This window comes from Neolamprologus multifasciatus, chromosome 16 (genome assembly GCF_963576455.1).
Source record: "Neolamprologus multifasciatus chromosome 16, fNeoMul1.2, whole genome shotgun sequence".
Lineage (NCBI taxonomy): Eukaryota > Metazoa > Chordata > Actinopteri > Cichliformes > Cichlidae > Neolamprologus > Neolamprologus multifasciatus.
This window is the reverse complement of record NC_140454.1, coordinates 18700422-18841877: the sequence shown is the minus strand read 5'-3', so window position 1 is coordinate 18841877 and position 141456 is coordinate 18700422. Positions and strand designations below refer to the sequence as shown.

At 39.1% G+C, this 141456-nt stretch overlaps 8 protein-coding genes across 12 annotated transcripts in view; 6 read left to right on the top strand and 2 right to left on the bottom strand.

Annotated features, from left to right (window-relative positions):
* lnpa (limb and neural patterns a) overlaps positions 1-10417 on the bottom strand; it is an 11871-nt gene extending 1454 nt beyond the window's left edge. Inside the window, exons 1-11 of one of the 2 annotated variants that reach the window (XM_085136245.1) lie at positions 10279-10417; positions 9447-9552; positions 8985-9026; positions 6690-6877; positions 6547-6605; positions 6409-6449; positions 2607-2690; positions 2433-2490; positions 2109-2330; positions 897-1002; positions 215-285 (exon numbers count right to left, since the gene is read on the bottom strand). In XM_085136245.1, the coding sequence (XP_084992371.1) occupies positions 215-285; positions 897-1002; positions 2109-2330; positions 2433-2490; positions 2607-2690; positions 6409-6449; positions 6547-6605; positions 6690-6877; positions 8985-9026; positions 9447-9473 (898 nt within the window). In that variant the 5' untranslated portion in view covers positions 9474-9552; positions 10279-10417. The remainder of the gene's footprint in view (positions 1-214; positions 286-896; positions 1003-2108; positions 2331-2432; positions 2491-2606; positions 2691-6408; positions 6450-6546; positions 6606-6689; positions 6878-8984; positions 9027-9446; positions 9553-10278) is intronic. The other variant, XM_085136246.1, reaches the window with a different exon arrangement.
* Positions 10418-22546: 12129 nt separating this feature from the next.
* evx2 (even-skipped homeobox 2) lies at positions 22547-27246 on the bottom strand. Its single transcript, XM_085134570.1, has 3 exons — positions 26046-27246; positions 25463-25704; positions 22547-24917 (listed from the first exon to the last, which is right to left on the bottom strand). Exons 1-3 carry the CDS (start codon positions 26437-26439, stop codon positions 24303-24305), a joined length of 1251 nt encoding a protein of 416 aa, XP_084990696.1. The 5' UTR covers positions 26440-27246; the 3' UTR covers positions 22547-24302.
* A 9384-nt stretch (positions 27247-36630) lies between these two features.
* hoxd12a (homeobox D12a) lies at positions 36631-39798 on the top strand. Its single transcript, XM_085135294.1, has 2 exons — positions 36631-37344; positions 37811-39798. Exons 1-2 carry the CDS (start codon positions 36795-36797, stop codon positions 38047-38049), a joined length of 789 nt encoding a protein of 262 aa, XP_084991420.1. The 5' UTR covers positions 36631-36794; the 3' UTR covers positions 38050-39798.
* A 2157-nt stretch (positions 39799-41955) lies between these two features.
* On the top strand, positions 41956-46038 carry hoxd11a (homeobox D11a). Its single transcript, XM_085134814.1, has 2 exons — positions 41956-43439; positions 44064-46038. The coding sequence occupies exons 1-2, from the start codon at positions 42839-42841 to the stop codon at positions 44297-44299; spliced, it is 837 nt and encodes a 278-aa protein (XP_084990940.1). The 5' UTR covers positions 41956-42838; the 3' UTR covers positions 44300-46038.
* Positions 46039-47945: 1907 nt separating this feature from the next.
* hoxd10a (homeobox D10a) lies at positions 47946-50576 on the top strand. Its single transcript, XM_085135134.1, has 2 exons — positions 47946-49059; positions 49823-50576. Exons 1-2 carry the CDS (start codon positions 48312-48314, stop codon positions 50095-50097), a joined length of 1023 nt encoding a protein of 340 aa, XP_084991260.1. The 5' UTR covers positions 47946-48311; the 3' UTR covers positions 50098-50576.
* A 1516-nt stretch (positions 50577-52092) lies between these two features.
* hoxd9a (homeobox D9a) lies at positions 52093-53871 on the top strand. Its single transcript, XM_085134617.1, has 2 exons — positions 52093-52806; positions 53300-53871. The coding sequence occupies exons 1-2, from the start codon at positions 52239-52241 to the stop codon at positions 53542-53544; spliced, it is 813 nt and encodes a 270-aa protein (XP_084990743.1). The 5' UTR covers positions 52093-52238; the 3' UTR covers positions 53545-53871.
* A 4606-nt stretch (positions 53872-58477) lies between these two features.
* Positions 58478-78671, top strand: hoxd3a (homeobox D3a). Of its 4 annotated transcripts, none has more exons than XM_085136210.1 (4): positions 58478-59013; positions 74166-74225; positions 75703-76252; positions 76428-78671. In XM_085136210.1, the coding sequence occupies exons 3-4, from the start codon at positions 75805-75807 to the stop codon at positions 77177-77179; spliced, it is 1200 nt and encodes a 399-aa protein (XP_084992336.1). In that variant the 5' UTR covers positions 58478-59013; positions 74166-74225; positions 75703-75804; the 3' UTR covers positions 77180-78671. The 4 variants fall into 4 exon arrangements, with proteins under 4 accessions (XP_084992336.1, XP_084992335.1, XP_084992333.1 ...); XM_085136209.1 differs by lacking the exon at positions 58478-59013 and adding an exon at positions 60395-62011; XM_085136207.1 differs by lacking the exon at positions 58478-59013 and adding an exon at positions 69658-70308.
* On the top strand, positions 62006-69602 carry hoxd4a (homeobox D4a). Its single transcript, XM_085136211.1, has 2 exons — positions 62006-66108; positions 66515-69602. The coding sequence occupies exons 1-2, from the start codon at positions 65700-65702 to the stop codon at positions 66811-66813; spliced, it is 708 nt and encodes a 235-aa protein (XP_084992337.1). The 5' UTR covers positions 62006-65699; the 3' UTR covers positions 66814-69602.
* Positions 78672-141456: the final 62785 nt, after the last annotated feature.

Genomic DNA, 141456 nt, shown 5'->3' with positions numbered 1-141456 from the left:
GGAAAAAAATGCCTCAGATGCATAAACATTTCAGATTGACGTGTAGTACTACTTTGCATATTCAATCTTGCTTTCTTTTTGCTTACAGGAGTTGGTAGTGGCAGAGGCATTTAAGAGCCATATGATATACTATGCTGCCAAATGCTAGAGGGCAAATGAAGGCACAGTGTTTGATGGAGACTGACAAAGTGTGCTGTGATTCTCAAAGTCTCACCAATATATTCAAATTCTTCTTTTAATGCCATGCCGTTATGGGACAGACACTGCTGACATATGAGAGCGTATCTATGAGGAAGGGAAAAAACAACAACAAACAAACAATCTAGTAAGACATTACATAGCATGTGAACAGGCACTGGATAACTCAGTATTACCACTCCTAACACAAAGTAGATTTAAAATTTCCAGATAAAGTAATGTGCAACATAAAAAAAAAAAACAATGACTACAAACTGTAAAAAGGTTGTTTTAAAACAGAGACTATATGATTTTAGCTGATAAAGCTACAACTATTGCAGGCTACTACAAAAGAGTACTATATTTCAGTCAGTGTTGAGTAGCTGCAATGATGCACAAGTTTAAATTAATGTTTAAGGGAAGCATGATCATCATATATTAAAAAGGAGGATCGGTGCGAGAAGAATAAGAGTTGTTTTCAGTTTGCCTTTTTAAGAGCTCTTTCAAAGTTTAATAAACGTAACTTTAAATGGTTTGGAAAAAGCAGATTCTGCCTAAAAAATTCATTTACACATTATTTCAACACAGCTATATTCCGATCATCTAATATTTATCAAATTAATGCACTTCAGATGTTTACAACTTTTTCATGACATGATACACAGGTTGCATTAACTTTACTGCATTACTGAAGAGACTAATTTTCCTATTTTATTTACCTGTTCTGAGGGCCATCTCCAACAAGATACTCTATGACTCTGTCCATAGCACCTCTCTCCTTTGGGATCACAGGTCTGGCCAGCGGAGGGCCTGGGGGGTGCATCCCTGTTAAAGGATAGCATCTTTGCCTGTTAGATGCACTCTGCAGCTTGGAATACATACTTCAGTAAACAGGTGCTGCTTACAGTAATAAATCTGTGAAATAGTTTGGTGCACAAACCATGATTAATTTTACAAAAAGCTGCCTCTTTTTCTTAATGACTTAACACCGGATCGCACTTGCAAAGCACGTCCCGAATCCCTGCTGCGTTGGTGAGTAGTAATTAATATAATCCAACATCAAGAGCAATCATAGGAAGATGACTGGTCATTTCTGTGAGACTTGGCAGAGTCTCAGTATCCTGCTGGTTATTAATTTACCAACATATGGAAACTCTGTGGTGACTCTTTGTATCAAATTGCTTTTCACTTTCAATTTTCAGCAGAAGCAGGTGATAACATCAACTCATGTAAACCATTTGTGAGGTGTTCCCAATGCCAAAGGCAATTTCACTAAGCATTAAAAGACATTTAGTGAGATTCTACCACCATTGCCCAGAGAACAAATGCAGGTCTGGCTAATTAATCATAGTTAATGTAATACTGCATCGTGCATACCTCACAGTTGGCATTCCACATGGCAATTACAGCATACAGCTTCCACTACTCAAGGAGCACATTTTCCTTTACTGTTTGCAGTTATTTGCATTTTTTTTCCTATTGAGTGGTCAGTCCAGAAATTACTGATATTGAATATTCAATACCCCTATACCCCACAGATGTCTTCCATATAAAACAACTGCTTTATGAGAAATGTTTCATCTATTTTTCTGGTTGTTCCTTTTCAATCTTTAAAAGCAGCCAATGATGATAGATCATATCCTCTTGAGGTAAATATTATACAAATATTATGGTCATAGTAACAAAAGTTATCAATTGCAATCTCGGGCCCAAGTAAGACACTTAGTGGACAAAAGTTAGACCATATAGTTAGATATTGTTATTATACATTTCCACAATTATTCACTACCTTACTGTACAACATACTACAGCCTTTCTGACAACACACACCACAGAGCTTTGAACAACTGGGGACAAAGAGCCCGGAAAGAGTAAATCACACCTTAATCGACCACATTATGATCTGGTCCCCCTGTGTGCAGGTAACTCACCGACTCCTGGAACAGGTGTTCCAGGGGTCACAGGCTTCCTCATCAAGCTCTGCTGAGCAGCTATAGCTGACAGGCTCCTCTCTGGGGGTCCACCTGGAGCAGAGTGGGAAGATCTTCCAGGATAGGTGGGCCTGGAGGCAAGAGGAGGGCGGTAAGCAGCTTCGCTTGCAGGATTCACCACCACTGGGGGGGTCTTTGAGATGACATTCCGATGGCGGAGTTCTAACACAGAAAACATTGCAGGATGCTTTAATAGCATAATAGGAAATGCCAGAGTCAAAGTAGGGCAAATAGTATTGTCTCCCGAGAACGTTCAAAACTCACTGCTACCTTGTCCTGGTTTTGGAGTTATCTGAGGAGCAACTGGAGTCGATTCAAGCTCCTTCATAAAGAACAGAGGAGTGTACAAGAACATGCTTTAATATAAAAATATATATATAAACCGAACGCAATCAGACAATTTGTACAGCAGAGAAAAAAAACAAAAAAAGAACTCACAATATTTTTCTTGGAATCAGGATCAAATCTCTCCAGAATCATTTTTGCATTTTTATATGTTTCAGTTTCCATAACTTCTTCAAGCTGTAAAAAAAATGCAAAAACATTAAGGAATAAATTTAAATTATCTTTTAATTTATTGCCTGAAAGTATTTATCACTGTTAACATATTAGAGTAATCATTTGCTGATCATGTGTGTCATAAACTGGCATTTATAAATACACAAATATCTTAGAATCACCTTCAATAACATCGCATGTCAAAGTGACTGAGAAAAGAACCCTTAAAGCAACTTCACTACATTGTACATCTTCATTTAGAGTAAGTACAGAACATTTCTTAATGTTTACATATAATATGAGGAATAATTACATTCACTACTTCGATAATGGAGAGTGTGAAAATCCATCAGCCCTAATTATTGAAAGTTATTAGACTTGACAGAGGATGACAAGCAATTTCTCAGATTTATTTCTTTCCTGTAGTAAATGCAATTAATTAAAGTGACATTAGAAGAGTAGTTTACTGGATCAAGGTTTTGTACCAATCAAATGTTGTCTTCACAGAGCTTAGAGTATCTTACAGCAAATTGCTGAGAAGATAACCAAAACTAATTTTATAAGGCATTAAATGTCAATCCTGACTTTACGAGTGGACCGTTAAGAATCAAAATTACAATTTTTTTTAAGTGGACTTCAGGCTACAAGTAAAAAAATGCCAAACTATATTTAACTCATTTATTGTTTATGTCATATCAAGGATGTAGCAGCACAGGACAAGACCAACTGAGCTGTTCTATTCAATTTCAACTCATATATTCATAGCAGACTTAAGTTTCTTAACACTGACAAATACACCCATCAACCACTTTGCAAACTTGTTCAGCTGCTCTTTAACACAAGTATCTAATCAGCTAATCACATGGCAACACCCCAGTTTATTTAGCCATGTAGATATGAAAACCCGCTACATTTCAAACTGACCATTAGAATGAGGAAGAAAAGGGACTTTGAATGCAACATGGTTGTTAGTGCCAGAGGGGCTGGTCTGAGTATGTCAGAAACTGCTGATGTATTGAAATTTTCCCATGCAATCACCTCTAGGATTTACACCGCAGCAAATGATAAAAAAATAAAATAAAAAAAAATGAGTAAAGGGCCAAGTTCAAATCATCTCCACAGTCACCAGATTTCAATTCAATGGAGTATCTTTGGGAATTGGCTGGAACAAGAGATCACGGTTCTGCAGCCAACAAATCTGCAGTGTGTGATGTTATCATATAAAAACAGGGCTCGCAAAATCGCTAGCCCGACGTCCCGGGGCTAGCGATTTTTCCAGTCGGGCTACCAAAATCTAACTCAGCCCTGCCCGTCGGGCTATCATAGGAAAATATGTGTCAGCGCTTTTGCATTCTTTCGCCAATGTAGCTGAGTAATTATGTCATTGGCATCGATGAGCCACTGTCAATATGTGACATATTGAAATCGCGTTTGAATTTGCACTTGCTTTTTGCTTTCATTTTCATTTTGCGATCGCGCGAACGGTGTATAGAGAGCGGCAGCACTGATTGGTGAGTGACGATTAATTGCGTACCAATTCCTTTGACATCGTCTTATCACTCATTAGCTTACTATTCAAACGCGACAAGTGAAATCTCTCGCAGCAAGCTTAAACATGTCAGAGGTTGAGTGCGCAAAGAATCGCTGATCATTATGTAAGTACGTGTGTAAAAGCAGCAGGATTTACGCTGGTATTTTAGTTCTGCAGAGCCAAATAAGACAGGTCAGGGTGAAGAAGGGGCAGCCAAAGAAAAGCCGATCACAAAACGGAAAAGATATGACAAATCGAGCCTGTTCTCACTCCCGAGGCGTAACATGGCGACGTTTTGTCACGTCCCGCGGCGTTCCTTAGGAACGCGAAAGGAGACTTTCGGCGGCCAGTGCAATGACGCTCCCGCGGTAATCAACGTTCCAGCCCTGTATTCCAGCCCTAAATCTAACCTTATCCCTAGCCCTAACCATAACCTTTTTCCTCACCTTAAACAGGACTTAAATGATGTTAAATAGCATGTTTCTAAGCTATTTGAAGGAAAAGAGCGAACATGTGTAGATTGAGTCCATACGGTTCTCACATTTCCTCATTTTTCCGAGGTCGTCATTTAGGAATGTGGTGGGTAGCCGAAAACGTAATATGTTGACGATTTGTCACCTAGCCTAAAATGTTACGCTTTGGGAGTGAGAACGTGTTGGACAAATCAGACTATGAGGCAAAAAGAAAGCGCAGCTTTTTTGGTTTCATGGACAAAAGAATTTATGTGGCTGGAATATGACGAGCTAAATATCATGATGTTCTGCCAGGTGTGTTGTGAGTTTCATTTGATTTCTGAGTCGACAAGCGCCTTTGTTACTGGGACCAGTCATTTTAAGAAAGACCCCATCAGAACCCATGAGAAATGCAAGAAATGCATTATTGCCCAGTCTGCAGTATCTTTCCCAGAACAAACACCAATTGCAAAAAAACATACTACAAATAAACCAAGCACAACAAGAACTCCTGAAAAAGCTGTTTAGAACAGCGTGCTATATTGCAAAGAGTTAACTACCATTGGCAGAATTTAGCAGTCTTTGCAAACTTCAAAAAGCAAATGGCCTAGATCTTGGTTCCACTTACTTCTTACCCGTGACTTCAGTGGAAATTTCAGATTCAGAATCTGACACAGACTGATTCATGTTCTACACAGTTCTTACAAGTTCATAGAAATTTCTGTTCAATTAGAACCAAGTATTTGAGTTGATGGTTTTAATTTTTATACAGTTGTTGTGATTTGTATTTTAACAATTTTTTTGATTCATTTTTGTTTCCGTTACAATATTATACTTTAATGTATAATATTGTAAAAGAAACAAAACGTAAAAAAAAATTATTTTTTTTATTCAGGCTACTTAAATTTATTTTGGGCTACCAAACACTGAAGAATGCCTGCCCGAAGGGCTACCAGAGATTTTGAAATTTTGCGAGCCTTGAAAAATGAATATAAATCTCTGAGCACCTTGTTGAATCTGTGCCATGAAGAAATGGGGTAGTTGGAAAAGCAAAAGAGGGTCCAAACCAGTTTACACTAAATGTAAAGAATGTAAAAGCCATTTCACTTATAGTTAAAACTCTAAACCACTGCAAAGATTATAATTACCAATATAAATCACCATCCCCTAAACAGAAAAAAATAGAACACTAACAACAAATAATTGATCACACATTTTTGTGGCTTTCAATGAAAAAGCCTTTGAAATCTTATATTACACACTTAGGTAGAGTCACAATTTACGTAACTGATTGCTGACACTTTTGTTAGATTTTTGGAATGTCGCCCGTTTAAAAGATGTTATTAACTTTGGCTGAATACATACAATCTTAGAGGCTTTATAACTACTTGAAACAATCAAACACAAAAAGCAAATATAAAAAGAAATCATCTTCAAAGACGAGCACAGGGAGCCTTGTAATAGATGGTGTAGCACAGGTTCTCTATTGTGCCAAGCCCATCTTCAAAAGCTCCCGAAGAAAAAAGGTCATATTCAACCTCCCAAAACTTTTTATGAATCATCGACATTATGACAGAATTCACGTTCAATTTGAGTCAAATAAGATTTAGCACAACAGCATCAGTAAACATAAATCATATCAGGCAAACTTATAATTTTCACTTCATAATTTTCTTCCCAGGCATCCAACAGTGTCTCAATTCTGCACAGCACTGCACGTAAAAGTATTTCTGTATTATAAATAAAAAACATCACTTACTATTTTCCTCTTTTCTGCTTTAAGATCCTCTAACTTTTCATCTGAGAGAAAAAAAAACGTTAGGAAATCCAACATCTGTTTAAACATAAATTTATAAAAAGAAAAAAAATTTGCACAACAGAGGGAAAAAAACCTTACTATTTTTTTCAGTTCTTCGGGAAAAAATCTTTATCAGCAATTTTCGAAGTAACCACACTCTAAACAGAAGAGAAAAAACAGCCATCTCAATAAATCACAATTACAGTTTAGTGAAAATATGATAGATTATCTCTTATACTTACAATAACGGAACTATTAGAAAGGGAAGAGACAATATGAGCCGTCCCATTAACTGTTCGGGCAGATACCAGAAATACACAACTACACAAGTGATCAAGTAGAGAAGTGACGAGTAGAGAAGCAGTCGTCCAACCCATATCTTCAGCTGCCTTTGATTCTTCTCACTATATTCTTCAAGAACCTGTATGTCCTGTGGAGAAAAATGGAAGGATCATGAACGGATCAATAATAAAAATTAAAAAAACAAAACAAACAAAACTGGAGTTTGAACTTACATTTTATATTCAAACTTCTATTAACATATTTATAAAAATAACCATTAATGTTTTGAACATATTTTAACCTCAGTCTCATGTAATGCAGGTCATTCAAACGCAGTTTATATATTTATCAGGAAAATTATTAATATTTTGTTAACACCATTTCACCTATTTTGGATCATTACTAAAACTGGTTTTCTACATGCCATCAAGTTTAAGTTTCAAGCTTTATTTGTCACATACAGATAACATTGGCAATGAATTTCTTAGGCTCAGAGCCCCCTCAATGTTGTACGCAAACCGCTGTTTTTACAACTTTTTACAGAGATGGATGTGAAGAAAAAAAAAACTGTTGCTATTTGTGTGGTAATGTTATGACAATACAAGGACACTGTAAAGTCCACTTGTGTCCCAAGAAGGAAGTCATTGTAAATCAGTATCAAGTTATTCTGAGTTGTTGTGGGGGTTTTTTTGAAGTGGGGTTTCATTTACACAAAACATACATTTTGGTTTATCGTCAGCCAGAAATAACAGCATAAACCTCACTCTTCAGTTAGCTCATGTAACAGGCTCACTGACTAGAATCCCCTCAAAGGCCCACTATGAGCCAGCTATGGCCTTGATTATATATTAACTAGTTCACAACCCAATTTAACATGCACTGAACATTTGGAACCAAGCCCCATCGCCACCATACCAAATACATCTTTTGGAAAACTTGTGCCAAGTTTCGTAGACTTTTAGAATCAATGCAAATGCACACTGACTCTGTCTCTCTGTGGTCTGTTTTTTTTGTTTCCCTCACACCCCAACCAGTACACAGATTGCCTCCCTGAGTCTGGTTTATCCTGTTAAAAGGTAGTCTTTTTCTTTTTGTTCTCTCCACTGCAGCTAAGTGCTTGCTCACAAGTGATCACTGCATTTCTGCCTTTATAGTGATAAAATAAAAGGCCTCAAATGCCCTTTTGGTTTGGTCTAATATAAATAAAATTGTGCTGAAAATTTCACAACAACCTTTACGACTTGGGAATGATCCTGCATTATCTTAATTTAATTTAATAAAAGGTAATATAAATCCAGTAAGATGCTGTGGAAAAACAGCTAGATGCAATCTTGCAGTGGGGAACCGTTAGGGTTATAAATACTGGAACAGTTTTATTTTTCTTAGATGCAAACTTTAAGTGCAGAATTTCATCCAACATTCAGCATTTACATCACTCCCTTTACGATATTTCTCTCACTACATTTTAGCAAATAACCTAAACTCACCAGACTAAAGAGATGTGTAATCTAACATAGGGATTAACTGGAAATGAATCATTTCGTCAGAATATGGGTTTTCTCTCAACTCAACCATTATTACTTCACACATAAACAGGTACTTTATGCTTTTTTAAACTGAAATGTGACACCACTGCTTCAGGCTGCTGACTACATATTCTAAAAATAGCTACTGGACAAAAATGGGACCACTCTTGGCCACTATGGTTGCACTGTAACATGTGTGTGTGTCACTCTAAGCACGAGCTGGTCTCACATTTAACCTTACAGTGGTCTGTTTGTGTTTGCGAGTGTGCTGTGTGCTATAAGTCACACACACACACACACGCTCATAATATATATATATATATATATATATATATATACTTTCACAGGTGAAGAATTGAAGCTAAACAAAAAGCAGCAACACCCATTGCATTGCAACTTCAATGTCATTGATGTCTTTGTGACAGGAAGATGTCATCATGTCCATGCTCCAAGGACAGGATCTTTAAATAGTCTGACACTGGCTGCAATGTAGAAGAGCAGTAAAGCTCTATCACTTAGCAAATAAGGAGTTGCTATGGCAGTCACTGAAGGTCGGTGCTTATACAACACATTTAAGTCATTTTTTTCTGCATCAAAAACTGGCTTGATTGAGCATAAAAACCAATTGTGCAATAACCAATATTTATCATAGATTTGCATTAATAAAAGACAGGAAGTTCATATTGTAGCTTGAAAGGGTTTTTGTTTGTTTTAATAGGTTAAGCGTACCTTGTCAATTCCTTCCAAAATCTCCACAGTGGATGGTTTCGCCTATAAGACAAACAGTTTGAATAAGAGGTATTGTACAATTACGATTTCCAAAACAATAGCGCTCTTTGTGAGGAACTTTAAAAAAAAAAAAAAAAAAGACAGAGAGAGAGAGAGAAAAAGATCTGGAAACTTCCTTTTTCTTCTTTCTACTTTTGTATTATGTGTGTTCTTCTATTACTAACAGGCTACCCTGATCATGCAAATGTGCATTATGTCATGCCAACTAGAACACAGATGTACTGTTTAGACATACAAAATTTATGTAAATCTATCCAACCATGAGATCATTGCTTGTGTATTACATGCTTCCAAAGTAAGAGTTTACTGAAAATGATTCAAAACTATCAAAAAGCAGAAGTAACACTAACTGCACTGTAATTTGTTTCACATGACATGGTTAATAAAGGTTTGAATACAAACCCTCCACCGTGAGACCGCAGCCCCCATGTTGATGAAGAGGAAGGCGTGTAGGTTACTCTGTTACTGGGACCCTCCTCTGATGCCGTTTCACAAATTATCTGTCCACCTGTTGACAGCAGTAATGAGTTGTGAATACACACTCGGTTGCCAATGCATTAAGTACATTGTGCTACAAATGCCGCAGTATAATACAACATTTCCGAAACAAATCCAGCAGTTTTAATAATACTTTTTCTGTGAGGCTCATTTGTAGTTAAACTGTAGAGCTATAAAGCATGTACTTCTGTATATGTACGTGCAACAGCAGCTCCAAACAATCACAGAGGAGCGTTCACAGCTTCAGCGGCTCGCTAACAGCTATAGGTACAGGTTTTGACTGACGTTTAGAAAACATACACCAATCCTCTTAAGTCACCTGTAAAACACACTTAAACGCTTTTTATTAAACTTCATCAGTGACTAAGCTGAAGTAGGTTGTCCTTGCTAGCTCAATTTAGCAAACCTAAACAACTTTCCGGAAGCGTCAGTAAGAACCGAGCTGACGTTAATAGTTATCTCACAGGTTTTTTATATCGCTTTTTTTCAGCCAACATGTACCAAATAGCCTATAATAAATGAATGCACATATACATTAGCTTTGAGGTGTTGCAGCTAAGTTTGTGTAATCGCTAGCTTGCAGGGCTAACATTACTGCGCCCTGCAGTTCAACGAGATAACTAAAGCAAGGTCGCCAAGTTTCGCCAGAGTTTGTACACACAAGCGAGGCCAAATTATAGAAGTGCTAAGTGAATGAATAACAGCTCCGTGTTTTGACAGAGACTGGTGTACTTACCTTGAAAGTTGTCTTGTCCTGTTTCAACAGCCTGTGGGAGTCGCTCCTGTCTTTGCACGGAGGGTGTGTGAGCCAAGATGGGGGAGTGTCCACTCGAAGAGCCAGCATGGAGCATGAGCACACCGGGGCCTTCACGGGAGTTTGGTCTGTGGCTCATGAAGCCTGGTACAAAGTTGTGAGAAACTCAAACTAATTTTAATTTTAGACAAATATAACATGAGTTAATACAAAAATTAAGTTCTTAAATAATGATTTCATTTATTAACAGGTGGGGGAGGGGGTTAGGGTTAGTAAAATCTATCTGGTCATATGGGAAAATGTAATTGCCCCCTAAACCTACACTAAGTGGTTGTTCCAGTCAAGTGTTTATGATAACTGGCAATGAGTCTTTCACATGGCTGTGGAGGAATTTTGGTTAACTATCTTTTGCATATTTTTTTTGTTTGTAATTCAGCCACATTACAGGGTTTTCAAACATCAACGACCTGTTTGAGGTCATGCCAAGCATCTCAATCTGACTTGAGTTAGGACTTCAACTAGGCCGCTCCAAAACCTTCATTTTGAGGCGGTTCAGATTATTGTCCTACTGCACAACCTTGGGATTCAGGATTTTTTTTCTTCAGGATTTTCTGGTGGAGAGCAGAAATCATGGTTCTGTCAATCACAGCAAGTTGTTTAGGTCCTGAAACAGCAAAGTAGCCCCAAACCATCACAAAACCATTACCATGCTTGATTGTTGGTGTGGTAGTTTTGGTCACATGTAACAGGGCATAAACTTTCCAGAAAGTTAAAGATTTGTCTCATCAGTCCACAGAATAATTTCTCTAAAGTCTTAGTCTTATGTTGGTCATCTGTGAATTCCTGGGAAGGTTCCCTGCTGCTCCAAGAATTCTTCATTTGTGGATAATAGTTCTCGCTGTGGTTCTGTGGAGTCCCAAGTCCTTAGAAATTGCTTTGTAATTACTTTTTCACATAGGACCAAGTAGGTTTAAATAAGTTTCCCCCTTAATAAATAACCATTTAAAAACTGTATTTTGTGTTTATTCTGGTTATCTTTTGCTAATATAAAAAATATGTTTTTTGTTGATCTGAGACATATAAGTGTGAGAAGATCAAGCAAAAAAAGAAATTAGGAAGGGGACAAATAGGTTTTCGTAGCACTGTACATTTTACTGTTACCCTTATAACTAAGCTATGTACACCCTGTAGACATATGCAAGAGAGAATTAATTCCCCCTCTAACAATTTCTTGATTTCAGTGACAGACTGAATGGTAAAAACTGAGCGTGTGATCCAGCAAAGGAAGTAACCCGTCTGACATGCACACGACATGAACATAATGCTGATACTGGATAGTGTATCGACATTAGTAGTACCTGCTGCTCAGTAATTGCAACGTTAACTACAAAATGGTTATTGTGCATGCACTGTTACATTTTTATGCCGTGAATATATATCTCCAGGTAAAACTGTCTGCCAAATTAATGTAATGTGCTAGTGGTTCTCATGCTATTATAAAGTACAGATTTTATAGTAGGTGTTAACAGTTTTTACAGTGTTTCACTGTGCAACAAAGGTTTTTTCAAATGCAAAGCAAGCATTATATTTATTTAGTTTGTGCAATATGTTCCCATATACCCTTCAACAAACATTACAAACTGCCAATAGCTGAAAATTCCCATGTTTATATTTTCATTTGTGGTTGCACATAAAATTACCAATATAGCTAACTATATAGCTGTGATATTCATTAGTGGAAATGTGAACACAGTACTAGCCTGAGGGTGCTCAAAAAAATGCCCATTATTTGCTGAAAACAAAGATGAAAAAGTGGAAATAATTAAAGAAAAAAACCATGTTCCAGTACTTCCAGTAAGTACATTATAAATTGCTTTGATGGCAGACACCATGCCGTTTCTGTTTAATTCATGAAAAAAAAAACTGCTTTGAAAATCATCTGTAATTCATTCACTGGGGGGAAAAGAGGTAAAAATGTTTATGATTTTTCATCATTAAACTTTGTTTTTTCCATCCTTGGGCAGCCTGTACAGAACATGTGAAAAATATGAAAAATATAAGTTTGCTTTCACTAATTGCTATATAAATACTGATTTAGTTCCAATGAAAGGAATGTGCACCCAAGTTTATTTTAATGTCAAGTTTATCTTGAATGCCAGTTAGATTGCTGAAGCACCACAATTAAAGCATCACAATTAATGCATGCAGAATTTATTGGAAAGCCATCCAAGAGTTTTTGAGACATTTCAATCAAAGTCAAGTGTATGGTGGTTTCAAAGAAAAGACAAGTGATTTTTTTACTGATATAAAGATTGATCTAAAACAAAGGAAAATGTTGCCACCATTCAAGAGTTGATGAGTTCACTTTGGAGTGAAGTAATGGGCAGTAAGTAATCACGTGGCCAAGCTGTTGTTACTGGAGTTATTTATTTATTTATTTATTTGTATATATAGGTGCATGTTTGTGAGAGTGCCCATATGGAAAAGATATAAATCTTATAAAGTTTGTATCTGTCTTGTGTGAAACTTGTATGAAAAGCATACAAGAGTGAAAACAGATATAAGATCCCTTGAAAAATTATATAAATGAAACTTGTATGTTTTGGATACTTACTAAAACAACACATGAAAGTAATGAGAAAGTGGCCACTTTCATGAGTAAATCAAATAAGCCTTATATTATTCACTATATGAAGTAGGCTACATCTTATGCAAGTCTTTTATAAGTTTTTTCTATTTCTTTTCCATATGGGTGAAAAAGAAGAAAGAAAAGCTGGTGGCCGAAATGGCTGAAAGTCAATTACACATCTCCCAGGCCAGTGCCTGACCAAAGAGACTTTCAGCATTGCGTTTTGGGTCTTCGGTCTCTTTCCCTGCTGGAAATGCATTAGTTATCCAAACTGTGGTATTCACTCATTCTGGACAAAACTAACAGATATGTGCTTAGACTAACATGATGGAAGAGTTGATAACTACAATGGTGTCTTAAAATCAGCGTCTCGTACAGTGCTTTCAGAGATCTTTTGGGGGAGATAATAATGGTGCTGCATGTAGATGAGCTACAAAATGATGGAAATTAAATTTAAATGGCTCACGTTTTCCATTAACCATGCTCTAATTAAACTTTGATGGGATGCACTGGTTTCCAACACAATGTGACCTGAAAGTTCTGTATACACTTGTATGCCCACTTTCCAACAAATGGATTAGGCACAGAGGCATGTCATTTGTGGGGCTTCTAGGATCCTCTGTCTAGACTGAGGAACAAGTACACTGTATGCATGTTAAATTTATGTATTTATTTTAAATATATTGATTTTTTTTAAATATTCATTTAGCTTTCCAGGCTTTAATGAGATTATATAGAATGTCTATAAAAAATGACATGCCACCATGTTTTCACCAGCTGGTTTGTGAGCTACCATTTTTGAAGCTTTGACCTGCAGTTACATATATACGCAATCTAAATTTAAAACTGGGGGACATTAAACACTCATATGGTAGTGATTTGTCCGACATAAAGTAGAACTTCTTCAGTAAAACCTGTCATTGGTGACAGAGCCCTCATCAGAAGTGTTAGAATGGCCAATAGTGGCTGAATTAAAGTAGCAGGCCTGAGGCAGAGATAAGGTGCAGTCAAACCAAGTATTGGTCTGCACCAGTAAAGAACACACAAAATAATAACTAAATAAAATAAAGCGATGCTGTGCACAGGTGGCACTTGTTTTCTGCAGCCTCTGATGTTAACTGGCAGCCTTTAATAGACTGCTACTAATTGAACCCCAAGCCATACCACTGTGTATTGTTACATGCTGAACTAAATCAATCAAATGGCCTAACCAAACTTGCCATGCTAATCTATATTTCAGTTCCTAGACCAGAACTTCACTAGTACAAGCTGGGAAGCTACCAACAAGAAAACATGTACAGAAAATCTCAAACATAAAAAATTCCTTTGTGTGACTGTATTCTTTTTTACAAATAGTATCAAAGTCACCCATGTGTAAATATATACTTTTTTATCTAACTGATGAAACTTACATCAGTTAGATAAAACCCCTTCCTGCAGAGGGGTGGACTTCATTCTGCTCTTTGTTTGCCTTTCTTTATTATATGGAGAAAGGCAAACAAAGGGTTGTTTTGTCATATACTTCTGTGCAGTCAGAGTTCCATTTGCAACTTTAAACTAAAAGTAATTACAGTTCTTATAGGCATATTGTATACATGTACTTGTGATATAAAGTCTTGTCTGGTAGTAACTCTGCTGAGGTACTTTCTATAGACCCTATAGCCAAGACTGTGGCAAAATATGACTTAAGACTTCTATATAGACTAGACTATATATTCTAGACTTCTATAATGATGATGACAGCAGTCAAGAAACCTCACGTAGACCAGGGATACCGGGTCTTACCCTGCAGCCAGTTCTGGGGCAGGGGCTTGTTTGAGAGTGTCCGATGCTTTGTTGACTGGGCAGAAGTTGAAGGTGGAGGCCTTGGTGGTTCAACTCCCCTGCTGCTTAAACTGGTTTTGGTGACATTGAACATCACTTCTCTGTTGGAGAAGGATCAAATAGACAGCGGGGTCACCTCAATGCACATCATGAGTTTCCTGTAGAGGGGTGGACTTCATTCTGCTCTGGAGTACGCCATGGTTAAAGGTTCTGAGCAGGATGAGTATGCTTACATCCCACAAACACAGAGCAAACCCCTGTATGCTGAGATTTTCCACAGTACAGGGTGGGCCATTTATATGGATACACCGTAATAAAATGGGAATGATTGGTGATATTAAAGTCCTGTTTGTGGCACATTGGTATATGTGAGGGGGCAAACTCCTCAAGATGGGTGGTGACCATGGTGGCCATTTAGAAGTTGGCCATCTTGGATACAACTTTTGTTTTTTCAATAGGAAGAGGGTCATGTGACACATCAAACTTATTGGTAATGTCACAAGAAAAACAATGGTGTGCTTGGTTTTAACCTAACTTTATTCTTTCATGAGTTATTTACAAGTTTCTGACCACTTATAAAATGTGTTCAATGTGCTGCCCATTGTGTTGGATTGTCAATGCAACCCTCTTCTCCCACTCTTCACACACTGATAGCAACACCGCAGGAGAAATGCCAGCACAGGCATCCAGTATCCGTAGTTTCAGGTGCTGCACATCTCGTATCTTCACACCGTAGACAATTGCCTTCAGATGATCCCAAAGATAAAAGTCTAAGGGGGTCAGATCGGGAGACCTTGGGGGCCATTCAACTGGCCCACGACGACCAATCCACTTTCCAGGAAACTGTTCATCTAGGAATGCTCAGACCTGGCACCCATAATGTGGTGGTGCACCATCTTGCTGGGAAAAACTCAGGGAACGTGCCAGCTTCAGTGCATGAAGAGGAAAACACATCATCATGTAGCAATTTCAAATATCCAGTGGCCTTGAGGTTACCATTGATGAAGAATGGACCCACTATCGTTGTACCCCATATACCACACCAAACAATCACTTTTGTTGTTCCAGCAGTCTTGGAGGGATCCATCCAATATGGGTTAGTGTCAGACCAATAGCAGTGGTTTTGTTTGTTAAAGTCACCATTCACATAAAAGTTTGCTTCATCACTGAACAAAATCTTCTGCGTGAACTGAGGGTCCTGTTCCAATTTTTGTTTTGCCCATTCTGCAAATTCGGTGCGCCGATCTGGGTCATCCTCGTTGAGATGTTGCAGTAGCTGTAGTTTGTAAGGGTGCCATTTGTGAGTAGCTAATATCCGCCGAAGGGATGTTCAACTAATGCCACTCTCCAGTGACATTAGTGCTACGCTGTGGGGTCTTGCTGAATGAAGCTAGGACAGCCACTGATGTTTTTTCATTAGTGACAGTTTTCTTGCGTCCACATTTTGGTGCTTTGACAGCATACTGAGAGGGAAGCTGTCAACACTGAGTCCAAGTGGACAATGTTCCATACCTCCTTTGCTCTAGTGGTGGAAAATAGAGATAACCCACGTAAACATGTGGAGAACATGCAAACTTAGGTGGCATCAAACTCAGGAACCTTCTTGCTGGGAGGCAACAGTGCTGAACAGTGCTGAACACTACATCACCGTGATGCTCTGCACTGGCACTGAATTGTGAAACATTTAATGCTGTGAGGAGGCATAAATAGTATATTGATATCAATCTTGTTTGATTTCAAAGTAAAAACATGAATGATGGATTTGAAAACTGAGCCCCATTTGATTTATTTTACATTTAGTCAGGAATATCCTTTCCACTCTAGTTTGTCATACATTTGTGGTGCATTCCATTTACCTTGGAAGTTGGCTGCCAGAGCTGGGAATAATGTCACCCTAGAGTTGACCATGTTCCAGTAGTAGTAGTAAGAAAAGCAAGAAAAATTGGATTTATTTTGGTCTTTAACCAGGTACCATTCCTCTATGACTATCAATACAATGCAATGTCTGTTTTTTCTGCAGTAACTTCATAGCCTGGTCAGTGTCCTGTGCATGGCTTGGTTTGGTAAATCAGCTATGCAGGTCAAAGAAACCTTTTTGTACCATGCTAGCAGTAAAAATGTTAATTTCTGACTGGTAGGTATGTTAACATACAATTCTTAAACACTGTTATTCTTTTGGACTCTTTTGGCCTTAAATGTCATTTTGGCTAATTGCAGATTTTGACACTCAGATTTCAATCTTAGCTACTGCACTTATAATATACTAGCTAAAGTAACTGTAATTTAAATTCATGACATAATCATAACTGTAACACACACTTTTAAATGATGTAGCATTAAGTGTATTTATTGCCACGTTAAGGTAAGATAATTTGTTCTGGGCAGTGTTTCACGATTATCTAAGGTATTGCATCACATAGGCAAATAGTTTGTTATATTCAGAAGTCACAGTAGTAACCAAAGCCACAGTTACAGCTAAAACTACAACTGTTGTTGGAGCAGCAAGTTGTGTTTTTGTGCCAGTTGCTCAGCAAGCTATAAGTTAATAATTAGTGCTGACAGGGTGACAAGAAGTGTCCCTTTTGAGACTTTTTTCATTTGCAAGCCACAAATAGTGTATTCTTTGCAACCATTGGCACCTATAGCTGAATTACTGGCAGACATCCATTAACTGAATGGTCAAGACAGATATCATATGCTATAGCTGCAAATTTCCCAAACTGTGCATCAAAAGAAAAGTTGACATCTTGTCTATAGCTTTTATATCAGTTTATCTTTCATTAAGCTAATGTTGTGTAAGACTTACCGTCCCTTAAGATACTTAATTCCAATATTTAATTCCCAATAAGACATTGTATCTCTGTCTTTATATTCGCTTATTGTCTCTCTATATCAGTCAGTATTGTATTTATCAGAAGAACAGCTAAAATAACATGTGAGGAACTGACAACAAAGGCTCAGTATCCTGATATGCCAGCAACTCTTTTATTATCTTCACTTCATCGGTCTCTTGTCTGCTCCACTCTGTGTGTGCATTTTTATCAGATTGTATTTTTTATTATTTAAATCAAGCCTGATGTTGTCCATAAATAAGAATGATCTGCTGTCTTTTGTTCACAGTAAACAATACAGCTTATCATTTTTTCCAGTGGTATTGGATTGGTACTTACTACTGGCTTATAGCCAAAGACAAGGTGACTGTATCGATATCTGGACTAAAATGTTGGATCCATGCTTCCCTGATAGTGGGATTTAATGCATCACAGTGTATTTTGTATTTTGAGGGTACCAGTAACATGTTCCTTTTTAATAGGTCACAAAAGAGCAGGTGTCGGGATCAAATATGACATGAAGTTAATCAGATCTGTGACTACTATAGACATACTGTATATACTGGATCTGGCTAAGTGTGAGCAAAATCCATTCTGTGTTTTTATATGAATATCTGAACAGGACCTGGCATATAATGATGTGAAGGGAACAATTAAGGAATCATCAGAAATATTATTATTTGCGTAACTAATTTTATTACAATCTGTGAAAGATGTACATGTCACACAGAGCCTCAGATTTTTTATGGTACTCTATATAATAATAGGATTACCAAGGACATAAGATATTTAGCTTGATACACTGGTTTAATGTTACTCAGAAAAATTAGAGGGAATTAAAGCTGACCACTGCTGTTTGTTGTTAAAGATAATTGTAGGGGTAATTCCTGGATTATCTAAATGTGATGGCACAATCCACACTAAAATCAGTTGTATGGGGCCAATAGTTAATAATACAATTAATCAGAAATAAATACAGTGTTGAAAATTATCTTAGATAACATTGGCCAGAATTTTTGAGCATTTAGTCAGTGGCTTGTGCTGTATATAGTGGGAATTATGTGTGGAGTTTTACTGCACAAGTCTAAAGATAATTGTGTATTTGAAAAACAAAACAAAAAACTCCTTCATGCTGACTGAAGATCCATGTAGATTCAGTTCTTATTCAAAAGTAGCAATTCTACAGTGTAATAATAATCTTCTAGAAAGTTTCCACATAACAAAATCATAAATACAATAGTATAAGCATTGAAAATGTTGAAAATATAGGCATTTACAGTAAAGACACTCATTATGCAGAACAGCTATATAGAAATCATTTATATGATATTATTCAGTCATCTACTAATACATTACATAAACATTAATGCCCTTATGTTCCACTTTTATGTTGAAACTGCAGCAATTTTGTATTACTTTATGCCTTTTTGTGTTTAATCTTTAGTAACATTGCATCAGTTATATACAGCAAAAAAAAAAAATATAAGTAACAATTTTTACAGCAAAGTATAGTGGAGTATCAGAATATTTATACACTTAAAAATGGAAAAACGTTCACTGATTCAGTGGCTTTGGGATGGAGGGAGCACTCTATATTCCTGGAAGTGTGGGCTGGGTGGGGGTGAAAGGGCACCCCAGCCCCTTGTGACACGCCCCTGGAGAAAGCTATCAATTTACAGACGTTTTATGACACTAGAACCACTGTGGGTAAAGCATCTCCCCAAATACACGTTGTCTGGTGCTGACTCTTCATTGTTGTGTTAAACAACAGCTAACCCCGTCTTTCACTGAAAACTGTTTGAGGTTTTTATCTTCCATTTACTTTTTCTGTGGCACTCTTTAAAATTGTAGCCAATTCATTTAAATTTCTGCTTTGTATTCCTGCCTCTAAATAAGTACAAACTGACGGGTCACTCTGTAATCAACTCAAAAAATAAAATAATACAGTGTATTTTATACATTCACGCAGAATGTTTGTATAATACGCGCGTCCTCTTTCACCTTTTATTTTGGCTTTAACGTGCTCGGGTTTCAGGGGAGAAGTTATCAGCACAGAGAGCAATTTTCCCATGCAAAAAAGCCCAAAAACTAAGTGTACACTTTTTTTTTTGATTATCTTCGTGTATAGATGTTCCAATGATGGAACTATACCGCCAGTCAAAAATGTCATGTACTCAGGACGTTTTTTGTGTGTGTTTTTTTAAAAATATTTGTTGCATACTGTTCTATCCCCGGGGACTTTCAATATATCTTGTTGCTTCATGATTGGTCACTCCAAAAAGTAAGTTTTGGAGAAGCATACTTATTTGAGTATTGCAGCAGAAACAAGTCTACAATACGCTGTCTATACTGAAAACACTGTTGAAAATAACTGGTCTGCTCAAAGGAATATTTATAATCTGACTCCTGTCAAATAGACCTGAAACTAGTCTAGATTAGCTAGGGAACCAATATTGGTACCAAAGCAGCAATTTCAGTGAGTGGAAATTCCGTTTTGTGCTACTTAAAACACTGGGACACTTTCCCACAGAACATTACAAAAACAGGGGGGCAGTTTAAATCTCAGTGAGGCTAAGATGGAACAAATTTGAAAATCGTGGAAATGATGTTAACTCTGTATTTACTCTTAGAACCATATTTTGAACAGTATTTAATAACATTTTTAATACAGCATTTTATGAACTGCTTTGGGACTCCTGACAACAATATAACCATTTTAGGTCGCAAACAATTTTAATCCATTGTAATTTTATCTTAACCTGTCTATTTCTTGGTCTTTACGTTGACCTTGCCCCACCTTAACCCATCTCATTTACCCAGATAAACAAACAAATAAATAAATAAGTGATGAATTTGTGACTAATTTGATGATATGCCATACTTTTTCAGTACCGGGAAAAAGGGGTTAAAATAAAACACTGAATTTCTTTTCCTAATAAATCCTGTTTTCCAGACATGTTTTTTTTTTTTTTAAAAGCCACACTACAGGCTTAACAGACGTTTCAGAAAAAAAGACTGGCATTTTGGAGTACCACCTTAACTAGAACCAGAGTGAAGAACCACTGAAAGATTCACTCTAAAACCTATAACAGCAATTTCCAAAAATAATTGAGAACATGTTTCAATACATATGCATGAAAAGGGGATTTTCCATACGACCGACTCACATGCTCATGTAATTGATTGAGGGGATGACCCGCTATATTAAATGTTATTTGAGAACCATCAAAACGCGCAAAATTGCAAATTACCCAGCTTGTATCTGAATTAATACCCCATTCATCATCATTATGAGTTGATAAGTTAATTTAACCATTTCATTCTGTCTTAATGAGCTATAGTTGAATTAATGCCATGTAATATATGAAAGTAACATTTGAACAGAGGCAATGATTTGAGACAAACAGAGCAGAGACTACTTTAGAAGCATAATGGTGGCATAAATCTCATCAGGCTCCCGTTTGTGGTGTGCGTTTAATCCAACAGTTTGGAAAAATATTTTAGCTAAATATGAAAACGTCTTCCTCAAAGATGCTTTTTGGTTGTTGCTGTCTTGATAGGTTTCGCCACTATTTTAAATAATAACTGGGATGTCACTTTTACTGTATCATATATGTTTTATATACGCTCAGATGGAGTGTACGCTACAATGGACTCGGGTTTATGCTTTTAAACCTGCAATAGTAACAAAATAGCTGTTTTAGTTCCCAGTTGGCTCACCGAAGACCGAGCTGAGCTGCCAGTCCGTTATGTGGCGTTGAACGACTATTTGACCACAGGGCCGTGTGTTGTCTTCTAGTTCCACCTTAAATGCGTTTTGGCCCCGCTTGCTCCCTGTAGTTTAGGTTTTTTGTCCTCCCGCAGCAGCTGTCACCCTGCATTACTCGCAGTCAGCTAAATGAAACATTATTCTAAACATATGCATCGTAATCAGTCCGGTCACACTTACAAGAACACGCGTTAATAAGGCAATCAATCACTCTGGAACAAGCAAGTTGTTCTGTAACAGCTCATAAACAGTGTGTAATGAAGAATTGGAGGTTAGCATGACACGGCGCTGATCAGATAATCAATGTCAAAGATGCGATGAATGTCAGTAAATGTAGTTTTCATGTCGTTTCTATAAAATCCTCAATTTACAACAAGCAGTTCAATTACCCTGAAAATACAGTCAATTAAATAGGGGTGATTGGACAGTAGCTGCAGGATCATCGATCTTTGCATTTCTATTTCGCTGGTGGACATTTTAATTTGGTTTTTCTATTAGCACTGAAATAAAGAAAATATAAAATATATTAAACAACCCAAAAGATTTATTTTCTTGTCAAAAACCATTCAGTGAAGGTGACAGACAGTCCTCTGCATTATGATGAATTCTCTTTTTCTGTCTTGCACATTGGATACAAAACTAATCGTGTTATTGTGGACAGTGTTTTTCTGGCCTCTGTCTTTTCCTTTTTACACCTCCATCTATCTCAGTGCCTTTGTTGCATGGGTTGCAGCCCTCTCTTTAGTAAAGAGCAAGTAAACCTGGTGATATATCACGCCCATATTTGCTCCCCTAATCCTATTTCTTTAATGGGGACGTTCAAAAAAGCAACTTGTCTTGAAGTCCCCTGGGGGCATTCTGGTGTAGGCTATATTTAACCAAGTGCAATTAACGACAGTATCAGCTTGTATCATTTAGAGGTAATGTAAAAATAATGGTAAATTATAGGGCCGGAATGACCCGTGATGGCAGGCCTCATATTCCCTGTAGCTTTTCACGTATTTTTAATTAATGTTAGACTGGGTATAGATATGGTGCAGCGGCACTTAAATAAGCCTGTGCCTTCAATGTCGCTATAAGCATACGCAGAAAAAATGTTTACATTATTTTAAGCGGTTAAATTCAAAATTAATCATAATAATTTGTAGCATCCAGGGTTACATTTATTTTTTTTTTAATGTGTCATTCATGTGAAGAAACGGAAATGTGTAAAGACTTTTTTTTATTTACTTTTCAAGAACAAACACGATCAATAAATAACATGATTTACATTTCATATTGCACATTTTTTTCAAGTTAAAATATTTAAATTCATACAGTCATTGATATTTTAAATACAGAGATATAGAGTTATAACAGAGACCATGGGGACAAAGGCCAGTAGATTTTTCCATTTAATTTCAGTGCCCGTTTATCAGCCCTTCCAAGCCTCTTTTGAGTGGATCATAAGAATTTTTCTCCATCTCTATAGTAAATGTATAAATTTGCACGAAAAAACAAACAAACAGGTCATGAGTTTGGACCATTGGTGAATTTACAAGCCAGTTTGTTGGCTATGGGATCCAGTGTTTTAACATTTAAAAAGAAACATTCAACAAGTCACAAAATAAATTAAAAAAAGTTTTAAAAATAGCCTACCATCCACATTTCGTGGTACATTTTTCCGGATCAATATTTCAGTTTTAAGCTATCAGTAGGACTATTTGGAAAATATTTAACGATTTACAGTTCACATGTTTTATAATTAACATATTGGTGATGTCCCAACAGGAACAACTAAAATGCACATAGCCATTTTACAGGCGCAGACAGATTGTAAAGCCAGGCTATTTTATCTGAACTCTCGCCTTGCTCCGTCCCGTCATTGTGGGTGAAGAGGTCCTATAGGGATTAGATAGCCCACGTATGAAAATACTGGATTGATATAATGAGGTGCAGCAATGCAAATAAAAGAGACTGATATATCGAGGTATCTGCCATTATCAGAAAAAAAATCAAAGGGTCCTGGAAAGCTACTTTGTGTGTAATATTTTATAACCGTCCATGTGTCAGACACAGCATCCTCATAAGTGCGTTCTGTGTGCCAGGACTGTCGCTTTGTTCCAGGTCTTTTGTATGTCTAATGACTTCCCTCCGCGGGTTGTTAGCACTTGACAGCGGGTCTCAAAACGAGGAACTTTCTTACAGTCATGTATTCAAAGGAGCTCCATCTAGGTACATGATTGGCAATTTTTGTCATGATCCTCTCATTATTAACATAAAACTTGACGCGAAAGACGCGGTGCAAAATTATATGCACCTTCTAGCTGATTAGAGGTGTCCCCATAGAGCCGAGGCTGGGTGTTGGAGAAGCTATTGCTGCCAAAATCTCAGTCTATTAGACCTATAGTGAAGAAAGATATGCTGCTGGGCAGAAAAGTAGACCGTCTGCTATATCTAAATTTAGATAAGCATGATTAGTTCACATTTTTATCCGAAAACTAAAGGAGCCGAGATAGCCAAGGCTGGTTTTGTCACACAGAGTATTGGACATTTAAGTTGAAGTTTATGTTTTCATTTGGGGAAAAAATATAAATATGATACATTTATTGAGGCAGTGGGACATTATTAAATAAAAAAGCTAAAATGTTTTTTTTCTCCCCTCAAATGTGTAAATTAATCCTGTAGCTCTCGTAAAAATAGTTCAACACACGACCATGAGCCTTTAAAAAAGTTACTAGCTGCAAAATTTTCAGAGTTTTGGGTATCAGTGTTTGTTTTAATAAAAACAGTCTCTTCCAGTTGAATCACTTTTAGACTTTTAATCTTCGAGTTTTGGTGTGTTTATGATACCGCCTAATGCATCGCCTAGGTGGGACTCCCCATTTAAAGTAGTAGGCCTAATACCCCCACCCCACCCCTAAAAGTAGGACTGGAGCAAAATAGGAAACGGTCGCGTTGGCTGCGTGATCAGTTATCTGTTAAGTGAAGTTTCTTCTCGCTGGTCTGGTGACGGAACTGAAGTCTTGCTTAGAACCGCAGCAGAATACGGCAAAAATCCACTCTCGGATCTTTGCCCGGAAGCTGTGCAGGTAAAGTCAGCGCTGGCGCTCCTGGAGCCCAATGCGCTTGCCGCCTGGCTGCTGTGGCAGCTCAGGCACGAACAGGGCCCGGTGGCTGACGGTGCGCTTACGGCAGCTGCCGCGGCCGCGGCCGCAGCCGCCGCGGATGCAGCGGCCGAGCTATTCAGGCCTGCAGGCGACTGGTAGAGTCCCGGGTGCCTGAAGCTGCATAGAAGCTCTGGCCGTGAGTATGGGTGGGAGAGCGCTCGGAAGGTATCGAGGGGGCGGATGGAAGTGGCGAAAGGTGACGAGGCGGCACCGGTGGCGGCGGCGGCCGCTGCTGCTGCCGTGACACCGACGTGCGGGTAGTAATGTAGAGGCATGTGCGAGTGGAAAGGGTAAGGTAGACTTCCTGTAGCTGCCGCGTGCGTCATCATGTAAGTGTAGAAGCTAGGGTCTGCTGGATGGGGCCAGGACATCGCCAAACGCTGCCTTTTATCCTTCATCCGCCTGTTCTGGAACCACACCTGCACACAGAGTCAAAACAAGCCCCATATTGAAGCTGCCATGTTGTTTTCAAGCTCAGACCTCTGAAGAGCTGAGCTGGACAGACACGTTACCTGCGCTGATTTCAAATGTTTCATGCAAATGTTCTCGTGCTGCTTTGAAGTAATGATCGGCTTATTGCAGTATTATCAATCCGTTAAAGGGGGTATATTGTTTTGCACTTATTCTTGTTTTAATGGATTAATGTACAAATTACTTGGATCCATAACGTCAAATTTGTCACTATCCACATCTTTAGCTGTTTAGTAAAGTCGCATTTTGTGTGAGTGTGTGCAAGATAAAATACATTTAAAAAATGTCTGCACCTTTTTATGCGCACGAATAAAGATAACACGGCCTCTGTTTTTAACTGCAGAGTATTTTCACTGTTGCTATTAATGTGTTTGATTTTAAATAGTCACATCATTGCTTTCCATGCACAAAAACACGTGCACGTAGCACACAACGCGCGCGCGCGCACACACACACACAGGAATATTTATTCAAGCTTAATTTTGCAACGTACCTTAATTGTAGTTTCGGGCAAATTTAGCGTCGCCGCTAACTCACATCTTCTCGGTCTCGAAACATAATTTTCCCTGTAAAACTCTTTTTCCAGTCTTGCGATTTGTTCTCTGGTGAAAGCAGTCCGATACCTTCTGACTTGATCGGCATTTGAATTGTTTGATCCCACCGTTGAATTACCGTTCATGTTCTGGAGGGAGTTTGAGCTTGTGTTGGAAGATCCAGAGCTACTGTCTGAAAAACCTGAAATTTAAAAAACAATAAAAATAAACATTTCGCAGTAATAATAATAAGTTTAATACTAATACTAATAATAGTAAATTTAGCTTTACTTGTGAGTGGGCCTACCGGAATTCACAGTATAGTAGAAAAACAAGACGTTTGTGTAACAAAATCGTACATAATAATAATAATAATAATAATAATAATAATAATAATAATAATACATTAGAATTTAGGGTTTTGGTTTGGAATTTTTTGTCCTTGGATAAAATAAATAGTCGACAATAACAACAATAATAGTAATGTTCATGTCCAGATAAAAATAATTGCCGAGAGAAAAACTGATGAAAATAAAATCTTACCTTTATTGTTTTCCTTGTGTTGGCTCGGGGAGCGATGCGCAGGGCATCCCACTTCCACATCACTGTTAATATCTGATTCTTGCGAAACTTCGGAGTAAAGGCTCATTTTCTTCCTGCTTTCTGACGAGGAAATCTCCGCCGAGGAAGAATTTTCACTGCCGTGGTGTGTACCGAAAAGACTGTCAATTTCAAATTTGCTTTTCGTCGGGATGTCCCCAAGATTTCCATGGAGGGAAGCGGAAGTTATTCTCGGGCTTAGTCGTCCGCCGTGCTGGGAGTTTTCCAGGGCCTCCAGCACTGAATTTCCAGGCGTGTCTGCGAGCCTCTTGCCGGCGACAGGACTGTGGAGACCTCTCTCCATCAATATCATCTCTTTTCTTATCCTCTCCATCATTAAGCCGTGGAAGACGACGACGACGACGAAGAAGAAAAAAAAAGCACACACACACACACACACACACACACACACAGACACACACACAACACTTGTCCAGGGGGCTGGAGCACCAATGAGTTGTGTCGGAGCTAAATCCGCATGCAACTCCTGCAACTGTGTCTAAATAACTGTCTCTAAACCTTTTTATAAGCAAGACGCAAAAATGAAAGAATCTAAACGCAATCGACGAGCGACTGCTCAAAATGAGCCGTGCATCCTCCCCACAGCAGCAAAATGTCATTCATCAAAAGTGGCTGCTGTTCGTTGTTAAAATGCTGGGCTGACGTTGCTCCAATGATCATTTATTGTAACAGGTTTATAAGCAAATAAATAGGAGAGGGCTGTCACTTGATGATGGAGGCGGCCTTCGGTCAGACGAATAATATCCAAGTGGAGAGGAAGAGAGAAGTGAGGAGCGAGGTGCTTGTCCCTGGGTTGATCTCTGAGTCTGTTGTAGATCGCTCTTGGGTTTGGCCTCTTGGGTGAAATTGACAGTCTGATTAATAAAATGAGCGAGGCAACATTTCCCTCTTCATTTAGGAATATTATTATGCTTTGATTCTCCATTGTTTGCCTCCTCTCTTCCCGCCCTCCCCTTCCCTAATCATTGTTCTTTTATTTATTCCTTTTATTCCCATTTTTTCTTTTATATATATATATATATATTTTGCCATTTTTGCGACTTAATCAGAATGCGAAGTGCAATCAGATTAAGCTGGAAAGTAGTGACGTGAGAGTAAGAGTATTATTCTTCAGATAGTGTTACGTTGATGATTTGTTTTATTTTATTATTATTTTATTTTATGAAGTATGTGTTTTTCTCCGTTTTTTGGGGACTTGCACCCAGCTCTGTAATCGTGAACGACACATTTCCTTGCGATAATCGCACCTGGATTTTCTATTTATTTATTTTATTTTATTTTTTACAGCAGCACACACAGACAGTTATCAGTACACATAGTATAAAGCCTGCTTGTTAACACAAGGCCACTTTTAAAATTAATTTAGCCAAATTGTGTCTATTGTATCTTTTATGATTTGACGATCGAAACGTCGCTGTTTTAATAACAGCCGTTTCGTTACAGTTAATTCTCGTTACGTTCCCTCGTTCGTTTTGACTGACTTATGCATTAAATTCATCTGAATTACTCAGATTTCATATCTTACACAGCCATTTCTGGCATTTTAGGATGTCTTATCTAATTGAAGTATTATATCCAGTTTTTAGTCCGTTTCAATCGTTTCTGTTGAAAGGTAGTTAGGGTGTATTCATAAGAAAATTACAGAAAAGTATTTAACATATTAACTCGGTATGTGAGCACATAACACCCGTGCTTGGACTAGTTTGTCGACGTGAAAACACTATAAAGGCGCCTTCATAATAATCCTATGCGCGTCCTCTGGCGCCTCCTGCAGGTTTTAATTTTAATTGCATTGAAATGAGACGTTGAATGGATGTTTGGTTGTAGTTTAAGTCCTGACTTGTGTCTGGCCAGCCAATACTAGTGTCTATGACAATGGTTTAATAGATCAATACTGTAATGAGCCTACCACATGAGTATTATAAAACAGCTGCCAGCAGCTGGAAACTGAAAGAGCTTTATTCCTAATTTACAGTGTCCTCTCTATTATCAAGAATATAATGGAGTTAATCAGCTGACTGTGGGCTATAATGTATTTGTATCACTTGCATTGTGTTGCAGTTTGAAAAAGAAGCCATTCACCCAACCCATGTTTTATTTTATTATTATTATTTTTCAGTTGCTAACAGTGAAAGCATGACTAAGTATCAACATGGCAGCATCAGCACCCCCTTTTTTGTTTGTTTTATCCACACAAGTCATAATCATTTAATCAGGGACCCAGTCCACTGTTTAACTGCTGTTGATTTTATTTTTATGTTTTACAACCTGCAGTAAAAGACCAACTAATTAAATTTACACAAATCTAAAGCAAGTTACATGCATTTGTTATACTGTCTGGGAACACAATATGTTTTAAAAAAAATACAAATATTGTTAAACTGAAATAAGACACTGAAATGCATTGTTCCCCCAGAGCTTAGGGAATTTACATGTAATATAATTAGATAATTTGCATATGCACTGCTTTAATTCTGCAGCTGATGGATCTTTTTATGAATTTTTTTTAAAGTGTGTGTGTTGGTTGGAGGTTGGGCATAAAAAATGATATGCTTAATATGTGCATGAATACAAATGACATGTAGAAGACAGGAAAGGTTTGGATGTGCAGCTACTGCAGTGCGACTCTTCCACAGGCACCATCCAACAAAAGAGAGCTAGTCCTACAGTGCAAAAATTTATGTACTATAAAAATGTAATCTGTAATCTGTAATTTTGGCAAATTTCAGAGTAATAGACCAAATCTTTTTCTTCTGTACATTAAAAAAAAATCTGTGACAGAAAATAAATCTCGCCACTGATTTGTTTGATTAAATCTTCAAAGTTCAATCTTATTAAGTCACAGTCATCTTGTTGCGAGAGTGCAATTACATATATAATTGTTTTTTAAAGTTATACACCTTTACCTTCTTTTATGACAGGAGTTAGTGTTAATACTATCCAACCAAGCACAGTGTGGAGGAATAAGCATTCCCTCACTTTTCTGCTACATTTACACTCAGATATGAAGGCTTTAATGTGGATGACTTGAAGTGACTCTGAAGGTTTTCCTCAGCAGTTGATGCATTGCACAGATGCATATGTGTTGAGTTACCACATTTCATGACTTAAAGTGTGCAGCTGCACTGAGAACCAGAGCTGTTCACACAGAATTTACCTATGTACATATGTTGGGAACATTTGGAGCCTGTAAATATAAACCTGCCGCTTTCATAGTATTAGCCAAATCACTGGGTGGAAAGCAAGGCTGCAGTTGTGCTGATGAAAGGTTATATGTTGTTTCTCCCCTTTTTTTGTACTTTACAGTAACGTTTCACTCAATTATGTGCAAGGGACAGCTGGAATTTGTTTGGACAAAGAGTTTCTTCAGGTATTTATCGATAACTTCTGTCTTCATTGATAGACAATTAGGGTAGTGAAGGTGAGGTCTGGTAGAAAATATGTGTAATCAAAGATTTTGCTATCATTGTGTGTGACGATATCTACTCGCAATTTCATTGTAGTAGCAAAGGTGTCCTTTGTTCTTATGTGAAAGAAATTTTCAGACATTGTGATGGCTAAGAATATTTTCCATTTGTGAACATAATTAACTTTTTTTTTTTTTTTTTTTTACTGTAAAGTAAGGTAAAAACAGATAATCTGGAATTTGGAAAAAGTATAAGAAACAGCATCTTACAGAATGGGATAAAATGCAATCAGGTGAATAAAAAAAGTTCATATTGCTTGACTTGAATAAGTTATTTATTTATTCCGGAGAGCAAACATTGATTAAATGTGCCATTTTTTTTTTGCCTATTACAGTAGACAGAGATTACATTGATGCAATAATATCATATCAATATGCATTGTGGAGTGTGAAGCAATAAAAAGCACAAATGAGTTTAACAGCTAATAAATTGTTCACATGTTTAGTGTCGATGAGTCACAAGACACAGAAAAAGCACAAGATCAGATTTAATGCATGTACAGTTAAACTCAAATAAACAAGGGACTCAGGACTGGTGACCATCCTGCACTGGGGTCACACAGTGGCAGTGGTGCTTAAGAGTTGTACAACATCAGTCTTCAAACTTTACACCTGCAAAGGTTGCTACACTACGCAATGCACAATTGGAGTGTTAATACATTATGGACAGATATATATACACCTGCCCAAGCACACAAAACTACCTTTGTGGTAGTTACTCTTCAATGGTGTCACCACACAAACATACAAAGATAAACAGACATTAGAAACACAAAACCGAACATTTACTTTCACATTGTGCTAAAACTTTAGAAAAACGTGTCTGTTTTAATAAGTCAGAAAATACAAGTGTGGGCAGAGAGGAAGAGTCTGGTGGAACGGACATGGGACAAGCTGTCATTTCTTCACTAAGACACCTGCCAATTAAGCTTACATGCTTTGAATATTTCCCCGTAATCTCTAATATCAATTTTGTGAGATGATGGATTTCAAACTGGATAATGAACCACAGACCATAAAACATGGAAGAAGTTTGGGGAGTTTCCCAGTTAACCTCAGTAGATTTGTGTGTATCAGTATTCCTCTAGTGACCATTAGTGGAACTGCAATTTTATGGCTCTTAAGTGGCTTCAGTTGGCCCCCTGATCAGTGGACATTACCTTCTAAAAATCATACCTCAAACATCTGTTAATTGTTTTTGCATTAAAGAGGAATTTATTCAATGAAGAGTGAAAGATAAATACATGATGACACGCACATAAAGTGTAAAAAAAATTACACAACAAACCTATAAAAAACAAAGGTTATTTGGTTATTAAAATATGACCCACAGTGAAAAAAATTTCACATCTACAGATTAAAGTGCAATAGATGAAGAATGAGTATTTTTTCCATTACATTCAGACTGAGCAAATGTACTCAGAATTGGAAAATTATTGATCCATCCTGGCACCACAGTCTAGGTCAGGGGTGGGCAATCTCAGTCCACAAGGGCCGGTGTCCCTGCAGGTTTTAGATCTCACCTTGGGTCAACACACCTGAATCACATGATTACTTCGTTACCAGGCCTCTGGAGAACTGCAGGACATGTTGAGGAGTTAATTTAGCCATTTAAATCAGCTGTGTTGGTTCAAGGACACATCTAAAATCTGCAGGAACACCGGCCCTTTTGGACTGAGATTGCCCACCCCTGGTCTAGGTAGTTATCTTGATCCATGGTAAAACAATGTCTAGGTCAGGGGTAGGCAACACCAAGCCTTGAGTGCCGGTGTCCTGCAGGTTTTAGATCTCACCCTGGGTCAACACACCTGAATCAAATGATTAGTTCATTACCAGCCCCCTGGAGAACTTCAAGACATGTTGAGGAGGTAATTTAGCAATTTGAATCAGCTGTGTTGGATCAAGGACACATCTAAAACCTGCAGAACACCGGCACTCGAGGCCTGGAGTTACCTACCCCTGGTCTAGGTGAAGAATACAAAACGAGCACCCAGGGTATTGCTAAGAACAATTCCCACAACTGAATAAATGTTAACAAATGCTAGCAAAGATTTACTGGTACTTGTTTTCTCCTCATCGCATCTCAAGCTCTTGCACAAAAAATAATATGTGAAACACACAAATGTGATAGTAGAATATTAAGTTAATAAATCCTAGATATTGTTTTGATAACCAGGGAGTAAATCAGAGGCGACTGAAGGATTACTAATAGCCTATGTTAGAGGTGAACAATAACACGAGGCTGTAAATTAATGTACCTCCATCAATGATCAAAGATGCTGAACTTACTTGAAATAATAATCAAAGTGACAAATATACTGAGCTATGTGGGACACCAAATCCTCATGTATGTGTAAGATTGTGTGTGATATTAGTCATTCATAAAATCAAGAGAATTAAAGTGTGATATTGTAAAAGAGTGTTAACTCACTTGTGTAGGCAATTCTCTCAGCTTTTTAAGAACTTCCTGTGCTTAGTGCTTTATTTTTTTTTTCAACACTTGAAGTATGATGACATGGGGCTGATTTTGCAGACAGGGTCAGTGATAGATAAAGTTGTTTCACATGATCCTACTCCTATTAAATGTGCAGAAGAGAGAACCACTTACACCATCATTAGTGCTTCTGATATTGCTAAAACAATCCATGTACACTGTTAAAACGACTTTGTAGACTTCTTTCTTGAAGTGAGAGGTCCATCTAGTGGCGTTATCTTGTGAATGCAGTTGCATAACAAACGGGAGCATATTATGTTGTCCTAATCAACCATGTTTGAAAGCCACATTGTCCCATAAGTCGAGTTATGATGCATTATTGCAAGTATTTCGATGCTTGCTTGCTTATTATTTATTTTTTTTATTTTGCTTTAACTAGTCAACCAGGTTAAGATTACACAGGACGCTTTGAGTGAGAGATGAAAGCCATGATGAAACATTCAAAACATGAGCATTTCCGGTGCTTTTATTTATGCTTTTAAAAGCCATTAAAAGGAAACACTGTACCGGAATCATGTAAATATGTTTTTTTTTTTAAATCTAAATTGTCGAGAATTTTCGTCTTTTCCTGATGTCATTAAAGCAATACTTTTACCACGCTCCACCTCATCTATCAACTCTACACACAAAAAATGTTAAACTAAATGTTAAATTTAGTTTTAACATTTAGCATTGTTTTGATTACTCCCTGGTTATCAAAACAATGCTAAATGTTAAATCACACAGTAGTAACTGTTTTCCACCATTAAACTTACAACTTTTGTAAGTTTGTGTATGCTGGAAACTACCCCCACCCTTGTTTTGACTTTTTGAAATGTTAACTGTGGCATTTCTTTGCACTGCTTTCGTGGCACGTTTATACAAAATCATGACTGCACTGGAGATGAAGTTATAATGCAGCATCAGCACCGTCCTTATAACATAGGGTAGCTTTTATAGCCCATAGCATATGAGGCATTTTAACGTTTTTTCACCATCAGTAAATTAATTGTGACGCAGCATATTTGAGAAGAAACTGTGACTCCAAGCTCCAAAGATACACACCACTGATGTATTTGAATCAACACACCTAATTTTTTAAAGAAAGGGATCCTTTTCGGTAGCCCCATTAAAATACAGAAAACAGAAAAAAAACCCCACATTTGTGGGAGTACTATCCTCGAAGGGACTCTTGGTTCAGGTCCATTACTTCAGATAATTCTATTGAAAGGCACCAGGGTGTCAAGTGTTCCCAAATGAACGCGACAGTTTCTCAGAATATAATCAGCTTTTTCTCCGATGCAACACCTCACGTTATTATTTCTGTTAAGGTGACCGGAGCTTTATATTTTACATAATGGAAATTTAAGCTGAATGTAAGTCTACAGTCTCTTAAATTTGCTATATTTTTTATGTTTATTCATTTTTTTGAAATTTATTTTTACTTCCAGTGACTCTAAATTGCTGAAACTTTAACTGCGAAAATTCAGTGTAGCATTTCTCAGCCATGAGAACTTGAACGAGGGAAGCAGCAAGTTTATTACCAAGGACAATAGACGGCGGATAGCCCTCAAAGGAAAACAGCCAGACTGGAAACAGCTAGACTGAATATCCTCAATTTGGCTCCTGACACCCTAAACACGAAGGACGAAGAACAGTAAATGACACTAAAACTAGACACTAAAACTCTATTTTGAAATTGTCGGAGTCTGTAATTTTGTGATTCTTGGTTGCAGCCGAAAACTCACTTTTATAAAGCAAAACGTTTCCTAAATATAGGTTCACACACGTTTCATGTGCGTTATTATATTAATTTTCTAGCCTTAAAGCTAGCATTTCTGATGACTGCTGTCCATTTGGCCTCGATAGAAGCTGTGAACACCAGATTCTGGGCAACACTCGTAGGAAACACGAACAATTCATGGGCGCAGGTAAAACCGTTCATCTGCACACACATTAACCACTAATTGTTCCTAATCCTAATAATTTCTTCTCAATTAGTTTTAGTCATATAAATAGTTTTAGTCACATTAAAATGACGATGTAATAAACGACAAACGACAATACAATTTTCAGATTTTTCTTTGCTGAAGTTTGATTGTAGTGTCTGAGTTACTCTGAATACTGAAAACACATGGCGCATGAGTCGTGCAAAAAAGTGATTGCCGATGTATGTGTGTGTTTTATTTCTATCGTCGATAAAGAAGGGGTTATATATAAATTAAAGAACCTGTTTTGTAAGTATCTATAAGTATCTCCTCTGTGTTCCACATTACAATCAATCTGAACCTTGTTGATAACTTTAAATATTTTTACAGAACTCAGTTTATCTTGCATTTTGCGCAGCCGTCTTGGCCAGATGTCGTGAAAAGACATTTTTAATGTCATTTTTTCAGGTTTTGAGCTGGTTGAAGAAAGTTTGTAATGAAGGTTTGAGAAGGATTAAGGTCACTTTGCAAAAAACGATTGCAGCGCCTAAATTGTGACAGGAAGGTTCAAAATGACTTCGAATATGTGCGATATGTTTGAGATTTGACTGATTATAGGATAACACGTTATTTACGACAGTTTAAATCTAAAACCTCGCATAGTCTATATTTTGAAAGTTTTTAAACTATGAAATTTGAAACAGAAAAAGTATAAACTGCAAACCCTCCCCCCCAAAACGTCTGATTTTATAACGTTTCCCTCTTTGGATGAAATAAATGTAACAGCGTCACTGGGCTTTTAATTAATTGAAAAAAAACGTTGTTTTCAGTCTAACACATATAATTTTAATACCTTAAAATCGGCTTTGTAAAACATCAGTTCATGTGATTGTTATATTTAGCATACCTAGGTACTGATGACGATGTAGACTCTGGAGACATTATCTCATGGTTCCTTTCCTGATAATCTTTTTTTTTCTTCTTGCACAGGAAACCAAACACGACTCAAATGGTTACTGGAGATAAGCAAAGCCCCTGCCGCAGTAAAAACATTACAATGGTCAGAGTAAGGACATAATGACACGATACAAAGGCTATATATGCATAATGTTATGCTGCCACCTATTGGATTAAAGCCGAAACATCTCACATAATCAAAACACTACAGGTTTAGTAAAGCTTTTGTCTTTTATCTCGTATCAGATTAAACCCATTCAGAAGCTTTGGCTTTAATGCTAAACATTTCCAGACATATCCAAAAAACCTGAAACAAAAGAAAAAAAAATCAGCGACAGGTTCAGCATGATTAAATGTTTATTTTACATTTTAGGGATGTTTTGTTTATTTATTCATAACCACAAAATCCTCCATGTCGTCAGTGTCATTTAAAAAAAATCTATATCACGTCACACCGATTTCAGGGGAATACTGTATCCAAGAAAAAAAATAAACAAATAATTTATATAAAACATGCAGTAATACCAAAGAAAATAGTGCAATGTACTCCCCATGAATTACAGGCGTCCTTTCGAAAATTATATGGTATGGAGATATTATGGGTGTATTAGGAAAGCTGGTATAACGCACAATTACACCGTGTAGCTGAAGTATCCCACAACAGTACATTCCCACATATCCCAACAGTACGATCATAAATAAATACGGAAAACTACAAACAAAACTGAGGTTGTTCTAAATTTAGCCAAGAACCTGATATTACCAGAACAAATGTGCTACAAAATGATAGCAGTATGAAGTATTTTCCATTTTATGTAAAGGTACTAACATTTTACAAGAATCTCAGTGTTATTTTGGTACAGTTGGGTTACAGCGTAGCACATTTTACACAGAGATGAAGGCACCAATACTCTACAGTGAGTTTCATATGTGGCTTTATGGTGATCTTTAACTGGTGTGTTCAGATCTACCTACCTCAAGTTTCTTGAGCAAGTTTTGTCAAATAAATAAATAAATAGATAGATAAATAAAAATAATAGACAAAAATACTTCTCTAAAAGTCAGTGGGAATTTTCAATCATGCGGTTGTAACTTTATTTCTGTGCTTAGACCTTGGCTCTTTACCAGCGCAAATAAAGGGTATTTTGCAGGCATTACGAGGAAACCAGGGCTACAATCAAATATCAAATACAATGCCCTGCGTGCACTAAAGGTATGTGACCCTTTATGCCCGTTTATCCTGATATAGTGGCATTGTGTATAAATACAGCACGCCAGGCAGGACAAATTCGTACTTCTTGTCTGCACAATTTAAGGTTTTTGGGTGCATTTTCAGTGAAAGGGTAGTTAGAATTATGGTCAGGGTTACTGGGCCTTTCATTGTGTCACATGAAAGGCAAAACGCAAAGTTAGTGGCGTTATCTATCTATCTATCTATCTATCTATCTATCTATCTATCTATCTAGCATTTCAGTGCTTCCATGTGCACATGCTATTGCATGACTCAGCCCACACAATCAACTTGTTATCCTTGATATCTGCTTCACGGTGGCATCCCAAGTGCTCATGGCACTGAAATCATCGTCTAAAATCATATTTCTGAGGGTTTTTTTTCTGAGTAATTGCAAAGATTAAATGGTTGGTTGGAACCATTTCATTGCCCACCCGCCCAATACCAAAACATTTCCTCAAGGAGCATTTTGCTTTGCTGTATTGGAAGCAAGGGTGGGGGCGGAACAACATAGTTTACATATCACGTGACACTGTATTAACAAATCAACAATTACCTTCCCTTTATTCTTCAGGAGTTGCTAAAACGCTTGCAAGAAGCGTTTGAGGAAAGCTCCATGGAAATGTGTGAGCGGAATCCTTTAAATCCTGGCTATGTTGGTTCTCTGTTAAATTTTGCTCCCCCTGAGTCGTTGTATTTCTCCAACTTGCGCGGTAATGGAGCCCATATACCCGGGCTGCATCAGCTCCCTTACAATAGGAGAGAGGTGTGCACGCTCCCATGGACTTCCTCAAGTTCGTGCGCGTCTGGGCCAGCGGCACCACCACAGAGCCGCGCCTTCGGAGGCTACTGTCCGCCGTTTTTGTCCAATTCAGTGTCTTTAAACACAAACTCCTCGAGCGGCCACGTCAAGACGCATTTGGAGGAGTCTCCTCGATGCTTTCAGGACACAAGCCAAAAGACAGAGGAGTCTGGCAGTCAAGATGAAGTTTACGCCGGGGATCACGGCGTCCGTTACTCAGCTCTGGACAACCGGTCTCACGGTTCTGCGGCACAGCTTGGTCCGGATTCAGCAGGTCCACTGAACGTGAACGGCCCCAAACAGGAGGAGAATCCCATTCACACGTTATCCAGTAACCCATGCTCCAGGACGACTTTTGCTCAAGGTTAAGTAGTTACATAATTCTTCAAGCCAGATTCCTTATTTTATCAGTAGTGCTAGCTATTTTACTATAAAACCACAAATTTGCAACAATATGGGCATGATCTATGCTTCTGTGTGGCCACTGTGTGGTTCTGTGGCTATAACTAATCTCCTATAACGTTATTACAACAGGAATGCATACATGTTGCTATGATTTATTTATTTTTTGTTCCATGTATACTATTTAAAATGTCCCATAATAACCTTGTAGAGTCCTTTGTATGTGTGAGTCATTCTAATTTCAGGTCTTTTTTCCCATAAGCGCAGCAGATGTGGCTTCTTTTTCTTATGATCTTAATAAAATATGTAAGACGTTAGCCACGCTATAAGCAGCGCATTTGGGACCACTTATTTTCCTTCACCTTATTTAACTGTGGCTGAAGGTGCTGTTAAAGTTTAAATCTTGTTTGCGCCTCTACTCTTTTCAGGTGCCCCGTGGTGCTCGTCGCAAGTGAAAACAAGAAAAAAGAGAAAGCCCTACTCGAAGCTGCAGCTAGCTGAACTTGAGAATGAATTTATGATGAACGAGTTCATTAACAGACAGAAACGCAAGGAGCTGTCAGACAGACTTGACCTTAGCGACCAGCAGGTGAAAATCTGGTTTCAGAATCGGAGGATGAAGAAGAAACGACTGATGATGCGCGAGCAAGCTTTCTCTGCATACTGATGACCTTTGGCCTTGATCCTGAGCATCGCATCAATAATGTAACGTTCTGCGTCCACACTCATCTTAGAAATTACTTCATGTTGCTAAATTGATTCCTCCAGTTGTGTTGGAGGAGTCACTGACTGGAATAATTTCCTATGTTCTTTTTTTTATTTTCTCGAATGAATGAATCTCAACATTTATCAGCTGCACAGGTGGGAAAGGTGGGTGGACGGAATTGGTGGGCCGGGTTTCGCGTCTACAGTCGTGTCTGTCGTTAGGTCTGGGCGACTAAAGCACTTTGGTGAAGGTCATGGAAATACATTTGTTTTAGTTTAATTTAAATGCGCAGCTTCTGTTACGTTGTATATTATACCTTCATCAAAAAGTTCCAGCATATTTGTAGTATAGTCTAACAAATACAAAAAATAAATTTGCATTGGTGACTGAGACTGAGTAGATTTTTACGCATGCTGGGTCACTTTTGGCCTTAAGATTTTCCAAATGCGCCGTAGGCCACAGCTTCCAAACTGGTCTTAGCCGGCGGATGATAATCAGTCTATAAGCCCACTTGTTTCTCATCCAGCGCAAATATGAGACTTAAACAGAAATGTGGAACCTTTTGTTTTTGAGTCTTTTGTATGACGGCCTTTGCATGTAGTGCAGCCTTATTGTAGAAGGCAACAGTCAAGTTCACGTTTACGATGTGTAAAACATTAGCAATAGTCAACACTGCAAAATATATCTCATGATTGCATGCCCATCCCCTAATAGCTGTTATTTAATCAAATTTCTGAATTATCCACCTTTTTTTGTGTAAATCTGTTTAAAGAAGTAATACGAAACTACTTTTCGCAGCGTATTTGGCGCTAGGAAGTGTTTACGTTTGAAACCCGCAAAAAAAGAAAAAGAAAAGAAAAAAGGTTTGTGGATGTGAAACAGTCTGATGGTGTCAAAACGCATAATATCTGTTGTAAATTAAATGTTTATCTTTTTTGTTGTTGCTAGACCTCTGTATTGTCACAAAAAACGCACATATATGTGATCTCAAGGTCGCATCAAAGTCACTCTAAAGCGGAAGATTTACATTTTTTTTAAAAAATACATACGCAGTTATAGTTTATTCCAAGCTGGATTTGACTTATTTAATAGCAATTTCAGAACGCATGGTGTTGGTAAGTATAATATGAAGTTATACAAGCTTTTTTTTTTTTAAATCAAGGTAAATTGGTTTTGTACTGTGGATACACCTGGAGATGAATGCCTTTGTAAATAAAGATCCTTTAAAAAAAGAATCGTGACCAAGTTATTTTGCATCATAATAGATATTTCATATTTATTAGGAATGATATTGGAAAGAAAATGTAACTAAAGACTTCACGCTTGTGCCGTTCACCGTTTCATATAGCTTCGCTCCAGAGCTGATATTTAGCGTATAACCGACCACTGATCTGCACCTCTTCCACGCTGCGTCACATAGATTTTAAAACTAAAGTCAGCGTCGTTTGTTTAGGAAATCTCAAAGCCTGCAGATGTAAAAGAACCATGAGAGGGCTGCCTTATGCGAGCGTAAGCTTTCTCTAGAAATTTGTATCTCTATAAAATGTCTGTAGCATGGATGAATATTTTTCTTTTATATCTGCACCTTTAACGGGCTATTATCTCTCTGCTCTCCAGCACTCACTTTAAATTGAAACCCCTCCACTCTGCATTTGGCTTTGGCATTTTATATGCGTAATTCTTCTGCACAGTGGATAACCCAGCAGCATTTCTCACCCACAAGAAAATCTCTGCATGCCAGTTGGAGGTTATTGCGGCTACAACTAAATGAAATGGATGTAAATCAATATCTCAGCGACATCATGTGAACTTTCTGCACCAGACAAGTCCATCCGTGCTCATTAGTGGTGCATGTGATATGGCCAAATCTAGCTCTGTCACTGTTTTCATTGACCAAAACGCTTCGCTGGTGTTTCCACGGCGGACCTGCAAGTCACAAGTGGTCGGGGTAATTTTAAACCAAGAGAGACCGCGACTCTGGAGGAACGACCAGCCATCAGCAGAGCAGCACACGCGACATTACGGGAGAGTGAATCTATAAATGGTTCCCCTCGTTACATCATTATCACGTCATCATCACCGCATCACTGCAACTATTATGTTTCTGTTAAACTGCAGTTATAAGTTCAAGGAAGTCTGAATAACATTTTAGAGCTATAGTAATTTGTAATGAAACATAAAGATTTTTTCCCTCTCCTTACAGAGTTTCTGGGACTTTGGCATACTTTCAAACCACTGCAATTCATTCTTTTTGCCCTCACTGTTTTGCGGGCCTGTTGTGTGGTGCTTAGAAGCTTAACAGCCAGTTCTCCTTCCACAGAGTATTTCAGACGCCTGCAGTGGGTTTTCTGTGCGTCTCAGACATTGTTTGCTGCTTTATTGGTTTACTGCCTGGCTGCGTCACATAGCTAAGGCTTCCTTTAGATAGTTGAGGTGCCAAAAACAAAGTTAAGGTCAAGTTAGTAGAATGTGGGTTTCTATTTCTCACAATATCAGAAAAAAAGTCTTATGGAAGTTAGTTTTCGTGTGTCTATTTCAGCAATTGTGTTTCAAGTGGAACCTTTTAATGTTTTGCTTAATGTCACACGCCTTAATTAAGCAAGCTGGACAACACGACGTTTAACCTTTGTGTTAATGCTTGGAACTTCAAAGCATCTCGTCTGCAGCCTGATTTGATATCTGAAATTTTAAGCTTAATACAGTCTTACACATTGCAACCTTTCCATGTAAATGTATGCATGAATTTCAAAGTTAAAACCTATAGAACTCGATATGACACAAACACTTGCAGAATATAACCGCTAATGATAATAATACTAGCGATAGAAACACCAGAAGGATATTTTAAGATGTCTCACAGCAAATAAATAATAGAAGACGGCCAAAAAAGACAACCTAAAGCACACAAAACACCAAATTATAGCAACAACTCGTCTTAACTTAAAGTAAGCCATTAGTCTCATACCGCTATCAACTTTTCACTGCAATTTTTTTTATTAATTTAATAATTAAGTTATTTGTTCATGTGATAGTTACATAGATACAGATGTTTTGACCTTCTAACGCTGTGGAACATAGATGGAAGTAGTTTACTTTGGAACATTTTGGCCTAATTTTGGAAAATGTCTTCTAACTGGCTAAAAAGGGATTATTATGACATGGAGTTGGAAACAGAACTCGACCAACGAGCTTGACTTTACCCTCCATGATATTAAAGTTGTCTTTAAGCGAACAGCACATTATGTTTGAAGCCCGACAATCGAACAATATAAGCCCACTGAGAAATATGAACTACATTTTTCCTGCATATATATGTATATATATATAAAGTATCACAACTACAAAAAAAACTACATTAAATGGAGTCATTTAAAATAAAATAAAATAAAAATCGCCACGTAATAAGTTAAAAATACAGAAAGAGATGAAACAATAAATTTATTAATACTTACATAGACGAAAAAAAATTATTGGAGGAAATCTCATTTATATGAGAGATCCGTTCATCACTGGTATAAGTTCGTTTTCTCCACCAAGAAGGAGGAACACACTGCAAGCATGGCTGCCCACGGGCAGTAAAATGATTTGGCTGCACAGGCTTGTTGGTGAAAAAGGCTTGGTGGACATCAGCTACACCACAGACGGTCAAAGTCAGTTGTTTTGGACTTGGCAATGCTGGATGTGCTTACCGATTTGTGCTTGCGCTTGACTTATGTTTCTGTGGAAACCAAAATCAACATTTCTGTGTTTGCAGCAACATTCCATGTGGTTGTTTACTTGTCTGTTTTCAAGTGCATCCATCTGTACTTAATATTGGGTTATTGTTGTTTTTTTTTTTTTAGTCAACAGGACCATTTAATGGGCAGATATTTCTAAACAACGAGTTTTAAAAATGGACCCCGCAATGTAACTGGGGTGTAATATATACAATAATCTATTGCAGCCCGTCCTGTCGTGGTCTTTTATTTCTTTGTGATGCCTCAGCTTTTTGTCACCATGGTGAAGGCCAAGAAGCTTGTCAATGAAACTGAATTCAAATGATTTCCTTCTGGCGTTTCTGTATGTATGTAACTCTACTCAAACCACCATGGTGCACAGTGATTATGCGCAATGAGCCTTAAATGTATTTGCATAAAATCTGACTTGGTGAATCACATATTCCACAGGCTGCTTCTTCTTCTTTTTCTTTTTTCAGCGCGAGTAGGTACGGTAGCCTTGTTGCCATGCCATTTAAGCTTTGCATTGAGGTTAACGTTAATAATTCCGCTAACTGTTGCCACAAACATATAAAGCCCCGTCAAAATTTACTGACGCCATCACTGCGTATAACCGTCATTACACATCATTACAAGATGTGGATGATGTTGCAGCAAAGCTTTTAATTAAATATCCCAGCGATGGTTCACACATTTCTTCTTCTTTTTTTTCGTGAGCTATAGGGCAAGAAGGCTGGAGAGGAGTTGCCTCTGCAGCCAGAGAGCCAATGGAGTCTCTTGCATGCGCTCACATGAGTTTTTCCGGACAGTTTTTAATGACTGATATTGATGTATGGTAATTTCTTAGCTGGATCACATGACACAATTACCTCAAGAATCGATCAAGATGTATTGCAGGTCTGCCTACGTTTCCGATTTTTTCTCCCTGGCGGGGTCTTTCCACACGCCTGTGGTGCTATAGATGGACAAAGTTTAACACAGCAAAGCTGCCAATTCCTTTCCTCTGTTGCAGAGAGGAAAACTGAAGAGGAGATATGACGGAATATGATGATCGCAGCTGTGCGTCAAATATGTTTTTACCGAGCTGCACTTATTACGTTTCGTCGCCCGATTTTACATCAGTCTCCTCCTTTCTACCCCAGACGACTTCGTGTCAGATTAATTTCCCCTATTCTTCCAACATAGCTCAAGTCCAACCTGTTCGAGAAGTCGCTTTCAGGGATTACGGACTGGACCATCCCAAATGGCACTACAGGGGCAATTACGCGTCTTACTACTCAACGGACGAGATAATGCACCGGGACTTAATCCAGTCCTCCAGCAGCAGGGCGGATGTGATATTCAAAAACGAGTCCTTGTATGGCCACCACGGAGGGACAGGCTCGGCTTGCAATTTCTTTACCAGCGTGGGTCGAAATGGGGTTCTTCCCCAGGGCTTCGACCAGTTTTTTGACACTCCTAACTTGGACAAGCCCAACGCGGAGCTCCCCAAACAAAAGACAGACTATAACGTTCCGGGTGATGCTGCGAATAACAATCAGGCTTTGACCAAAGTAGAACAACACAAAGCTGATCAAACCGGGAACGTCGACGAGGACTCGTCCTCCAACTGCAGCGACAAGATTAACCAGCAAAGTAAGTCAGTAAGGATATAGTCCTATGTGTGTTAGACATAAGATGAACAGTCCAGACTTTAGAGGGTCTGGACTGCGCCATTTCCACCGCCGCGACCGTGCAGGGTTATATGCTTCTTTATAAGCATGCAAAAGCTTTTATATCCCAATAAGATTTACTTTATGGTTGTAAAGGTATTTACAATGGGAGACCGTTAAGTAACCATACTTAAAGGCCTCCTTGTGTCCAATAATAATACCTTGTTGCCAGGTTTGATTTGTTTTGATAGGAGATTAGAGGAATTTTTTGTGACTCTATATATTATACTTTAGTGCTGTGCAGATATAGAAATACAGTGAGGAAATGCAGACTGGAATGTAGTGGAAAGTAACCAAACACCAACATGTAGATGATCATTTGCGCCATATTGACTAATTTTCACGGGAATACCTGTGTTGGTTATTTCAGTCTACGCTCATGTGTGTGTGAGTGTGTGTGTCTGTGTGTGTGTGGATGAGGAAGTTTTTTTTTCAGAAATAAAGAAGTAAATCTATTAATCTGCTCTCTTTGCTATATTTCAAATTTGGGAATTTTGACATTTGATGTAAAATCTGGGAAAACTTTTTTTTTTTTTGTCTTCCACAGGTTCATCAACCAAGTCCAGGAAGAAGAGGTGTCCCTACACCAAATACCAAATCCGAGAACTTGAACGAGAGTTTTTCTTCAATGTGTACATTAACAAAGAGAAGCGACTCCAGCTGTCTAGGATGTTAAACCTGACAGATCGGCAAGTGAAGATTTGGTTTCAGAACAGAAGAATGAAAGAGAAAAAGCTAAACCGCGACCGTCTACAGTATTTCACTGGGAATCCTTTGTTCTGATACCTGGCATATCACACACAGACACACTCACACAACGGAGGAAAAATCGCAAACACTTTTCCAAGTGGCTTCGTTGTCAGCTGTGATTAACAGTTGATTTCTCAAAAATCTGGCTTTAAAAAATTAAGTTGCCAATATTTTGTATCATTAGAATTTTTGCACCAACTCTTGCATTTAACCTGTTTATTTGTATTCTCATATTTTTGCGTTATCGGTAGCAGAAATTTCCGCAAATTGCGAGCTGTGCTTTGAAATAATTTATATTAAATATATGTAGGCTTCTTTCTTCTCTGAATGTATATTTGTAAGGCGCATGCAATGCAAATTGTGGTGTGAATAAAAGTACGAAAATAAATATGCTGTCACGAAACCGATCACATGGAGTCAAGGAAGTTTTACAAAAAACAAAACTAAAAAAAAACTTTACATCAGGAAAGATTTCGGAATAATTTAGGCGCTTGCAGTACTGTAATGTCCCGTTATTTCCTTTGCTTTGAAACACTTGATTGTTTACTAAACCTTGAACCGTCTAGACACTATAATAAAAGTAGCTGTAAATGTCTAAATAGGGGGCTATTGGACTTTGGTGTCCCAACCCCCAGACCACATAAGGACTGATTCTCCTTCCTGTCTTAAAGTACTTTAACTCCAGGGTAGAAATGCTTTGAGAATTTCTGCGCACCGTTTCCATATTTAGCTCATGCTGGCATATTGGGGGACTTGCAACTAAAAAAATGGAAGACAATGGAAAATATTGTAACCAGGCCGGTCTTCTAGAAGGATCAGTATTTCTTTTTCATGTTTCTCTCCTTTTGCAGTATTATAAATTGGATATATGTTTCTTCGGTGGCTCTGATTCTGCGAAGAAGAAAGAAGCGCAAAGTGAGCTTATAGCACGAAATTTGTGCGATCTTCCTTATGTAGGTAAGGCGACTTCATCTTTGTGTAGCTTCACCATACACGAACCATCTAGCTGCCTCTACAAAAAGTGAAAAAAATGATTGAATTACATAAAAATATAAGGTGCTGTATATCCTTCTCTCCCTTTTTTTGTAACCAGTAGGGGGGACGAACTAAATAAATGCACCAATTTCGGACAAAACAGCCGCTTTATTGATAATTCATTTGTTAAAAGATAGGCGATCGCTCATTTATGCAGCAAAAATTACTCCTATTGTTTTAGTGTCAGAAAAAGAAAACCTGTATAGATTGATTTTTGCTAATTTAGTACCACCTGGGTTACATTTACCGTTTTCCTCCCCAAAAGGATATTAGAAAACTGAGGTTTCATTAAGCATTTAGAAGGGTGCTCAGCTTGTCCTGCAGTGCAATTGCATTACCAACTGTGAGGGGCGTTTCACTTTAATTCTCAGTGTTGCCACAAGAGGTCACTCTCAGTTTTTACAGCCATGCAGTCAATTTAACATCAACCCCACATGAAAGCCTGTCAGTGAGGGAATAATCAGTTCAGCAAGCTGTTTGTTTACATTTCTATTTTAATTATTACTTCTTCCAGTCCACTAAATTCAGCATGGTTTGCATGTTGCTGTTTTTTTATTCTAAGACTCATTCCTTTCAAAGTATTTCATCCTCTTTTTAACGAACTGATAAAAAACACCGACAAAAAGAGAGCCTTGAGTTTCCTTAAAGAAAATAAGAATACTGTTAATCAGAGAGCGCATTACATTTGTGCTAAATGCTTCTCTGAAGGGATGAAGTTCCTCACGAGTGTCTTGAAAACAGCAAACATAATTTCAAATAATTTTCATGTGTATGGAAATGACACCAGGACTTTAATTCTGTTCCGTTTCTTTGTTTGTGATCCGCATCATAAAGGCTTAGACCTTTACCTGAGGGCCGCATGGGCCTGAAGCCCATATCTCATGTTTATGCTAAAAGGAGCAGTGAATATTGACCCACATTTGCTATATATGTATTTCTGTTCAAATATATATATGTATATGTAACATATATGTAACGTTTGTTTCTTTTATTTTCATTGTCAAATTCTCGTCTATTTGAGTCTAGCTATTTACTTTGAAAAAAGGTACAGGTACTCCGAATAAAGACTGAGTATTGTCGCAGTTTTTAAGCTTTCTTGTTTTGCTTGTAACTAAAATCAGCCAGTATTTTTTCTTGTTTTTAGATTTTTTTCTTCGTTTTTAAATTTTACGCGCTCTACTCCAATGTTTTAAATACAAGTGAATCTCTTGTTATTTTCTTTAAATTATCACTGTTAATATTCCACTGTTAACAAGACTAATAATGACACCAATGATGTCAACGAGTGTACGTATCCTTCGGACCATTTGACATAAAAACATATTTTGGATCAATGTGATGTATAAATTGTTGATTTTGCCTGAAGAGCATACTGGCTTCCAAATGAGTTTTTTTTTCATTGTATGTTAAAATGTTATCTTTGCAACATTATTGGAAACATGATAATTAAAAAAGAGAAAAAAAAATATATATCCATTATCATTTGTCTCATTTAGCTGTTGTAAAGCTTTATTTAAATAGCTATAACTGCAGCATATGGGATTCTAGGTTTTTCTTTTTTGACAATCCCGTTTGCATAGCACACGTGTTTGTTTACAGCCAACTATAAATATCGAAGAGCCTTAAAGAGAGCCAAACGGACGTTACACATCTTCTCTTACACACTGTATAATTATTTCAAGCTTGTGCCATTACTATCAAACACATAAGGATTCCCAGTGTTACACTTTTTTGTAAAGGCCGTTAGAGTCAGTGGCAATTACTGGCATGACCTCTGATTTGTGATCATGAATAATTTGGTGGACAGTGTTTTTTTCCTCTCTAGTTTAACAGGCAGTACACGTTTGCCTTCCTTACGAGCGAAAACACTGAGGTATTTAGAGAATACTGTGACTGTGAGCACAGCCACGGTCAAGCAAGTCATTTTGAACTCTGCTTCTGAGCGTCAAATACGTAGTTAAACGAAAGCACAGATATGATAATTCTGGAGAAATGGCATCATGGATTAAGTGTGAAGTGTGTAATAACGACTGAGAAAGCTATAACGTTGACCTTCACGTTTTTACCAGTCTGTGAGTTAAATTTGTTAAAGGTGTGTGTCCACCTTTCACATCATCTTATGGATCTTCTGGGTATTTTAAAAGCTGATATCTTCCAGGAAACGGGGAAGTCGTTTCCTCTTTAATAGAGAGATTCTGTGCACCTTAATTAAGAAAAAAATCATCAACAATAAGCCTATCATAAATTGGCAAATCATAATGAAAAAAGACCAAAATTTAAATAGATGAAAGGAGAAAGCGTTACATTTATACTTAGTTTATTCTTTTGTTACATATTTAATACAAATATAATTGAGACATATGCTGCATATATGTTAAAAAATATATGCAGGGAAAGCACTCTTAATGATTACAGCGGGTGACGTGTGAAAGGTTAAATGCATTATAGTCAGCAGAGCTGCTACATTTTTTCCAAATAGTCTGCAGTTGTCGCCTATGCGCCATGCAGGCACCCCCACCCCCCTCCCCATACATGCACACCTACACACCTACACACACACACTCTCGAGAATGTCTTCCACACAAAGAGACACGCATATGCTCCAGGTTGGTGCACTGATAAACACTTAAACACACACAGCGCGTCTGTCGTTATAAATCTGAGACTAGATTGAAGGCGATCAGTTTTTTGGGGATTCAAATTGTCCTTTCGACGCATTTCTTTCAATTTCGCAAATAAGTCTCCAAGTCCCGCGATGCCCAGTGGAAACGTGCGCGACTGTCTGCAAAAACCAATTTCAAGTCCGTGTTGTAGGTGTCGCTGTTGACCACGTCTGCATCCGCAGTGCGAGTGTGTGCAGAGAGAGGAGGCTGCGTCTCAAGGCCATTTTCAAATCTCATTGGTGGGCTTGTCATGTGGTTGGGAGGCATCCTGACTTACAGATTGTTTTTCTTAGATATGTCAGCTTACAAAGGACATCTCTCTCCTCCTAAGAACTTAAATTCAAAAAATGTCCTTCTCCAGTAGCTCTCCTGTGGCAAATACATTTTTAGTGGACTCTTTAATTGGTGCTTGCAGGACGGACAGCTTTTACTCCAACAGCAACATGTACATGCCGTCTGGCTCAGAAATGGGAACTTACGGAATGCAAACCTGTGGACTCCTGCCGTCTTTCGGCAAAAGAGGGGAGGTCAACCACCAAAATATGGGCATGAACGTCCACTCGTACATACCTCAGATAGATAACTGGACTGATCCGAACAGACCCTGCAGAATAGAGCCTCCCAATCAGATGTCAAACTGTACATTTTCACAGAGCATAAAGGAAGAGAGTAACTGCTGCATGTACTCCGATAAGAGAGTACAAAAAGTCAACTCTTCAGAAGTCCCCGCATATTCTAATGTTATTCCTGAATCGTGTCCGGTCGATGGTCCCGAGATCCCGGTTCCCGGCTATTTCAGACTGAGCCAAACTTATGCGAACGGGAAGCATCAGGAAAACTACTGCCATGAAGCACCGAGTCCAAACGCGACACTGATGCAGCTCAGCCGGGTCACCCCGAAACCGCAGCCTTCCTCGGCGTCTTCTAATTTCTCGGAGGTGGATAAAAAAATTGAGGACGCTTCGCAAAACCCGGAAACCGCAAGAACGCCGGTCCCCGTAGAAAGCCCGGATCCCAAGTCCGGCTCGGAGGAGAAAAACTGCTCAGTGGAAGCGTCTGTGTCCAGTCCTGAGCTGCTACAGAAGGAAGGGAAAGGTGGGTTGGCTGTAATGAAAGCTTTTATCTCGTGGCGCGGTGCTGAGAAGGCTCCAGCATCATAAAACCAAGTATAAAACACAAACAACCCTAAAGTCGTAATGTTTAATGAGAGTCTTTCTCAGGTTGCACTGATAGGCAACAGAGAATGGTTTTACCATGCAGCATGAAGCCTATGTCCCCCTGTTCTTTGGATATTTAAAGTATATGCATATTTTTTTAATGCATAATCTTGTGTTATGTGAGCATATTGCACAGCTTTCATAAATTGAAGCGTTAAATCAAGCTCCTCTGATTAATTCTAACATCTGTTTGGCAAATGTGTGAACTTTTAAGTTTTGGAAAAAGATGAAAAATGATGAGGAGAAATCTCACCTTAACCCCAATCCAGTTTTGACAATTTGCAAAATTAGTCAAATATGTCAAATTCCTTATGAAATCTTACACGATTCATATTAATTCACCATTTAAATCAGGATTTACAGAAAAAAAGATCAGGCCATATACACACGTATTCTTCGTGTGCGAGTTGATCATTTGGGGTTTCATTTCATTTTTGTTTTATTAGTGATGGCATGTGAGTGACTAATAACAACCCATGCATTTTATTTATTCAGGGAAATGTTGTGCGTTATTTCCCAGAGGTGAAATCCAAGCAGCTGATGAGCTTTTTGTTCGAGAGGACGCTCAGTGCGTCGCTAAAAGAATAAAAATAAATAAATAAAAAATAAAACTCTGATTTCTCTGATTTGAATCCCTGCAGACTGCAAGAGTGACACTCTCACAACCAACTGGCTGACAGCAAAAAGTGGGAGAAAGAAAAGGTGCCCCTACACAAAGCACCAAACCCTGGAGCTGGAGAAAGAGTTTCTCTTCAATATGTACCTGACCCGAGAGCGCCGCCTAGAGATCAGCAGGAGCGTTAACCTGACCGACAGGCAGGTCAAGATCTGGTTTCAGAACCGCAGGATGAAGCTGAAGAAAATGAACAGGGAAAACCGCATCCGTGAACTGACCTCAAATCTCACCTTTTCGTGAGGCTGCATGTGTTAGCTGTCTTTCTTCCTCCTCGTCCTTCACATATTAGTTTGATGCTTCGCTGGCATTGGACATTTATCTCAAAATCAACAAAACTGTGACTGTATTTGCCAATCTTAGTATTTTTTTATTTGTATTATTATTATTATTATTATTTTGCGTGGCGTCCTGTATTTGTTTTGTTTCATCACAGGGTAACACTTTGTGGTCTTAAATTATTGGGGGGTGCTTCTCTTCTACTAAAAAGACATGGGTCCGGCCGAGCTGTGGAAAAGGTTACTCTATTTCAGTCATGGAAGCACATTTATTGTCGTCTAGTGCAACATTTGTTTAAGAGTAAGTGCAAGCCGTGTGCTCGATAGTGAAATGTTTCTATGGGCTTTAAAGTGATGGAAAAAATACAGAACAAAACGATGTCAATCTGTGAATTTATTGCATGTTTGTGGCATGTATCTTGCAATAAATATATTGTCAAAGGATCTTGTTTTAGATTTGTCCGTGCAACACGGTCTCTGCTCGGCAAATAGCCTGCTTCAGTTTTAGCAGCACTGTGAGTATCCGAAATTAATTTGCACTGACGCAAGCATTATTTTCCTTCAAAAACAGTCCCATTCCGAGCAGGAAAAGGCAAGAAAAAGAACAATTTCCTCCAAGCTTGTTGCACAAAACAGCAGGCAAAACAGTGTGAACGCGTCCCTCATTTGTGTTTCCAGTTTCGTCAAACGTTTGTAATTATGCCGCAACTTCATCTGAAGACGAGCCGAAATAGTTTGTTTTAGACTTCCAACACTTTTAATCTAATCTTCTTAAATTCAGAAAATATATTCTCACGCTCATTTACGCGTAGGCTACTCGAGGAAGGCTAATTCTGGCTAGAAACGACTTAAAAATAAAATCTAAGTAAAATCAGTATGAATAACAAGATAGAATTCCTTTAAAGTCTATTTGGATGCAAAAGAAAAAGCTCAGCAAAAGCATGCAAAGATGGCTGATTGTGTAATGGAATAAAGTTGGTTTAGCTTTTGCGTGCAGGCCTGTTTATAATTAAACTCACTGCCTATAAGGATTAGAGGACGGAGTAAATTACTTTCGGCTCTCCCTTTCTTCGTGGCGAAATCAGCCTTCATTTTCATCTCTACAAAATAACTTCGTGTGGCCTTCTTAGTTTGCCACAAATCTTTTTCAAGCGTCTGATAACGTAACACAATTTCTGATCCCCTCCTCAGATTTGACCTAGTTTTTATCTCCAAGTGTTCACTGAAGGTCGAGACATTCTGCCTTACACAGTGCGAGAAAATGACATACTGAAAAAAGTTGGTAAAAAAGTAGAAGAAGAAACATGGCGAGATGTGCATGCTATTAGTGCTAAATTGCACCTTTCAGAGAGCAATACACACATGGACTCCTCCAAGTCTTTTTTTTTATTGACGGCATGTATAATCACACGCACCTCGTAAAACATTTATTGATACATTATTACTCTCCTTTCAATGAATATAATAATTTCACGACTGCTGCTGTTTCCGCCTCAACTTAAAAAATTAAACCAACTCAGAAAATACGTTTCCTTGCCAAAATATTAACAATGGATACACCGCACTGTGAGCTGAAATGGCGTCTTTTTTATTTTACAACATGTTATTACATCTATTTTACGAGGACTCTGTAAGTCCATAAACCATTTTACTGGGATTGAGGGTATCGGGACAGGACGATATTAGAAGACCTTTTTCCCCCTTGAAGGATTAAGACAGAAGGAATCCGTGTTTTTGGACGGCGTGTGTGCTTTTTGGTGGAAATGTCTCTTACTCCTTTAAAAAACAGAACGACAGACTGTAGGTTTTGTTGAAACATCCTCACATCTTCATTAAAAAAGGGGCATTTTATTTGAGCGTTAGTTTTCTCCCACTAGTCACATCAGAATGGGCTTTTTATTATTTGAGAAATGAAAAGCTAAATTAAACCTGACGAAAAAAAAAAGGGGGGGGGGGGGGGGTGAGCAACGGCAGGATTGATTTACTCGCTGTATTGGTAAATATGACCACGTGATCCATGTAACCAATCCCTGTAGATGCGGGCCAGCAAAAATACTATGATTGTTCATAAAGGGAAGCTTCCCGTAACAGTGCAACCCTTATTATATGAGTAGGAAGCCATCAAAAATGTCTTCCAGTGGCACTCTCAGTAACTGCTATGTGGACGCTATAATGGGGCAGGAGCCGGAGGATGTGTACGGTGCTCGCTTTATTCAGGCTCCACACGCGATGACCCCGAGGCCGTCAGGTGCTGGGGACAACGCAGACTTTTCCTCGTGTAATTTTGCACCGAAATCCACTGTTTTCTCGCCGTCCTGGTCCTCAGTTCATCCTCAGGGGATTTATCATCCATATGTGCACCACCACCACCACCAGTCCCATCTGCCGGCGTCGGACGGGAGATACGTTAGCGTCCGACCGTGGATGGACCCCATTTCGAACCACGTTTCGTTCGCCGGATTCCCCTCCAGCAGTCGGTCGTACGGGACAAAGCCAGAGGTCTTGCCAGCTAAATCTTCAGATTGTGACACGTTGGAAGCGGAGGTTCGGCCGCTCGCTGGCGAATTCACGTGTGGAGTATCGGAGTGTCCAGAAAAAGCAACCAAAGAACACAGTGGAAGTGAGCTTTCGAGCCACAGCGAACCCAAAGAGGAAAAACAAAAACTTGACCCAAGTAAGTAAACGAAATAGCCGGTGCTGATTTACAACTTTAAGAACTGTATGAGCCGGGTGTGTAAAACTGGAGGTTTTACTAACCTATAAAAGTGTCTCGTACTATACTGTTGCTCCGAAAGGGGAGAACCCGCCCTACAAGGGTTATTGCAGGGATCCTAATGTTTTTCATGTCACGGGACACCCGAAATAGATACACAACTTAATATTTCGATAAGACTGGATCTAAGGAGACTTTATACCTAAGTACATATCTGATTTATTCCCCTCTTTTGGTGCGCGGGGGCAATCAGTACAAACAGGAAATCATGTAATCGAAGTCCTCTTTGGACATAAGCAACAGTTCTCATTTTCTTTTGCTTCAATGAAACCGACCGCAAGTCTCTGAGCCCCATTTAGGGAAAAAACAATGGCTACAGTTTATTAAAGGTTACAATAAAAAGGGGAAAAAACCAAACAACTAATCACATGTGTATTTACTTTATGTGTTTTAGGTAACCCTGCAGCAAATTGGATTCACGCACGCTCGACGAGAAAGAAACGATGTCCCTACACAAAATATCAGACTTTAGAGCTAGAGAAGGAATTCCTCTACAACATGTATTTGACAAGAGACCGGCGCTATGAAGTCGCTCGCATACTCAGTTTAACGGAGAGACAAGTGAAGATCTGGTTCCAGAACAGGAGGATGAAAATGAAGAAGATGAACAGAGAGAGGAACGGCAAGGAGCAGCTATAAGTCCGGTGCCGGTGCCGTTTCACACATTCTGACGTTTGTACCAAGGAAGCCATGTGAACAATTATGATTTTTGATAGGAGCCTCCTTAGCCATTTTCATTTTTTTAATTTTATTATTATTATTATTATTTTTTTAAAAACATTTATTAAGTGTCAGCGTTCTGGGGTTATTTGGCCAAATATGCATCACACGTGCAAAAAATTCGCCTTGATGAGACTCACAGAGGATTTGTCGAACAATGTTTCAAGCCAACTGAAGGTTTTACGCAACAAAGTTGGATGTTTACGCAGCAGGAAACATGTATGTGTATTGCTGTTATTTGGAGTTGTATATTATATATATATATATATATATATATATATATATATATATAAATACAAATATAAAAAGAATTCAGAGCAAGTACTTCGACTGCTGTCTATGTCACTACACACACGGGACGCAGTTTCAGTAAAGCGAGAATTTACCCAGTTTTAACGACTTTTTGCTTAAAATCTTTGTTTTTAAAACCTCCTAAATTATTTTTTAAGCTTTCATACAGTTCATGACAAGGTGCCATGTTTGGGAAAGGAAAAGCCTCCCTTTAGTCTAAATCAAAAATAAATGCATAAAGATTTTATCCCTAATTCGTATTTTTGACATGTTGACGTAAGCACCTTGTTCTTTAATTTATTTGTATTAGACCAAAGCATATCCCCCAAGGCCTTACTTATCCAAATGCGGTTTATCGAGGCCACGTAACCTAATAGAGAACAGCACTTTTTAACATAATATTCAATATGTAATGGCTGGATGTTCTTATTAGCATCCCACATATTAAAATTATATTAACCCCCGCTAAATATCATTTAAAACATCTTTAAAAATAACTTTAAAAACCGGAAGATTTTAGTGTTTTTTTAAAAGTAGTGCTCCAGGTCATAAAATGTTTGCTATTGGGAGAGGTGTTGCGGCGAATTTCCAATTTATGGTCCAACTTGTACGAACAATTACTTTAAAGCAGGAAGAACCGCGGTCCAATAAAGCTATAGAAATGGCTAGACGTCTGGCCTAAATTACTTTATGGGCCTGGCCAGTAATTACGCTCTCCTTTGAAAAATCCCTTTTCCTGGGTGTTTGCGTCTGTTGCTGACAAACAGAGTGTAGACACTTTTCCATGGGGTGTCTGGTCGATGAATTGTTTTAGAGGAAATCACCCCCACCTTAATGGTCACGTGTATTCATCAATTGCACTTCCCACCGATGGGAAAAAAAACTTAACTTTGACTGCTGTGTGGTGCAGTCTTATCTTCTGATGGGACTGTGTACTGAAATGGTCAAGAAGAGCATGTGTCTTAATTGTACTTTACGGGCAGGAGCTAACACGCTTTGTTTTTCTTTGTTCTTAAACTTGAAAACACCTTCAGTGGAACTTGTTGATTAAAACAGGAATCCAGAAAGTTGCAGATCTAAAAGCAATCTGTTTACCTTTACTGGAGCTTCATGGCCCCTGGAAAGAATACCGGGAGCGCTAGAGGGCGATGTTGTCCTTTAAGTCTCAGCTAAAGCAGCCTATTCACAGCCGGAACACGTAGACAAGGCAAGGGCCATACCATTGTCCATGTTTTTACAGATTTATATCATAAACGTCTTATGCCCCGATGAACGTATGTGAAGAAGAGCGCGCTACTTTTAACAGTTCCAAACCTGAAAGCCCCATTTTTCTAATCGGTTATTGCAGCACCCTTATACTGATTTTGAAATCTCCTGACAGCTCCCAGGCCCCATATTTCAGCAATATGTCACACATTTGCACAAAGGAGAAGCCAAATTTAATCGTTAGAGAGAAGACTTTCTGAAGGCAGAAGCAGACTCAGCCCACCGTGTAAATGCAGAGAAAATAACAACAGAGACACTGATCTTTCACAGATGTTTTTTTTCCTTTAAAGGGCATGTCTCTGAGCCTCGTCGTTTTATTATTATTAGCCTGCTATTGTTATTGTTAAATAACCAGCGAAGTAGCCTGTCGTTTTAGACTGTCTCACAGTGTCCTGCTTGTTGTGATACTATTAATAATATTACTAATACTTAAAATGTAAACTGTAGTGCTGTGTGTTTCATTAAAACTTCACAAAGCTCACATTAAAACAAGTAATTACAGTTTAAAAATGGCGTCAATTCACTGACAATGAAACACACCAAGTACACTCAGATTTAGCTTTCTTTTTATATATAAATCCAAGTTGTTTTGCTTTATTTTTACACACTCATAAATAAAATGCACCTTATCCTTCTTCAGCTGGTTGTGCGTTTTAGCGCAGTTATGGATCCATAAAGAGATGTGGCAGCACATACTGCTGTGAGCAGATAGAGTAAGCATCACTTTAGTAATCACTATTGAAACGGCTGAACACACGTTCAACTTGGTTGTTGTTTTTTCTTTTTTTTGAGACCACACTGTTTACACACACGAGGAATGGATCGAACTCTGTCTCTGCAAAGGAAGCTGCTTACCCTTTAAATAATACGAATAGGTAGAGACCGTACTGGTTCAATTACGGGTTCAAAGGAGAATAATAGACGGAGCATGGGAGTAACATTTTAGTATGTCTGTCCGTCTGACGTTATTGTGTACAATCACTACAGCAGGACAAAACAGCGGAACAGGCCTGCTTCCATCAGATTATACACACACACACACACACACACACACACACACACACACACACACACACACACACACACACACATATATATATATATATATATATATGTATGTATGTATGTATGTATCTGTGTGTGTGTGTGTGCGTGTGTGCGTGTGTGTGTGTTTGTATACATACTGTGAACAGAGACAGCTTTTTAGTGAGCACTGCGCTGCATGCAGACTTTTCCCGTATTAATGTTATGCGTGTAGGCCAAGATAATCAGGGCAATTTAACATAAAAAAGAGTAAAAAGTAAAGTGCTAACTTTATTAGAAAAAAACGACGTAAGACACATAATACACCTTTTTATTTTATTTTATATTGTTGGGAGAACTGTGTGCACATTAAAAAAACGAAGAAAAGAAGAAGACGAAAAGAAAACAAATGTGATGTATGAGTTTTAAAGTTCGCTTGTCAGGAATGCATTTTAATGTCTCCTCTCCCCCACTCGTCCCAATATAATTTTCGATTTTTAAATTGTTTTTTTTTATTGATGTATTGTTATAAATATGCTTATGAATTTAACGCTTTCGTTTTCATAGCGACTGCAACGAAACAAGCATAAAATATGACTATATATTCTAGATCCTATTCAACAGAATCTGGACGTTACACGGTGTTTCTATGAGAATAGAGCTGCGGATGAATATAGAATGACAATGCGGAGGAACACTAAATGACACTTCTCCAAAAGCGAATGAAACACTGCGGTTTGATAAAAGTGTGGGTAGGCAGCCTCTGGCTAATCAGGAGTAATGTGACGAGGAATTTGTAGCTCAGAATGGGTCACAAAGACAGATACACTGTGCATGGCAAATAATGACACAAATTTGCCTGTAAGCATTAACTTAGTTCACCCCCATTTTTAATCTTTAGTTTCTTGAAGGCAGACTTTGACATGATTCCAGGATCTGAATTTATGGCTCTGAGAAAATCAGTGTCGGCCTATCAATAAGCATGCAGCACTAAACCTGTCAGTGAAAGCCACTTGGCAAAAGAAGGAGAAAAAGAAGAAGAAGAAAACGATTTTTAAACTTTGCAAAGCCTTAATTGTCGTTTGCAGAATAACTGATATGTGATTGATTCATTTATATAAATGTACATTATGTGGCATGCCGAAACGCTTAAAGTCGTGCAACAAGATATATGTTGGACGCAAACAAAGAGGCGCCGACATACAGTGAAAAAATGACACTGATATGCCTCATATGTGTGTGTGTGTGTGCATAGATAGATAGATAGATAGATAGATAGATAGATAGATAGATAGATAGATAGATAGATAGATAGATAGATAGATAGATAGATAGATAGATAGATAGAAAACTGCATCAGTCTATTTCCCTCCAAAAGAAAGGCCTTAAGTATAGTCTACATTACAATAACGTCATAGTCGCAATGCAATGTGATTCAATACATCCTGAGGTCTTGCATCGTTCTCCCTCTTTCACGGGGACACACGCGGGGAGAGAGAAAGGAAAGGGAGCTATAAGACAGGAAACCAGAGCCATTGCTCGGGCTAGCCTAACTATAAATCGCACAGTGCTTTCTCTGGCGTGCCACCAGATGAACGAGACTGAAATACATGACATTCCTCTTTGGTGGAGTCGTAGACACATGTGCAGAGACTGCATGCAGTTGCAGTATTTAGGTCTTTAAGTGTCGAGTTTCAATTACACGAAAACACTTTCACACCATAGTGTATCTCTGTCTCTAATAATAAACAACAGCTGGCCTGTAAGAGCGTGGAAAAGAGCCGCTGATATGCAATATCATTTGGAAACACAAAAGTCCCGCATCCGTTGAAAATCTGTCCTCCAGGACAATGACTGAACATCCACGGGAAAAGGCTGGCGACAAAGCATTAGACTTTTAATGAGGGAAAAAAGGTGTAAATTATACTTGCTGGTTTTATTGCGTGGCGTTTTCCTAGCATCTGCTGCACAGGCCGTGAACTCACAGATGAAAAATAAAATAAAATAAAGGCACAAAGTTGTTCTGTATTTTATACAAGAAATATTTGGTTTCTCAAAAGATTTTGTTTCATAAAATCTCCAGTTTCTGCAAAACGTTAAACATCAACGTGATCTATGGCGGATTATGCATTTTAACACTGTGATATCCAAACCTCGGATCAGTTTGATGTTGCCAAATATTTAATTAAAAAAAAGATTAATCTCATATACTTAATCAGACGCGTTTCTCAGTTGTTCTGTACACTTTGCTGGAAGTTTTAGATTTTTGAGTGATGCAAACGACGACAGAAAAAAAAAACAGGGGGAAAAGCTCTCGCTTGGGGGACCTGGTGGGGCTTCTGCTATTATGCGCCAAGATGAGGAGAATTGCTGCAGTCCAAATTCCTTTTTGTGAGGGGACAATTTACAACTTGGTAATAGACCTTTTTATGTGCCTCCATCGCCTGTCATTGGATGCCACTGGTCATGTGCGAGAGGCAAACGTCTTCATGGCCCTTTTCCTGATTTCCCTGGCGATTTCCCCCCACTGCATTCTGTATCACGTTGTCTATGGTGTTAAACCGATACACTACGGTCTGCTCTCTTAAAAATCGCCTGCCATTCGTTTCATAATTGTCTGATCAGCGCATATTTTCCCGGCGCTGCGTCGTTTGTTTAATTTTTTTTTTTACTGGATGACAAGAGAAGCGTTTCAACTTTATCCACATCCCACCTTCTTCATTCACAGAGCTGTGCTGGCTCTTTCACGCAAAATGCACTGCCTGAGCAAACTTCAAAGAGCAAGCATGGAGTACCTCACCGCCATAGGTAAGATTTCTTGTGCGACAATGGCGTTTATTAGTTGGGCATGTGTGAGAGCATGTAAAGTTTGACAGCTTCCTGTTTCATTGGTCATGTAAATGAGCTGCAAGGTAATGGCACTCAGGTAATTTGGTGAAGTCACATGTTGCTGGGTGTGTTGGGATTAATTGTTTTTGTTTTTAGACATGTTCAGTAACAGAAGTCTGGCCATTATATTATAATGATTAACAAACGTCCGTTTAGCCGGCAAGTTGCCTTTTATAATGCAACAACCACAGAGAAATATTTAAGAAGATATCATATGGATTTCAAGTCGTTTCATCATGTTTATTGATGCCTTTTTAAAGCCTTAAATGCACAAATAGAAGTTGTTTCTGAGGTCACAGATGGTGATGTGTGAGCTGTGTTTTTGATGCAGAGAAGTTTTTTTTTTCCACTGTGCACTGCAAGAGAGCTTTGTCTTTAACCGGTCATTCCTTATTTTGCTTTCAGTGTTAAGTTATTGGTTGTAGACAGATCCCAATTCCATCAGCCTCTACGAATAATTGTAGCTATATTATCCCTCATCTCTCAACCTGCTAGAAAATCTGTATTGGCGTATTCTGGCCACCATATTCCATCACACTTTTCGCTTTATATGCTAATAAATGCGGGATTATACTCGAGACAGAGTTCAGTTAATTTGCTTTATTGAACGTATACAAAGCCAGTCAGCAAAAGTTCAGTTTTCCTACTTGTTTTCAGCTGCCTGGAGATGAGGCCAACTGAACAAAGACAGTATTTCACTGTTGCCTGACAGGCAGCTGCGAAAGTATTTACAGCCTTACTGCAATGCGGCAAAATGGACCCTGAAAGACAGGCACAAGCAGAAGCCTGAGAGAATTATATAGGACTCAGTCATGATTTTTTAAATTTTGACAGTGCAAAAAAAAAAAGATCACACGTTTTAAGCGTTTTTTGTAATGCACATAATTATTTAGTATATGTGTGACCGCAGGCCCTGCACTAATATTTTTTATTAGTTTCCATAAATGGATTTCCTCCCTTCACTCCTACTCAGCTCATCTCAGACATCCAGACTGTCTAGACCCTTTAGCAACAGACTTAGTAGCTATATCATATAATATATTTTGTGAGATTTCTTTTTTAATTTTTTTTTGCTCAAGCCAAGCCACGTGAACCTAAATGTGCTGTCATTTGCCTTCTATTTAATAGTTTTAATTGGTTTTTTTTGTTTCCACTTAGATAAATGATGCTTTCATTAACAATGTTAAGTATGAATCATCACCACAACATCAGCATTTTCAATTCCAACATCTACTCTTACTATAAATATTCCCATTATAGTCTTTTTTTAAAATGTTCAGTCTACAAATAGAGAAAAATACTTGTAAATATTTAGATATAAATATGCTATGGTAATTATTCTGAATTCATATAATGTGTTTAAAGAGCTTGACTAAACCCAGTTTTGAATTAGCTTGCATTAGGCTACTTGCTTTGGAGGGAGTCATTTAGAAGAGTAATTGAGCAAATTTTGAAATCAGTGGTCTGCATACCAACAGTAAATCTCCTCTCCCCTCATTCAAAACTTCGTCAACAGTTTGTTGAAACAAAGGATTGGGTGAAATAACTGGTTTGTGTATGTTTTATATATTTATTTATTTTTGTATTTATTGCAGTGGAACTGTGGAGAGGCCTTTATCATGCCAGCAGAAGGCGCTGTTGCCCAACAGTCAGATTCTCTGGTCCCATTTAGCAATCCTTTTACTAGCATGCTCTTTGGTGCTATAAGTAGCTGAGGCGGGAATCACGTGATCCAGTTCGTTTTCTTTCTGAAAGTTGTTTTGGTGGCAGAAAAGTCACCCATGTTGCACGCATGGGCACTAGATACGTTAGAGGCTGTTATCAAACGAGATCAGCCATTAAGATTATACAATGGTGCATTTTGTGCTGGTTTGGATATCCTCCAAATATTCATGTCTGTCATCTTTCCCCAGCAAACAGTCATTCAATAATTGTAAACTGTGTCCTCGTGATAAACAGGATGATTCAATTAAAACGACTTTATTTACAAGTTCGAGGAAACATGAAATCTAAAAGCAGCGGTTATGTGTAGGCAGAATTTGAATCTCCAAGGAAGGAAAAGCTTTTATGAAGACATCCATGTAAGAAAATTCAAAGCCTCTGATCTGCTGCCCTCACATTTATTATACCTGCCGCACTGTGGCAGCCACCCAAACCTCAACATGGTCCGCTCTCTCCGGTTAGGTCAAAACGGGGGAGGAGGAGGAGCAAAAGGCATTGCACTCTGGGATTGGCCCGGAAGAATGAATGACATCAGTCCTATTGTGACAGGTTCACTGGACAGAAAAAAAAATGTATTCGGGCACCAATCAGTGACGCGTAGTGGTTCATTTGTTAACACTTTAGAGGTCAAAAGGCGTCAGATTTCAGGAGATTTAAATATTGAAATTCTCGATTTCAGTAGTTTTCCATCACACCTCAATATTAAAATGATTAAAATTAATATTTAAGATGACCAGGATACTTTGGTGTTTGTTCATGGAAGTTTAAAGCTCGCACATATTTTTCTCCCCAGTTTTCACGGTGGGAATAAAACATGCTATTCTGTCACGGCTCGCTCTTGTACCACTTTCTGTTGTGACTGTTACAAAATCCCTTCCGCTTCCCTGCTTCCTCATTTCCACGACTTTTCCTCAGTGCACATCAGTGCAATCGCTATTATTGAGTAAGTGCAACTTTCAGGGTTATTTATGGGCCTGCGCCCTGTTGTGAATGGCTGTGAGGAAACACGTGATGCCATTAAACTTTGTTTTATGGCCTGGGACTTGACAAGCCAAAATATAATTCTCATTGTGTATTAGTAAGACAGTCCAGATGGAATAGAGCCTCAATTGACATGGAACTCTACCGGACTGACTTTTCCCCTTCAGCATGGATGCGTTTGTTGGACTGCGTGTCATCTGTTGCGGTTTCCGCGGTAAGCTGCGTTTTATCATTATGCTCGTGGTATGGGCGTGTGATGTCACATGCGTAATGCTCAGGCTAAACTGTTTCCTGCCTGTAAAGCTGCAGTGCATGCTCGGTAACTTTTAGACAGTGTGCTCTTCTGATGAAGTTGTGTTCAAGTTTAGTACTTGTTTGATTTGTTTTGAAAAGCTTTTATGGATCTAACCTTCACTCTTTTTTTTTAAAGTGTTATTGCTCTGAATTGCTCCACACCATATTCTTCTTCTTCCTCTTTTGGTTCTGCTTCTTTGTTTGGTCTTTTTAAAGCTGTTTGATGATCTTGTGCAGTTAACTTGAGATTTTAATCAAATGAATTTTATTTTATATTGCATTAATTTCCTGCTGTGTCCAACTGTTGATTTGCACATTTCTTCACCCACAATTCGTTTGCTAGATAACGCCATCTTTTCTTTGGGTTTCAATCACACAGAAATATTTTTTTTAAAACAGCACTGATTTCGCAAGAAAATCAGTTTTAAGTCTTTACATGATGTGGATTTTCTTTTTTCTTAATTCACCCCAGGCCTGGCGCGTTTCTAACTGCAGGCCTTTAAATTATTAATTTTGTCACCCTTTGCAAGACTAGATTTCTAACAATGGTTGCATGTTTGATCCAAGCTTCAAATGGAATTTAGCCTTCATTTTGTATTACTATCAGACAAAAAAAAAAAAAACTTTATTACGTTGTGTGAAAATAAGCAGGCCCGGTGTTTTCTGCAGCTTTCAAATCCTCAGCTGATGGTTTACAAAATCAAAAACAAATATCTGTGAATGTAATGAAGAAATAGTCGAGCTGGAGACTAGTTGGCCATTGGTTTAAAACGAGCTGCCAGGAAACGCTGACTTTATCATTCTTTTGTTGGGGAACTCGGCTTTGACCCGTCACAAGGACTGGCAGGGTCAGGTGAAAGGCAGGTCAGGCTGTCTAATAAATACTGAAACGTGAAGTGCAAGGACGATTTATAATAAATGAGTAAATAAATAAATAATGCACTCATCATTTAATTGAGGCCATAACGAATATTTTGAGTTTTTGTTGGTATTTTAGCGGAAATTTTCCAGCTCAGATCACAGCATATATATGTACACATGCATACTACACGCAGGCCTACATATTCGTTAAAGGAGCTCTAGCACAAAACGTGACACTGATTTTACATTTTACTGTTTTATGTTTGATTCTTATTTATTAAAGGCCTATTTTACAAGGTTGGTGCAAGCCAATAATATTCCCTATTATATTACACTGAACCGTTTACATCACCTGTCAAATAATTAGCCACGAATTTGTTTCTTTATCCGTTTAATTTTTCTTATTAAAGAAGAAAACGTGGTATGTGTGTGAGGCACAGTTGCTTTTTAAGCCCTTTCAGAGCTGAGATGCAATTATTGTGTCACATTTTGGACAAGAAGGAAACATGTCATAAATTCAAATTACTGTCTCGTTGCTTAAATACCGACTCAAAAAGAGTTTGCTATATTTTCTCGCCATCAGCGTTATTTTTCTCCATATAGACGCACTGATATGAAATTAGCTCACTCGCATGGTGATTTAGCGTCCTTGAAAAAAAGTGTATTATTTTTTGCTAGACCTTCTCAGTTTCTCTCAGTTTTGGCCAATCTGTCTTGATCACGCCCAGCTTTAACTGATTTAATTTGTAGAGGAAGCTCGGTGTAGGGCTTGAGGTGGTCTCCATGGCAGTTAGTTAAGGTCTGACGACTTGGTAAACTTTTGCACCCTTTGAGCTGTCAGCAGCAGTAAAAATAATTGAACTTTTTGATAAGTTTGTAAATGATTTGAGTTGACCTCGATGGCCTCCAGCCCGTAGCATCTTTTGGACAGCGGAGGTAGGAAACCCCTGTATAACCTGGCAAGTGCTCAGGGGTTTATACCGTTGCTCGATTGCTTGACGGAGGCTTAACTTTAAATCTGAGCTGACAGTTTTAAAAAGTTTAAGGTCATTTATGGATTTATGGTGTTTGAAGAAAGTGTATTGCCTTGCTGTGAACTTGGGCTGTAGCCTGATGAAGAGAAGAAGATCTTCTGCGTTGAAAGCTGGGCTGACCTCAGTTGGTAGCTGTTTTTTCATTTACTTTACGCTTGTCATTTTCTTACGATTGACAGGAGCACCCAGGGCAGAGGTAGCCTGTAGCCTAAAATTTTTGCTTTTCCTTTTCTTTATGTCTTTCTTCTTCTTCTTCTTCTTTGGAAGCCTTGTCAGCCAGCAACTGACAAGGCTTCGAGGGTTTCGTGTGTCCTATTGACGAAATTTCCTTCAAATAAGCAACAAAAAAGACCACGAAAAAAGCCTACTTTATACTGTAGGGAAGGGGAATAAATTAAAAAGGAAATGCCATGGCTAAAACAAAGAAAATAGGGCACTCCGGAGTGATTATAGCTTATAAAAGTATGTGTTTATCCCTGGGTTTTTAATTCTTGCCTCTTATTTTCTTATGTAACCTCAGCTTCTTTTATGGTTTTGGTTTATTCACTTTGAGCCACTTTGATAATTTTATTAGTCTAGAGTGCTGCACAAAGAAAACGTGATGTGGTTTAGGTGGTAAAATTGGGCAGCATCGCTTCCCGTCGTCTATATATACCCTGTAGAACCGAATTTGTGTGATGAAACCAGATTCACAGATTCGATTCTAGGGGAGTATATGGTCGATGAAAAAACTTCGATTTATTGACTTTACTGCCATCGTTATATGGCATTTGAAGCCTAATGTGCTTCCAGTTGTTGCATTAACAGTGTTGGTTTATGAGTGAGAGTAAATCTGACAACACCACATTCCTCATAAGAGGTCGTGCTGTAACTCTTTAGGCTTAAAGGAAATCTAATATGAAATGTTGCACGTGGAAATAAACAATGGAAGGTGTCTCTATTCCTGTTTGGCTCGCTGTGCTTTGCATGAAATACCAAATTAATTTACTAAATGAAACCGAGCCACAGACACTCACTCCAGCTGTAGCTCTTTTTTCTCTCTTGTGGGCAGTTTCTGTCTCTACATTATTGATTCCCAGAGACTGCTGCTGCTGGCCAATAGGCTCCTGAGACAGATTTTTTTTCAAAGGGATGGGAGCAGATGAAGTGATGAGATTCGTGTAACTTTTGGATGACCCCTTCTTGACAAAGACAGTGTCCATCAATTGTCCTCACTCATTATTCGCTGTCTTTATGCCAAGGGGCTTTTTGTATCTTTTGTTGGTTTCTCTGTTGAACACCATGCTTTTAAGTTAGACTTTAGAAACCAGGAATCAGCTTTGATGAAACATCAGCACAGAAGACAATCCCCATTTTTAATATTCTGTTTTCTTTTTAATAAGTTTCGTAAGTTCAATATTGTGCATATTTTCCCCCATTTTTTCTATTTATTTATTTTGAAATCTAAAATTTCTGTCTTCCAAACACGTACGCAGATGTTTCAAGATAATATTTGCGTTTTTTCCATCAGGTTCTAATTTCTGTGTATCTTAACTCGGATAAAAATGCATTTAGTTGTATGTTTACCAGTGTTTGGACCCGCATCACCTCTATTGGCCGATCTGGTCACATGGTTCGCTAACTTTATTCAGTTGACACCAAGTAGGAGGGCTTTATGGAGGGAGGAAAAAAGACAACTCGAGAAAAATTAGTATTTTCTACCTTCAGAAATTAATGGCCATGAGTTCGTATATGGTGAACTCTAAGTATGTGGATCCCAAATTTCCTCCCTGCGAGGAATATTCACAGAATAACTATATACCTGAGCAGGGCTCCGACTACTACAGTCCATCGCAGGACACAGACTTTCAGCATCCAGGGATCTACCCACGGTCAAACTACACGGAGCAACCCTTCAGCTGCAACACTGTGCAGGACTCCACAGTGCAACCACGGGGTCATGGGCAAGAGAGAGCCAGCCACCCGAGCCATTTTAGCGCACAGACTGAGCAGGGGACTCCGGTCCAAGTGGCCGGACCCCGGACTTGTGGACAGCAGCAAAACACAAAGAGCCAAAATGGGATACAAGCCAAGCAGCCAGCAGTAGTTTACCCCTGGATGAAGAAAGTTCACGTAACTACTGGTAAGATTTCCTCTTCTTCTTCCTCTTCTTCCTCTACTGAGGGCTATAATCCAGAAATCAGCCAGTATACTATTTATAGGAGTCTTTGAAAGGCCTCGCCAATTACACAAGTCATAAATTTTTATAGCTCAGGAAATAGGCCGCTAGGTGAGCGCCTAAAAGCTCCTCAAACACACAGACTAGCCGGTGGAAATTGGGATGAAATCTAGAACAAATCTGGTTAAATTTAGCTAAAATAATCCACTGTTTCCTGATGACAGTCCCGTTTAAATTTCCTTAAAGTATGAAGCTTGACAGAGAAACTAATTTTCTTGTCCTGCACATGTTCTACCTGCATGCTGCATCGACCACATTTAGTGACTTTTGTTTGTTTCGTTTTGTTTTTCTTTTGTGTTCTTTCTCTCAGTGAACCCGGATTACACGGGATCTGAACCCAAGCGGTCCAGAACAGCTTACACCCGGCAGCAGGTTCTGGAGCTAGAAAAGGAGTTTCATTTTAACAGGTATCTGACCAGGCGGCGGCGGATTGAGATTGCCCACACTCTTTGTCTCTCCGAAAGGCAGATTAAAATCTGGTTTCAAAACAGACGGATGAAATGGAAGAAAGATCACAAACTACCCAACACCAAGGGGAGATCTGCACCAGTCTCCAACCATCTGCAGAGCATTCAGAAGGATAACCTGACTGATATCACAGCATTATAAGAAAGGAAAGTGGTCCTGTCCGTAGAGATTAACTGTATATAAAAAAGACAAAAGTTACATCTGACTTTTGCATGGACTGATGTCGTTTCTAGCCATTTTGTTTTTAATTTAACAAACATGACCCTCCAGCATTGTTGCCTCGAGTCTGAGTGAGAAAATCAATCGGTCTTTAAAACCGAGAGGTTTGCAAGCTGAGCCTCTTCTGTGTTCAAATTTCCTCAAAGAGACAGAAAAAAACGTCGAAATAAACTTTTCCTTCCCTCTTTTTCCGACGTTGCCCCCTCTGAGGAGACATTTATCAAGCAGCCTCGGCCGATTCAGTGGATTTAAACAAAGTGTCTCTGCTCTTCTCACGTGGATTCAGCTGATTTAAACAATGAAATATCTTTGCTTAAAAACAAAACAGTGAGATCATTTCAAATTACACGCACATACACAAAAGTTATTACAGCTTTGAGCACAGAAATTATTTTAGCCAATTGAAAAATTCACATTAAACGCACAATATATATATATGTATGTATACTTGAAGGAAATAGTATTTGCATATAGAGCACGCCAAACACTCCTCAACCTTTTTCAAAAATCCCCGCTGAATCTTTTGTGACTTGTATGTTTTAACTTATTTTGTACAAAAAAAAAGCTTTGAAATTTTAAAATGTTATTTCCCAAACACAAGACATTCCTGTGTGCATACTATTCAGAGTGCCCTTATAAATCTTTCCTGACATCTTTGTAAACAGTGTACATTTTCAGAGGCTCTCTTGTGCCATTTAAAACTCTCCTATGAAAGATCATTTGTTCTTGCATGGCATCAAATTGATACTAGATGTTTCCAATCGGAAATAATCAAATCCTGGAGATTTAGCAGTATTTTATTTTTTATTTTTCAGACGATTTCTGCGTCATTATTTATTTGTTTAAAAACGTGTACATTTTTTCGTATAGCACACAATTTAATTGAAAGTATTCGTTAAACCTTTATTATTCCGAAATATGTTTGAACTCTTGTGCGTTATTAGCATGGCCTTATGCAAAGTTTTAGTCTTAGTTAACATGGGAATCTTCTATTTTTTTTTTCCATTCACAACCAAGCTATCCATGGGGCTCTTTCAGGTCATGTTTCAAGACAGATATTTCTCGTTTTATACCGTCTTTGTCCTCGGACAAAAAGCCAAGAAGCTCTCCCAGTATGTGGAGGTCTCCTTTCTGAAGTCTACTTGACGAGAGAGTTGAAAAGGTATTTCAACCGAAGGTCGACAAAGCAGCAGTGGCAGGTTCATCCAGGGGACACATTTCAGCCGCAAGGACTGACCCCAGCACCCCTGACCCGCCGGACAGGCAGCATTTCTCTCCCAGGCGCTGTTCGCTTTGCTTCGGAGGACTGTTCCACCCTCAAAAAAAAAGAAAAGAAAAAGGCTAAAGCTGATTCAAAGTAAGAGCCGCTGAATTCCTCGTTTTACACGTGTTTAAACAGTATTTATACCAGGCGAAGTCCCCGAAAAGGTTCTGATTTGTGCGTTTGTCTCCTCATGTCTATATGCAATCTTTTCGTTTTTATTTTTGTACATGCTTTTTACCTTGTACGGTGCATTGAGATGTGAGAAGTATATTGAATAAAAAAATAAAGATTTCTACTGATTATGCATTTAAGTATTTGGGAGACTGTGTGTGTTCTGGGATGTTTATTTCCTGCACTCAAGATCGATTTTGATTTAGAAGAAATACATATATTTTTTCGACCCCGGGGTTATTTATTATTTCCCCGATAGCTTGAAATTTTAGAGTAACTTTTCTTTGTTTGCGTTATTTGGTGCCATTTGGTTTACGCTAGAGGCAAAGGACAGCTTTGCTCCAAGTGTTTTTTCACCTAAGGGTTACAAGCGTGTGGAACCATATGGAACTAAAGGCCGCTTTTACAAAACATCTACAAATGGACCAAATGGCCAGTGGATACACAAATTCAGCCTGTTGTCTTGGCAGGTCCTAAATTTAAGCACACAAGAGTATTTTTATTATTTAGAAAATAAAATAAAATAAAATAGAAGAGGTTTTTTACTTTGCCGTTTCATTTTACTCATGAGTTCGTAACAAAGCGAGAGCAAGCACTGCGCAAAAACCTCCCCTTACAAAAAAAAAACTCTTAGTGGGGATTATTTAATTAATTTATTATTATTTTTTGTGCCATAAAACCACATTCAATGCGTAAAAGTTATTTAGACGATTTTTTACTGTGCAGTGGAAGCACAAATTATCTCTAGTGGCCTCATAAGACTCAAATTGACAGGGAAAACTTGTTAAGAGGAGTTGGTCCTTCTCCAAGACTAATTCACGCCACATTTATTAGAGCTGTATTAGAACGAAGGGACAAACACCCAATAGCACAGTATACTACTTTAGGGTATTAAAGCATACCTATATTCTGCTTATGGTTAATATTAACCCCCCAACCCCCCCATGATCCACAAGCTGAGACTTTATTGAGGATGAGTCGCAGCAATACCGACCTTCGACCCTTCACGTTACAGGATCAGCTCGGATACAAACAAAGTGACCATATGTATGCATTTGTAAAGACAACCTGCACCCAAACACTTTTCATCCCCAGTGACCACGGGCTGATGCCCACTGAGCACGTGCGTGCACCGCTCATAAACGTTTGTGTATACATAAAATGTAAGTTTGTCACACGGATGTGGAGAGAAGCAGAGACAAAGTGATGCTACCAATCCACCATCCTGCCAAAAATAATCTCCATATAGATGCTGAGGAGAAGATGAGAGAGAGAGAGCGAGAGAGAGAGAGGGGGGCTGGGTAGGTGGGGGGGGGGGGGGGGGACTGGGGAGAAGCGACTAGAAGGGGGGTGAGGGGGGGAGAACCTACCTAAAATACATTACAAGCTCTAACTTAACCAAAGGTTGCTTTTTTATTATTATTATTTTTAGCTACTTAATATAAAACCTGGGTGTTTTGAGCGTCTGATATATAATGCAGGAGTTGAACTAATGCCAATATCATAGTTTCCTTGGCAGTTATCAGGTCAGAGCAGCCTACTACAACGTGCAGTGTGTAGCCACACTGACCTACATGTCTGAACAGCAATAAATGGGAGCCAAAGGCAGTGCCATTTTCAATGACACTGCACCCAGTGTAGGAATACAACGTCGTTGCTCTCCATCCGGCCATATTTGATTTCCAGCTGTTTTCGCAAGAAGCCTCTCCGAGCCAGACAACCCCCCTAAGATATATTAAAGTGCGCTGTCTGCATTCAGAGATATAATCCAGAGACTATACCACTCCGCTCTCTATTCTCGACCACGTGATTGTCTAAATAATTAATGCAGCACGTCCCCCTAGAAACACGGCGTCGTCATTAATCGCAAGGACTCTATCAGACTTGAAAACTGAAGAGATCCCCCAAGAAAATAATATCCGATTCCCGGCGCAACTGTAGTCCCGCACTTTAGCAACACATCTGAACCGATGGATGCTTGGGTAGGTAAATATTTCAACATTTTTCATGTTGCCCCAGCTGGTAAATGACGATATCAAATGTCGTGATATTTGATAAATTGCTCCCTTTGATGTGTGCGCTCTGAGCGCAATTGTATAGGCTGTGGCTAGTCGCTGTACGCATGCCTTCTTTTTTTTTTAAATAAATAAATACATGAAATATATTAGCAGTAGCATAAATTTTCAGTTTTGCGGTTTGCAAATGTCTTGAAATGGACTGATGGGACTAATGTGAAAAAAGTAAATGGCAGTGACAAGTAGGATTTATGGATGCTCGCTTTGAATAACTGCTCTTTCGGACACATGCAGCTTAGTCTGCTCCCTCTTTTGGGCCCATAGACTCCTTATTCAGAGTCTAATTCGGATTTTTGCTAATTTAATGTGAAGTTGTTTTGTTTCTTTTAATCTGAAGTAAATTGAATATGTTTAAAGAAAGCGTTAAAATTAACTTGTCTTGTTTGCGAAGCAGAAATCGCGATTTTTGGTGTTGTATTTTTAACCATAAGACAAATTCCTAGTTATTTATCTCTCCCTTTCGCTTTAGAGCACAATCATTTTCTATTGTTTTTATTGTTAGTGGGGGGATGATCTAATTTTGATTTCTTAGAAGTCCTAGAAGTTCGGCCAGGCTGACAGTTCTGCCTCCTTGTAAATCATTCTCAGTTATCCCTGAAAGGGTGCGAGGCTGTTGGGGGCCGGGCGAAAACTGTAAATCTTTCACTTTTATTACCCTCTGAACATATGCTGAGACGCTAACAGTCCGGCATCCCTTCTTCTTCTTCTTCTCTAGCAAAGATTACCCACCGCTGAACCAACCAGAGGTCCGAGAACCGTCTCTGTGGTTCGAAATCTTAGACTTAGTATTAAAGCGTGCCATTATTTGGCATAGTTTGGGGTTAGTACCGAAAACAATGCAAGAAGACACTGGCTCCGTGCCTCTTTGTGCTTCAGCTGTGTGGGAAGACAGACACAACAAACACGAGATGATAATGTGGTTTATTTGAATACAATCCGTTCCCAGTTGCATGAAAAACACACACGTCATTTATTTCATAAATCATTTTTTAAAATGCACTCCCACATCATTGTGCAGTTGTTTGTAAATTACACAGAACCGCGTTTTAAAACGTTTCAATATTATGCAAAATGTGGTGAGTGAGGCCCTCTTCATTCGTTTTATTGCGAAATCCCCGCTAGTTTCTATCTTTTGGGGGAGTGAGGCAAAGAAAAAGAAATCTTCATAAATGTTGGAAATTTCAAATCTTCTGTGACATAAAATGCACAGATCATTTTGCGCACATGCATTGCACTTCAGTGCCTTTGTGGGGGGGGGGGGGGGGGGGGGGGGGGGGGGGGGAAGGTTAAAGATGTCTAAATTTGCACGTTGAGCACCCAAACAAAAGCATATCTGCTTTGGCTTAAACGCTGAAGTGCAGGCGAGCTGCAAAGCTCGCAGCTCATGAGGAGATAAAAAGAAATAGGCAGAGGAACATTTTCACATTCACACAGTTCAGATGAGGAAATAAACGCCACCCTTTATCAAAATGGATTGGTGAGGTAAGGCTTACTTGAAGAAGGGAACAATCACGTGAACAAATATGCTTGTACCTTAAGGCAGCGCCTTTATTTGTCATCATAAAGCTTCCGAAACACCCCAAATTCCCAATGTTAGCTGCAAATCTTTACAGGCCTCTCCGTTTTTGAATTCCTGTATATTTCACTGGGTGATTGATTGCCAGTGATTTTTTTTCAGGAATAAGGATACCTTGTTCGCTTTTTATTGGTAGTTGAATGCGAGTCCTTCCATTCTTTCGGGAATACTGTCTCCACTGGTATATGGAAATGTCTGAAAAACAGCAAGATCAGGTTTAGGACAGCATTGTCTACAGACAAAGGGTGAAGGATTTATTCTTGAGACAACGTGGAAAGGAACTGAGACTGAGAGGGAACTGCTTTATGATGAATTGATTCACAGGTAAGCAATTGCATGGCAGAAAGCAACCTTTAACCACGGGTTAATATAATCCAAGGAAATATATATGATTCATTCCATTCATGGAGGCGATGCTCGTTAACGTCGCTCTCACCGGCAAACGCGCGGGTATGGAGCCCAAAGCTATCTCTTCAAAAGCAGATTCATATTATTACCATTATTATAGTTTTTTTTCCTCGAGAAATTGCGTTCAAATATTATCGACAGATCGAGCCTAAGCTACCTTGCGCTTTTCAGCTGATTTCACGTTTATGAAAACCTGCTCGGAGGAAAAAGTGGGAGAGGAACTTTTCTTTTTGACTCTTGGATCGTAAATCACATTAATTTGTTGTCTTATCCTCACTCGCTGGCGTTTGCCGTTGATTTATGTGGGTTCAATAGTATGGCTTTGTTAACCTGCAACGTTATGTTATAGGTGAATTTATAGTGGATGCTTTAAGGGATAGGAGGTCTGAATAGTGAACAAGGACAATGCAAATGCGTTTATTTTTTTAATGTTTGGATACCTTTATGGCTAACTTGTTCCTAGTTTATAATATTGACTCATGCAAACATATTTTCTCTCTCTTTGGACTGATGAGCAGCAGGTCTAAGAACAGAAGGCAATAAACTCAAATTTGAGATAATTTCCACCCATTTTCGTTCAGTTTACTGTTTTACTTTGGATAAAGATTTAATGTTTGTGCACTGCAGCTTTTGTATTATAGGCCTGAGCTGCTCATAATTACGCGCAGTCTCCTGGATAAAAAAAAAAAAAAAAAAGCTAAATTAAAAATACAGACATTTTGCTACAAAATGGGAATTTGTAAGTACTATACAATTTTCTGCAAAAAAAACCCCAACGCAATTTGTGTTCTGTTTTCGTTTTCATTGTTTCAAAACAGCAGCGAATACGTTGTGTAAAATTATAAACTTAGCTTAAAAAATAATATATATTTCCAGTTATACAAACTTCCCTCTTATTAATAGATTTTCAAAGGTTAAGCTGAAGAAACGACTAAGTGAGATAATAACACTCCAGATTGAGTCCGACCCATTGTGTGGACCAAACTTACCGTAACAACGCGTAGGCGAAAAACACAGCCGCGTGAAAAGGGAACCATGTCTGCTACTAGTAGCTCAGTGTGCTCAAAAGCACTCGAGGTGCAGACTATCGACCAGCTCTTTAGAAAATCCTCATGAAAAAATCCTACAGTTGAATTGTGATACTATGAAGCTAAATTCCTCGGATAGATGCAATGAAACAGGAGCTGTTTGTTTCTTTTTTTACACTCACTGCAAATATAATTATCTGGAAGATTTCTGGGTTTTAAGTTCTGGTTTCCTTGCCGTCGGTCGAGCATCTTGTCTTGTTTCTCTTAGCGCTGAAAAGCTGCTGTGAATTTAGTCGAGACTTGGCTCTTCTTTAAGGCAAACTGTTCGTTGTTCATTAAACTATGACTTACTGCTGAATGACCCTAAGGTCACCTAAAACGCTTATGAGTGCTAGATATTTGGCCTGACTCTTTTGTACTAAAAGTGCACATGTCAGACTTTTCACTCTCAAGAAAATGAAAGCAAAAGAAGAAGAAAAAGGTTTTTAAATAAATGTGAAATAAAAATAGACATACAATAAAAACGCTGGAAAATATGGAACTAAAGCCTCAGTTCTCTTAAGCTACTATAATTTTTAATTAATTATCTAGAATTGTTTAGTTTAGCTTGAGTTTACACATAAATCTAAATAAAAAAAAAATACTACAACTAAAAATGCGACACTCATTTTTAACACAACATGCATTCATAATAACGCAGGGCTCAGACTAATAACAATACATTTATTTGTGTTATTATTTTTGTCTTTTAGGTCGAGATGGAAGCAGTGGTGAATGCTTGAGGGGTATAAAACAGATCTGCGCAGATTTCGGTGAGTAACGTTTTTTTAATGAAGGGAGAGGACAACACAGCCAACTGCTAACAAGGTGAAAGGGTGATTTGTTATTAGGCTACATATTTACGCTCACAGTGTTTCACAGGAGGCTTAAATCAAGAAAACAGACATGAAGGATGGTCTTAACCTGTACGTGTAATTATTTACGCAGGCCAGAGTCCAATTTCAGTAAGTCCCATTTCCTTTTTAGCAGCGTTGCCGGAATTAAACAGTGAGAGCACACACAATAAGAAAATTAAAAACAAAAGTAAAAAAAAAAAAGTAGAGTTTTTCAAGACCAGTATCCCCGTGCCTTATTCAAAGCAGCAAAACAGCTCCGTGCTTTCCACCTCTGTGTTTAGCTGGAGACTCGCACTAAGCCAGAATGGAGGCATCATTTATAAACCGAGCCTCTTCATGGGAGAAGTCGCCGACTATGAAATTCTTTCCCTTGCCTTCCTCCTACGCTTAGTTTTACACTTCTGAGGGGCTGTGAGTCTTGAGGAGTGTTTTGCTTTTCATTCCCCTCTCTCAGGCCGTTTACAACCATAACATTTGCGGTCATAAATTTTGCCGCGGTCCAAACTGACAGGTGCAATTGTTATGCACGGCGCAGGCTGCACCTCGTAAAGCCACCAACATACAGTACAGGAGGGCCCCTTTGATATTTTTGTTTCGGCTTACTTTAAATGTTGGCATGCTTTTTATCATATTGGTAAAATAATAAGAATATTAATAATAATTTTTTTGGTTTTCAAAAATATCCTCCAAAAGTTAAAAAATTTTTTTCAAGATAATTAGACATAAATCTTTAAGAAGAAAACCGACCAAGCAGCCAAATTATAATGTTTGAGATGTGCGTAAAGGCTGGTGAAATGTCATATTTAACCCAGCCCAACCCAACCCATCTTTCTCTCTCTCTCACTCTCACTCTATCCCTCCCTTTCTCTCTCTCTCCCTCTCTCTCTCTCTCTCTCTCTCTCTCTCTCTTTCTAACCCTCTCACACAGCTACATTTTTATATGAACAGTGCAGGAGTTTAGTGTTGTGCTTTTTGCGCTCTTCAACATGCCTGTGCGCGCGTGAACAATGAATGCATTAGGGGCTTCGTCAGGCCTTGTGATTACTGAAAAGGGTATTGTGTGTACGTGTGTGTCAAATGCTGATTCAGCTTATTTGCAAGGGACTCCTAAAGCCTCCCAGAGGGTCCTTTTAGTCCAAGTTAAACTTTAACTGTTTTGTGCCAAGAAACGAGTCGAACGAGCTGGAGATGAAGCATTGTTATAGACAGTTTGAAGACATTTGGTGCTTTTCTAATTTAATTGCTCTAGTTGTTTAATTAGAAAGCACCAAATGCTCTATACAGTAGCTTCAGTCTGGGCCAAGCAAGCTGTGCCTTTTGGTTTAATGTGGATTTCAAACGCTGCATCTCACACATTCTGTGGCGTTACAGTGAGAGATGTTTCTTTTTATAGGTCACAGAGTGGAGCAGCGGTGGGAAACACCAATCACGTAAATAAACAACACTCATGCAACTGGATAAAGCTTCACTGGCTTACTGGCTTTGAATCCACAAAATGCAGAAAGCAACATACTACGACAACTCTGGACTTTTTGGAGGCTACACCTACCCCAAACCAGACTCTTACAACTATGGGCCCGCACACCAGTCCTATCCTACTTCAAACATAGACAGCGACTACCAGGGCTCAGTTTGTCCCATTCAGACAGCTGCAGTCCGGCCACCAGCCCTAAAAGACAGTGACCTGAACGGAGACTGCATGCGACAAAGCAGCAGTCAAAATAACAACAACAACCAAGCGACTAGTATTTCAGAGCAGCAGGCTCCTCCACTGTCTGCATCTTCCCCTAGCTCCAACAGCTCTGCATCTCAGAAGAAGAAATCCCCATCCAGCAGTGCTTCCAGCAGCGCCACACCAGCCCTCACCAAGCAGATATTCCCCTGGATGAAGGAGACCCGACAGAACTCAAAGCAGAAGAACTCAAACAACTGTGCCACCGCAGGTAGTGATCATGATGGTGACGTGTATGTGTAGTGTCTGTGTATGTTGTGTGAGCGTGTAGAGGTGTGTTTGGGTAGGGAGGGATCGGGGTGGGGGGTCTTGATGTGCATGGAATTTATAAATTATTCCTCACATTGTTCAAAAGACCCTAAGATGATTCTGTGATTCCTTCACAGGTGGTGAAGTGAGTGATGAGAAAAGCCCACCGGGACCAGCGTCCAAACGGGTCAGAACTGCTTACACCAGCGCGCAACTTGTGGAGCTGGAGAAGGAGTTTCACTTTAACCGCTATCTTTGTCGTCCTCGGAGGGTGGAAATGGCAAATCTGTTGAATCTCACTGAGCGCCAAATAAAGATCTGGTTTCAAAACAGGAGGATGAAATACAAAAAGGACCAGAAGTCTAAAGGGCTGGCGCACTCTCCCCTGGGACATTCCCCGGATAGAAGCCCGCCGCTGAGTGGCCCAAATCACATTGGATACTCTGGCCAGCTCCAAAATGTGAACAGCCTCAGCTATGACGCACCCTCACCCCCGTCCTTTGCCAAACCCCAGCAAAATATGTACGGCTTGGCCGCGTACACGGCACCCTTGGGTGGCTGCATCCCACAACAGAAGAGATACCCGGGCTCCGAGTACGAACACCACGGCATGCAGAGCAACGGCAGCTTTGCCAACGCCAATTTGCAAAGCAGCCCCGTTTACGTGGGTGGGAATTTTGTTGATTCCATGCCAGCCTCGGGCCCCATGTTCAACCTCGGCCATCTTCCCCACCCCTCATCCACCAGTGTGGACTACAGCTGTGCCGCACAGATCCCAGGAAACCACCACCATGGACCCTGTGATCCCCATCCCACATACACAGACCTCACCTCTCACCAAGCGTCTCAGGGAAGGATTCAGGAAGCGCCTAAACTGACGCATTTGTAATATGTGGTTTCGCGCGTGTGTGTGTGCGTGCGCGTGTATGTTTGCGTGTGTGTGTGTGCCAAGATTATGTTGCGCTCTTTTTTTATTACCTCACTAGTCTAATAACTACACTCCAAGCGAGTCGTGTGTATTATTACAGTATTATTGATATTACTATTAATGCTATTGTGTAATTATTTTCTAAATAATACAGCTTTGTCCATTTCTCTTGAATATTTGGGGATGCGGAGAAGCAGATAGCCCGGTTGTCAGTAGTTCTTTTTTTTGTTCTTGTTTATTCTCAAGTGCAATGCGCAATTGTTTTTTTTTTTCTTTTTGACTGAGTATTTCATGCCATTACTTGAAGGTATGTCTTGTAGATCACAAAAATAGAAGCGCATCTTTAGCGAGAAGGATTTTTTTAGGGAAGTTTTTCGTCTGTTTGTTAGGCTCTCATTTCCCCCCGCGCACACCCCAATTTATTTATTGTTTTGTATTTTTCTTTTGATTTGCATAATCTTTTGTACTAGCATATAGCCTATTTATTATTTAATTACTTTTGTATTGCACATTATTTATCGTTTATATGCGAGTATTTATACGTGTGGAGTTTGTTGTAAGATTGGACAGATCAGTGCACTTGGAAGTGTGGGCAAAACAGGGTTTGGAAAATGCTATGACTCGCAATGTGTTGTTGGTATATAAAAAAGAGCATTTCTAATTGTAAATCTGGGAAAAATGGGACATTTTATAGTGTATAAACATCACTATATGTCCATGGTTATTCTTGTGTCAAATCTTAAGCAAAACGTAGACTATCGAAGTATCAAATATTATACACACCAGCATGTCATTTTGTGTAGTCCATTGCTATTTTTTATTTGTCTTCCATTGTTATTCCATTCAGTTGGATATCCATAAATTTATGAAACCCTAATGATATTGAAATGTTATATTTTATTGTGTTCAACATTTTGTAAATAAAGTGCTTAAACTTCGTTTTTTATTGCCTTTTGTTGATTTTCTTTTCTTTTCCCCCTTCTTTCTTTTTCAACAAACCCTGCAGCAGGAACTCTGGTTACCCTGCAGCTTCTCATTATTTTTAATTTCTCATTCAGCTGCTGCTGTTGCTGCCAGTGAATCTGTCAGGTAACTGTGCCGAGGAGGCGTATTGACCCACAGCTTTACTGTACAGCCTAAACGGGGAGAGACAATCAATAATTAGACACCAGGATATCTAAAACTCATCAGACGGCTCTATGCTTCCAATGCAAAGTGCATTTCAGCGGAATAAAAGGCTCTGGAGGTTATTGATGTTTTATTGGTACGAGGGAAGTGAGTCTACGGGCTTATTGCCTCTTCCACATGTCACTTAGCTTTTTTTGTTTTTTGTTTTTTTTTTTTAGAGACGGCCACATGATTAGCCTCCTGCTTGCTGAGACAAGAAAATAAGCTCAATTTTCCAGCAAAGGCCAAAGTCTAATCACTGACTACTGTCTAATTGATTGGTGCACAGCGAGACTGATATATACTGATATATATATATATATATATATATATATATATATATATATATATATATATATATATATATATATATATATATATATGGCCATTTGTTTTCATCGTCGGTGGGTAAGACAAAGCGGACTGGTGACAAAACAGAAAAATACACGGCGATTTCTTGACACAGGACAAGATGCAGAGGGGTGTGTGACTAAGAGAGAGAGAGAGAAAGAGAGAGAGCAGTTCATCCTTTATTGCTCCTGGAGAGCCATTTCAAAGCTCATTAATCAAAAACTCGTCGCTTTCAGACTCCTCGCTGATCCCTCCTCCTCGTGAACAAAGCATTTGCATTCCAAATCCAAGTAACACATTTCTAACCGAACAGGCCAATCTTTAATGGTGGTGGTGGTGGTGGTGGGGGAGCTGGGGAGAAGAAGAAAAAAGAAGAGGGGGGGGGGGGGCTGTGGCAGTTGGAATCTGTGTTCACATTTTCCAAGATGATATATCCCTGGATTTAAGAGCGCATGAAGGGAAATGAAACTCTTGTCACAGAAATCATCAGTGGCTTTAATTCACTGTGGCTCTAATTCAGAGTGAGCCCCCACCCCAGAAGTTTCACAAACATCAGCCGCTGAGCTGAGCGTGATTCACGGTTATATTAACGGCGGCGTTTGTACGTTCAGTCCGTGCTGTGCCACAAACAAATCCATCTTGCATTTTGTCTCTGAGCTACTGCAACACAAATCATCAGTATTCCGTGGATGGCGGCCATTTTAACCCTGGGTGGGTTCCCCCCACCACCGCAACCTCTCTCTTTATAGAGCTTAAAATAGTTCTCATAAAAAAACAACAACTTTAGCACCGAAGAAGATAATATTAATTGTTTCCCTGGGATTTTCGGGCAATTTTAAGTTCCAATGAAAATACAATTTTATTATTTACATGCAAGTAAGTGAAATAATGATCATATGAATAAATATTTAAATTAAAAACAAAACCACAGCTGAATAAGTAGAGGACCGTTTCCCCATTGTTTTGGCTAACTTGTGAGGCTAAGTGGAAATCTGCATCCTCCAGCTTGGAAATAATGCAAGTTAAAATCTAATTTACGAGGCAACAAATGGAGCAAATTGTGTTTTAGATTTTATCCACGTCATTATGCCCCTGACTTTGAAAATTAGCCACGGGTGTAGCTGAGATCAAATTCAGCACTGTGGCATACAATAAAAGAAAAAAACAAAACAAGTTACACCTCAGCTGGAAATAGCAGCGGCACAGTTCCGTTGCCTGCGGCTGCCGAGTAAAAGAAAAGAAAGAAAAAAAAGACATTCTAACCCTACAAAGAAGAAAAAACCATGGTTAGAAAACTGTGCAGAGAGGTGGTGTTTTACAGAATCCTGGGTTTGAGTTTTGTCTATGCAAACTGAGGTTGGGGAGAAATATCATTACAGTGATTGTCAATTAAGCACATGCAACTGGTTATGGTGAGATTACACATGCACTTTATCCTGTAAAGACTGTGTATTAAATACATTTTTTAAATGATGGCTTAAAAAGAGAAGTAGTACATTTAATTAAACAAGAAAGCATTTGTTGGAGCAGGCAGTGCAGTGCATTTTGCGCTCCTGATTGGACACAAAGCCGACAGGCCACGCCTTCTCAGTGGAGAGTAATATTTACATATGGCGAAGTAGTGTTACTGTTTTGTAATGAGAACAAGAGCTTCTAACTGCATTTAAACTCATCTGTATTCAGGACATCCTGCAAAAACATTTTTTTGGTGAGGGGTTCATGTATGCTGTCTCTGCTGAAGATCAGGAGCTGTACAACAAGGGAGGAATCCAGCTGTTCATTCAAACGGTTTGAGGTAAACTAGAAAAGGTAACCTTTCTTTATACAGGCAGGGTCCCAAATTCATTCGTACTCAAAGACGCGAGACAATTATTTAATCAGATCTCAAAGAAAGTTACTACGTCGGCATTGGCATAACATATCGCGATGTCTCCTTTGTGTAAGTGAGCAGCGTTCATCTCCATCCCGATGTGTGTGTATGGGGAGGGGGGGGGTCATTGTTTGTTACCCGCGCTGGTTCAAGAGAAAAGAGAGCTGTAGTAGTGGAAAAAGCTGCAGAAGAAGCCCTTGTTTTAAGATTAGAGTTGTACTGACATCTAGTTTTTTTATGCTTTTGTTAAAGGACTCCTTGGCTGCTCTGTTTGCACCTGATTGTGGATTACAGAGCATCGGATCACGACTGAATTTCACAGCAAGCAGCCGAGTGACCTGGGAGATGAGTTTCAGCTTTAAAAAAATGTGGCGTAAAGGCAGAGCTGGTACTTAGTTTGAAGCGGATTCTTGGCTGAAGAGCGTGATATTAAAAAAGGGGGATGAGGGGCAAGGTCTGTTTTGTTTGTCTTATCATTAAATCCACAAATTAAAATTAAGAAAGTGACTAAAGTGCTCTAGTTCTGATATTAGAGAATCAACTGTAAAGTATTAGGATGTCTTGCTGTAGATTTGTGACTTTACAAAATTTGAAATCAGTAAGAACAAAGCACAGCAAAGGAAATAAAAAAAGCTCATGTTAATGTTGTTTTTTTGTCTATTCACATTCTTTCTATGCTTTTTTTCCTGGTGTAAGAACAAACCAGTTTAAATGTAATGTTGTAATGCTATGCCTACTTTAAGATGATGAAGCACAAGTTTCAGGTTGATTGTGCCATTATGTAACACTTAGTGTTTTCATTTACTCCATGGACTGTTTAATAGCATAATTTAATTCATGTCAACAAAATCCAGATCCTCCAAATAAACGGATTAGTTTGACTTGAACGGGTGTGTTCTTTTTAATATTCATTCACTTCCTTATCTAAACTAATCACAAAATACAGGGCAGGAACAGCTCTGCAGAAATTCCCACCTCTCCAGAACCACCCTGTTGTTCCAGAGCATGTTTTATGCAATATCATATCTCATTTTTATTGTAAAACCGACAGGAAGGATTTAATTTCTTTCCTCATAGAGTCGTTCGCTAAGCCTTTGGCATCAGGCGGCAGGAAAGATGATCTTTCACACACACCCTGACCATCTGTAAACAGTGACAGAGGATGTGAATGTCAGAGGACACCACTGCCAGAAGTCCTTCCTTCTATGGCCTCTGCTGTCATCAGGGATCTACCAAACTGTGCGTGGTTGGATGAGCAAAACAGGCAGACACTTTTTTCCCCCTTAGGAAGGTCATACAGTAAGTATGTGTTATTTTGCAACCTGTAAAGTCTGCGCTTCTCCTCCTCAAAGGAAATGAACTACACAACTACTTTATTTAACTACTTTTGTTCTGCAGTTGTTTATGCCCGCGGAACAACAAATGTGACAACATTACCAAAGAGCTAAACACAGCACTGGATACTGTCTGTTAATAAACCACTGACTGATATTTGCTCTTGGTTTGCACAGTCCAGATCTGATGCAACTAAAGTACTGACAATAGTTTTTTCATGCTGGCAGCTCCTACTCCTAAAACATGCCTGTACAGCTCACTGAAAAGGATTTCCAGTGAAGTTATGCATAGCATAACAGTAGGGCTACGGTGTGTTTCTTTTAATAAGCGCATGCAGTAGATGGAAATTGAAAATTAAAAAGAGTGAAAATTGATGTCACACTAAAATGAGAAGAGCTGGTACTTTAATTCATGGTTCTTGTGTTGAGCTTGTGTCCTGTTGAGTCATGAAACACATTAACCGTGAGAAACCTGCAGCCAAACGAATAACAGTAGCTGAGGAACCTCCCCACATGGATCATGCATTGTGTCACAGAAACTGATGTGCGTGGATTTATCGCAGCTCTTATGTGTTAGTGATATTGATATAATTGTAACTGTTATAAATGACTCACTCCTCCGGGTATGATTTAGAGGGCTTGGCCAAAAAGGCTCTACTCCTCCTTCCTTGTGTGAAAGATAGCTCACTGATGTGAGGAAACCTGAAGTAATTCATACATTACGCAAGCCTTTGACTGCAATGCTCTGATAGTCTATATCAAAAAGTATTAGTGCCTGTACCCTTTTCTGATGCTCTTATGGATTTCCTTCTTGGTATTTTCTGTATGAAATTATGAGTGAATAAATTGCATCTTCATTTATCTTCGAAAAAACCTTCTGTGCTGACTGTGATACTCAGCTCTCAGCACTTTACATAATTATATTAGTCTTCTGCTACACCACGAAATTGATTGCCCAAGAAAATGAACCTGGCTTATGCTATAAATTACACCTATGGATCATAAGAAATGTGTTATTTTGTTTAAAATAGTACCTAATATAATTAGAGCTCTAATTCATGGCAAGCTACAAGTGTGGCTATTACAGTAACAGGGTTTGGAATTTAATCTGTCTCCTGGATAAAGAATGATCCTGTGTGGTTTTCATTTGTAATCCCAGACACATTATTTCAGTAAAATAGTCTGTGACTTTTAGATATGAGAGATGGATTGTTGAATGAATAACTATATTCATAAGTTTCTGTATTAAAGTTAACAATTCATCCAAGGAACTTTCAACGGTCATCCTACAGCCTGTCCTGTTTTATTCTGGATGCCATTTTCTTGGGAATATTTGCCAGTGTCATCTTTGCTGGAAAGCCTACAGCAGAACACAAGCAAACACCTGATTGAAATATTTACAGGAGAGGAGAATGACACCTGAAAGATTTACACTGACGGGTGATGTTGTTCAAATCATGGAAATGTGTATTTAAAGGATAAGGCTGTCACTGGTTTGCGTTTCCCTTCGCATTAACAAATTCCACAAAAAGGACCAAAACCAACAGCGTGCTAATAGGTCTTTCAAAACTGTCCAACGTTCCTGCTGTGTCTGACTCATTCTGCCCCGGGCCAATTTGCTCCCTCTGAAAATGTAATTTTCCAAAGACCACTACAAATAGTTTAATTTTAAAACATAGATTAATGGTGCATTTGTTGGGGACTTTGTGTTTCAGGCACACTTTAATAAATACAGTACTTGGTGCTGGGGAAACTGTACAAGGGTTAGACTCCACATCAACCACTGTGCCTACATCCATTGCACTGTAACACTTAACATTTCTTAAGTGTTTTCAGACAGCAATGAAGTGCTATTACAGACAGGAATAAACTATAACACCACCACTACCTGTGCTTAAGTAATCCATGCTGGTTGGACCACTTCATTGTTGGTTCTGGTAATTTTTGGAGATCTGTGCAGTAATAAAATGATAATAACACCACCTTTAACTGTCAGTTAAGTAATTATTTATCCCATAATGTCTTCCACATTACATTTGAAAATTACAGCACTATTTCTTGTGATAAAGTATGAAATAAGTTTGATCATTTGTGTAGTTTAACACAGTCTTGTTACCATGCCTTGGATTAATTTGAGAGATTGTGCATTTCAAATCTAATCATAATCAGGCATCAAATATTGAAAGAATCTTTGTTATCTTTAAAAACTATCCCTGTGTCTGTCTATGCCACCCATTAGGTAAGCTTATTTGACCTTACTCATTACTTTCTTCAAATTTCTAATTTTGTCAAATGTAATTGTTTCACTGTTATAACAGCAGCAGATTTAAAGGAAAACGTTAAAGTCTCATTTTATATTTCTGTTTTCTTTGGAGACATTTGGCAAAGCCCTAAGATTTTTTGTCTAACCATTATAATCCAAGTCTCACATAAATTTTTAGATTTTTTTAAATCACCTTTTGGGTTGGACTACATCTGATCTGACCTCACTGACCTCAAGTTAAAATCTACTCTGTAACAGTCGACTATATATATATAAAAAATTCTATGTTAAGCCCATTTAAATAAAAAAATTTAAAGAAGATCAGCTTTCTTTTGCTGGAAACTTGGTATCTTAAAATAAGATACAATGATTGATTAGTGCTGGGTGTGTTTCCTTATAGCAACAGTTCACAATTAAGTTAACAGTCAACTATAACAACCAATGAGGATCCATGTGAAAGGATGACAGACACCATGGCTCTAGTCATCGCAGCGCTGATCCCTTTGATCTAGCAGACTCACATATCAAGACAACTATTGGATCACACAATTTGTACAGACAATAATTCCTCTGGGGGGGACTTTAGTGTTCTCTTGTTTCTTTAGTGCCACATCAAGGTGATGTTTTTAGTTTGGGGTAAAAAAAATTATTATCACATTTGATTCTGACTGTTATGCTCCCCCGGAGGATGAATGTCAGTTTCAGCATAGCGATCCCTGACTTTTCCTGTAGTGTCACCAGCTGGCTAATGTTACTACTACTGTGGTTGAAATATCTCAACATATCCTTGATGGATAGGGCCAAAATCTGCTGCAGGCATTCATGATACCCAGAGGATGGATGCATGCCAATAACTTTTGTAATTTTTTTAACTGTTCACTTAGAATTCAAGCAAATAAAAGCCTCAACCTTGAGATGGGAGATTTTGTCCCAGCAAACAAGCCAAAACACCAAAACTGTCAAGACACAAACAAATGACAGTCATTTAATAAAATAACAGATGATTATCTTGCCATCTTATAGACAGTTTGCAGTGTCTCCCTTTTGAAATTACCAGTCTTAGGAACATTTCCTACTTCTGTTGTTCTCCTTACCTACAGGCCTCTGCATTACAATCTAAAATCCAAGAGCGCAGAGGCAGCTTGCAGGGTTAAGTAATTCTGCACCATCGAGAAAGACATTTGATTTCATTTGTAGTGTGTCTTGCAGCGGGCGGAGGTGAGCCCACCTTTGGCTGCGGGAGGAGTGAAGCGGCACACATATCTAGTGCTGGGAGACACAAAATTGACAATGCATTTATCTTTGAATAATGTAAATGTCCTGAGAATACGGTGGCAGTGGTCCTGGTGTGTCCACCGAGGGTGCAGGGCTGTCACACACCGAGCTCTCTGGCCCCACTGCAGCATAATGTAGCCTCCGGCTCCCCTCGAGCATCCCGCTGCTATGGTCTGCTCTGCCTCAGGCCCACATTCCTGCTTCAGCACACTGCACTAGCTCCCCACTTAATTTACACTCTGGTAGGAGAGGGAGTTAATGCAGAAAAGCCTGCCAAGTTGAACCTTATCTTCTTTCCCTCTTAAGCGCGAGTTAGTTCAAAGCATAGGTGGAAGGCGGTAGTATTTTTCCAGCACATCTGTGTGATATTTGTCTATCAGGATGTTAAACATAAAATGAAACCAGAGACGTGTGATGAGGCTACACACTTCCCGTGTTTGAATAGCTTCTATTATCTTAAGTAGTTGGCATAACTTAAATGGTTCTATGAATAGTGTGAGTTATTGTGTCCAAGAAATGTGCAGCCTCGTGACTAAAACATGTATTGTTTAAAATGGATGGTTCCTGGCAGGCTGACAGTGCTGTTCAGTGAGGCAAAGTGCCAGTAAATTGTTTGTCTTCTGCAGTGCAGCCCTATAATTCTTCTGGGAACCAATGGCATTGTGTTTGCCAAAGAGAATAATGATAGATGGGATAAAATCAAACTAGAGGATTTTGGGATGCACTCTGACCACCAGGCATAATCTGAATTCATTTGTGTCCCCAGAAATAGTGCCATTGTTACCTTTCTGAATTCCCAGTATTCGTCTGTCCCTGTCTGTTCTTTCTTTCTTTCTTTCTTTCTTTCTTTCTTTCTTTCTTTCTTTCTTTCTTTCTTTCTTTCTTTCTTTATTTGGGGGGGGGGGGGGATTGTGTACTGTGTACGTAATGATTAATATCATCACATTTCTTATTCAGTTATTACAATTTCAGTTTGTTTATTGCCCGCATTGAAATGGTACACCTATACATTCCTGTACAGTCTGTCCCGAGTACCACTGGACTATACAGGAGCTGTATGAATAGAACTATGAACCAATTAACACAACTGTAATAAGCACTAGCTTGTAATGACTCCAGTTCTGAGGTGTAAATGTAAATGCGCAATCTGCCTGTTCAAGTGTCCTGCTGGCCCAACAACAGGATCACATCTCCATCTGTTCTCTCTCTGGAGTGGCCAGACAATACATTTCCCCCCGCCAGACGTTCCCATTTGCTCGAGCAGAGGTTTTTCCAGCTATTTCTATGGTTACAGGCAGGATAAGTGCCTTGACTGTTTGCTTACAGTTCTCTGACCAGAACTAGTCTTTTCTCATTTGCAGAGACACTTGGGCTTTTTTTTTTTTTTTTTGCTGAGAAATATTTAAATGTGCTATCCTTGGCTTTCAAGCGATTTGTTGCTGCTGCTGCAGTTCCACAGGACGCGAGAAGCGTAAGACGAGCACGGCTGTCAGTGGAGTGTGATTTGTTGCAAGCCCAGCCTTGCCAACTGTGAGGTACTGAGGTGTGACCATAGAGATGCCTACAGTCGCCTCAGGGCCAGCCAGTCAATTGCACAATACTGCCTACCCAGAGCAACGATATGTGCTCAGTAATGGACCAACGGCAGACAGGCCTCACAATTGTTTATACTGATGCCATTGATAGAGATTTTTTTTATTAAAAGATTTTCATTCTGTCAAATAAATTGGTCACCTGTGAAAATGATTGTGTCTGCATGAGAGTCTGTTTGCAGTACAGTGAGAATTTGTATTAGGATATTTTCAGCAGGCTGTATCAAAAGAGTAATACTGTGGACCTCGACTGTTTATGAGGACCATGTGTGGGAAACTCCAAGCAGGTCCTTGCTCAAAGCAACAAAAAAGATGCCTCTTCTTTGTGAAGCACCTTATCGGGTGGATGCAGATGTGCTTTTTGTTGGAACCTTGCACCTCATCCATTACACACAGTCTGCCAGAGAGATAGTGCAGAATGAATCCATTCAAAAGGTCTATGACAGGGCCTGCTGCTCAGCTGAACTTTCTGTGAACTAGGCTCAACAGTGGGATCCATGCATCAAAAAAAAAAGTTATTTCTCTTTGCTGCTCTGGCCTGTGTTTCATGCAGATTGCTACTATCATCACGTCTGGCATCCTCATGTATCAATCTGTCAATCTGATATTTGTTTGAGGGCTGTATCTGTCTCTGAGGATTCAATCTCTGAAAGAATAAGCGTGAGCTTGGAATTTTGTGAGCATCTTGATGCAACAAGGTAAGATTTAGTTTTTTTGTTTTTTGCTTTTTTTGCATTCTATATTTTTTATAGCTTATAAAAGCTGGAAATTAGTTTGTTTGTTTTTTGCATGGATACAGAATAATAATTGTATTACTTTTATAGTCTCTATTACTATAGTATAACTGTTTTCATTTGCTTTATAAGGACCATATGATATTTAAAATTATGTTGTAATTATTGTTTTTGTAGCTTCAAATAGATGAATGAATATCTTGGGAATATGCTTGAGTGTTAGTAGGTGGATTTAGATAGAGCTAGGCAAGCAGCTAAGCTATGATAACAAAATATGGGCAGTATTTCTCAAAGAGGTTTGAAAGTAGGCTTAATCTTTTGGTCAAAAAATGCCAGACAGATATTTTTCAAAAATATTTCTTTAAGGCATTATGTTTAAATTATTCACACTACCATTAACATTTACAGGGAGGTGTTAGAGATATTAATTTCTATACCAGCAGCAACTTAAGGAGTAGTTGTACAGTACAGAAGCATATCTGTTTTTAGCCTTTCTTCTATTGCCCATTCATTGTACTCATTAAACACACTCGCTAAGGTTTCATTTGTTTGGAAATAGCAGATCGGTCCTTGAGTTTCATTTGAAATGGTGCCTGTATTGACTGTTGTGGACAAGCCTTGTACACAAGTCATGTATCAGTGTACAAGGAAGTTAAACAAACTAAAAACGTCCCCACAATGTCAAGTTTTGGGTATGAGAAAAGGGGAAACTGAAACACAGTAAAGTCTAGAGATCGTCCGAAATTATGTACTAGGTTAAAATCACATGTGTGCTGGTTTTGCGTTCTCATTCATTTTGAATACAAATGAATATTTTCAGAAACTTTGCTGGTTTGAAAATCTGTATTATCAGTCATTATTAATAGAAAATATATAATACAGTTTACCCATAAGTGATGTTTTACAGTTACAGTTGTGATTTTTTTTCTTTATTAGCTTCTCATAATAAAATAATTTTTAAAATGCTTCAGTTCAAGCAAAAAGGCGTCTCTGACCACTAATGCTACAGAGACTCTGGCACTATTGCCATAGACCTTGGGTTGCAATATGAAAAGTCAGTGGACACAATTTAATTTCTGTCAGCAGTCAGGCTCCACAGCCACAATGGATTTCTTTTATGCCTTAGCCTCTGACTCTCACCAAGCATCTGTGTGAATGGAAAACACAGTTTCTCCTAAACCCCTTCTTCCCCCACCCCCCACCCACTGCTTCTGCCCTTAAGGTGCATTTCATCCACATAGAAAATGAAGTTATATCTGAACTTCGACCAATAGTCTTGCTTGCCCAGGGGAAAGCTCGCCTTAGTATGGCCAGGCAGCAGAGACTGCACAGGGCTACACAAGTCCATCAATCTCCCTCTGTTCTGCACAATGCCTGCATACATACCATAACCATTTGAAAAATATTTGCTGATATGAAGTGGGTTCTTTCTTTAACACAAAATGCAGAAATTATGTTAAACACTACATTTTTTCTGGAGTTGTGTTGCACATTAGATTTCTTTATTGGTTCAAACGGTCCTGACTCTTTATTGTTACAGCTGCAGCATCTTAGACGAGTCATTAGGACCCGTCTTGGTGTAACATCCTCAGACTTCTTGTCCTGAAGCTGCATGTTGAAGGCTTGGATTTTGTCCAAAAGCCCTGAGTAAAGCCCTCTGATGAAAAATGTCTTGCTGACAGCTCGGGTGCTGTAAATGTTCAAAATGTGACTGCTGCCGCTCCTAATGACATGTAGAAGAGCAGCGTGTTTGTGGCTCTTTTGCTTATGGTGACTGACAGCTCTCAAGTCTGGTTTGACTGACAGGAAAATAAATTACACAATTTTCTTCTTCAGAGGTGCTGACATTAGATTTCTCTGGGCAAGGGCTTGTTGAATGTGAAGAGTTTGTACACATAACCAGACCACCATGCAATATCTTGGACCGCTATTAGCAATGGATCAAATCTTCAGAAAAAATTGTGGGCTCTGGGATGAGAGTCTAAATTTAGCCTAGCTGCCCTTTTCCCCTTCTTTTTTTGGCTTCACAGCTGTGGCTCTGGAGGTAGAGTGAGCTGTCTACAAGTTTAGTAGTTTAATCCCAGGCAACTATATCCTTGGGTAAGATACCAAACCCCGAGTTGCCCTTGATGCATCCATCGGAGTGTGGGTGTGTGTGAATGTTAGACAAAGTATTTCAGTATAGGAAAAAAAAGCTCTTGTATGAATGTGTGTGTGACTGAGTGAATGAGCCATGTAGTAAAGAAATGCTTTGAGTGCTAGGTTAAAATAGTAAATGGTAAATCAGCCCATTTACCATTACTCTTACTGGTCTAACCAGCTTCAGGACAGCAGTCATCTGTTTTTTGCTAAAAAGCTCTGATGAATCTGTGCTACATACTTAGCACCAAATTTAAGATACACCAAATAAATACTTAGCTGGTGAGGACAGCAAGCTTTTGGGGTATATAAAGAGCCTTCTCCCTTAGAATATACAAAAAACAAAAAACGAGTGCAGCATCAACATCCATCAATGGCCACATGGTTTTGCATGAGATGTTATCCAATCACGTTGATGCCTTTTTACTGCGACACTGTGAAATTTCATTAATGACATGTTGCTAACCTTTTCGGATTTCTGCCATCTCATTATAAATCACATCACCTGCCACTAGGACGTTGCTTCACACAACTCTTCAAACCTCCTCAGCCTTTGCTGTTTTAGTTTCAGCACTCTATGTATGTAACTCAGCGAGAAACTCACAAGTTTATTGTTCATTATCTAGTCGCCAATGTTTCCTCCTTCTCTCTGCGTCTCCTCTCTCTCCTCAGCAGTTGCAACCAGCTGGTTGTCACATGAGGACAGCCACCTAAGAGACGGTATGCTCTCACAGATCGTTTGTCTTAATTAAAATTTAATGAAATGCAGCTCTCTTTACTATTGTGTCTTGCAGCTCATAAATGAAACATTGTACGTTATAGCATTGCTCTTACAGTGTTCATTTAGGCCTGCTGAAACAAATGGTATACTAGCAAATATAGTATATAGCTGTTTTCACTCGTGAACAATTTTCAGAGAATACAGTTGGGACATTTTTTCACAGTCTTCTCACACAGCAGACACATTCGCTTTACATGAGATGCTCTGTGTGGTTTAAGCAACCGGAGGCAGCGGCAGCACACATGACGCCCACTCACTAACGTTGACAATTAGCTGCACTAGTTGCGTATTCCTGCGATCACACAGACTTTGCACTAGAGAGCGGGAAGGTTAAAGCCCATCTGATTCAGCTGTGTTGCACATTTGCATTCAGAAATGAACCTCTGTCAAGTTAATCTTTAGAAATGCCACTGCCTGAATAAATTAGGCTTTCAAAGCCAAGAGATGCCTGTTTTCAGTACAGCTACACAGCCCATGCAATGAATTATGTCATTTCTAACAGCCACTCATATTGGCTGATATCACAGCCCAAGTGTAAGCTATTATTTGTGTTTTAAGTAGCATGCAACTGAGGAAGACCACGCTAGCTAGTGCGCCATCCTCTTCTGTGTGGTCTATCTTTAACTTGAATAATTTCAATTTCAGATTTGTAACTTTTTTTGTTATTTTATTCTGTACATTTTTTTTTAAATTTAATTTTAAACTTGGCAAAACTGGCAAGGTGGGACAGTGACTCTCAGGACCACCTCACAGTGACAGCCACACTAAGTCTTAAATACATCATGGACTTCATCAGCTTTGAGAACTGAAGAAACCTCTCAGATGAGAATTGAAACATCTTCATGAGCCTATAAAAAGAAGCCCAGTTCAAATCGAGTACTTGAGTCTTCAGTGGCCTGGGTGACTGGCATCTTACAGACATATTTAAACGTGATCTTTTATTTTCATTTGTCTTTTTTTCCTTTCTCTTTAATAAAATATTAAAGAATACATTAATATTAAATGAATTAAATGTACATCACTGCATTTTCTCATTGTCTTGGTCTCTGGCAATATTTGCTATCTAAAGACAATATGCCTTCACCATGAAAGAGTTTACTTTTTGATGACATGAATGTGCGCCACACATGCCTTACCATGCCTTTAAAAACAGTGTTCATCTGTCTTTCTAAAGAATGACACACAGTGTGAAATATAGTATGACTTTGTAAGAGTTGAAGATATATAAAGACAAGTTAAACACTGACTTCATGATTTTAATAAACAATGGTTTTTTATGGCATCCAAAATGTGTACAGCCCACTTGAAACTGTTAACGCAGAAGGTGCACAGTGTGAGCAGCACTTTAGCCGAACAGCAGTAACAGCTCTGTTGGTGCATCTGTGTGTAAAAAACAGAATGCGTTCAGACAGAGTATCAAGCTATAGTCTCTCCCATTTAGTTTACGGGCAGACAGGGTGAGTAAAATGCAAGCTGTTATCCCGCCTGTTGCCCCACTCTACTGGTGTACCAACTGTACTTTGCATTTATGATTTCTTCAAGTTCCTCTGCATCTTCCAATCTATCCTCCAGGATTAGCGTTACTTTTTTGTTCGTGATGCTGACTTCTTTAACTCCTGCAGGCCTCAACTCATTTTGCTTCATGTTTATCTAAACACACCTCAGGGAGTCATCTTAACCAGAGCAGAAAAGGTTGCGAGTCATGCTGTTGCTATGGATACTGGCAGTTTAAAGATTCTTTGAGCGATGTGTCCCGATGCAAAAACAAAACCAGAATCGGTGGCAGTGTAGCGGCGGAGATTATCATGCGGACAAACTGCATGATGTATTGAAGAAAGGTGTGAAAAATGTCCAGTGTTCCACAAAGCAAGCCTCTGCGTTACATCAAAATGTATGCAGAAGGTACAATCGAGTCATCTTGGGTTGTAATAAACTCACACCGATATTCTTCTTAAGTGATCAGTTTGAAATGAGTTTTATAGTTTCTGTGTGCAACTTGCTTGACAGGTGGTAGATTTATGGCTTTAGGCAGAAAAAGCATCTTGTTGATACACTTGAAGCATTTCAGAGACAAATCGCAACCACGAGCACAGTGTATGCTGGTGATACTAAATAACGAATAAATACATTTTTTTTTTACCTTATTGACTGATGCTTTGCCTTTATATTGCATAAAGAAAGATTTCACATCCTTCCAAGTTTTTCTTATATGTCAGACTCACCTTAAGTCTGTGAGTTCATTTTTCTCAGGGTTCATTTTTCTCATTAATTTCCACAGACTATGACAAAGCAAAACTGCTTCTTAGAGTTTTTTTTGTTTATGTATAAAAATAAAAGAACACCCTATGTACTAAAAAATCAGACATTTCGGTATGAGACTTGCAGTTTATCTCTGAAAAAAAAACCCCCACTTCTATCAACTGTCACTTTGATTCTTTTACAAACTGACTGGAATACATTAGTGCCTCATTAAACTACGTGTTAACAATTAGAAATGATTTCTAGGAGGTCCTGTTGGAGAAAAACTTCTTTTTGTCTTGTAGATCAGAGCTAGGTCCATGAGTTTTTGGACAATGGACATTTTTATAATTGTGCCTCTAGTCCAATCACCTTTAACTCTCAAAAGAATTGAGAGTTAAAGGTGATTGGACTATTGACCGACAAGCTCTTTCATGGCCAGGTGAGGCCTTTTCCCTTGTTATTTTTTATAGAAAGGATCTAGAGTTAAGTCCAAATGTTACACTTGCATTTGGTAGATTCTCAATATGAGGTCCAGAGAGAGCTTAAAGCTACAAAATCAAAATAAACCCATCAGAGCGAAAGCAAAAACTTTAAAAGTAGCCAAATCAAAAATCTGATGCATTCTTATAAAGGAGGAATACTCTGGCCAGCCCAGCAACACCAAAGACCACAGAAGACAATGAGAGTTCATGATAACACAATTATTTCTGTTGTTAAGAAAAACATTTTACCAAGTAAAGATTGCTCTCGTAAATACAGAGGGTTTACAACAAGGTGGTTACACTCAGGAACAGAGGGGGGGCAGATTAGACTGTGCAGGCTGAAAACATCTAAAACAGCCTCTGAAAGAGAAAACTTTGGGGCAAATGAAACCATGATTAATTATTTTTATTTATTAATGATGTGACTGCTGATAGAGGTAGCAGGAGGAATTTTGAAGTTTAAGAGCTTCACTCTGCAAAACTGATCAGACGGTGCTTCACAGCACAAACGCATAATGACCCGACGCAGCCCAAGAGTTTCCAGAAGGAATCAAATGGGATTTCCTTCAACTGCCAAGTCAGGTACCTGGTCTCAACCCAAAAGAATAAAACTGAATGCAGAGAAATGAACAAACAACAACAACCAAGAATGAGTGCGGTAAAAGCCTTAAAGAGCATCTTAAGTGAGAAAACACAGCATTTGGTTTGACTTCTACTCTTTAGAGAGTCATTGACTGCAAAGTTATAAAAACATGTTGTTAAACCCTTTGAATTGAGGTTAAAAGTCAGCACTTCAGTCACATATTAATACAAAATAACAAAACTTGTGTCATTGTCCAAATATATAGGGATCCGACGTTCATAGTCACCATGCTGTTAGAGAAGAACAACCACTGGTGCAGCACTCCCCCGATCAGGCCTTCATGGTAGAGTGGCCAGACAGAAGCCATTCGTCACTAAAATGCAGATGACAGCCCACTGAGAGTTTGCCAGAAGGCACCTGAACAACTTGCAGACCATAAGAAGCAAAATCCTCTGGTTTGTGTGGAGGAAACCAAGCAATGAGCATCACCTCATTAATACTATCCCTACAGTCAAACACAGAGCTGTGGGGATGTTTTTTTTCTGCAACAGGGACTTTGAGACTAGTCTGAACCAAAGGAAAGATGTAGAAAAACATAGGGCAATCCTGAGTAACTGTGTCTGCGGTGCTGAAATTCTCTGGCAGGCACAAAAGTTTACATTTCAGCAAGACAACAACCCACAGTATGTGGCCAAGAACACACAGCAGTGGCTTCAGAAAAACTCTGCCAAAGACTTTTATTGGCCCAGCCAGTTTCTGGACCTGAATCCAACACAGCTTCTCTGGAGACAGGCTGTGCATGTAACATCATTCCCAAGAAGGGCTAATGTGGTTGTGACTGCCAAAGGTCTGTTAAGGGTATGAATGCTTAAACTGAATAATTTAATATTTTGTTTTATACAAATATACAGTGAATCCAAAAACCTGTTTTTGTTTTTGCATTCGAAATATATTATGATGAGCATTCGACAGCACAAGATCAGGGTGAAATAAAAAAAAAAGACTTTCAGAATGCACAGAAGCACAAGGTGTGCTTGGCTGGAAAGGTCATGCAGAGGTCATCATTTCTTTAAAGATTAGCATAATTTAGTTTTCATTTGAGTTTGACACCATTTATAGAGATATAGACACAACACGTGTAAAAAAGAGGGTAGAACATGCAACAAAAACCCCTTCCAGCCCAGAGATTTACCACTTAATGATTAAGGCAATAAGGAATAGTAGATTTCTCGTCAAGCATAGAGCTAACTCGGTGTATTCCTTGTTTTAGTAAGTATAGAAATGATCCATTAAAAGAGGCATTAAATGTCACCATGATAACATAACTTGTTTCCATTTACATTGAAATATGTTATGTTATAAATCAAGAGCAGAAACATGTCAATCATAGATACCACAGAGTGATAAAAACATACCTACTATATATTTTTTATTTATTTAAAAATAAAAAATTTTCTAATGCAATATTGAATTATTTTGCAAGACTAATTACAAATGTTTATGAACTAAGACTCTCACTCTCACCTGCACTTACTGTGTTTAAATTCACTGTAACCCAAGATGATGAATTCAGAAAGGGAAGAACTTTTATGAGGTGCGAATTACAGGTGGGGTCATTAGAGATGATTAAGGGTGATATAATGAGTTTAATCCCCACCTTTGTCTAATATTGGGCTATTACCTTTCTCCCAACTAGCCTTTTAATGTCCTTGCCTCACAGCCTTTAACATAAATTAGCTAAACTTACCCTGACCTCAATATCTCTGTGTTCTTCCTTTAATTTGTAGGGGACAGACCTTTGGTGAATTGCTGTTCACGTTAGCTGGTATCTGGTTCGCTGCACCTACGTATGCATCATGTCTTTTCTTTGTTAATCTGCCGATATTATTACAGCAGTTTAGCTCTTAGCTCTAAAGATTTGTGCAGTTTTATTATTATAAGTTATATTAAGGTTCATCAGGTTTTGGACAACAGTAGAGTTTTTATTGTTTTGTCTTTTTGCACCACTGCACTTTTTTTTTTTAAATTAAACAATCAAGAAGTTCTAGGTTTTCCAAAAAGTTAGCATGTTTAGAGGGTCAAAAGAAATGAGACGTGGCCACGACACCTTTATTTTTTTATTCCACAACAATTTAAAGAGATAACCCTGGAGCTGATGTGTGTTAAACTTGGTTTTTACTAATTCTCTCAGTATAGATATAGGGTCCAATGAGATGCCAATACAAAAAAGGAAGGCTGACATTAGGCTGAAAAACCCAAATAAACCAGATAACCAAACCTTTGGGAGTGACCAAGTCAACAGTCTGGGTCATCTTTAAAAAGAAGGCATGAACTGGCCACCTCAGTAAGAGAAGGTCTGGAAGATCACAGAAGACAAAAAAAAGTGCATGATGGCAGAATTATTACCATGATTAAGAAAAACAAGCTCACACCATCTGACCAAGTCAAGAACTCCCGAGGTTTCTCAGTGATCAACTCAATCACCTGATCTCAACATAATATATTATGCATTTCAATACCTGAAGACAAAACTGAATGCAGAAAGACCCACAAACACGCAGCAGTTGCAGGTGGCTGCAATAAAAGGCTACACAGAGCGTCTCAAGGGAGGAAACACTGCATTTAGTGATGTCCCCGACTTCTAGATTTCAGGTAGTCATTGACTGTGAAGCATTTTTATCCAAGCATTAGAAAAAATATCTTATAAACTAACATCACATGAATGATGTTAGTTTGTCCAGCTACCTCTGAACATAGTCATATCTTAATAAAAATCCACTGCAGTGTTGTGCAGAGGCAAAATTTGTTTTTCATAGCAGGCTGTAAACGTACTTATTTCTGCTCTAAAGCTGGGCATCGACTCTAATGGCCATTTGAGGATCTAGGGTTCCTGGCACTTGTGCGTTGTTGTGAGGGACCAAGCAGTGAAGGTCAGGAAAAAATGTTTTCATTGTGGGGTTTTATTTCACCACCCAAAATGAAAAAGTTAAAAATATAATTAATGGGTCCATTAAAGAGGTCAAGTAAACATAAATACTCAAAAAGTGACTTACAGAAAATTAACTCAGCAAACAAAGTATATACAACTTAACTTATAAACTGGCAAACAAAGACTAGGAGTGTAACTTTTATAGTGGTTTGGTCAAACCATTTACACACAATAGGGGAAACTAAACTAATCAATGGGAGATCAATACTATCCAAGCACAAAATAACCTAGCTAAACCTAGCTAGCTAGACAAGCACATGGTTGGTCAACACCTTTTCCACAGACAGGAAACAGCAAACTCCCCAAGCCAGGTAACTCAAAATTAAGAGAAACATAATTAATATAACAGAAAGCATTTAATAAATTGTAAAAAACACAGTACTATTATGGTTGCACTTCATAACATCACTGTTTAAGTAAAGAAATTAATGAATTATGTTACTAAAATACGTGTTTAACTATGAAACAAAACTAATGAGGTGTGTGGACTGATTTTACTAATGTGTGGTTGAGGCCATCCCAGTCGGCTTCATTTGTTATATGTTGAGGTTTCAGTTTGGGAACAGCATTTAAAAGTTGTAAAATGAGTCCACTGCATCAAGAAAGGCTATGAAGAACAGCTGGAATAATTACCTATGATACACAACTTCAAAGGGACTGGACTGAGCAGTCTTTCATTAATTCCACCGATGTTCTTGTCGTGTAGAAATTTGTCCACTGTTTTGGTTTTCAGGCTTTCCAGTTGTGAACAATAATGCAAGCTGATATGGTCATGATAATAGCTTTGGGAGTTGGTATTTGTTTGCAGCTGAAGGGCAGCAGTTTAACAGTCAACCCCTGATGTAAAGTAATACTGTACATGACATCTACACTCTCTGTTACTGTCATGTTTTTTGGACGGTGACCCAAAGGAGGAGGATCCAACAGCAGCTTTCATGTCTTTTTTTGAGTTTCTTGGCACATCGTGAACTGGGAGGAGACAGTCCCCCCTTTGAAGTGGATCAGCTCTATCTGAGCGCATTGTTAAGGCTGAGAAGAAGCTCAGGAGCAGACCCCTGGTTCCATCTTATCATTTACTTTCAGGAAGGGTGAAGGGTAAAGGCACTGGAATGATGGAACGCGGTTACCCAACTCTCATTGTTTTTAAGGGGCGCCTGTATGCGTTCACGTTTCTCTTTAACTCTGAGCTCAGGGGGAAATTATAATTAATCTGTTAATGACAGTCGGGGCTGTCATAAGCTTGGGGAGTGTATAATAAATTGCTGTAATAAAAATTAAGATTGCATGCATCATTGAGGCCTTCAGAGGGTTTGTTTAATGTAGTTACAAAAATGGTAGCAGCTGATGTGGCGTCCACTGCTCTACCAGGAGAACGCTAATTTCTGAGTGACACTTAACCTGCTGTAGCTCAACCAAGGCTGAGGGAGGTGAGGAGAAACCTAATGAGTTTTTCTGCGTCCCATTTTGAGAACCACTGAACTGGATGGCCTGGTTTGTTTCCAAAAAAATAATAAAAAAGAACTTGCATTGTTCATGGGAAATTAGCTATATCCCCCTGTAAGTCTACCCAATTTCAAAATTCAAATAAAAGTATTATTATGGTCTGCTGCCCTGGACAATGAGTGATTGGTCATTATTTCTAAGTACCAAAACATCAACCAAGGGCCCTGAAAAGTCATGCACGGGTTAAAGGTTACGTTATTCACTTGTTCCTCTTCTCCTTAACTTTAACATGAAAGATGCTGCATCATCTGTAACGCGCCCTTTGACTTTGAAGCCACAGTTACAGTAGACTGCTTCTTTTGTTTGAGAGCCAAAGCTTCTTCTGTGGTGCAGGGTGCCAGAAAATGAGAAACCTTGACTTCTGCCCTGGAGGAAACAAAAGAGCAAATCTTAAGCATAGATGCACATTTTAGAAAACACTCTTCTTCCTTAAGAAGCACCTCAAAATATCACAGTTTCAACTGACATTTTTGCACAGCAATGTTCATGCTCTCTACTTGTGATCTCTCAACTGTGATCTGCTAACATTGAAAGCATAAGTTGGCTGACCAACTTCCTGTGTCATCACCGCAGCCGTGTCTTGTCTTCTGGTGTTTTTAACCAGAAATATTTGTCAAGGAAGAGACTGGGAACCCTATCTTTGGTTAGGTTGTTTAGGACACAAGGGGCCTCGTTTGGGGTTTTAGCCTGCAGGCAAGCTGCTATATTGCACTTGTAGCCTGACACCAGTTGACATTGTATAGGTGCTGAGGTCACCCTACAAAAACACTGCTCTCTTTCTGGATGAAGCAACCAAACAATGGATAGTTGTTGTTGACAGACAGCCCGTGGAGCTCTAATTGAGACTAAGCTCACCTGGGTGGATTTTGCAATGAACTTTAAAGAAACGGCCTGCTTCCTGTCTTGCTGTTCAACTTAGGTGTATTCTTCTGTTAGAGGATGAGGTTACATTGTTCTATCATATTTATTCTGTAGAGATAACAAACATCAATTCTTTACCTTTTACATAAATAGGCCATTTTTAAAAGCCGGCATTTGTCGTATAACATCAGTTACAGTGCAAGTTTGGGCTTTCAAAGCCACAGCCATAAGTCTGTAGCTCAAAGATAAAGCTTGTGAGCCAAGTCTAATGGGGCCTCAGTGGAAGGTAGACTGCAGCGGGAGGTCCTCCAGTGTGATTCATCTCTATTGTTTTGCTGGTTTGTTACCTTTCCCTCAAACAGCCTATTGCTCCCGTGGCTCCCACAACAATTATCACCCCACTTGTCTCTCAGCTTGCCTGATAACACTATGTGGTTGTGTCAGCGTCTCCGCTACCGTCCTCCGCATCTTCCACCTTTTTGGTTGTGCTGAATTTAGTCATATATAAACTTGTTATGCATCACCCACTGGCCATGAAAGATAATTATGGACCAAAAGGAGCAATGGGCTTAATTTTCAAAATTAAGTGAAACTTAATAATACTCGCCTAAATCCTGGCAGTGATTAATGACTTGGAAGCGACTAGGAAAAAGTGTTATGTACATACAGGTCAACTGCTTTGTATAGTAAATAAACAATGCACTGTCTTTCTGAAGAATACTGGAATTAAAAAACCGCTAAAGCCTACAAAACCGTCTTGGAAGAAAAAACAATAACAAAATAAAATAATACATTTTTATATGTATTGCAATTTCACTGTCCTTTAAAAGTGTTCATCATGACACACATGAAAAACAAAACACATATAAGACAAAAGGGGCAAGCACCCCCGCACAGCATCATCCACTTTTTCATACATACAGGAATAAATATAATCATTCTTTTTAATTACTGTACCTAGGCACTCTATTAAAATTCTAATTCACCTCATCCACCTCGATTGATCTGTTCACAGTGGGTGGCTATGGTGAAATACACTGTATAATATTCATGCTGGTACGCCTTGGTTGTGCTGTGTGTCAGAAGCCATCTTGCAGAGAATCCCTCACCCACCTTGGAGCGCAGCCTGTGGAACTGATGAGGTGAAGAGCATTGCTCTGCAGCTCCATGCTAGTAATCACGGGACTGAAGAAACACATACATCATCTGCCACACAGGTTGGCATGGCGAGTGAAAAGCCTTCACATCACGTAAGATGTTGGACAAATGATGGTCATACGTGTGTTTGTCTCCTCACAGATGGCTGTGCATCTTCCGTCAGGAAAAAGCTGAGCCTGGCACTTATTCCCCTCCCCCAATCCTCTCCTCTTGCTCCCTCTTCCTCACTCCCTCCATCAGTCTTTTGTAGCACGTTGCCTTTTTTTTCTGCCTCTCCTCTGCAGGAGGTTTGATATTGGCAACACGGTTAGTGCCCTCCACGGAAATAACAGTGGAAAAGATGACATAAATTATTTGCCAATTGTTTGACACATGCAGGGCATTGTCCTTGCTATAATCATCAGCACTCTGTCACCTGAAGGTATGAATGGTGCCACTGCTGTTTTGTGTCTCTGCTAAGCCTCTTGGGCTGTTCTGGGCTAATCCTCTCTTCAGTAAGAAAGTATACCACGCACCTATCTGCCAAGCTGCATGAAGGGAGGATGGTGCAATGAATCACATCATGATTAATATTTAATGCAAAAATAAAAAAGGACAGCACAGCATTTAAACAACAATAGTCATTCTTATACAATGACAGCTTGCCACCTGAGTGACATACATTTTTCTCATACAAAAAGGTTTCTATTTGACTATTGGTAAAGCACTGATATTTATTTAATTTCTTAAACATGTGACGATGCACGGACAGAAAGTTAAATTATATTTAAGTAACCTTCTGAAATGGCAATGTTGAGGACACGCTCACTCTTTTTAGTACCTCCGTTAATGCACTTTAGTGTGTACTAACTACTGTGTGCAAATAGCCACAATGAATACTTAGTAGCACAGTGTGTGAATTTAACATAATAATATTGTCTCAGACTGAAAAGGTAAGGTGTCATCTGGGTGATGTGGTGGTTAGTAATAACCTATAGGTACTCTGTCTTCCTCTTCAAGTCAAAAATTGGTGACTGAACTTTCTGTAGTTCTGTATTGAATGTGAACATGGTTGTCTGTCTCTCTGTGATGGCCCTGCAATAAACTAGAATCCTGTCCAGGGTGTACCTCGCCCATCCTGATAAGTGGACGAGAATGGATGGCTGGATGAATAAGGCCTCTAATTCTTGTTACATTATATTACAATAAAGATTGCATTATGGCACATATTTACTAAACAAACAACACATGACTAATGAAATGTCACCGCTTAATACAGCTAAAAAGGCTACCTAGCTAGCCTTAGCAAAGCTATCTTCAGTCTAAGCCTTCAGCAAAGCCCTTCCAGAAGCAAGTATCGCACTTGGCAGTCATCTTGGTAATGCTTCTGGAAACATACTTGGATAGTTTTTGATTAGGGTTGATGTGCTTTCCCCCAAAAAAGTATATGTATGTCGACTTCTTTTTTCTCCTGTGGAAATGGTGAGTACTTCACCATAGACGCATTAAACAATGATGATGTAGCTTGCTTTTTGTGGCTTAAAGCTGTGGCTGAAATTCCAAGACCAAAAAATACTCGTCTGTAAAAGATACAAAATTTAAGCTATGATCCATAAAAATGTATAGTAGAATTCTGGCATAAACCTGTTGCCTAACTAGTTACACAGTTACTGCAGAAACATGACATATGCAAGCAAACAGATAGCATTTTTCAGTTTCAGGTCCTCTCTCTAAATCCTCTGTGTACTCATCAACGAACAAAGTCTATAATGTTTTTAATCAGCTAGGAGGTAGGAGGTCTTAATGTGTATTTTTTACAATAGGAGAATTATGACTGACACATCTAAACATATAAGGATTGATCTATACAGGCGAGACAAGCAGCTTATCAGCAATGAAAGGCAAATTCTAGTCTCAATTCCCCAGACAAAGAAATTATACTCAGCAGTCTATGCAATTCCATTAAAAGTGGTGAGAGAATAAGAGACTGAAAGAAAACTATGTTAGTTTATGTGCATGAGTGTTTGGTTTATTTTCAAAGTGGTTGCCAATGTCAGTATGAAGCACATTTTAGTTAGCCCGTGCAAAACTATTGTTATTAAATTGTGGATGGTGATGCATTACAGTTCATATGTAGCATCCCACAGTAAACGAGAAAATTTCCAATAGGCTCAGCCACATTTCATGCACAGTACACAACACATTATAGTGCATGGATATGAGATATAGAGCTGGATCAATACATGATTTAGCTACATGAAGAATGATGCGCAGCCTAGAACAAGAAAATACAACAAGAGACGAAAGTGGTCCCTCCACATGAAAAATGCTCATTATCAATGGGGGAGGTGTTTAGTCTAGATGTAATGAGATACTGTCATGCTGTGGTACAGTGCAGAACAAGCAGAGCCACCCCTATGCAGCCTGTACCATTCTATAATGTCCTTGCCCTTGATCAGTTCCTACTGCCTTCAATTGCACTGAAACCCATTATAAATTAATCACCTTGTCTCCCAATTTGCATACAACACACACAGCAACATTTCCATTCACCTCTGTCTATGAAGTGGATTAGGAAAAACAGAATTATATGGCACATTAAAGAAGAAGGAGCCGATTCGTGGAAATAGGCACCAATTCGGTGACGAAGTCAACAGTGAAATTCCTGTGAGCAGCATAATTAATGCGTGCCTTGCAACCATACGTGAGGGACAGCTCATTGCATTTGGGAACAAAATGAAAGATTTCTCACATTGGTCCCTCAATTCCCTTTTGCCGCCTGATATTTTTTATTTATTTATTTTTGCATAATATGATATGACTATACTGCCGTGATTTTTTTTTCTGTTTTGACACATTCTTGTATAGAGAATTATGAGATTCCAGAGGATTTACAGATCTTATCTCCCGTGTTTGTTTTGGCTGCACAAAGCAGTAAGATGTGCACCTGCTCACTCAAATTATAACAGATTTGCCCTGGAGTGATGAGGTAATCAGCTATGTGAAGACGCCTAGCGATTGCTCAGACAATGAGGAGCCAGTCATGACAATAAACTTAACTGAAAGACTGAAGATTGATCACAGAGTTCTTATTTAGACAAACACGACTCTGCGAAAAAGGCAATTCATCTGATCTGTCCTGGTGTATTTTCCTTATGAATCAGCAAAAAATCGCAAGGCTATCCCTGACGTAGATTAGGAAAAAAAGAGCATAAATCATGTAATTACATTGTCAAAGCAAGCATCTGATCTTTGCAGTCATATGCTTTGTTTACAGAGAAAAATGTACTTTCATCTTTATGCTCTGTTTAATTAATGTAGTTTTCACAATCAATGCTCCCGTAGTCAAAAGAAGAAAATAAACATAATCCAAAACAAATAATTTGTTGCATTTTTTATGCATACTGATGTGGATTTACATTCTGATGCACAATATCTACACAGCATCGACAGCATCTTTATTTTCTCTCTTTTATCTGGCTTCCAAATGCATTTATAATGCACTGTCTACATTTCTTCAAATGGTAACATTTGTTGTTGTAAAATTATCAAAATATTTGAGGAGAGAGGATTGGAAAAAATGGAAAAGTGTGTGCAGGGTAACTATGAAATGATCTAGCTGTGTAATGGACATCAGGCTTGTAAAGCTCCCTGTCCAACAGTGTAGTTTGGCAGTGATGCTCCCATATTAGCAGCACAACAGTAGTTATTCTCACAGTGCTTTCCTAAATGTCACAGTTTGCATTTGTCAGATTGCAATGTATCACTTAGAGGGGGGTGATGGGAACCCCTCCAAGAGTAACCTTGAATGGCAGCCAATCGGCACGGGACCAATGGCCTCCCATTCCTCTGCTTCACTGCGCTGGCGCTGCGCTCTACAGTATATTTAAACACATGCCGACACCCAAGAGGAGGAGAAATAGCACCTGACCCCTTGAAACTGGTACCCTCGAAAGCAAGGGAGAGGGGAAATTGTTTAATGAAGATGGATCACAGTGATGGCTTTACATTTCATTTCTTAACAGCGGGCATACGGCTTTATTACAGCCAGTCCTCACCTTTGTCCTCCCCCTCTCAGACGAGGCACTCGAGAGGCTCTGTGTACTCACTTTAGTTTTGATTTTGGTGTCTTTTTTAGGAGGTGTGTGTGTGTCTGTGTGTATGGTGCCTCTTGCCTCCTGAATGTACAATCTGCTGGCATTGTGGAACTTGCTTAGCTGGCTAGTCAACAGGGAAATGTTGACAATTCAGTCTACTTCCATCTGGCCGCATTCTTCCTGGTCTAGCTGCTCTGAGAGTTCTCCTGTGAAATGATGTCCTCTATCAGCACTAAAAGTCACAAGCCCTATGTCATTATTGCAAAAAAGGATCCCTACTGAGTTTATGAAAGAAAAGGATCTGTTATGTACTGTGACTGTATGGTTTCTTGCTTAATATGCTGAAATGAAAAAGATTCAGTCCGGGAGTAGAGTCTCTAGATCATAGGCTATTTGTAAAAAAAAAAATGATGCAGACACTGTGGTGTCACCCACTACTATGTGAAGTCTTATTTTAAAAATAGAACTTCACATTTGGCATTTTGGCTAATGCTATTTAGTTTCTTTTCTATTTTGGGAGTCAGCAATTATCATATTTGTTGACATATTAAGCATTAAATATGCTCTGAAAGAAGGCAAAACCACAAACACAGTGAAGAGATGCTAAGTTGAGGTGGAAGCTAACAGACAGCTAGCAGCCAAATCAACACCCACCACACACTCAAACCTAATTAATGCATAACTGTAATGCCCAATAAAGTTCGACCCCTTAACGCCTAGTGCATCATATTTGATATATACAGTTTTTGTGAGGTTTTGAGACTTTTACATCATCATTGTGACTTTTTTTCCATTTTTAAGCAATAAATTGCACATAAATGCCAGATGTAGCAAATATAATACAAATTAAAACTCATATATGCAAATTTATATTTCTTTTCTTTTTTGTTAACTGTCAGAAGCTTCAATAAATGTTCCATTTTCCTCCCAAAAAAATAATTCTCTGTTGATTATATTAGGGTTCAGGCTTAAACAACGGACTTATTTAAAAAAATATCTTAAGAAGCGGAAATTAGCCAGCCACATCCAGTTTTTTGTAACAGGCTGTAGACATATTTCTGTATGATGAAAAGTTTAGCAGTTGCACATGGTAGCCAGTGTAAATTGGCTTATCTTTTAAAGCCATCCTCAAGCAGCCACTTTTATCCTCAGTCACAGAGACTGGTAATCACTGGTTACCAGGAAAAAGTGTGAATTCAGTGACCATTTGGTCAGTGGTTGTTGGCAGCATCAGTGTGACACTGGTTGCATGTACGGTGCTGCACTGAAATCTCCTTGGAATTGCTTTGGTTGCTAGAGATGTGCTGTGATTAGTGTAGATTGCATGGAACACACAGACTTGTCTTCAAGCAATCGCAGTTGAAGTGATAGTGAAATATAATCAATTATCAATGAATTTGATTCCAACGGAAAAGTTTGGTTTGGCTGCAGTGGCTAGGCACAACTCTTACTTTGAAGGTGAATAATCTCTGACTGAAGAAGTCACGTGGATGAAAACGTCACATCCAGATAAACAGAATGAACTTTTTGGAATCCCAATTTGGTTAAGCGCCTTTACTTTTTTCTTTTTAAAAAAAATTATCATAAGCAATCTGCTTATTAGGGACAGAACTATGGAACTAGTCTTTATGTTTATTTTATCTCAACATGCTCTAATTCAAGCAAATGTTCCTTAGCTTGTCTTAATGTGCAAATTATTGGGGTTTGTTTTTAGTTAGATATGAGGAACATATTTGTTACAGGACCTCCCCTAATGCCTTCGACATTTACTTTAAGTTTGCTAGTATGTTATACAATAAATCTCAAATCTCATCTCAGAATATTCCCATCCATTCAGGATAAGGGATCACTGACACATTTCATTAATATGGAAAAGATTGCTATAACTTTCACACCCACCAAGTTTGCATTCAAATGTTCATGATCACTTTATCTTGTCCCTGATAGAAAACACAGCTCCAGTGTAATTCCTTTCAGGCATTATTTGGGTTTACAACTTCTCTAATTCAAGTCGATTAATTGTAGTGCACTAGCAATTCAACAACCCTCAAAGTGATGTTATGTCAACATGTTATGAGCAGATTATAATGAAGCAGCATAACGTCCATAGTTCACCTGCTGGTTTATAAAAACTACTGAATATCCAAAAGATATCAGTAGGTTACAGCCTGAAGTGAAAAATGCACACATTTAAGGGATTTGCATTGCTTGCCAGTCATGTTGACTGTTGCACATTGATAAGGGGTGTTCCTGTGTATCCTGTGCTAAAGGATGTATTATTTAAAGCGCTAGTGTCCTAGCTCTGTCTTTGCTAATAAAAAACCCTTTGCTTTGTTCCTAATCCTCCCTCCCTATGCCCCTTTTATTATTACTTTCCCATATAGTCTGGACTTTTGTTGAACTTAAAATCAACCAAACATCTATCAGAGATTCTGGGACCAGTGCCTTAGACAACAGTCTCCCTCAAAATCATCGCAACACCAAATAAGCGAGTACTCTTGGTGCTCCGTCCCTCCAGAGACCTGATTTGTTCAGTCTAGCGTGTGGGCCTGATATGTTATCTGTGAGAAAATATCAAGATACGCGCTCTCTAATCTGCTCATTCATCTGAACAAACATAATCTGTAGTTGTCACAGGCTGCGGTAGCTACTGTTCCATAATCTCCTACAAGTCATGTAAAAGGAACCAGATGTTTTATGCTATTAAAAAAACTGCTGTTTTACAATGATTGATTAGAGGTTGGCTTTGGCTTGATACAACTTCATGCTGACTCAGCATTTTCCTAAAAAGCAGGCTTAACTCAGTGGTTTAAACATATAATAATTTTGGATGTATTGTGCAGCTGAACTGCAAACCTGTTGCCTTTTTATCATTCTAGTAGAACATTTACTTAAATAAAACTTTTGATAGGCTTGTTTGCATATGGAGCCATGCTCTGGATGTCTGAGATGTAGCACAGTCTGCACCTCTGAACCCTGGACCAAAGGCCAAGGGTTCAAATGGACAACGGGGCCCTCGGGCAGAAAACATAAACCCTTCTCACCTTGATGACAGGACAAAGTGCATCAGCAGTCCAGTATCTCCCTGAAACTGTGCAACCCACTAGTTGTATTGAATATTTTTACATCACAGGGAAATTTTAATCTACTTATGGCACCAAACATTCTGAGGATTTGAGGCTGTGCTGCAACAAATTCAATTTAGCAACGGGTAATTCATTTTTGCCTGGTATATCGAGATATAGATGGATATGGAGGTATGGTAGTTCCTCATGCAATAGCGATTGAATTTTAAATGAAAGTTAATAGAAGTTTCAGTCATCAAAAAACTCGAACTTGCTCTGGTCATGAACCAAGGGGAGCATTTGTCTGGTATAACAAAGATATATGAGTCTTGCAGTACACAGCTCGCTAGTCTTAATTAGGTAGCTACCATCAAATGGGAATTGTATCATCACATTGGTAAGTGTACCACAACATGCTCGCCCCTAACCTTATACATTTATGAATTTCAATATTAACGGGGGCATAGGATACTTAGAGGAATAATTAATGCAAGACTAAATTGGGTTTGAAAAGCCTGTGGTTTACCGTGTCATTGGTGCAGACTGTCAGCCAATTGCAGCGGCTGAGGGATTGGGAGGGTCAATGTGTAATGTCCGTGCGATGAGTAGTGCTGCTTTATGACTTCCATTTGCTCCATTGCGGGCAGCCTTCCCACTGGTCCTCACTAATGACGCCTCTCTAATGCTGCATGGTAGAGCAGAGGAGGGTAATGTAAGTGGAGATAGGGGAGCCACTTGGGTAAAAATTAAAATGTGATAATTGATTATATTTCAATGTAGCTTAACAGAATTGCTCCATATTATGTTCAAGAAGATTATCAATGAATAATTAATAGAACATAGGCATATTTCATAATTGAGATGGAGCAGATGTGAGCGCTGGATTTTGATCTACCAAGTGTGGAAGCATTGGCAAAACTGCACAATCAAACAAATGCGGAATACTCGAATTATGAGCGGTTTTATGTGCAGGTAGTACTCCCAGGTTATTATCTAGCAATTAAAGACGAGGTTTGTTTATTAGCTCTATAGAGTAGGTGGTAGTGTTTTTAACATGCGAGTTGTGTTTGTGTCATAATGACAAAATTTGGTCCTGTGTGTGTGTGTATACATATTACTGCTGTTTACTCATTCACTGGCATTTCACTTTATTAACAGGCAGCTGTTCTTATCCCTATGCGAGACTATCTCTAATATTTCTTTGTGTGAAGTGAAGGTTGTGAACAAAATATGAAGTCAGGGGGAGCCCATAAATTTCAAATATTTAAATAATTTCTCCACATCTTCCTGACTTTTTTTTTAATCACAATAGAAGAAGAAGACGACTTTTGTGTGAGCAGTATTGAGGGCTTGTGTGCACTATATGGACAATACTACTAGGCCACACCTCTTAATCTTGAAATTTGAATCTTGAAAATAAAATCAAGCACCTAGTTATGCTGTCTTGCTTGACAAAAGTTTTTGGAAGAATTGGTCGTTCTAAAGAATCTGAGGATACCACCAGACCATTTGGGAAATTTGTTCAGTGCTTCATATTCAGCAATCAACTTAAAGTGGTATTATTGCAAACTGGAGGGAACCACAGCGACTTGGCCATGAAGTGACAAACCACCTCGTTACAAAGCGGGGCTGCTGAGTACTGAGGTGCATCATGCATAAACGTTACCAACACTGCAGTTTCAGTACTTGCAGAGGTCCAAACCTCCTCTGGGGTTAACTCCAGCACAAAAACTGTGCACCAGAAACTTCATAGCCTGGCTTACCATTGGTGAGCAGCTCCTGTATATGTAATCATATATGCATATGTAGTAACATAACCCTAAAAACACTTTATTATGTAATAAACAGTCTACAGAACTATTACCAAAAAATATAATTTGAGTATTAAATATGAAAACATTCGGTGAGTTGAATTACTCATTTGGGGTTTTTAAATTTAAGATGACTGACTTAATAGTGGTGTCAGTTTCTCCATCATGTCAAATTCCTGTTGCTCATGTTTGATATCTTGCATTTGTTGTCTTTTGGTTGAGAAAAAAAACTCCTGGAGATATTGCCTTACAAATTTAAAAAGAAAAACTCACAAAATGTTAATATTTAGCAATGCAATCTTCTCATTTAAAATTTTAATTTTAATCTTAAAAGTAACATGTAACTGCAACCTTGAGATAGAAATGCAAACATCATTAATATATTAATATTTTCTATAAAGTTTTGTGGTGCAGAAGTAAAAATGAACAGATAAAAACATTTCAGCAACTGCACCTTTTGTTGCTTGCCATTACTTAAGTTAAAGGTCCCCATGTAGCGATGAAGAGGAGGAGTCATTTGAGTAAACCTCTCAGTGTCATGGTGCTGTGACTCTAGGAGTGTTGTGCCTCGGAAGTAAAATAATTGCAGGAAGCGAGGGACCTGACTAAATCATACCAGTCTGGCGGGGAGAGGGCAGCAGACAGGAGCTGGACTATTCGGCCATGATGTCTATAAGTGCATTTCCTCCACCATGCCCCTTCTGATCCAGCTGTCCTTTATATCATAGATGCTCTGTTTGTGTTTGAGAATCAATAGATATTGTGCATGATGGATGAGCTGTTGGTAGACCTGCCCTCTCTTTGGAGTAGAGTCAGGGGTGGCCCGATTTAATGGATAGCTTGTCGGCTTTGAAACTAAACGCGCAACTGCTGCAACACAAAATATACATTTGCTGGAAAGGTGGTGTTAGCTTACTGATATGGCATCTACAGTACATGATTATTATGAGCTGTTTGACAGAGTGCTTTCTGCTCTCAGAAGGGACATACTTTATTTCATGTACTCGAATGACTGTATGCATATAAGAAATGTAAATATGAAAACAAACAGGGGTAAATATGTTTATGAGAAAAAATGGGGATTGTAGTTTTCATTAAAATGTGCTGTAGCAATCATGAAGTTATACCAACAATCACATAATAGGGGGATTACTTGTTACCGTGGTACCTTTCAATGGATGAGCTAGTGCTTCTACTTTTTGATCTGTCTGGGAAGTATAAGACAGATAGGTGACCTAGATTAGATAATGCTGCATGTATGTGTGCGTGTCTTCCTAGTCTTATACAAATAGGAAGAGCCCAGTAATAGCCATCATCTGAACATGCACTTTCATCCTGGTGCTTTTTCTTGCCTCCAGCGATGGGAGTGGATGACCTTTTACTGTCAGCTTCCAACATGACAAATTGCAGAGGCTGGATGACCGTGTTTTTTAGGAATGCAAGAGTTCACTGCCTGGTCAGGCCACTAGCAGGGCATCGGACCTCTACAATGGAGACAGATGTATTAATTGATAAATAATAGTGGTAGATGTATTGACTGGGGTCTCTGTATTTTGAGGCACGACATGTGATAGCCAAGTAAGCCTTTAAAGGGTTGTACTACTCCTTCCCCACAGGAGCTGCTAAAGAAGTACAGACCTGCAGAAACTAGATCATGTGCCCAACATCAGAGCAGATGACTCCTGGGATGAACCTCCACAGTGCTTCTGCAGGCTCTGTTTGAATGCAAAGACAAAATTAGGTGCCACAGTTTCCTCTTGTGTATTTTTTTTTACTCTAACTTTAACTCTGAAAGCTAAGAGGGTGAGTGTGACATGTCTTGACTGGAGATCCAGAGATGGCTTACTTTTGCTCTTCTGTGTGATGTCAGTGCCCTGTTTAATTGGAGATCAGTTGGGCCAAACGAAGCGAGAGCTTTGGTTTTTGATCTCAGACGAGCCGATCTGTGCCATCCATTCAGTCCACTTTCTTCCAACCACATCATTCACCAGCTTGTCAGCTGGCTCAAGCAGCTTGTAAATATTTATTATACTGATTATGTGTGGTAGACCGACTTGCTAAGGGATAGTCTTTTAAGATGTACATCTGATGCTTACCTAATTTACACCACTTCCTGCTAGCAGTTGTAATGAGGTCATTGATACGTTCAGAGCTGACCAGGCGGACAACTGCATGATCAGGGTCATTCCTAAGGCACAGAGAGGGCTTTTGTTCATCTCGTCAGGTGTGCAGCCATGTGGAAATCATTACATATTTACTTGCAGTTTTCATTTTGTCCCACACAGATTGGATCATTACATATTCCTCATTTGTTCAATGACACTACTATATTATGCAAATGCTTATTGTTATGGATTTAGTGCCATAGACCAAATATTACTGGTGTAGTTATCACATATTGCAGTGTAGCCAACAGTTAGTGAGCTGAGAAAATGAAACAGAAATTGCCCAGCATCACATCCACATTTATGGAACGGAGCATTGTGGGGAAAAAAAATTATTATTTTATCCCCAGGGTTTTGAAACACTCATAAACAATCACGCAGCTTTCCATGCAAGCAGAAATTCATGTTAGCTATAATATTAACTCAGGTTCTATGGGCTTCAGTGCAGTTATTCTATAAGAATTAATTGCACTTGGTAATATAGTAACTGTTTGCTGTGCAAAGCTGAATTTTATTTGATTCTATCATAAACAGCTTTGCCACAGCCTGTGTTTCTTATGGTAAAAGTAAAAGTTTGCATTTTAAGAACAAAAAGCAAAGTAAAAGACAGTGCCAATGACATGTAGTGGAGGCTGTAGGCTTAACACACATCTGTTTGCTATTTTCACCATTGAACTGGAAAGACATAGTCCTGGCTGCTGTTATTATGGAGAAACAAATGTGGCTCAACCACACTGTGGCAATATCATTGAAGGATACCTAGATTCATGGCTAGTGCTCCAATAAAATAAACAGCCAATAAAACATCAGGCTGGGACTCCCCTGACAGCACTTTAACATCATTACACTTTCAACAAGCTTTCATTGAAAACTTGAATATATATTTGACTGTTCCCTATTACTTGTAGTCTTTCTTTTTTGTTTTGTTTTATGGCCACCTACTTAATATCACATATCTCAATGCTCTTTGTAAAAGTGCTGCTAGCTCAGTGAGTGTGAGCATCTTGCGGGGAGATCTGGGGCCGATTTACGCTCGCCATTGCTTACATTAACTCCACTTCCACCTAATCACTCTGCCTTGACATCAGTAGCCAGAGAGCATATGGAGCATATACATTTTCCATCCACAGAGGAATTCTCAGGGACTTCACCATTGTATGAGGATTATGTTACTGGAATTGAGCACTAATAATAGTCAGAATAATATGATTACTCATTGATTGCAGATCATGCAGGAACTGTTGCTCATTAACCAAATAAAAAAACACATACAAAAATGTAATTCTGCAAATTATTTCTTAACAAACTGTATCATTGTTTGCATCATGTTTAATTGAAAAAAAAAAAAGAAGCATTTTTCATTTTTATCTTAAATTGAAAATCAAACTATGGAACAAAGACATTTTGTCTTCCCTAACTGAGCCTATACATAAAATACATGCAATATTATGAGAGCCAGAGCTCCTTTGTGATGGGCAGTGTCACATGCAATGGAGCTGAGAGCTGCCTTTGAAGTTGCTCTTTTTTTTAGAGGGAAGATCTGTTTCAATGAGGCTAATCCCTCTGACCTTTGCTGTTACTACAGTAGTTATCTTGGTGTGTATACAATGGTTTTCAAGAGGATTATACAGGCGCTTAAAAGGGGATTAGTTTAATCCTCATATTGCTTTTCTCAAATTCTATTACTGAAAAGGATTAGACTACCAACAATAACTGAAGGCAGTTTGGTCAGCCTGGAGTGTGGTACTTAAGACGTGCTGCTCCCTTTGTTCCAATATGACATAAATGATTTGTTTAAAACGCAAGAGCTGTGGGCCTCTTTCCACCTGAGTCAGATGCGGTGAGACTGGGTGCAAAAGACACTTTTTCCTTCTTTTTTTAACAACTCTGAAGGTTGGCAGAAAAATGGAAAAGTCTGTAATTACAAGCTGATGACAGGATTGCACATTCCATCATTTTGTGGTCCACCGTGTGTGTTTCCTCATGACACGCAGCAATGATGCCAGACTCCCCCTATAGGATGCCAGGAGTACTTCAGGATTTCAGTGAGAACGGTCTACTGCAATGAATTGCATTTTTGTGACACAGGCAGTGTCTTACTAATTTGTAGCAACTCTTCTATAAAATAGCAGAATTATTGTTGTTCTGCTGCAGTCTTATTTGCTTTTAGTTTAACGATTTGTTAATTCATGCAAAAAATAAACATAAATAGATTTAAAAAAAAAATCAATCTCTGAAAAATCTTAGCTCTGCAACAGACTGGACTGCAACCTGTCCAGGGTGTACCCCGCCTCTCACCCTATGACAGCTGGGATAGGCTCCAGCACCCCCTGAAAAGGATAAGCGGAAGCAAATGGATGGATGGATGGATCTCCAAAAATCTCCTTCAACCAGCTATGACAGAAAAGACAGCATCTGCAAATCAATGAAAATCAGGACATTAAATTATCAAGTAAAGCAGTGGATAAGCCTCAGTCTCAGAGGTTTATAATAGACTTCATTGATTTTTTTTTTTTTTTTTACACACCTAAAGTCTTGCGTGTGAGTACATGCTTCGATTATCCAGCAGAACCAGTCGGTTATCACACAGAACCTCTCAACGACAGCGCCCTCTGCTCACCCCCGAAGAGACACAGAGAGGCCACTTTACTCTACACTTGTGCTGTACTGCTTGTTTTTGTGTTTGTCCGAGTGTGTAAATGCGCTTTTGCTACAAGGCCAAAGGGGAACCCAATGGACTACGCACTCCTCTCTCCAGATCATGTTCATCCCTGTTTACTCCTCAAGAAGCACAAATAACTCAATTTGTTGGCGACTTACGTTTTAAGGCATCCCGCTTGTCAACTGATATTCATGGAATTTCAACAAGGGCTTCACAGTGAGCCTGAGCAGAGACGCGGGGAGGCTGACAGCACTAATGGCTATAAAGATAAGTGGAAGAATGTTGACGCTTCAGAAAGCCACAGGCAATGGGAGAGGATGAAAGAGAGAGTTCACCACTTAGACTGTTCCCTCACAATGGGGGGACACAACTAGTATTTATCAGCGCTCACACTTCAAATTACTGCCTCAAACGCTGCTCAGAACAGTGAACAAATAAATCCAATACAATACAATCCCACAAACCAACAGTGTGTTTGATTTTATCATATTAGGACAGTAAATGTTTTTGGCCACACGCCTGCTGTCTGAACGTTGATCCGCAGCCACATTAAGGCCCTAATAAGCACAGAGAAGGCGGTGATTTTCGCCTGTTGATTTAAAAAAAAGAAAAAGCAAAACACTGAATCTGGAGCCACCACTTTTTCTGTCCTTGTATCTGTCTCCCTTCATCTGCTTCCCTCTGAGGTGCGGCCAAAGTAAATACCGTGTTCAGATCTCTCAATCACAGGATCTCTCAGAGGAAGAGGGGGCAGTGCCCTGGCACAGCGCTGGTGGCCAGGCCTGGGGAGCGGACGAGGAAGTAGGCCGCTGCCTCAGAAACGTTCAATCACACAAGCGCCAGCGGGGAATTCACATCTATCAGAGCGGGGGCTTGCAAACTTAAGTGCTCCTACTTGACATAAATATTTGCATGACATGGGCTGACATGGGAGATCCTATCATAAGTCATACAAACTCATCATAGCCCATTACAAGCAGCGCTCAAAGTGACCACCAAGACAGACAGTGGCTAAGGAGAGAATAATAGCTGACTCCTGGCCCGGCAGCAGCTACGGTTACAGAGACATGGGATCATTCTGTCATCACGTTTTTAAACAAAATGTCATCCCAGCTATTAGATTGTCATTTTGAGCTCCTCTCTCGCAGCCCTGCAAAAAGTCCAGTGACAGATCGTCCTCCCGCTGCGTGCTTCTCGGTAGTTCTATGCCTGCGCATTTTCCCACGTACTTCAACCTTTGCCTGACTGTAGCACACATCACTCTCAATTGTGCTTTGTGAAACAGCGCAAGGAAGAGCCTTTCTGTTATTTTTGGTGTATGAATGTGTCCGTGAGGTGTTGTGTGTGTGCAAGACAGGCCTATTCATTTTACTTTTGTCAGTCATCGCTTACTGTATTCAAGAGGAAGCCGTGGCTTTCATGCAGCGCAGTGGCCAGTTTTTGTCCGACTGAGCATTTCCTTCATTTAGGAGGAAAAAAGATATGTGGTTTGTGACAATATCACTGGCCTCACTGGCTTGTTTTCCTGCTCAGTCTGCTCTGATTCAAAGAGTGTGTTACAGATATGTTTGGCTTGGAACCAGAACAGTTTGCCAAGTGCCAAGCAGGTTATCCTGCTGTGCTCTTCGACATAAATCTACTGCTAAATAGTAAGTGCTAGAAATGCAGACACGCTGATCTAAGTGACCTGAATTGAAAAAAGTATAACACTTATGGGATGCTGGATTGGTTTTAGGCCAGCCTTAAGGTACTAAGTTGCTTTAACGCACATGTTTATCTCAAATATATCTTAATATCAGTGTGCGTCTCTTCTCATGCAGACAAGGTTATCATCTACAGTCTCAATGCAGGATTACAGACCACATAAAATAATGGATGCCAGTGAGGAAAGTTCACATGACAGTGATCAGGATAGGATTATTTGCATGCGTTCATATCACAACTCTGTAGAGAACGATCACTGTCATCTCGAAACAATGGAGCTAAGATATGAAATATGACAATACTGAGACATTCATGATTATTGATTGGTATTGTTAGGAGATTTAAAAGAGCCATATGTCTTCATCTTCAGCAATGACACACGTATAACAAATAAGTGTACCACACTGCGCGAGTCGAAAACCCAAAGGCAACATTTTAGGAATCTGATACACATCACAGGGTTACTTCATTACATGTTGTGTCATTATAGTGAGATTCTTGCATGAATTATCAAAATAAATGAATATAAACCTTTTTGTTGACAAGCACATCCATAAAAACAGGAGGGAAGAGTTTGCTATTGAAATACAAATGAGTTTCTTATTAGGCAGGTGTGCACTTATTGTACTGTATAGTATCGTAATACACTTATAACATTTACAGTTCAGTTTTGTAGGAGGAACACAGTATGTAGTTTCGGGGCTCATGCGTCTTAGTCAAGCATGATTCCTCTCGGAAATGTGTTTATAGGAATAATCTATTCTCTATTTGTTTTGAATTGTCACAGACAGGAGGATGTTGCCTCCTCTCAAGGTTTGCAAAGTTGCTCAGATGAATGGTTGCTTGAGACTCAGCTCGTCTGTCAATGTTTACCCCATTAGTGACAGCTCCGAGGCAGTAGGCCACTTAATATTGTCCGTGTTACCCCGGCTGTCCCCACACGTCAGTTCAAAAGTTCAGCCACTTCCTCAAGGGTCTCATCACATTCTCGCCACATCTTGATTTTCAAAGCTTCATGAAGAGACTCGACCTGTCAGGAGAGATACCGCAAAAAAATGATGATGGAACACAGGTTTGGAGCCAGGGCCGCTCAGGCCAACAAAGCTGCCTCCTGGCTCTCTGGTTAGGAGGCCTGGACGATGGATCTCATATTAAAGGTTGTGTGGTGGTCAAAGGCACGGCTGCATGCATCCAGCAAGAGGAGGAATTGATTGTTCTGGAAACTGATGAAGCTCGGGCACAATTAGATTGCAAGGCAGCACTGTGAGGTGAGAGAGCACCCTGCTTGCCTCACTGTTGATTGATGATAAAATAATAACCGCTGCGTATTAACTATAGAGTTCACCAGCAGGTTAAGGTGGGCCAAAAATTGCTGCTCTTATTAGATTCTGATATGACTTGCGATGTAAAAAGATTATTTTCACTGTGGCAGTGGGCAGTCATTTTGCATGCAGTGAGGTGGTTTCCTACAGTATGCTGATAAACTGTTAAACCTCCGCGAGATACTTTTGAGGCGGGAGGGCACTGGGTCAGGAGTCACACTAGGATGTTTGCGAATGTTATTCTGACATTCAAGCTGAAGAAAACAGATGTGAAGTCTATTCAAATGCAGTCATTTACACCGAGCTTGTCGCGGGGTCCCTGTGTTCCACGGTTTTCTCATACTGCATCAATGTCCGCTCAGAAATGTAGCTCTTAAAAAGCTGGGAGAGCATCAGTTTATCATGTTACTGCACTTCAAGATGAATATCCCCTTTCATATATGTGTCAGGGAGCCAAGCCAGTGAGTGTACAACCATAGAAAATATGAGTAAAGAAATATCCTGCTCGTGGACAGAGGCAGTTTCTCCGAGCAATCTCTCCGCTCTTTAGATAAGGATTAGGTAGGCCAAACAGTCAAACAGCAAATGCGTTTTCCTTGAAGAGAGTTCCCTCAACATGTGATTACCACCCCCTCCTTGCTCCCTCCCCTTTTTGCTCAAAGTGTGTAATCCTGCTGGTCATTTGTTAGCTGGTGCATCTCCCATGTGGAGGCGAGGCCGCTGGCAGAGTGTTGGGGTATACGGGAGGTGAAAGCTTATAGTCGCGTATCAGAGCTTGGGGATTCACGCTCATTTATCTCCATTTCTTGCACACGGTGTCTAGTAATAAAGGCTCAAGTGAAAATGGTGTTTATCATTGGCATGACAACATCTCCCAGATGCTGCAGTAGAAATCTAGAGAATAGATAACGCATTACAATAACAAGTCCTTACTCTGCAGAGAATCCAATTAGGAGAGCCTTACATCATGATAATCAAGCGGAGGTGGACTGGTTCATTTAGACCAGTGGATAACAGAGCAGAGGGGAGGTCTGGTCCAGGGGATCGGGGTTAGTTGCTGTTAGACCTGCTGCATACATCAGCAGCCCTCTAGTGTGGGCAGCTTTACCCCCTAGTGGTTCACGGGAGCAATACAAGCCAGAGCTGCTTTTAATAAACATTAGGGAAAATCAGTTTAAATGCTGATGTTCGCACTAGAGTGAGAATGACTTGAGCTCACTTTATTTCTGTGCTGTGTTCATTTATAAGAATTGTGGAGTTTGTGCAACAGCAGCTGGGAAGTTTTCCTCTGTCTGTGCAGATGTTTATAAATGAATATGTCAGTATGGCTGTGATGGTGGGTTATGTTGTTGTGGAGTGGGTGCACCACTGGGCCTGTCTGTTCTGGTGTGCTGCTTTCCTGCTGCTCAGCATTTCGCAGGGCCTCAGGGGGACACAGAGGGGACATATGACTGGGCCATGCAAAGCTGAGCTAGTCACTCCTATCGTTCCGCAACAGACGCATCCCTTTGGCGTCCTTCTGTGTCTTCATTGTAAGCGCACTCCCCAGTACTGCAGTAGACATGGCAACAAGCCTGATGTTCCTCAGCATGTTAGTTAGCGGCGTCAGATCCTTAACATCTCAGAGCCGGCAATTGCAGAGCAGGTGCGCATGTAGCCACAAGGGCAAAATGGTCGTTTCTGCACTCCTTTCTCAGCAAAGCTCTATGCTGACATAACAGTTTACCACCCACCAGCACATACTGTGTCTGGATCCCTCTTTAACATTTACATGACCATACGGTGATTTATCTGTGCTGTGTAATTCTTTGTTCAAAGATGCAATGTGAGCTCGTCCGTGTACAAGAGATGGAGAATGATGATGCTGGCGTGTGAGATTTCTGGCAGCTAATAACAGGAAATTTATAGAAATGATGGTGTAAACAAATTATTAGCAAATCTGATCCTGATTCTGGACTCCACCCAGGTTAAATGAATGTGTCAAACTGAAGATAAAAATAAAAAATATTCACATTAGGGAGTGCCACGTTATAAAAGAATAAGCAATTATAAAAGAATAAAGAACTCTTTAGAATGATATAAATGCAATAAAATGAAGTCAGGACTTACAACACCTTACAGCAGGTCACGATCTGAATTATTAGTTATCTTTATTTGTACTGTATATTTGTTTATTGCTTTGTTTGGTTTTTTATATTGTATATCACAGTTTTATGCTCCAACACTATAACAACCCCATCATTTTAGTGTTTATTCTGTGCATTTATTTATTTCTTTTAATATCTGCGCACATACTTTGCTGTTGTTGTTTGCTATATGTGGGTAGCAAGCCTAAACTGCATTTCATTGTACTAGCCTATATTGTGTCCAATAGCATTTATTATGCACACAACTTTGTGCAAAAGCTGTACAAATAATATATAAATCTACAGAAAAAGGCTAGTGATGCAATGCTGCAGACAGTATGGAGGCAAAATTGTAAGTCAAGCGCATACTGTATTCATATACAGAATTTAAATGTGGTTACTATAATGATTATAATATTTATGCAATGCATGCTGCAGACAGTGCACAATAAACACCAATATGTGCTCCGGTCTGAAGCGTATCAAACATACTGTCAATTATTTTCACCGCAAAAGAAAAAACGAGAAAAAAGTAATTGAAAGAAATATCATGAAAGCCCGTATTGTGTAACTACACTCTGGCTCATATGAGCAGCCTTTGGTTACTGTCCTCTCTCTGTGCTGTTGGCAAAGCAGCACATTGTATGTGATGAGCATGAATCCTGACCTCTGACCTGTGCAGTGGCCTTTGCAACCCCCCTGAAAGTTCAGTGGAGGGTCAGAGAGTCTTTATGCCTCCACAGACATAGTGTTGATGGAAACTCCACCCCTCCTCTGCTGGTCAGTCTGTCTCAGACAGACACAAATACACACTCAAACCAAACAAACAAAACCTGGTCATGATGTGAGCACGAGGGTCACGGAAAATTTTTATGACTGACGATGTTTGCTCGTTAGCTTTATGCAGTTTGGAACGTGCATTTAAAAAAATGCACTCATCAGTTTCTATAAATGTAAACAAATCACAGATTGCATGGTTCATATTACACATTGTCACACTATAAAAAAAAACCCAGCGCTTCTCTAAATAAACAAAAATAATTTGTTTTTTCATAGTGATGAATTATGTCTGCTGGTTTCACAGGGATGCTTTCAGTACCCTAGCTGCTGGGGTTTGATACATGCATTTCTCTATGATCTGTGGCTTCAGGCACGGCCAATGGCAAATGGGGTTGATGCTCATCACATGAGATATCGCATGCTGCTAGGCAGAACATCTAGCATGTCCTGTTTGCAAGATATGCTGCTGTAACATGGAGATCATTTTCGTTCGGGGATGCCATTAATACCGAGGGCCTTACAGTCCCACTGATTTCAGTATGTAAATGATTTCATATGAGCCCAGAGCATGGCAGAATACCCCGGATTTGCTGTGATAGTTTGTTTAGGATCAGATTAGACCGCACATCATTCCATGCTAGAGATGACATCGTTACTCATCTGTTCTGCCACACGCATCAATCTTCAAACGCTCTACAGATACTCTTGAGGTGAATGAATTTTTCACTTTAGAGTTCAGCGCAGGGTCACACAGATACATACCTTTACATATAAGAGAGCGCAGCAGGTAAACCAAAGGACGTACAGCACTCAGTTTTCTTTCTTTCTTTTTATTCTTCCACAGTATCAGATTACTTGGGTTTTGTTTAATTATTCCAGTTGTTTCTGGTTAAGATTCACATGCATGATGCTGACACATGTTGCATGTTTTAAGTCTAAAAATTGCAAACCAGCTCGAGAATTAGTACAGTTTAAAACATACTGTATACAGTATCACTCATGTTTGGATGAGAGCATGGTTACTACATTTTCTATTCTATATGTAACCCTGGCTTTAGAGGAAAAGTACAGCTAATCCACAATCAAAGACCAGGCTACTCCATGGCTGCAGGACATCTTCTTAGATCTTTTTTACCCTTTGGTAAATGTGATATCATGTTTTAGCAGAGGTGTTCTGCACTGACAGGTGGAGTGAAGGTAAAAGAAAGGCAGGATTTACCCTCCTAAACTGTGTGCTGTCATCTTTACAAAGCATGTTCAGAGGGTGTGAAAGGGATCATTAGTTGTGTGGCAGCGGAAGCAGGCGTGTTGTCAGCTACCTGCTATTTACTTCCCCTCATTACTGTACGCTGGCTGGCGCTGGTGGGAGTGTCAACATCATTAACATGACTGTCATTAGTCCTGTCCCACACTGCATGGAGAAGTTAGTCCTGGGGAGAAAAATGAAGCATCATTCGACACAAACCTCTCTGCCAGTGCTGCAGCTCCCGCGCTGTAAACACCTTCATTCAGTAAGACTGGAGAAAAGGCGTCCAGAGAAGAAGGGAGAGACGAGCTCTGCACGGCGTACTGAAATGAAACCTTGTGAGCTGCATTATTAGTGCAGTGCATGCTGCCTCAGAGCCAAATCTATGGTTTGGAATAGGTTAAAAACATAAATTAATACAGAACTATAGAAATTAGACACTGAGTGAGTGTTGAAAAAATTTGATGCATGGATGAGAGCTGAAAACAATAGAGCTAATTTCTGTATCATTACATTTGCAGATGTGTGCAGCTATGCAAAACAAAAAACATCCTAATTCCCCCAAATTTCATCTTAATGAATGTAATGTCTTTTCTCTCAATTTGAGCTCATGCGCTATTACATGAGTGAAGATTAGAAAACAACAAAATGGCTTTAATGTGCCACTCTGCCAATTATTCAAATGCTGGATTTCACCTCTATTGTTGTATTTACCTACAGCGTTTCAGTTATGAATCTGCACCTACAGCAGGATTAAAACAAACAGTCTCCCTCACACCTTGTCATCTGCCTGACTTGGCTGGATGTTATTGTAGCCAACTTCAAGGCCTGAGCAGCAGCTGCAATCACTTACGGCAGTCTGCCTCAGTGCTCAGCCTCTCCATGCCCCCAACTAGTTTCACATCAGCCTTGAGGGGATAAAGCTCCTTGCACTTAGTTTCAACCCTTCTGCTCTCTGTCTTGTCTCGCTGAGACCTCCCTGACCTCTGCAGAGGTGACTGGAGAAGTAGAACAACCAAGAGTGTAGCAGCACAGAACATGTCTCTGTGCAAACGAATTCTGAGTGGGTCCACATACTGTGTTTCCACAAGCCTTTTGTACAGGGCTCGAGTTCACAGTGGGCTGGGCTTCCAGGGCACAGTATTGTCCAATGGCAGCGCCGGGATCGCCATGTGGGTCCTCTGATTTACGGTACATCATTAAGTCAGCCATTCCTTCTCCCTGTGGCCCAGGTGGCTGTGGGGCCCGAGGCCCAGACACACACAAGCAGAGCAAGGCTCTCTGTGGAGCACTGCACAGCAATGGGGAAGAGGCGCATAACACAGAGGAGCAGCTGCAGACCAGTGAATCCAGCTCCATATCACAACCATGCCACATCCCTTCTTGACAGGAAGTACTTAAAACAATAAATCTCAGCACCTTCTTTGTCTACAAAGAACATCTTGTCTTGTCTTTTGTTTTGTTTTGTTTTGTTTTGTTTTTGGTAAAGGCACACAATTCTATTTTATTTCAGCTTCAACTGTGCAGCAACTGAGAGAAAGAATAAGAACCCAGAAACAACAAACTATCCCATGTTCTGTTCCAAAGCAGGATCTTTTGGAACATATATGATTTAAAGTGAGTCATCCTCAGGCTAGTCTTATTGACAAAATACATGTACTTACCCCTGTAACAAACATTCATTTTATTCAGGATTTATGTATTATCATGTAATAATACATTTTTATTACATGATAATACATAATACATACATACATTTTTAATTAGTAATTTGCACCCTGGTGAATAAATGATCTGCCAAACTGCTTCTTTTTTTTTCATCTCCTGTATCTCAGCAGTAGCAAACAAATGAAGGTGCTCTGAGTCAGGAGAGATTTTTGGAGCTGCTTTGCCCTCTAGTGGTGACTGACAGTGTCAAAGTCAAAAGAGACATGAATGCCTGCCTGCTCCAGCACAGTACCCAGCAGCCACAGCACATGAAGCACAGCCTACAGCCAAACTCTTTGAACATGTAACAGGATGACTTGTCAATCTACACAAACCTTCACATTAACAGCTTTGTCATTTTCTGCAGTCTGTCAGTAAAAGAAATTAGCTGTTACAGGTTTCAGCACTTTATGAAACTTTACAAGGAGACTTTAATATTTTACAAGGCCACTAAAAACCCTGGCAGGCTTTTCGGCTCTGACTTACACCTTAGAGACAAACCAGGGTTTATGCTGAGGAACTAGGTGGCTCACAGAAACTGACTGTACAGTTTAAACTTTAATTTATATTTGGAAGCGAGAAAGAAAATCTTTCCTTTATTAGGTGTCATGCGCAAATAACCGAATGTAATACTCTTTATGCACCGTGTGGCTATTTTTATTTTTGAAATTTAATTTATTTACTTTTTTTGTCCATGGGTATGTTTTTGTGTGCCAAGGAGAGAGACACCTACACGCTAAGAGAGAGATTTTATTCACTATCATCTATAAGTTCATTCAGGAGGAAAGAAGTTGTGGTCATTTTAGCTTTTGGCTCCAGTTTTGGGAAATAGAAACTGTGTAGTGATTAGGTTCTTCCTGCACACTATTCTCTGTGTGTGTGTGTGTGTGTGTGTGTGTGTGTGTGTGTGTGTGTGTGTGTGTGTGTGTGTGTGTGTGTGTGTGTGTGTGTGTGTGTGCGTGCAAAGCCCAGCAGAAATTGGTGTTGGTGTTGGTGAAAAGCTTCTCGGCCCCCTTGCTGTCAGTGGGTAACGTGAGACAAACGGCGTGCCATTTGCTGTGTGCCTGACTCAGATATCGTGACCTGGCCAACTGGACAGGCCTGACTTTCAGCTCTGGCTTATCTCTCTGGCACAGCATTGGTCACTTCACACCATGCCACTTGATCAACCACATTTGCATGGGATCAGAGGCTAGTCTAGATTTGTAATGATGTGGAATATAGACCGACGGTGAGCTACATTTACTACCGGTAGCTTTAAATGAAAATTAAAATGCTCACTAAAACATTGCTGTTGCTGCATTTTACTGCGTCTAAAATACTGTGCACTTATTTAAGACAGTTCTCCCTCGCTGTACATGCGTTTTAATTGTCACCTGCCAGGCGACTGCAGATTAAATTTCCCTTTGAAATAACTACGTAAAAATAAATCAGATGTTTGGATTTCAATTTAATATGAACAAACAAAAAATTATATAGAGCCATCTAGTAGGGAAACACAACACATGCCTGTCTTTTTTTCAGGAACTGAACTATTAACTTTAGCTATTTATACCTAATATACTTTTACATTAAGCATTAAATATGTATGTGTTTTTCAGAAGATTATAACTAATTACCTGTAATAATTCTGAAGTTCATTATCTTGCCTCTTAAATAAACTCACCAAGGTTTTTCCTATTAGTGTGGATGGTTTTCATTTTAGTTTCAGCCTTTGTAGTCATTATTTGTCTCCAGTTACACCCAGATGCTACTGTAACCCACTCCTAACCTAATATGGCAACAGAGTAATGGCAGAGTGCAGTTACTGTCGTGTGGCCTTGCAGCATCTTATACAGGTGTGCGGGAGCCCACAACTTGTAAGCCACACTCATGAACTTTGAGCTGTGATAGTCAAAAATATGATCAGCAGTTTATTTTGTGGTAGGTCACTTTCTTAACTTCATACCCACTGAATTAAAAACAAGCAGTTCTTGCTCACTGCATTTTTACCTCAAAGATAAACAAAAACGACTGACACGATATGGCTCTAAACAAGAAAAAGCATTAGCAGTCAGTTTGCTTAATAAAATCATTAATAAATTAAATAAAATCAGTTGGAGTATGATGAGGTATCCTCGCATTCAAGAGTTAATTATAATAGTACACGCGTGCACTCTTGAGCCACTTCACAGTCTACAAAAAAAATCATTAAAACCTTGAGAAAGAAAAGTACTGTTTGAAATACAGGTAACACCAACACACAAAGTGCAACCCTGTTTGCTGACACAGTAAGCCTACAGCTATCACACAAAATAAATGTCCCGTGCAATAGGAAAGCAATTTTGCAATGCATCACTTTAAGTGAGTGGACCTCTGTGCAGCAACCAGCATCTCTTAACCTTTCCCTAATTTGTCTTGTCTTGTTATGAGCTCTCAGGAACAACAACAACGTCCTTTCGCTATCAAGTTTTTAAGTGCTCAGCCCGCCCAGAGCCGGTCCACATCAGGCCCAGCGCGAAAGGATGTTAGTCAAAGACTTTGCTGAAGTCAGATTTAGTTGTATCAGTCCCTTCCTATAGTTGATGCAGCTGTTTCCTCATTTGGTCTTTGAAGAAGCTCAGAAAAACCATGTGACATTACGAACCAGGTGCTCTGACCTGTCCACTCTTTCCTGTTATTAGATAACCATTATTCAAATGAGCGGCTAATAAAGAACAAGTTACTGCAACTTTCACTGCACTCTTGATTTACTGCCACCTTTCCACATGCAAACATCAAACACTTCATTTCAACGGGGAGCTGATAAGGAAATGTTATCTCAGTGTGAAGGAGGCAGTGACCTCCCCTCAGGCTTGTAAGAGGTAGCAGGAGAATACTTTCAGCATTGTCCAATATCACCATCCTCTGGGAGCCAAGTATAACAATTAATAGCTCATTTACTGAAGCTGCAGCACATGAGCTAAAAGATACGCACATGTAGGGTTTTAATACAGCTAGTGCTGAGAGCAGAGCTAGAATACATGGTTTCTTTTCACTATAAAGAAGTTTAGGGAATGGAGCTTTTGTACTTGTATAGGACATCATCACTCTTGTTCAACAACCTGACACGTATTTTGGTAGGATTGTCACCACAAGAAGGAAGTTGTAAACCAGAGAGGCTCCCAGTGCAGGAAGCCTCCTCGCATTGTGGGTAATGTCACCTTGAAAACATGGTGGTCCTCAGTAGACCCTACGCAGAACTCACACTAAGGTAGGGAACAATGTGTACCTCCCAGAACACCTTTTCTCTATTTATATACTCAGAAAATAGCATGCATTCGAGTAACAATGGAAGAAAGTGATCCCAGAAGGTGTACGTGAATCCATACCTATCCAGTGGCATTTGCAAGCAGTGTGTTTTAGACTGACAAGTTTAATTTTTAGGACTTGTTTATGTTGTGTTTATTCCCTCTCATTCCCTGGACACTTTGGTAACTCCAACCTTTCATTAAGCCTTATTACGCACAACACTCACTCAGCATCTGGCTTGGGGCTCCCAGAATGCCTCATTTGCCGTGCTTTTTATTGCAGTCATATAGCTGGAGTTGTAAATGCCTGTGTGGCTGTGTATTGTTTTGTGTTGTGGGGAGTGTGCAGTATTCTCACCAGCAACACAGAGTGTTAATGTGCCCAATTCACAGTGGCAGATCCCATGCAAATCTCTCAACAAGTTGCCTTAAAGCTTTTATGTGTGGAATTTTGCTGTTGAAAAGCGTTTTAAAGCCAAAATAACAGTCTGTGTCATTTTTGAATTATAGCTTTATTAGAAAATGCCATTAGTGGCGACAGTATTTAGACTATAGTGGAAGTGGGTTGTTCAGTTTAGCCTTTGGCCTGTGATTGGGTGAATGTGAGTTGAGTAAGTGGCACACAGTGGAGGGATTGGCAGCTCTATAACTCCCTCAGACAGGTTTGTCATCTGTGTCAATGACCCACCAGGGAGCCGGCCCTAATATCAAACCCAGTGCTGATGGATGACCACCGTTCCAGCTGTTAAAGCACTGTCACAAACAGGTTCCTTCGTAGCCTGTCAACCTGTGTATGTGTGTGTATTTGTGAGCGAGTGTGTGCTGTAAGTAGGATGTAAAAAGCCATGGTCAGCCTTGGAGCCTGGTGAAATCCAGAGCTGATGCTGTCATCATTAGCTCAGAGGGCCAAATCTGTAACAAAGCAGCTTTCTCTAGCTTTGAAAGTGGCACTCTTGCCAATTTCCCTGTGTTACATATACTCAGAAACAGTGAAAAGCATTTTGAAAAATGACAACTCAGTGAGAGTTTGAGCAGGCAAGGATACATGCAGATTTAAAAATGCCTGCAGGAGATGATGCATCTAACTACTACAGTTTAATTTAGCAAAATCCATATACATGTTTCTGTCCTAAATGTAACATAAGTAGAGCAGAAAATTTCTTAGAGCAGGTACCAGAAGACATATTCAGAAAAGGACATTTAATAATGCATCTTCTTTTGCATTCAAAATGGCACAAATTGAACTTGAATCCCTCGCACACAAGGATGTCAGGGTTGAATAAGAGTGCTGATGGTGAGCGAAATTAATGCTGAAGGATCGCGTAGGTGTTGCAAACCACATTTCAAGTGTTACTGGCTTGCACTGCCTCTCTGCACAGCCTCATTGTTTCATTGTTCTGCCTCGCTTCTTTCACCAAACGTGGTTCGTAGTGGCTCAAGTGTAAACTACAGTGCATCGCAGGAAGGAAGAGGGACCTGGTGGTGGTGGGGGTTGGGAGCAGGATCCCAGACCATAAAACCTGGCAGCCGCCCTCCTGCATTGTTCAGCGCCACCATTCCAGCCCTGTTTTACCATTTTCTCTCTGTGTCCTGCGTATCCTGTCCTTTTAGAGGCAGTAAATGTTGTTGACTAACATGAATCCTGAGCAGGCTTCTCGGCTGCCTTTGTTCCTGCAACGAACGCCCATGAAAGCAGGGAAAATGTTGTGCTAAAAGAGCAAATAAATATGTTATGGTTATGACTTTTGACACAAACGTCATCTGATTCCAATTAGACGTATATCTGGTTGCAAGCAGCATGCATTACACAGTGGTAAGAGTACAATAAATACATACCACAGCCTTTCTGCTTCATCTTAACACACCCAAATCTCCTCTTACGGCACCACCTTGTGGCGAGACTGAACTGTCTTTTTTTTTTTATAAAAAAAACAAACATGCTGCAGCGTCATATAACAGCAGAAGGCCACAGTGACTTAATGTATCTGACACATTGTAGCACATTTTTGTCCCATACTCCTAAAATGTTATTTTATAATGTAGCTTTAAAATAAAAATAAAAGGAAATGAGATCATGTAATAAACAGTCTTGTTTTGGCAGGTTCACCTGCATACTCACAATCAATGCAAATGTGATATATAGCCTCAAGCTTTAGTGCAAAAATGTTTCACTTAACTTTCTATCGTAAATGATTTGCCTGTTCTCATGTGTGCAATGAAACATTCAACATGACCCCAGCAGGAGCGTTCAACTTCTGTGGAATGCAGATGCTCCCCTCTTTAGTCTATTCATGTGATTTAAGGCTGACAGGGAAACCAAGGAGGGCCAAGACTGGAGGCTGGACATGACAATGAAGCTGGAGTCCTGCACAAACTGCTCCCCCTGCTGGTGGGGTTCAGAGGGCTCTGAGGGAAAACACTGTGAGAGGCATGAATTTAGTCATCTGTCAACTTTACTCAAATAAGTTGTAAGCAGAACAGTGATACATCACTTAAAGTCTTTACATAATATTTCCTAACTTTCCCACTAACACAGTCAGAGTTCATCTGACAACCACATGGCCAGTGGGTCTCCCATCAATCCCTCCTCTTGTCTCTCTCTCTCTCTCTCGTCTTGGCAGGATCAGAACTGTAAACAGAGGGCAGAAAACGCCTCTATGATCCCAGCTGCAAATAGAAAGCTGGAGACACGGGAACATTTTTCTTGAAACCGCTGTACACTCCACACTAAATGTAGCCTTTCTCTGAGATCCGAAGGACTGATGAAGCCTGTCATAATCATTTCTATGCTACATTAACAGACGCAACACTGTAGTTAGCCTTGGCATGAGCGAGTGTTGCTCAGCGGCCTCGAGCATTCATAAACTCCAACCTCCAATCCTGCTGAAGTGAAGGGTAAACGTCTGCCTGAGTTTAAAAAGTTTCACATCAGAAGCACTTAGTATTGCCTTTTAAAAGCTCTCGGATTATTTTTGTTCCATAGCAAAACCAAATACATCTGCTCTGATTATAGTAATATGACCACAGTTGTGTTTTTCATAATCAAATTCAGACTTCGTGCAAAAAAATTGCAAAGGCTTAAAAGCCTATCAGCCCCCCAAAATATTTATGGAGGATAATACTTAGTATCAAAGATCTTGTTACCTGGGACAGCTACATTTTGTAGTCCTTTATCAGATGGGAGCGCTTACAGGAAACACCTAACAGTTTCCAGGCACACGGTCTGTATTTTCAAAATCAATTTCTGTCTCACAGTTGGTTGCAGTGCCACTGAAGTCATCAGGGTCATGCACCTTCCTCCACAGTCGTTTGCCAGCCGCTTCCAGCTGAAAAATGGAGCCTTCTGGACTGGAGGGGTATATGAACAGAGATAGCTTGACACAACCATTTGTTTGGCTCAGGTGAATACAGCCAGACAGTAACACAGTCCCTTCTCCGCAGCAGGGCTTGCACTATGGCCAGATCCTACTGGACACTCATTCCTCAAAAACACTCTGAAGCTGTACTCTGAGACACCACTACTGTGCTGTTTATAAAAATACAACAATGGTCTCTTTTATGTAGTCTGCACCCTGATATTCAAGAGTGTTGCTTAAAATGCAGGGCAGAGTACAAACACAAGAATCAAAGCAAGAATCAAGCAATAATTCTTGGCGAGTGATATTTTACATTAAAATTGTGGTTCTTCAAAGTGCAGCAGGTGGCAGAAATGATGGAAGACACCACACTAAAGTATCTATTAGTAGCAAAGTGGGATACCTGGAAGATGGAGTTTATTAACTAACAAAACATTTTTTAGACTTGTTTTGTTTGTATTTCTACAGCCTTGCTAAAGCGAAATAAATGTGGTGTAGTTAGACATAAATACAGTGTGTGAAGACACTGAAGTGGAAACACACACACACACACACACACACAAAGAGATTTGGTTTGGAAGTCTCAGGATGAGAGCTCTGGCAGTCACAATCTTGTTTTCTTTTTAAACTGGCCCCAATGAGCAAGGGGTGGCTCTGAATGAAACAAACTTGTCAAGGTAGCCACACATTAAACCATATCCTGCTTTATTGTCTGTTTCACTGTCAAGGGAATCATATTTTACAAAATCATCACCATGTTCTATTCAGTGAGACTTAGTTAGTAAGTGAGACCATAAACTCATCAGGAAAGTGTTTTCCGAGGTTATATCACGGGAAATAAGGTGTCAGTTTTCTTGTACAATCTGATTTCTTTTTTGCATCCCCTGCTGGATGTTAGAAATATTGCAGGTTTAATGCATTTACACATTTGTTTCACTCTCCAGACCTGGAAACTATGCAATACTCTTTTATACAGTCTGTGAACCCAGCACCACCCACTGATTTATGCAGATATGCCATGAGAGAAACACAGTTTTTAATTAACACAATTCAGCATTAAAACTCTGTCTTCATGTTTCGAAAGTCCTTACTGTCTCTGTTAACAAATGATTTATTAATTTCCCTCAATACACAAGGACCGACTCACAAAGGACCCCACACAGTATAAATTTTTGAATTTCAGAAGTCAGAATGGCTGTGATAATAAATATAATTGGTGATAAATAACACTGAAGCCCAATTTTGTGGCGATGACGTTATGTGGCTCTAGCTCTGTTCTTTATTGACCGGGTCACACGCCTTCGTATAAAGAGTTTCGCTGTAACTCTTGTGCGACTGTCACAACTTCTCAGACTGGCCGTAATATTCACGGCTGCATACAGGTATGAACTGAAACAGCCCCGCACCTTGCATGTAATGAATTTGAATGTGTGCCTGATTCAGTATTAGTCTGGCTTACTGCTCGGCCCTGCAGGAAATGAATTGCCCTTTATTTAACATTACAAATTACAGGTGACCCACGGTGAGGAGAGCTGTGAGTTTGATAGGTGCGACAAATAGATTTAGAGAAGCAATGATTTCCTTCCAGATTCCTGTTGTGCGAATGCAAAAGATTAAATGACAGAGGATATTAGGAAATAATTTGTGATTCCCACTGTGATAAACGTAATGCTGTTAAAAGGCAATGAATATGTCTGTTTTCATCACAAATAAATCACATTAAGTATTAGATTGCATTAGGGTGATTTGTTGTATTGCAAATTGTCATGTGCTAGCAGAGGGCTAATGAGGATATGAGGTTAGCATTGCTGCAGGGATGGATTTCTTTCAGGTAACACCATGCTGCTCTAAGTGCTTCAGGTGTGGACTGAGCAACATCCTCATTAGACATCCTGGAACCTGTGGTAAGGATTAAATCCTCAGTTTTCAGTCAGTATAGTCTTTTGCCAACAAGGGTCCCAGGATGTAATAAGCTAAGCTAAATGCTGTACAGTAAAAAACTTGTCAGCATTGTGGTATTTAACTTTGTTCTCCCCAAGATTACTCAGCCAGGGTAAACCACATCAGTCAGATGTTAGGATCATATTGCCCCAGAGATAAATCCATCAGTTTCCTTGTGGGTATATCCAAAGCGAATGTGTTCAAACCATGCTTTACACCATCTTTGGTTCCCTCTAAAACCAGTGACTTGGCCTGTTGAGTAATGAAGTGTTGGAGTTCAGTAATGAGACTGTTTACAGGGCGTGCTTGTTTCACATGAATCAAGCCCAGTGTGTGGTTAGATAAATACCAGCTTGGCCCTGCACGAAGCCAGTCAAACCTTCTCTGCTCAGGAAATGGCAGCCAAATTCCTGCGGAATGAATGAAGAGGAAATCTGCGAGTGGCAGCCTACCACGAGATCGCTCTGAAAGGAGAGGGTGGAAAAGCTGTGGCCCTTCCTCTGCTATGGACCCGGGCCAGGGCTCACTAGGTGAGACTGATGGAATAATAATACACATCCCGAGTGTTCTTTTCATTAGCAGCACGGTTTCATGTTTTTCATCATCCTGCTGAGAGAAATGGAGAGACCCTTATTTCTGAGGTGGACAAATTACCCTTTCCCCTCTGGGAGATGCAGCTGCATTCAATATCGTGTATGTGTGCCCGTGTGTGCGTTTCTGTGTGCGTTTCTGTGTGTTTTAGGTGGGGGTCGTCGCTCGATACAGGGATTTCCTGTGGAAATAATAATTAACCGCAACATGCGCACAGAGCCAGCGATAAACACTCGGCCCTCTCCCAGAATATTGTCTTTTACAAGCAGCCAAGTACCTGGATTCATCTCATTTCCTACATGAGATTTAGATGTGAAGCAAACTTCCATTAGGATATAAGAAGTATTAGTTTAAAGCCATGACCTCAATCTGTCAGTTGTGTAAACCTATCAGTCTAGTTCTGCTTGAACTGACGTGACAGCATGGCCATCTGTATTTAGAGCACATTATCGGTGATTCATATTAGCCCTTAACCAAAGCAGTCCCTCCATTAACTCCACCTGCAAACACCTCATATCCCAGGTGACCTATTTTCTCAATTACTAATGCCATTACTCTACACTTCCTGTCCTCAGCAGCCATCACTAGGCGTCCAGATTAGAGCGGATTTCGCCGAAACTCCTCTGACGACTGCATTAGTGTACATTTTTCTGCACTCTTATTACAGAGCACACAGAAGAAGAGTTACAGTGCCTCTCAAATGAAGCAGGCTTGAGTGATAAATCTTCCGCACTAATGTGCACGCTTAAGAGTTTTTGACTGTAAATAAAGTCTTGGGAGACATCCTGTATTTACATGGAGAAAACCTTGAGGAAATAGTTCCCCCCCCCCCCCCCTCGCATGGGTGTGTATGCCTGCAGCCAATCAGGATTCAAGCTGCAAATGCCATTTTTTTCCCTCTAGGAGTCCTTACCAAGGCGTCATAGCTGCGTTTGTACTCTTACATGTAAGTAATGTAGGACAATAATTCACATGTTATGAAAATACTGTAGTCATCTTCCTAAAAAATAACACAGGGTGTTTAGAAAATATAATGTAAAGCACCATCTGCGATCATACTACCTGTGATAGAAAAGTACAGCAAACAGCCATCCGAATAACCATCACACAACCGGGATGTCGGCTCATTCCGGGTCAGCATATAGCTTTTCATCATAATCATCAAAGTGTCATCCATCTCTGTGCAAACACGGGTGACACCTTAATTGCTTTTGATAATACATTCATCCTGTCAAAACGATGCGATAATCAAGTTGTTTCCAGAGCAGCCATTGATGCCTGCACTAAATCAGTGTTAAAAAAATACAGTAAGGTACAGTTCATCTCGTGTTTTTTGTGCATTACGTTTGTCGATAAGTTCAATAAACGTAATGCACACGCACGCAGTCATCTGCCATTTGTAAGTTCATCATTTACAAAGTGTACTACCTCCAAACTTACAATTAAAAGCATAAATAGTATATCCCGAACAGTTTTATGACATGTATGAGGTGTGATCAAAAATTCACAGGAATGAGTCTATAAAAATTTAAAACCTTACCTGACCTAAAATTGGCAAATTTTTAAATCAAATTCATCTTCTTGATGAATTTGAAAACAGTCTTCTGGACTGTTTTCAGTCTGGCTCTTATTTAAGGTCACTCCCTGGAAGTCTCATGTTGTCCTCTTATCCTCATGCCTCTGCATTCTGCTTTCGATTTCTTCCAGTATGACAAAGCAGTGATCATTCAACTTGATTTTTAACATTACAGTTGGTGAGAGAAGATTGTGTTGGTGTGGCCAACAACTGCACCACTGGCAGGCACCAGAGTTAGGGTTGCTTTGGCTTTTGTTGTCCTCCAGACACCTCGGGATGGCTCTTCTCTAACAAAACTCTGGATTCTTTAAGTCAAACGTGCTTAAAAAAAACTGCTCAGGCACAGATCCGGACCCAGCTCTCATCACAAGTGGCCATTCTTCACACAAGATTCAGATTAGTTTTGAAAAAGACTAATCTGTTGGTGTCTGCAAGTTTGAGATTTTTGGTGAAATTGCTGTCCGTGCAGTGCAGGCGGTCAAAACCGGACATCCGGGGAGCGATCTGAAAATAACAGCTGCAGTGGAAGCCATCTGGACATGCTTTAAAAGAGGATGTTGGCCTTGCACTCTGACTGATTTCAGGTAAGGCTTTTTATTTTTACAGGCTGATTTACAGAACTCATAAACAAACAATGAGAAACTAGCTATGAAAATCTGATAACTTCACTTCTTCACACACTTTTCATCTGCAGATACAGCTGACATTAATTCAAGTCATTTTATTTGAATCGAAACAACTACTTCTTAAATTATAAAAGGTCTTCCAAAGCTGGAATTATACTCCTAAACTCATTTGAAGTTCATCTCCATTAATTGTATCTAATGTAGCTTATTTATATTTTTGTCTCTATTTTAGCTGCAAATGTGTTTCCAAACACATCTACGCAATAACTATAATATAGCACAATAAATTAGACATACTTTTATAAATGCACCTGCTTTCAAAATGTTCAATTATTAGGTTGTTTGTACAGCTTATAGACTAAACAGCTTATAATACAACATGTTTAACACATTCTTCTGCTCCTGTCAGAGTTTAGCTTTGAACTTCCTGGCACTTAAACTCAAAGATCTGCTGCTTGGGAAAGTATTGATTATTTAGATTAGCTTTCAGTGGAGTGGAAACCACCTTCACGCAGACCATCAAGTGCTAATTGGTTTGGAATGGAGCAAAGGTATCAGTGAACGGATTCCAGATGACACTCCAGTGATGGAAACATCCTTTAAGTAAATGTAGCAGTCGGCTCCAGCATACCACACCATGCTTCATCTGCTCAGGATGTCTGATTACGCAAGCAGTCAGTGCCAGCTGAGGCACAGGGTTCCTCTGTAGTGCATTCTTCTCTTTAATGAAGTGCACTGCTGCCGTTGCAGTTCTGCTTTGGGTCTGTGTGGCAGTTATCTGCTCGGCCTGTACTGTAAGTGGGAAAGTATCCGAGGCGGCAACGTCCCGACGGGTTTGGTACAGATGGAGCCGTTAAAGGCGAGCCACAACGATCAACTTTTCTGTGCCAGATATATTGGAGAATGAACAGGAACGATGAATCCAGTTTAGAATATTTAAGTGAAGTTCACAGAAAACAACATAACTAGCCACAGGAGAGTGGCACGCTGAGCCTGCAACTGAAACAGCCAAGTTCTGTGTTTAGCCGTTTAGAAAACTATAACTGTGTTTTTAAGTAGACACTATTAGTTTTGTTTAACATCATATGAGATATGATTATTGTATAATGGCAGAGTTTTAAAAAAATCTTTCTGCTTTCCAATGGTTTTTCTGTAATGGTAGTTCATAGTCACGGTATGTGGTGAAAGACATGTTTGTTGGCTCTGTCAGAGCCCAGTCCAGTGTGAAGAGCAAACCTGGATACCCCGGCATATTGCCCTAATTGGACGTCACATCAGCTCAGCGGGATACGAGGGGGGTGATGTTGTGAATTGTATTTTCTCGCTCATCGTGGGGTCTTCCCCCCTGCTTGCTGTGCTCTGGAGGTGTCAGGACACCAAGAGCAGACTCGCCATATTTAATACAGAAATCAAATTCTGCCCACTTTGTATCCTCTCTGATCTGATTATCTCTGTATTGATTGACATCATATACCGCCATCTTCTTCATATAAAGTATTTTAAATGGGTTATTGTCTGTGCATCTCCCACTGAAAATGGATACATTCAAGTTTTGGCTTTTTCTTTTTTTGCAGGACAGTCTTTTCTAGAAATTTTATGAATCAGATTTTCTTCTAAATGTTACTCTCACACTGATCTTTTTATAAAAAAAAAATATACATGCTTTCAGCCTCTATTGCTACCTTTTTATAAGAGTATGAGTTCTCCTTCAGATGTTTTGTGCTCGAACTGTGTTGTTGCAGCTGGCAGATGGCTCACACACCAAACACTCGGCACATGATTCCATTATGCCAATTAAAAGAAGGAGACCTGGTGTGCAGAAACTGAAAGTAACCGTTTTGTCTTTATCAAGGACGCCGGACTATTAAGATCTGTACACGCTCCCTAGTACTGGGACTAACTCCATTTGTTTCTACAGCATCCAACACATTGATAAAATCATTTGTTCACATGATATTCCCTACTCGAGATGTAGAGAAAAAGTCAAAATGCTGAATTTTGACATCTGATTGATGTTTACTGTGTCCCTGGAAAGATAAAATGTTGGCATTTTAGACTTAAAGGAATAGCGAGAAACTTTAGGGATGTGATTTTGTGAGGATTTTGACATAATACAGTAATTCTGACACCATAGTGGTATTTTTTTTTTTTTTCGTATTACTGATTTTTATCAGTACGCTGTTTTCTTTCTATCATGTTGGTCCTTTAATGTTGCCAGATTTTATTTGGTTTGGACGTTATCCACCCAGACAAGTCTCCAGCAATAATTTCCAACACTGTCCTTTGATCTATAATAAACCCCACTGGTTCAGCAAAACCTGCTCCATCCAGTCCAAGGTATTTATTAATTCCCTAAAAGATTTCGGGTACCTCTTTCCACAAATGCAAAACTAGTGCATTGTGTTACATTTCTAATATTCAGGATATTGTCTAGAGTTAAGTAAAAAAATCAACTGTTTCAGTGGTTTAACCCACTATTACAGTTTTAGATGAACGTCTCTCCTTTGTGTGATCAGTATGGTATCATGTACCAATGTTATGTTATAGGATGTATTATTATTTCAGTCTTCATAAACCAGCTACAAGGTGGATTAATTCCTACTTATCGAGATAGTTAGCTTAGCTTAGTCCAATTATTAGAAACACTGGAAGCAGTCAGGCACCATTCAAACTTACTAAATAGCAAAGCCATCATGTTTATGTCGAGTAAAACACAAACCAAAAAAACAAATACATAAAATGATAATATTGTAATATTATATACACAAAACCAACATATTTAAGGGCGATGTATTACAAAGATGATGTATTTCCCCACAATGAGTCTTTGAAAGTAACCACTAACGAAGAAGAAGAGCACAAAACACTTTTGAAGATGCAAAATCTGTAAAATGTAGCTGTGTTTTTTTTCCTTTTCCCATCAAGCTTGGTATATAAATTATTATGTTACTAAATCACTGTTATATATGAATGTGCAACTATACCCCACCCATCTGAACATTTCCCGACATATTGAAGCAGTTTGGCTGCTCTTACATATGCCATTTGCCTCACACCAAGCGCTCTGTGTCTGCTAATGTTGCAGTCAGTTCCTGATTAAATTATAAACAATGCTGAGTGCTATAGTAAACATATGGTTGTGTATACTTCATGATCAAAGCCTCTCTTAAGATGGTGGCATGCGTTTCACTTTTAGCGTCTCTCTATGAGACATAACATATTAATTAGCGATTGATAATAACCAGTCCTCGTAATAATGATAAGAGAGCTGATAAGAAGTTATTCGTTGCCTTTCAACCTGTTCGGTGGGAGATGACAGGAAGGGTTGCTTAATGAACGCAGAGCTCTGTCTGAAAACATGCAGACAAAGAGCGCAGTTGAAAAAGTTCTGCTTGCAGCAGATACACAATCTGAGCTGTAAAGATACAGATCAAAGTTTGACAAATGATTATGATGATTTTGATATTCCCTGCAGACAATTCTACTTTTTCATTTCCTGGTAAATTGTCTCGACTCCACGCCTGTCCTGGTGGGTTTTCCTACCACTCCCTTCTCCATTTTGTGGATTTATTAAAGCTAACATTTGTCAGCAGGAAGATGGTTGATATGCAAAACATGGAGCAGCTCTCACTTTAGTAATTCTGGCTGTTAGAGAAATGAGATATGAGGAATGCCCTGCTAAGACACAGCAGATAAGAGACATGAGTAATGTTCAGAAGATTTGGATGTTATTACTCTTTATTATTTATTTTTATTTGTACCTGAGAGCTTTTCAAAGAATGATGTCACTACAGAGCAAACAAGGCAGCCTCTGCAAATACAATTTATTAAATTAAAGGATCCAATACAAAGAAGGTTGCATTTTTATATTTATAATTATAATTTATATTATAATTGAGTAAGACTTGAAAGTTTTTTGGGGGGTTTTTTGCAATAGAAATGTTATTGTTGAAAAAATACGTTTGCTAAATTTCAATAGGCCGTCTTTCCTGGACTGCTTACTGGAGCGGGAATTCATTTGCAACATGCAGCCAAAATATTAATGAACAGTTATCACAAATCTGCATCATTCATTCGTTGTACTGCACAGTGTAATTGCAGCTCAAATGTCAATATCATCCCACAGAAATCAAATTAATATTATGCCTTCATGCACACGATGAGACGAATCGCTTCTACAGTTCAGAGACGTTTACATTTTTATTTTACATTTTCTCATTTAATTGAATCGTCACAGCATCGGGCTTTGGCAGTGCGATGTTGATGGGATCTGAGCCTATTTTAAGATTATTTTTTTTTTAAGTTTACATATTAAGTTGCATAGCATACAGTGCATTATAGAATCAATGTGTAACAGTTAAAGTGTTAATAATATTTTTTTTTAATACATAAAAATAATGTAAAAAGTCCACTCAAACTTTGTGTATTTATTTATATTAGCCTTCAACTTGTCACTCACTCCATAGGCACCACTGTATAGGTAACTGATTAAAGACATTGCACTTTAACAGCAGTGCGGTCTCATTGCAGTCATTTACCCCAAGAATCTGTAGGATCACATTGCCCCTTATTGATTTGGGGGAGTTGTTTAGTATTCCTTTTAGGATGTTGCAGGCTTTGTTGACATGGTCTATGAACCTGTTCCATCATTCGAGCTATATTTCTCCCATTTGCGGTTTATAGCATCAATATCCCCTAGTGATTTATGCCTTATCACAGTATTTATCATCTCAAAGAGATACATCTTTTTCCCCCTGCTTTTGTTGTCAGGCTGGTTCTGTGATACAATGAGGTACAACTCTGTATAGTCTGAAAGCGGGACAATTTCTCTGAATATAATTTGTGCTGGCCTGATAAGGAGAAAGGACCATGCTGCGTGAGGAAATTGTTCTGGTAAGTGACTCTTCCCCTCACATTGCCAAGCTGCATCTCTCTATATAAATGGCCATTGTCAGGAACACACATCAATCTTGGTGCATATCGCTACAGAGCCAGGAGGCGAGTCGGCATAGTCTGCTGTTACCAGTCACAAATGTGTTGAGCTTGTCTCCTCTAGCCATTCCCACTCTGTACAGTAGAGGCACAAGCTGTGGCCAGTGTTCTGAAGAGTGGTCACTTTCATTAGAGAAGTCATTAAAGGAATTACAGGAGCTGAGCCATGGATTTTTCTTGGATTATTGTGCTTGGATTTAGCTCAGTTCCACAAGCACATGACTAAAATACCGGTGCAGCCGTTGCAAAAAAATTGTTTTCCTTTGTGTGTGAGAGAAATGGGGGAGAAAACAGTTCTGCTGATGTGTGTGTCCGTGTGATTGTGCTTGGCTTTCAAAGATAAAAAATTCAACAAGGTGATGAAAACCTTTCTCGTGAATCTTGTTGATTCAGTCAATCATTCTATGCACCCTTATCCTGATCCCAAAGGTCTTTTTGTCCAGTTAATTAGGATAAACTATTGTCTCTGGTACATCCCTGTATCCAAGTCTGATCAGTGTTTTTAGCCAATCAATAGTTTTTTCAGGGTATTCCGTTCATTATTTTTCTTAGTTTTTCAGCTCATCATTAAAACATTATGAACAAAGAAAAACAACAATTTCTCTTAATTATTTCTTTACTTATCCAGCTCTGAACCGTGTGCCATCCATGCTGTCCCTTTTGAATGAGAGCCTTTCCATCTGGAAGCAGTATAAATGAAATCAACAAAAGCCTGTACCCCAAATAATGTGTAATTATAGAGAGGAGTTTAGGATACTCTATGTTACACTCTCGCCAGTAATAATAATGTATTATACAATATGAGAAGGGGATGTTAGACTACTCTATAATACAGCCTGCACTCCTAGTTATAATGTGTAATACAGTGTGAGAAAGGAAAAATACTCCATAATACAACCTATTCTGTACTTTGTAATTGCAATATACAATTTTATTTTAATACCCTAAAGAAAGCCTTACAGGAAAAATATTTAGCATAAGCATAGTAATAGCATTTTCTTCTTTCCTTTAAAACTGCCAAATGTTATACTCTTGTTATACTCTAATTAGTAAGTAAGGCTGTAATTTGAACTAACAATTACACCCTACATGTCAGAAACATGACGTGACTATTTTATTACTTTAAAGAAAATATAAAAGTATAAAAGATTTGAATGTTGTGTTTCTTGCTATAGTAATCTCTTCAGATCAGATGAAGTTAGTAACTTGTTCCTGGACACTAACTCACTTTTTAACTCACTATTTTTATATAATAATTGTGATGTGATCAGTGGAATATCCTGTTAAATTTCAAAATAATTTCACTACAAAGTCCTTTCACCAGGTATTCAGGAAATTTCATGCGATTTGGATGAAATCGTCTATGTAGATGTTTCTTTCCCCTAAAAACTTGTAGACTTTGTGTCGAGCCTAGTTTTGTTATAGGTTATATACACAAAATTATCTAAGAAAATTTTATACGTAAAAAAAGAGTAGCTTGATTGTTCCAGGTTTCCTTACCATAGTAACACAAATACAACTTCAGTAGTTGTGGCATAGCTTTTTAATACTCAAGATTTTAACATTTGCACTACAGATGGCGGTTTAATAAAAAAACAAACCAAAAAAAACCCAATTAAATCCATGTTCAGGGTGTTTATTTTTTAATGTTTGTCGAATAAAAGTCACTGGTCATGAAAACTGCAAACAGTGTCTACGTGTGCATTTCCACCTCTTTCCCCTTCCACTCATTTTTCATACTTACATTGTCATGACCTAGAAGTGTGTGTATTCAGGGGGATGTTTCTGATCTCGTGTCCCGAACTGTGGAATAATGTAAGAGCACTGGTGTGTTGCTGCTGTGGCTGGGGGAGCGTGTTGCCATAAAATATTAACGACTTGGAAGCCCAGCCACATGACA

Coding starts and splice junctions, on each gene's coding strand:
- evx2 (XM_085134570.1), bottom strand. CDS start 26,439: ATGATGGAGAGGATAAGAAAAGAGATGATATTGATGGAGAGAGGTCTC. Junction 25,705..26,045: donor ACACAAGGAAAACAATAAAG/GTAAGATTTTAT, acceptor TTTAAATTTCAG/GTTTTTCAGACAGTAGCTCT. Junction 24,918..25,462: donor TGCCCGAAACTACAATTAAG/GTACGTTGCAAA, acceptor CTCTGTGTGCAG/GTGTGGTTCCAGAACAGGCG.
- hoxd12a (XM_085135294.1), top strand. CDS start 36,795: ATGGAAATGTGTGAGCGGAATCCTTTAAATCCTGGCTATGTTGGTTCT. Junction 37,345..37,810: donor CAGGACGACTTTTGCTCAAG/GTTAAGTAGTTA, acceptor TACTCTTTTCAG/GTGCCCCGTGGTGCTCGTCG.
- hoxd11a (XM_085134814.1), top strand. CDS start 42,839: ATGACGGAATATGATGATCGCAGCTGTGCGTCAAATATGTTTTTACCG. Junction 43,440..44,063: donor CGACAAGATTAACCAGCAAA/GTAAGTCAGTAA, acceptor TGTCTTCCACAG/GTTCATCAACCAAGTCCAGG.
- hoxd10a (XM_085135134.1), top strand. CDS start 48,312: ATGTCCTTCTCCAGTAGCTCTCCTGTGGCAAATACATTTTTAGTGGAC. Junction 49,060..49,822: donor GCTACAGAAGGAAGGGAAAG/GTGGGTTGGCTG, acceptor GAATCCCTGCAG/ACTGCAAGAGTGACACTCTC.
- hoxd9a (XM_085134617.1), top strand. CDS start 52,239: ATGAGTAGGAAGCCATCAAAAATGTCTTCCAGTGGCACTCTCAGTAAC. Junction 52,807..53,299: donor AAAACAAAAACTTGACCCAA/GTAAGTAAACGA, acceptor TATGTGTTTTAG/GTAACCCTGCAGCAAATTGG.
- hoxd4a (XM_085136211.1), top strand. CDS start 65,700: ATGGCCATGAGTTCGTATATGGTGAACTCTAAGTATGTGGATCCCAAA. Junction 66,109..66,514: donor GAAAGTTCACGTAACTACTG/GTAAGATTTCCT, acceptor TCTTTCTCTCAG/TGAACCCGGATTACACGGGA.
- hoxd3a (XM_085136210.1), top strand. CDS start 75,805: ATGCAGAAAGCAACATACTACGACAACTCTGGACTTTTTGGAGGCTAC. Junction 76,253..76,427: donor AAACAACTGTGCCACCGCAG/GTAGTGATCATG, acceptor ATTCCTTCACAG/GTGGTGAAGTGAGTGATGAG.